Source organism: Pleurodeles waltl, chromosome 2_2 (assembly GCF_031143425.1).
Source record: "Pleurodeles waltl isolate 20211129_DDA chromosome 2_2, aPleWal1.hap1.20221129, whole genome shotgun sequence".
Taxonomy (NCBI): Eukaryota; Metazoa; Chordata; class Amphibia; order Caudata; family Salamandridae; genus Pleurodeles; species Pleurodeles waltl.
Genome location: NC_090439.1, coordinates 80,817,996 through 80,962,174, shown reverse-complemented (window position 1 = coordinate 80,962,174; position 144,179 = coordinate 80,817,996).

Genomic DNA, 144,179 nt, shown 5'->3' with positions numbered 1-144,179 from the left:
TGGGATAGGCTGGGGTACAGGGGATTGGGTCTGGGTGGAGGAAGTTGGAGGGGGGAGGCTAGACACAGGTACAATGGCTGCCATCAGTGCTGAGGCCAGAGATTGCAGGGTTCGATGAAGGGCAGCCTGACCAGAATGAATGCCCTCCAGGAATGCATTAATGCATTTGTGTGTTGCAATTCCCTTTCTACACCCTGGATGGCATTCAAAATGGTAGACTGCCCAACAGTGAGTGACCTGAGGAGGTCAATGGCCTCCTCACTGAGGCCAGCAGAGGTGACAGTGGCAGGGGCTGAGGTGCCTGGGGCGAAGGTGATGCCCACCCTCCTGGGTGAGCGGGCACGGGGCGAAGGCTGAGGGGCTGCTGGGAGGGCGGTGCTGGTAGGGGGGGTGGCGGCTGTACCTGTAGAAGTGGGGGGCACAGATTTTGCCGCCACCACAAGGGAGCTCCCATCAGAGGACGAGTCAGTGTCGCTGGTTACTGATCCTGTGAACGCCGTGAAGCTCCCCTCGCCTTCCGTCCCACTGGTGTATTCAGAGTCCGTGGTGTGGCCCTCCATGGTCATGTGGGATGCAGCTCCCTCGTGCTCCGGTGCCACTGTACCTCCGCCTGATGATGCTGATGCACACAAGAACAGGGAGAGCACAAAAAGGGGGGGGGACGATGGAAGAAAGACAGGTTGAGTGCATGGCTTACCGCTACCGTTGGCGGACAATACAGACACAGCAGCCCCCTGCACTACGCCGCGCTGTTGGGCTCTACAGATGGAGTTCCTGGGATATGGCCTACATGGCTATGGTGGACATCAGCACACATATATGACACAGGGGCATGTATAGCTGTACTTGGCACTCTACAGAGGTGGGGTGGAGTGCCACATGGCCTGCATTATGGAGGGGCCTAGCCTATGGAACTCGCCCTGGCCTACGGTAACCCACAGCCCTCCTCCCCCACCCAGACACCTTCACTGCGCGCAAAGTCCGCTGAATGATGTTGTACTCAACCCCTTGTGTCTGCTGTGATGCCCTCAAGCGCCCATCCAACTCAGGTTAGGCCACCGCCAGGACCCGGAACATCAGGGGGCTCATGGTGCGAGGGGCACCCCTCCTACGTTGGGAGGCCATCCCCAGCTGAGCCTCCGCCGTCGTCTTGCTCCAGCGCCGAATGTCCTCCCATCTTTTACGGCAGTGGGTGCTCCTTCTCTGGCGGACCCCCAGGGTCCGGACGTCCTTGGCGATGGCACGCCAAATATCCTTCTTCTGGTGGGCGCTGACCTACATGACATGTACAGGGGAAGAAGAGAAGTGATTACCAACTGCACCTTCAAAGTGAGTGGCCCACATCCCTACCCTTGCCATGTGGCACATGCATTCACAGTCCATCATGCAGGCAGAACTGTGCCCCCTTCCTTCTTACAACCAGCCCTCTCCACACAGGCATAGCCCATACAACTTGCTCCCTGTGTACTCACTTGTTGGTCTGGAGGACCGTAGAGTAGCGTGTACTGGGGGAGGACCCCGTCCACGAGCTTCTCCAACTCCTGTGCAGTGAAGGCAGGGGCCCTTTCCCCAGACGCACAAGCCATTGTCTCTTCCAGACCGAAGTCACAGCAGCACTTGCAGTGTAGGTCCTCTCCTGTCGAAGATCAGGTATCGAGTGATTCAACAGATAGAAAATGGTGGTCACGTCTGCGGCGGTAATGTCCATGGCGGTGCGTATCATCACCGCCGGCGCACTTCATTATTGGCTCCTGGGACCCATAGGGTCCAATGTTAACCAATGCAGCATTGCGCCGCGGTCTTCGTCCGCCTACCGCGACGGTGTACAACGCCAGCGCAGTTACCTCACATCCCATTGTCCCAGTTTAGAGGTCAGGCAGCAGCCATTTCAGGGGCCCACATGGTTTCATTTTCATCTGCATCACACATACCTAGGCCTGGACTCAACACACATACAGACAACTTTTTGGATTATTTTTCGTGTTCTGTGTAGACTGTGGGTACGTACCTCTGAGTTGTTTGACTCTGTGGTCGCTGTTGTCCTTCCTAGGCACCGTCAGCTGGGACATCTGAGAAGATGGCAGAATCCTCCGGTGTACCGACCGCTGGTGGACCTGTTGACAATGGAGGAGCGACATTTAATCATCACCTACAGGTTTGACCGTGCCACAATCCAGGAATTGTTTACCCAGTTGGAGCCTGACCTGATGTCAGCTATCCGCCATCCCACAGGGATCCCCCCTCAAGTGCAGGTGCTATCAGTGCTGCATTTCCTTGCAAGTGGGTCTTTTCAAACAACTGTGGCCATGGCATCAGGGATGTCCCAACCTATGTTTTCCAATGTGTTGTTCAGAGTGTTGTCTGCCCTGCTGAAACACATGCGAAGCTACATCGTTTTCCCTCAGGTGGAGGATTTGGCTACAGTGAAAGGTGACTTCTATGCCCTTGGACATATCCCTAACATCATAGGTGCCATTGATGGGAACCATGTAGCTCTGGCCCCCCCCACAGGAGTGAACAGGTGTACAGGAACCGGAAGAGTTATCATTCCATGAATGTACAGATGGTATGTTTGGCAGACCAGTACATCTCCAAGGTAAATGCTATGTTCCCTGGCTCTGTGCATGACGCCTACATCCTGCGGAATAGCAGCATCCCTTATGTGATGGGTCAACTCCAGAGGCACCGGGTGTGGCTATTAGGGGACTCTGGTTACCCTAACCTGTCATGGCTACCGACCCCAGTGAGGAATCCCAGGACCAGGGCAGAGGAACGCTACAATGAGGCTCATGGGCAGACTAGGAGGGTGATCAAACGCACCTTCGGCCTCTTGAAGGCCAGGTTCAGGTGCCTCCATATGACAGGTGGTTCCCTATTCTACTCACCAAGGAAGGTGTGCCAGATCATCATCGCCTGCTGTATGCTTCACAGTCTGGCTTTGCGACGCCAGGTGCCTTTTCTGCAGGAGGATGGTCCAGATGACGGTGTTGTGGCAGCTGTAGAGCCTGTGGACAGTGATGAGGAGGAAGCAGAGGAAGAAGACATTGACAACAGGGACTCAGTTATCCAGCAATATTTCCAGTGACACACAGGTGAGAACACCTTCCAGCCTACTACAAGTACTTTCCCACTTCTACCTCTATCCTGTCTGTCAATTTCAACCAGTATATGGTAACTGAGTTGTACATTTCCATTACGGTTTCACAGGTGTGGTTACCAACGTGTGTCATCTGCTTACATTCCTCATGGACTTGAGATGTGTGACATAGGTATGTTGACATTACATTTGAGAACGGATTTTGTCACTGTCATTGCTAATACACATTTTCAAAATCACAGACTGACTCCAGACTGTTTTGTGCTTCTAGGGTGTTTATTAAAGTGCTAAATATTGGAGGGGGGTGGTAAAATGGTGAGGGGTGATGGTGGAGGAATGTCCGTGGCAGAGTCCAGTCTATTAGTCTCACAGGTGCACTGCCCATATGGGCATAGGAAGTGGAGCTGGGGCAGTTCCAATATTGACAGGGTTACAAAGTGGGACAGTGGGATGACAATCAGGGTGGTCTCATTTCTTGGCGGGGGTCTTGCCATCGTTCTCTGTCCTGTTCCTGGATCGCAGGGACCGCTTGCGGGGTGGTTCTCCATCTGCAGGGGGTGGGGTGCTGGTGTGGTGGTCCTGTGGCGGTGCCTCCTGTCCACTAGCGCCGGCGGAGGTGGTGGGCAGTTCATCGTCTACTGTATGCTAGTGTCAGGGGCCCCTTGGAGTGCCACGGTGTCCCTCCTGGTGTTCAGTATCTCCTTCAGCACCCCTTCGATGGTGCCCAGGGCGGAGCTGATGGTTCTGAGTTCCTCCCTGAAGCCCAAATACTGTTCCTCCTGCAGGCGCTGGGTCTCCTGAAACTTGGCCAGGACCGTAGCCATCGACTCCTGGGAGTGGTGGTAGGCTCCCATGATGGAGGAGAGGGCCTAGTGGAGAGTGGGTTCCCTTGGCCTGTCCGCCCCCTGTTGCACAGCAGCCCTCCCAGTTCCCCTGTGTTCCTGGGCCTCCGTCCCCTGGACTGTGTGCCCACTACCACTGCCCCCAGGTCCCTGTTGTTGTTGGGGTGGTGGGTTATCCTGGGTTCCCTGTAGTGGTGGACACTCAGCTGATTGACGTGTCCTGGGTATGGAGGTATGGGCCTGCTGGGTGGGTGCTGTGCTGGTGTTACCAGAGGGCGGAAGGTCTGTGATGGCCTGTGACTGGGTGTTGGGAACCGACTGTCCCGAGGCCCACGATGGTCCGGGCTGGTCATCTGGATCCAGTTGGCCAGAGCTGCTGTCATCACTGTGAGCCTCTTATGTGGATGGGGTAGAGATGTCTGGACCCTCCTGTCTGGTGACATTGGGTAGTGGTCTTGCAGGGGTGTAAAAGCATGATTATTGCATCTGTGTGTGTCATGGTGTGCAATGGGTGGGTGACCGTGTACCCCAGTAGCAGCATTCCTAGGTGGGGTCTTGTGTGATGATGTTTGGAGGGGTGTTTTGGGTATGTGCAGTGGGCATGCTTTAGTGAGGGGTGTCCATGCTTTATTGTGTCATGCAGGGCTTGGTGTTGGGATGGGTGGTTTGTGTTAGTAGTACATATGTGAGGAGTTGGAGTGATAGGGAAGGGGATAGGGGAGGGGGTGTGGGTGGGGGTCTGTGATAGCATGCAGGTAGGGTGGGGGATGTGATAATTAAGATTTGACTTACCAGAGTCCATTCCTCCACCGACTCCTCCGAGGCCCTCAGGATGCATAATGGTCAATACCTGCTCCTCCCATGTTGTTAGTTGTGGGGGAGGAGGTGGGGGTCCTCCGCCAGTCCGCTGTACCGCGATGTTGTGCCTGGAGACCACGGAACACACCTTCCCCGTAGGTCCTTCCACCTCTTCCTGATGTTGTCCCGATTTCTTGGGTGCTGTTCCCCTGCGTTGACCCTGTCGACTATTCTTCGCCATAGCTCCATCTTCCTAGCTATGGAGGTGTGCTGCACCTGTGATCCAAATAGCTGTGGCTCTACCCGTACGATTTCCTCCACCATGACCCTGAGCTCCTCCTCCGAGAACCTGGGGTGTCTTTGCTGTGCCATGGGGTGGTGTAGGTGATGTGTGGGGTGGTGTATGTGGTGATGATTGTGGTGATGTGTAGTGGTGTGTGGTTTTTTGTGCATGGATGTTGTGTGGGTGATGGTGTTGTGTGCCTCTGTGTGGTGGGGTTGTCTATGCTGTGCAGTCTCTCTGGCCTTCGTCAAAATTTTTGGTCGGTCATAGGGGTTTGTGGGTGATGTGGGTGTGTGTTTTATATAGTATTGATTGTGTGGGAGTGGTGTTTGTATGTGTATCAGGTGTGTGTATTTCGAATTGTCCAATGTGGCGGTGTTTTGGAGATGTGTGTGTATTTTGAGCGCGGCGGTGTGTACCGCCAATGGAATACCATGGTTGAAAGACCGCCGCGTGGATTCGTGGGTCGTGATAGTATGGGCTTGTTTCTGTTGGCGTGACGGTGGAGGATTTGTTTTCACCAGTTTATCACTGACTGTTGGTGTGGCGGACTTGTGTGGGTGCCTGAATCTCGGCGGATTCCGAGATGTGGGTCACAATAGCTGTGGCGGATTTCCGCGGCAGCGGCGGTGTATTGGCGGTCTTCTGCACGGCGGTAAGCCTCTTTTACCGCCAATGTTGTAATGGCCCCCTAAATGCTAAACTGATTGTACCTGAACTTCCAAAGCATATAGGCGCTTCTTTATACTCTGTTTGCACTGAATTAGAGTCATTTTATTTGACACTAATTCAGCGCAAACTTAACTCCATATGTATATTTTGACGCTAGACCCATCCAGTGTCAAAATATACGAGTTAACATCATTTTTTGGATGAGTGAAAACACATTGCCTCAATGAGATGCGATGTGGGTGTTCCCGTCCAAAAAAATTACTCTAAGCCCCTAGTGTCATATTTATCCACCCGTGCAAAAAGGACGCACAGGTGGGAGGCGGACCACCAATTTGCATCAAATTTTAATACCTGGGTCAGACCAGGCGTTAAAATAAGGCCCGCACACCACCACAACTCCAGGAAAACACACAAGCAACATTGGCAACCCACAGGACAAGATGGAAGTGTTACTGCTCCAGCTTAGGACACGACGCAGAGGACAACAACCACAACAGCAACCACTGCAGCAACCACAAACACCACCACGGCACCCAAAAAGGCAACGCAGAAGGCCAGAGAGGATATTCCAGAACAGAACAACCCTCGTTGGCCTCAGGGAACAAGACCTCATTAGGACTTACTTTCTCAACTGGCAAGCCATTCTACGCCTGCTGCACCACATTGAGCTACAGATCACAGCCAGGCTGCAGACATCACATAACATACCACCTGTCACAAAGCTGCTAGCTGTCTTGCATATGCTGGCAAGTGGCTCATTCCAGACAATGGGTGCACTTGTTGCTGGTGTGTCACAGTCGTCTTCCTCGGTCTTCCTGCTGAAGGTATTAGATGCAATCATTTCCCGGACACCCTGCCACATCTGCTTCCCCAACAACAAGCAAATGCAGCAGGAGATAAAAAAAGGCTTTTACCAATTTGCTGGCTTTCCACATTTATATAGGAACCGGAAACATACGCATTCCATAAATGTGCAGGCCATAGTGGACAACCGTGGACTATTCACAAACATTTTAGACAATTATCCTGGTAGTGTCCATGACACCTACATATTCAGGCACAACAGGATCAACAAACACTTCCAGGATGGGCAATATGGACATGGCCTACTTGTGGGTAAGTCAACAAACCTACCAATATACACACAACACACCAACCCCGTAGGACACACAAGACATACACCACTCCAAAAACACATGGTCAGGCTCCACAGATATGCAGGTAACAATACATATGCACCATGCTGTAGTACAGCACAATCAGTGCACAGCACAGACACATACACCCACATGTACGTAACTCACCTGCAACTTGACAGGCACACCACGTGAAGGACGGCTGAAGCTATGCACCCTTTGCTAACAGAAGATGTCCAGAAACCACTACAAGTGCTCACAAGTTGACTACTAAATACACTTCACACACATATTACACCAATCACAGAATCCCACAGAATGTCAATGGCATACATCATGGCCATGTAAAGAAAGTCACACAGAGGCACAGCCCCCTCAAATTATGCTGTGCAAGTCTCTGTGAGAACATACATCAAATGTCAGACAACTGGTTCCAATATCAACTACATCTCATCTACACATACCTGACTTACCTGTAGTGTGCATATACATCTGCCTGATATATTTGTTCACACACATAGGAATACCAAATTAACGGCCATTACATACCATGTGCCAGATTTGTGAGAAGTAGCACCACATCTACTGTAGTGCCACCCCACATGCACCACTTACTGACCCACAACACCATCATGTCTGTACCATAGATAATAAATGGTCCACCACGGGACAGAGTCACTCTTAGACAGTGCAGATCATGGATGCTATAGTTGGACCCTGTAGGAGTATTTAGGACATCACTGACCTTACATGCACTGTGCTAAGGGACACATTTGTAAAGTAGCTGTTCCCAATCCCATGGCCTGCACTGTGCATGTGTTGACAGTATAAATGCTGATTCATGTATTAGGAGATAGGAGAAACACTGGTAGTAATGTGGATAATCCTGAAACAATGGGATACACACCCTTGTACACCTGATGGCTGGCATAAACATCAGCTGCCACTAAAGATCGCTAAGGGACAAATGTAAGAGACCCGAGTGCCATCGTCATGACCAGCACTGTATGTACAAGTTGGAGGATGACTACTTTTTTGTGACTTGATGCCACATTGTAAATACGGCACCCTCCTATGCAGCACTTTGCGTGGAAGGGGCGTGCAATGTGTGTTGCCATAGGTGTGTCACTGCAAGACACATAGCATTATGACGCTGACTCAGATGTAGGTGTCACCTAAAACCTGAGGCAGTGTCAACATCAAACATTACCCCAGCGGAGGCGTTTGTAGGTACCAATAAGGAAATAGACTGTGATTTGACCTCATGTGAATGTGCCACCTGTGCGTGCTGCATACTGCTGCACACACAGAAAGAGCTAATTATCCATGAAAATAGTATATGTGTAGGAAGGTGTCCCTTCCTGCACAAATTTATCCACTTCCACAGGGCAGCCATAAAAGCACCCTGGTGCAAGGTTTGCAGTGTTGATGCCCAGCTGCATATTTGTCATCAGCGCGAGGTACAACAAGGGGTTGCCTTGGTGCATTCCTGCATAGTGAAAATGATGCAGCACAGCCCGGCCAGTTGTTGAGCTGTGTTGTACACTGTCATTTACACTTTAAAATGGGCCTAAGTGTTGCACTTCATCTGTACTGCCACATGTCAAAATGGCTGGGATGTCCAGGCTTTGTAAGGCTACCATGTTGTCACTACATCTGACCCCATTGTGTTGCAAGGATGTGTCATGTCCCCTTTAGTAATAGCACACTGCTACAAAGATGCACTACAAAACACATGGTACATACATACTGAGCATCAGTTACAAATCCAAACTAGATGTCCCAGGTCCTTGAGCCAATACCCAAAATAGGCATGTCCAACACTACAGTGGTAGTAAAACTTAGCACAAGACCAGGAACTCAGACCATAACACAAACACGTCTGAGTCACAACCAACTTCGACTAACAACTACTATGCTACATACTAAACCTGTTGCAAGCTTTAACAACATCTTCCAACTTTTACCTTTGCAGCGGATCAGGGTTATTCACTGTTGATGAACCCATTTGCAAACCCTAACACAGCAGCAGAGTGTGCCTACAAAGAGGGACAACGTCAGACAGGCAGTGAGTGGAAAGGACATTTGGCATCCTCAAATCCAGATTCAGATGCCTGGACCTGACAGGAGGCAGCCCCCCTTAATGCCCCACCCATTTTGTGTAAAGTAATCCTCACAGGTGCCATCCTGCACAACATATGTGTGCAAATTAAGGTGCCATTGTACGACCAGGTTGCTGACGTGCCTGAGGAGGAGGAAGGTGCTGATGATATGGAGTGGGAACAGCACAATACAGCGGTGAGGGTACACCGGAGACAACATATTGTTGACAACATGTATACATTTATACATAAGAATCACAGAAATCCCCAATCCTGCTATGGTCTATTCAATCTCCACTGCATATTCCATAGGAATGTGACTCTAACCTCAGAGAGCATGTAACAAACACTAAACTGACAAGTATTGTAGCAACGTCATATGTGATGTTTTACTTCACATTGCCACCATCACACACATCACTTACAGCCTTATTACTGGTGTCCATGGACCACCACATATTTTGTACATTCACATTGCCTACTTGCTAATCCACAGCTCATGACACCCAACTACTTCATGTCCTAGTAGGATGTATGCAAGGGGGTCGCACATGAGGTAGGGGATGTAAAAAATGTGAACTTAAGTAATGTTGGAACCAAACACTATCACTTCTCAGTGTGATAGTTGCAATGGCTGCATGGGACATTTGTGATGGGGAACCTTCATCAGTAACTATGGTTATCATGATTTGCCCAGGGGTAGTAACCAACGGAAGAAGTCGAGCCTGCACAGTCTATCCTTGGTAAACTGTCCTGCCACTGACATGGGCACAACCTTGACACAGGGTAAGCATGACCTCACTCATTTCACAGACATGCTTGTGGAATGCACATTGGTATGGACGAGAATTTATGCAGCTATGGCTTCAGGTCCACAATACAAAAACAACAACTATATGTAAACACAATGAGTTAAATCAAAAATGTGTGACCAAAGCATATTCTGGCTGGAATGTAGGCAGAGATGGTCACATACACTATGAAGCAAAGATGTACATGTCAGACAAATATGCTGTCTTCACACATGTCTCCAGAAAATAAAAATCTAAATATAGAGACAGATGTGTGGTTGTATTTCCTAGGTAGCAACAGTTCTCCCATCCTCAACAATGCCTGACCTCTGTATGCAGCTTTAAATAGTATGATCTCTATGTCAATAAAGAACAATTGCATGGTACTAAATGTTAAAATGTGTCCCATACATGTTATGGACTCCCAAAGCACAAACTGGAGCGGGTACGCTACTATGTGTTGCAATATCCAATATGATCAGACAACATCACATTGAGTCAGAGTACATCTAGCCATGTAAGTAGGTTGTTCCAAGAGATGAATACAGACCTGAGATGATTTTTAACTGCTACATCATACAGTCATGGTTAGTGTCAGCTGGGTTGTGGGATGCTAGAAGAATTGAATGACCATGTTCCATGGAGGGTGTGGATGGACAGCTCAGAGATACCCCCTGATAGTTTCAAATAGTACATGCTGTGTCACCTGGAGACTACACAAGTGCTGTGCCATAAGTCATGATATGTGTGCGTGGCACTCATTAAATCTCACAAATACCACCAATGGTACAGTAACTAACAGGCTGCCAGTAGGAGGAGGAGGCAAGGTCCCAACATCACCGAAGGCATATGTTTGATTCTGTCCCCATATCACCGCACAATGTAGTTGTAGAAGATGCGTACTGAGCAGTGGCTGCCAAATATCTGTGATGGATGACATAATACATGACTTCACAGTAATGCCAGAAAATAATAGGGAATTAAACAGAGATACTCCAAAACAGACAGTGCAACACATCAATGATTGCAGGTCTATCCTTCACATATCTATATTGAGGCTGGCCAGGTACGTACATGACCCAGCCATCTTTGGCACTACCTTTACATGACAATTGGCCTACACCTGGCAACATGACATGAGCATCTTATGTACAACACCATCTGTACTATGCCATTAGTTGATCGTTGATACAGCTACGCTCACACAACCCCTACACATGCTGCAAATGGAAACAGATGATGAGTCCCATGAATGTGAGATGGCCTACGTGTGCAAGCGTCCGAGCACTGTATCTGAGAGGGGAAGGCCTGACATCAAGTGTGGCATAGCAAAGCAGCACATCCTGGTACGTATGAACACACTTGTGCATGTGTAGAACCACTGGGGAGTCGGCATAGGCTGCTAAGTTCCAATCATTAGTGCTGAGATCCCAGCTTTGTTAATCCACTGACCACTGTTCTGACTACATCACAATATGACATATCCAGGTGCCTGTTGTAGCTGTATAGGGGTAAGAACAAAGTGGAGCACCAGGGACTTGCAGCCTCCCAAACAAACATGTGTTTCTGTTGCTATTCCTACCCACACAGTGATGGTGTAGAGTAGCCCTGCAAACTATGCCACACTTCAACAGTGATACCCCATGAGCAGAGTATGTGACAGTAATGACAAACATGAACAAGACAAATCTGATAGTCCATTTGGAGGCTAGCACACATATACAACTTCTCGCTGCACACTTTCAACCATAATGGACCTGGCATTGTAACGTGTCAGGATTCAGGACAGTAAACAACCTAGCAGTACTATGATGGCATAAGTAGCAAAACACCTGTGATATCCATATATGATCTCCACATTTGTACACACATACATATTGAATAGGTGCCAGTGATGTGACTGCATATGTATAGGAAAGTACCATCTTTCTTGGCATGTTACCCTTAATTTCTACCTGTATGTCAGTATGTTTTGCCTGTCTCACTGGGATCCTGCTGGTCAGGATGCCAGTGCCCATAGTTTGCGGCCTAATGTGTGTGTTGTCAGTAGTGCTTAACTGTGTCACTGAAGTTCTACTAACCAAAACTTTCATGCTTATGCTCTCTGTACTTCCAAATTAGTCACTATAGTTTAGTGACTTCCTTTACCAATTCCAAATGGCACACTGAACCCCCCTTATAACTCCCTAGTATATGATACCTAGGTACCCAGGGCATTGGGGTTCCAGGAGATCCTTATGGGCTGCAGCATTTCTTTTGCCACCCATAAGGAGCTCAGACAAATCCTTTAACAGGACTGCCACTGCAGCCTGCGTGAAATAGTGCACACACTATTTCACAGCCATGTTCACTGCACGTAAGTAACTTATAAGGCACCTATATGTTTAACATTCATTTACTGAAGGCTAGGTGCAATGTTACTAAGTGTGAGGGCACCTTTGCACTAGCAAAGGTGCCCCCACGCTGTCCAGGGCCAAATCCCCGGACTTCATGAGTGCGTGTATACCATTACACGTGTGCCCTACATGTAGGTCAATACATAGCTTAACAATGGTAACTTCGAATATAGCCATGTAAACGTGTTTAAGATCATGGAATTGTCCCACCATTCCAAATCTGGTATTGGGGGACCGATCCCACGCATCCTGGGGGCTCCACCATGGACCCTCAGTACTGTCAAACCAGCTCTCTGAAGCTTTCTCTGCAGCTACAGCTGCTGCCACCTCACAGACAGGGTTCTGCCCTGCTGGGGTCTGAGCAGCTTAGTCCCAGGATGGCAGAACAAAGCATTTCCTTTGGGAGGAGGGTGTTACACCCTCTCCCTCTGGAAATAGATTTTACATCCTTGGGAGGGGTAGCCTCCCAGAGCCTCTGGAAATGCTTTGAAGGGCACAGATGGTGCCCTCCTTGCATAAGCCAGTCTACACCAGTTCAGGGACCCCCAGTCCCTGCTCTGGCATGAAACTGGACAAAGGAAAGGGGAGTGATCACTCATCTGTCCATCCCCACCCCAGGGGTGGTCCCAGAGCTCCTCCAGTGTGTCCCTTGCACTAGCCATCTTGTTTGCCAAGGTGTGGAGACACTTTGGAGATCTCTGAGGGGCCAGTGCCAGCAGGTGATATCGGAGACCTCTCTCCTGATAGGTGCATACCTGGTTAGGTAGCCGATCCCCTCTCAGGGCTATTTATGGTCTCTACCGTGGGTTCCTCTTCGGATTTGGCTTGCAAGTTTCCACCAGGAATCCTCTGCAACTCCTGCTTCATCCTCTGACCTCGGATCAACCACAGACTGCTCCAGAAACCACTGTAACTACAACAAAGTATCCATAAAGGCTATTGCGACTCTCCAACTTCAGCTCCAGCCAGCAACTGCAACAGTTTCCATGGTGTGCACGCTCTGAGGACTCCCTGTCTTCACCCTGCACCAGAAGGACTGACATTCCAGTCTTCTGAGGTTTTCCAGGCAGCCCCAGCTGCTGACACCTCTCTGACAGGTTTCTGCCCTCCTGTTGATTGAGCAACTCAAGCCCAGAAAGCCAGAACAAAGGATTTCCTTTGAGAGAGGGGTGTTACACCCGCTCCCTTTGGAAATAGGTGTTACAGGCTTGGGAGGGGTAGCCTTCCTAAGCCACTGGAAATGCTTTGAAGGGCACATTTGGTGTCCTTCTTGCATAATCTAGTCTACACCAGGTCAGGGACCCCCAGTCCCTGCTCTGGCATGAAACTGGACAAAGGAAAAGGGAATGACACTCCCCTGTCCATCACCACCTCAGGGGTGGGGCTCAGAGCTCCTCCAGAGGGTCCCTGAGTTTGCCATCTTGGATTCCAAGTTGGCAGGCAACTATGGGAGCATCTGGGTGGCCAGTGCCAGCAGGTGACATCAGAGCCCTCCCCTGATAGGTTCTTATCCTTTTAGCTGACTAATCCCCCTTTCAGTGTTATTTAGCGTCTCTCCTTGGGGTGGTTCTTCAGTTCCAGATTGCAAGACTCCAGCAGGAAATCTCTGCGTCCTTTACTTCAACTTCTCACCGAAGAAACTGCATCTGGACCCTTCAGGAACTCGACAAACTGCAAAAAAGAAGCAAAGCTGACTTCTGCAACATGCATCTTCAGCTACTGCCAGCAACTGCAACTGTTTCCCTTTCCTGCATCCTCAGAGGACAGCCTTTCTTCAGCCTGCACCTGAAGAGTGAAGGAATCTCCCTTGGGGTAAAGGAGTCACTCCCCTGCTTCAGCAGGCACCTACTGCATCAACGACCAGCTGGGTGGATCCCCTCTCTAGACATGCTGTGTGGATCCTGCTCACAGATGGTGGACTGAAGTGGTCCAGATGGTTCTGACATCCTACTGTCCAACTTTGGTGAAGGTAAGAGCTTGTTTCCCCATGCAAGACTTCGTGCATTGTGCAGCTCTGGCCCCCAGAACTCTATCCTGCAACGCCCATCTTCCTGAGTGGATCTCCGGCGGTGTGGGAGTCTTTGTCATAGTGCTGTGTGGGCCTCCTTTTCCACCTTCTCTGTCCCTGTGCTGTGGGACTCATGGGTGTGCTGCCTGGTCTTCTGCGGGCTCTCTGAGTTGCTGAGAGCCCCCTCTATCTACCCCTCCAGAGTAGAGTCCACTGGGTCCTTCCTGGTCCCCGGCAACACCATTTTCTGCTAACCGCAAGCTTTACATGTGCCAAGACTTGTTGGTGGACTCCAGCAATGCAAACCAGACTGCAATCCTCCATCTGGCATGGGACATCACTTGCACCAACCAGGAACCCAAATCCATCTTCTTGGATGCAGTACTGACTGTTCTTCTTCACTTGTGGTTCTTCTTTTGCACATTCTTCCGGGATAGCAGGGGCTCCTGTTCTCTCTGGACTCTTCTTTGTTTCTTGGGCTTGGTCCCCTTCTTCCTCAGGTCTTCAGGTCCAGGAATCCACTGTTGGTGTCTTGCAGGACTCTTCTGGTTCTTTCATCATCTTCTTTCTCATTTTTCTGTGTGTTTTATTCCTGCTTTCCTGGCCTCTGGGGTGGCTTATAGTACTTACCTTTGGTGTTTTCTAATACTCCCAGCACCCCTCTACACACTACACATGCCTAGGTTGGAAACCGACATTCGCATTCCACTTTCTTAGTATATGTTTTGTTTCCCCCCAGGCCCATTTCTAACTATTGTGATTTTCAGTAATTGCAGTTTTTTAACAGTTTTTATACCTGTTTTTGCAAACTCGTGGACATAATTTGTGCATTACTTACCCCCTCAGAGAGTATAGTCTCTATAGTATTTTTGGCATTTGTGTCACCAAAATAAAGTACATTTATTTTTGTAAAACTGAGTATTGTCTTTTATGTGTGTGAGTACTGTATGACTATAGTGGCATTGCATGAGCTTTGCATGTCTCCTAGATAAGCTGTGGCTGCTCAGCTACAGCTGTAGTGAATCCTAGTTTGTTTTAAGGGGATACATGAGTTAGATTAGCCTTTGGCTTGCAGACTCGTGCCCAGTCATCCAGTGACTTTTACCCTACTTAGCTTGCTCTATTTTAGTGCATTTATTTAATTAAATATTTTTAAGATGGCTGCCTTGTTTAGACTGAGGCCCATGTTTTACTTTGCGTTATCAGTGTCACTGCGCTAAGGAGTCAAGATCAAGCAACAAAGATAAACAAACTGTAGGTGTTCACTCTAGGTACTTTCCCTCTTCATGCTTTCGAGGCAATTGTTCATATTAATTACCGTCCCAAACACGCCTTGTTATCTATTGTTTGGGAACAAACCTACGTAAGGGGTCCAAGTAGATCTGTATAAATACTCCTCACTTCAACAGATAGTCAGAGGGATTCCGACCAGATGCCATTGCTGCTATCGATGCTGCATGTCGCCTTGTCACTGACCCACTTTTCGTGTCCCTACGGAGTATGAGCTAGAGACCTCATTCCAAGGTAACAAGGGTTGGGGGCTCTTCTCATGGACATGGCATTGGCAGATTAAGGTTTAACATACCTAGCTCTCCTTTAGGTTAAAGGTTAGGCCTATCATGCAAGGGTATTAGGACATATTACACACTTCATGTCATTTCATGATATTGCACGAAGGTGGGGGGTCTTTGTATTAATGACTCTTGTCTTTACCATTCTGCTTCTTGCACTGTTCGTTATCGTTATCATTACAGCCCATGCAACTTATCACAGATTGCAGTTTTGCTAAAATAAAAACTATTGAAACTTTACTGCATGTTCTTCACTACCTGTGTTTGATTGAGACATGTTCTTAATGTGAGAAAGGGCTATACTCCGTTTAACCACGACACTCCCTGAGATGTCACACTCTTGAGTCCATGCGTAAAGGCTGCCACAAATCACCTTTTACTGTTTGGGTTTCTGGTGAGGGGATGATTGTGAGCCGGAAGGGTTAGGATGACAGTTGCGACTTGTTGTAGGACTGGCATAGTCGCCTACTAACATAAGTATTGTCATCCTTAAACCAGGAGTCTTGCCTAGAGCAAGATTCCAACCACGACACAGCTACCTCGAGAGAGCCTGGCTTTTAGACACTGCCTACATTTCACTAATAAGGGATAACTGGACCTGGTATAAGGTATATGTACCTTGGGTACTCACTACAAACCAGGCCAGCCTCCTACTTTGGTGGTGCAGTGGAGGGATAAGTACTTGCAATTGCCTTATCACTCTCGCCTGGTGCTTTCCCCAGGAAAGACTGCTCTATACCTATACCTAGTATAGGGGTCTAGTCTCTTACCTTCCTTTCTTAGAGACTAGAGGTTAGGTCAGTTAGGGTCTCCCCACACCACCCTAACACACACATCATGTCTACTGCTGGTCCTAGCATTAAGGTCATGGGTACTCCCTATAAGGGAAATAGTTTGTACAGACAGGAAACTAGATGTGGAGAAGAATCCCAATAAGAATTTCCTTTTGAGCCTCCTTCTCCAGATTGACCAGGAGCATGCTGGCAGCCAGGAGGAGGAGGGAGATTCTGACCCAATTGAATTAGATAGTCATCTGTCAGGTTCAGGGTAGGACTCTTCCAAAAATCTTGTACCTAGCAGACCCACTAGTGAGCTGGTAGTGGGACGGGTAGTCACTCAGGTAGGGCTCCCTTTACACCCAAAGGTCAGGTCACTAGGATCACAGAAGGGAAAAATCCACCTCTGCCCATTCCCATATCACCTCAGTGTCTGAGGAACCCAATTGCACAACTCCAGGAGATGACTCCATTGATAGGGAGCTCAGGAAACTGAGACTGGAGGAGGCCAGGCTGAGGCTGCAGCTGCAACAGCTAGCCCTAGATAGGCAGGCCTTGGCAGTGGAGAGGGAAAGGCAGGGTTTGGGGTTAGTTCCCCGTGGTGGCAGCAGCAGTTTCAGGGATTATAGAATCAAGGAGGACTCTATTGATTCCAGGAACCTGCACAAAATTGTTCCCCAATACAAGGTTAGGGATGACATCTACCAGTGGTTTGCTGCACTTGAGAAGGCCTGTACAGTTCAGAAGGTCCCTCAAAGACAGTGGACTGCTATTCTTTGGTTGTGCGTCCCTGACAAGGGAAGGGATAGACTTCTCACTGTCAGAGAAGAAGACTCAGACAACTACAGTGTTCTTAAGATAGCGCTCTTAGATGTTTTTGGTCTTTTCACTGAACAAAATAAGGCCAGGTTCAGGGAAATCAGAAAAGAGGCCTAACAGGATTGGGTTGACTTTGTGGACTGTTCTGTTAAAGCTTTAGAAGGCTGGTTACATGGCGGCAAAGTGTCTGACTGTGAGGGCTTGTATAATCTTCTGTTGAGAGAGCTTACTTTGAATAACTGTGGGTCTGACTTGTTGCACCAGTACTTGGTAGACTCAGATCTGACCTCTCCCCAAAAATTGGGAAAGAAGGCAGACAAATTAATCAGAACAAAGGTGAGCAGAAAAGCTCATAGGGGGTGACAATGACAAGAAGAAGGATGGTAAGTCTCATGACAAGGGTGGGGACAAAGATAAAAACAAAGAGTTTTCCTCCGGCCCACAAAATCCTTCTGGGGGTGGGTCTAATTCATCTTCATACAACCATCAGAATAAAAAGCCTTGGTGTTATATCTGTAGGGCAGGAGATAGTGCTTGCCCTAAGAAAAGCACCAAACCTCCCACCACCACAACCCCCACTGTTTTAACTAGTGCCCCTAGCAGTAGCAGTGGGGGTGGGAAAAATAATACTACGAATAGTCAATCCAAGGGTGTAGCAGGACTCAACCTGGGAAGTGTAGTGGGGGTTGGTTTAGTTAAGAAACCACTGAGGATGTTTTAGTCTCTGATGGTGGCATTGACCTTGCCACCCTTGTTGTTTGTCCCCTTAATATTGATAAGTACAAGCAACAACTCCTAACAAATAGTGTTCAGGTTAAGGCCTACAGGGACACAGGTGCCAGTGTCACAGTGGTAACTGAAAAACTGGTGGCCCCTGAGCAACACCTACTTGGTCATCAGTACCAAGTGACTGATGCCCATAGCCATCCCATGGGATTTGTTGATCTCAACTGGGGGGGGGGGGGGTTAACTGGTCCTTAAAAACTGGTGGTATCCAAAAGTTGTGTCTACTAGGGAACAACTTGGAGACTTCAGCTTGGGCTTAAGTGGAGTTGGAGGCCCATGCAGCCATGCTGGGCATATTTTTGCATTGACAAGGGCTCATATACTGCAACTACAGTGGTCCAAATAGAAATTATTTAACACAAAAGAGATTTCAGTACTCCAAAATACATGCAGTATCCACTCAAATATTGAGATTCAAATCATTATTAAGTTTTATTTTCATCAATGTATCTATCATTTTTATGTTTTATTTTCAACAATTTGAAAGACTATACAACTTAGTACAAAACTAATTAAAATCAGTAATTTACCCCAGGACACCCAAAATAATGTTGAAGAAAAGTGCTTGTGCAAGAAAGAGCAGAAAAAATATCAAAAACTACATTCCGTGATGAAATATGATATTTACAGTTGAGCCCGTCAGATGACCATTTTACACCATTATATATCACAATCTAGTAGGGGTAAAAAGACCAGATCCCTATTGCTCCATGTTGATCAATCAAAGAAATCCACTCCAGGCTCAATCTGTATTGTTGACGTTTCGACCCGACAAAATATATAGGGCCCACTTTCTGCCTCAACTGCGGGTCTTCTTCAGGACATCAACCAAAAAACGGGCCAACCTATTTAGAATATCAAGAAAATTAACCTCAGTCACCTATTCCACCTAGTGTTGTCTGCTGCATGTATACAAGGAAATAACATAACATCATACTCACATGCGGTTCATCATCCTTAGTATTCCACAGAGTGGTATATCCAACTTACACAATCCAGGATCTCAATTCCTAGACAGCCAAACAACCATCAACATCATTGTACCCAAATTCGATCATCATGATCATAACAATGAGTACCCAAATAAACTCATCTTAACTTTTTATAAAAGGAGACGGATCATCAAATAGCACCCTGTTATCCAAAATCAGGGAGATCACATCTACAATGTTCCAATATTTATACTGCAATCCAAAAGGACACCTTCTGTCTTATAAATAATGTGCACTAAAAATAAAAATAAAAATAAACCAATCATTCAATAAACCCCAGCCCATACATAAAAAAACAGTGTCTCTATATCAAATTCCAACAAATAACTAATTCACCACATCATGATAACTTTATTCCCTCTCAAATATAACATGTCATAAAATTCATATAGACTCATAACTCAGGAGACGCAACTTTTTATTTTCAGCCATCAATCGTTCATAACCTCAAGAAGGAAATGCGTCTTCAATCTATGTACATTTAGCCATTCCATCAGGGTATGCGGCATACGAAATGCCAATGTTACTATCAGCCACAAAATGTTCATGTCTTTGAAAACAAAAAAGTGAATGCGGCTTCAATGTATGCAACACAAAGCGTTCAGTAATTACAGAAATCTGCTGCCTCAAAAGTACCTATGAATCAAAACATTTCGTCCAAACTACCTCTACTAACTGCCACTTTAAGCAAAACACTAACTCACCAGCATCCGTTGTAATGATAACGCCATTACCAGTCTCCTTCTAGTGTGGAAACAGAACTAGCACCCAAGGGAGCTATATTCAAGTCAGACATGTAACAAACACGGAAATGGAAACCAATTCATGTGACCTGCTCCGGGGAGTTCAATTGCATTAACACTCTCTCGGCCAGTCAAAATCCTCAACATGTTATACAACCATCAATCAGGAAGGGCAGATCAAAGGGGAAAAGGTGGGCAGGGAAAGGGGGGGATGGAAAAAGGGGGGGGAGAAGGAAAATTAGCAGAAAAAAGGGGGAAGAAGGGGGAAGAAGGGGGAAGGGAAAACGAAAAAAGGGGAAAAGGGAAAAATGAAGGCTATAAAGACTCCATGACAAACAATATTATTAAATGCAAAATAAAAAAAAAATCATTAAATTAACATTGTACAACCAAAATCACAAATGCCCAACAAACCAAAAGAAAAACCATTGCAAAGAAAATATCTCAGCCAACATTGGACCTATTCTTCCATTGAAACTATGTTAGCCACTATTCAAACATGCCACCTGTTTAGCTATCGCCTCATATTCATTCAAGCCTTAGGCTACTGTATTAAGAAGGTGAATCCATTTACATTTGCGTAAATTAAGAACGTTTATTATTTCACCCCTCTCGTGGACTCATGATAACTTTCTCAATCACAAACCACCATGGGCTCTCAGCTGAATGACTATGGCCCTCATTACAACCCTGGCGGTCGGTGGTAAAGCGGCGGTAAAACCGCCAACAGGCCAGCGGTAAAAAATTGTTAATTATGACTGTGGCGGAAACCGCCAACATAGACAGCCAGTTTAACACTCTGACCGCCACGGCGGTAGAAACAAACAGCGCGGCGGTCACCGCCAACAGACAGGCGGAAGACAAAGTAGCGCCCACACTATTATGACAGGCCAATCCGCCACCTTTTCCGGGGCGGATTGAACTTGAACAAAACACGGCGGAAACAGGACTTGGAAGGGAAAACCATCACCTCTACACATTACACGAGGAACCAGGACGCCATGGAGCCTGAACTCCAAATACTCCCTGCGATTGTCTTCTGGCTCCTCTACCAGGAGCACGACCAACGGCGGCGATGACCACGGTGAGTACTGCACCTACGACACAGGGGAGGGGGGAGGCAAAAGAGAATGACACACACATGCAACACACAACACCCCCACCCCTACCCTCACCTACAACACACACACCAACACATGCTGAAACATTACATTTTAACCCCCCAAACCCCCCGGAAGAACGCAAGGACAAAAGGAAATGATTGTAACCATTGTAATCAATAAACATCCATTAGTCCAAAATTTATATACACTATAAACAAATATGTACACCAAGAATTCAAGTCCAGGTACTGCACCTACATAGTCCGTGGACCACTGGGCCCAGATGCATGGGCGAGGCCCACACAAGATACCCTATCGAAACGGAGAGAACACTGCAGAGGCATCAGATTGAAATAAAACAGGAACCTCTGGGGGAAGGGAAGGGGTGGCACCTCAGCCGGATGAGTGCACAACACCAGCTCCACGAGGGGGCTCCATGCCCATTGATGTATCCTGGGGACTGCAAAGCCACAGTCTCTCAAGTCTCTCCAGTGGGTGGTTCGCCCACTGCTTTATCCTGGGGAGTGCAAAGCCACAGTCTCTCAAGTCTCTCCCGTGGGAGGTAGTGGATGCCTTTCTCCACTGGTGCTGGAGGGGGCTTTGTGCCCAGAGTGCTTCATCCTGCCAAGGACTGAGGTAGTGGATGTATCTATCCACTCATTCTGGAGGGGACTTTGTGCCCAGAGTGCTTCATCCTGCCGAGGACAGAGGTAGTGGATGCCTTTCTCCACTGGTTTTGGATGGGGCTTTGTGCCCAGAGTGCTTCATCCTGCCAAGGACAGAGGTAGTGGATGTATCTCTCCACTGGTTCTGGAGGGGGCTTTGTGCCCAGAGTGCTTCATCCTGCCAAGGACAGAGGTAGTGGATGCCTTTCTCCCCTGGTTCTGGAGGGGGCTTTGTGCCCAGGGTGCTTCATCCTGCCAAGGACCGAGGTAGTGGATGCCTTTCTCCACTGGTTCTGGAGGGGGCTTTGTGCCCAGAGTGCTTCATCCTGCCAAGGACAGAGGTAGTAGATGCCTTTCTCCACTTGTTCTGGGGGGAGATTTGAGCCCAGAGAGCTTCATCCTGCCAAGGACTGAGGTAGTGGATGTGATACTCCACTGACGGAGGGGCATCATGGAAGCTGCCCAGGCCCCTGGAACTGACCACCAGCCACGTACGGATGACCACTGGGGATGGCAGCCATGTATGCGGTAGTGCCACTGACTTAGATTGTCGTGGGCCGCTGGCGGCGGTGTCATTAGCGGCGGTGCTTGCGGCGGTCATTGTGGCGGCGGTGCTGGTGGCTGGTTCACTGACTGCCATGCTAGTGGCTGGCTCACTGACTGCCGTGCTGGTGGCTGGCTCACTGACTGCAGTGCTGGCGGCGGTGTCTGTAATTGCGGTGCTGGTGGCTGGCTCACTGACCGCGGTGCTGGTGGCGGTGTCTGTAATGGCGGTGCTTATGGCTGGCTCACTGACCGCGGTGCTGCTGAAGGGCTCTGTATCTGGGCTGCTGACGGCGGGGTCCTTGGTGGCGGTGCATGTGGCGGTGCCCGTGCTGGTTGGCGGGGACGTTGACTTGCCTTTCTGCTTCAGGCCCTTCCCCACCATGGATGCTGGCGCAGCTGTCTTGCCACTCCCCACACTTGTCTTGGCTGAGCCCTTGGTGGCAGGCGTTTTGGCCTTCTCCCTCCAGGATGTGGGCAACTTCTTCTGTTTTGGAGGTGGGGGAATGTCCTTGGCCTCGCTCCTGGGGACACTGGCAGCCCTGTTGCTTGACGCACTCCAAAAACTGGGTATTGCTGGATCTGGAAAGGTGGGCCCTAGGGGACGGACGGGGGGGGGAGGTGAAGGGAAGAGTTCAACATTTAAGAGGAAAAGTTTTTTTGACACACTGGGATTGGTAGATGAAGGGGGTTTGGGAGTGGAGGAAGAGGTAGTGGTTGTAGGAGGTGTTCGTTTGCTGACTTTGGGTGAAGATGCACGTGCTGGAGGATGTCGTGAGGTGGATGGCTGTTGGGAGGGTATGTGACTGCGTTTGTGTAGTTGGGAGGAGGGCTCACAGACACACTGGTAGAGGACACAGGGGATGTGTGAATGGTAGTGGGGGGGTGAGTGCACGTGAGCGGTCTGTGGTGATGGGCGTGCTGGTGATGGAGGTAGTGGCTGAAGATGTAGTGCAGGCAGGTGTGAGTGGCGATGTGACAGGGAGGGAGAGGATCACAGTGGAGGCAGTGGATGTTGGTATGCGTGCATGGGTATGATGCTTGTGTGAGTGCTTGTGGGATGTGTGGTGCTTATGTTTGCCAGAGCCACCCTTCTGTGTTGAGGTGTGTGCATGCTGGTCTGATGGTATGCTTGGGATATGCTGAGGTACAGGGGATTGGGTCTGGGTGGAGGAAGTTGGAGGGGGAGGCTGGACACAGGGACAATGGCTGCCATCAGTGCAGAGGCCAGAGCCTGAAATGCTCTCTGTTGGGCTTCCTGGCCAGAATGAATGCCCTCCAGGTATGCATTTATCTGTTGCAACTGCCTCTCTAAACCCTGGATAGCATTCAGAATGGTAGACTGCCCAACAGTGATGGATCTCAGGAGGTCAATATGCTCCTCACTGAGGGCAGCAGGGCTGACTGGGGCAGGGCCTGAGGTGCCTGGGGCGAAGAGGTGCCCACCCTCCTGGGTGAGCGGGCACGGGACACACGCTGAGGGGCTGCTGGCAGGGTGGTGCTGGTAGGGGGGGTGGCGGCTGTACCTGTAGATGAGGTGGGCACAGGGGGGCCCGCCACCGCAAGGTAGCTCCCATCAGATGAAGAGTCTGTATCGCTGGCATTGCCCATACAGCATGCTCACAGTGTACTTACCTGTTTGTCTGGAGGACCATAGAGTAGCGTGTACTGGGAGAGGACCCCATCCACTAGTTTGTCCAACTAACTCCTCCGATGTGAAGGCAGGTGCCCTTTCCCCAGACACATGAGCCATTGTCGCTTCCAGACTGAGGTCACAGCAGCACTTGCAGTGTAGGTCCTCTCCTGTCCAAGAGTGAACAGAGAGAAAATGGCGGTCACGTCCACAGCAGTGCGTACCATCACCACCGGCGTACATCGTCATTGGCTCCTGGGACCCACAGGGCCCAATGTTAACCAATGCAGGATTGCGCTGCGGTCTTCGACTGCCTACCGCGACGGTGTACAACGCCTGGGCAGTTACCTCATATCCCCTTGTCCCACATTACAGGTCAGGCAGCCGCCATTTCAGGTGGCCACATGGCATTATTTTTTAATTTTTAATGCGTCACACATATATAGGCCTTGCATATACACAGAGACAGGCACATAGCATATTGACAAATGTGTGCAATACTATTGTTTTTTTCCTACCTCAGTGTTGGCTGACTCTGTGCTTGCTGTTCTCATCCATAGGGCACGTCCGCTGGGGCAGGTGAGGAGATGGCAGCATCCTCTGGTGTACAGAGCGCTGGTGGACCTGTCAACAATGGAAGCGCGACATGTAATAGTCACCTACAGACTAGATCCTGCCACAATCCAGGAACTGTGTGCCCAGTTGGAGCCAGACCTAATGTCAGCAATCCGCCATCCCACAGGAATCCCCCCTCTAGTGCAGGTCCTGTCAGTACTCTATTTCCTGGCAAGTGGGTCTTTTTAAACTACAGTGGCCATAGCATCAGGGATGTCTCAGCCAATTTTAAGCCAATGTTAAGCATCATACACATACACATGCGCAGCTACATCGTTTTTCCTCAGGTGGAGGATTTGCCTACAGTGAAAGGTGACTTCTATGCCCTGGGACATATCCCCAACATCATAGGTGCCATTGATGGGACACATGTGGCCTTGGTACCCCCCGCAGGAGTGAACAGGTGTACAGAAACCGGAAAAGCTATCATTCGATGAATGTGCAGATGGTGTGTTTGGCCGACCAGTACATCTCCCATGTGAATGCCAAGTTTCCTGGCTCAGTGCATGACGTTTACATTCTGAGGAATAGCAGCATCCCTTATGTGATGGGGCTACTCCAGAGGCACTGTGTGTGGCAAATAGGTGAGGACAAGGACCCTATACTGTGTGAATAGTTGTCTGGGTCTGGGGTTGTCCCTAAGGGTTAGTGTGTGTCTAACAGTTGTCCCTCGACATTTGCAGGTGACTCTGGGTAACCCAACATGTCATGGCTACTGACCCCAGTGAGAAATCCCAGGACTAGGGCAGAGGAACGCTACAATGAGGCACATGGGCGAACTAGGAGAGTCATAGAGAGGACCTTCGGCCTCCTGAAGGCCAGGTTCCAGTGCCTCCATATGACAGGTGGTTCTCTCTACTACTCACCAAAGAAGGTGTGCCAGATCATCGTGGCCTGCTGTATGCTGCACAACCTGGCTTTGCGACGACAGATGCCTTTTCTGCAGGAGGATGGTCCAGAAGGATGTCTTGTGGCAGCTGTGGAGCCTGTGGACAGTGAAGAAGAGGAGGAAGAACAAGAGGATATCGACAACAGAAACAACGTTATCCAGCAATACTTCCAGTGAGACACAAGTAAGAAGATGTCACTGCCTCACACATCTCACATAATTGTTAGACCCATCATATGTCTGTCACTTTCACCCAGTGTATGGACCCTGACTTGTCACTTTGCCTTTCCATTTCACCGATGAGGGTCCCACTGTGTGACTTCTGCTATATTGCATCCCGGACTAGAACTGTGTTACATCTGTATGTTGACAATAGAATCAACATTGCTAAATTCCATAGTTATTGCAAATACACATTTGTGGAAGCACAGACTGACTCCAGATTGTTTTGTGATTCAAGGGTGTTTATTTCAGTGCAAATTAGTGGAGGGGGTTGTAAACTGGGCAGGGGTGATGGTGGAGGATTGTCCATGGCAGAGTCCAGTCTATTTGTTTCACAGGTGCATTGTCCAAAGGGGCATGAGAAGTGGATGGACAGGGTGACGAAGTGGGACAGAAGGATGACATTCAGGGGTGTCTCATTTCCTGGCGGCGGTCTTGGCATTGTTCTCTGTCTTTGTCCTGGATCTCAAGGACCGTTTGTGGGGTGGTTCTCCATCTGCAGTGGGTGGGGTGCTGGTGTCGAGGTCCTGTGGCGGTGCCTCCTGTCCACTAGCGCCGGCCGAGGTGGTGGGATGTTCATCATCCAGGCTAGTGTCAGGGGCCCCTTGTTGTGCCACAGTGTCCCTCCTGGTGTTCACAAGGTCCTTCAGCACCCCTACAATGGTGACCAGGGTGGTGTTGATTGACTTGAGTTCCTCCCTGATCCCCAGATACTGTTCCTCCTGCAGCCGCTGGGTCTCCTGAAAATTGGCCAGTACCGTTGCCATCGTCTCCTGGGAATGATGGTACGCTCCCATGATGTTTCCTGAGCGGGGAGGCTCTGTGGTGGCATGTGCCAGTGTCAGGGCAGCCGACTGTCCCGAGGTCCCAGATGGGCTGGGCTGGTCATCTTGATCCAGTTGGACAGAGCTGCTGTCTTCACTGTGGACCTCTTCTGTGGGGGGAGTGGACATGTCTGGAACCTCCTGTCCGGTGACGTTGGGTGGGGGTCCTGCAGGGGTGTAAAGGCATGATTATTGCATCTGTGTGTGCCATGGTGTGCAATGGGTGGGTGACCCTGTACTCCAGTGCTTGCATTCTTGTCTAAGACCTTGTGTGATGCTTGGTTTGGGGTCTGTGTGGGTATCTGTAGTGGACATGCTTTGGTGATGGGTGTCTATGCTTTGGTGTTGGGATGGGTGGGTTGTGATAGTGGGACATTTGGGAGGTGTTGGAGTGATGGGGGTGAGGGTGAGGGTGGGGTATGTGATAGCATGCAGGTAGGGAGGGGGATGTAATAGTAAAGCTTTGACTTACCAGAGTCCATTCCTCCTGCTACTCCTGCGAGGCCCTCAGGATGCAGTAGAGCCAAGACTTGCTCCTCCCATGTTGTTAGTTGTGGGGGAGGAGGTGGGGGTCCGCCGCCAGTCCTCTGTACTGCAATCTGGTGTCTTGAGACCACGGAACGCACCTTCCCCTGTAGGTCGTTCCACCTCTTCCTGATGTCATCCACTGTTCTTGGATACTGTCCCACTGTGTTGACCCTGTCTACGATTCTGCGCCATAGCTCCATCTTCCTAGCTATGGAGGTGTGCTGCACCTGTGACCTGAATAGCTGTGGCTCTACCCGTACGATTTCCTCCACCGACCCTGAGCTCCTCCTCAGAGAACCTGGGGTGTTGTTGCAGTGCCATGATGTGGTGTGGGTGATGTGTGAGGGGGTGTCGGTTGTGATGTGTGAGGGGATGTGTTTGTGTGTGTTGTCTGAGGTGCATGAATGTTGTGTGAGTGATGGTGTTGTGTGCCAGTGGATGCTAGTGTTGTCTCTGGTGGTGTCTCTCTCTGGCCTTCTTTTGGAATTTTTGGTAGTAGGGGTTTGTGGGTGATGCGGGTGTGTGCTTTATATTGGATTGGGTGTGTGGGAGTGGTGTATGTATGTGTATCATGTGTGTGTATTTCGATTTGTCCAATGTGGTTGTGTTTTGTAAATGTGTGTGTATTTTGAGCGCAGCGGTGTGTACCGCCAATGGATTACCGCGGTTGAAAGACTGCCGCTTTGATTCATGGGTAGTGATAGTGTGGGAGTATTCCTGTTGGCGTGACATTGGAGGTTTTGTTATCGCCAGTGGATTTTGGCAGATTCCGGGCTGTGGGTCGCAATAGCTGTAGGGGTATTCCGCTGCCGCAGCGGTGTGTTGGCGGTCTTCTGCACTGCGGTAAGCGGGATTTACTGCCAATGTTGTAATGAGAGCCTATGTGCCAGCATTCCCATTATATACTATGGCCCTCATTACAACCCTGGCGGTCGGTGATAAAGTGTCGGTAATGCCGCCAACAGGCTGGCGGTGAATACCGCCAAATGTTGACCATGGCGGAAGAAGCTCAGATAGACAGCCACTTTACCACACTGACCACCAGGGCGGAATCAACAGGCACCAAGGCGGTAGCCGTCCACAGCCAGGCGGAAGACAATGTTCCTCCCACTGTATTATGACACTCCAATCCACCACCTTATCCAGTGCGGTACCAACTACATCAAAAGCTTGGCAGAAACACTGGCCAGAAGGGAAACGACTCACCTGTGGAGACTCAGGGAAGAACCACTCCACCATGGAGCCTGAACTGCAGATCTTCCCCATGATCTTCTATGTCCTTCTTCACCACAAACACCAACGACGGCGAAGACGACCATGGTGAGTACAGCCACCTAGCACACAGGGGAGGGAGGGAGGAAAAACAGAGTGACACACACATATGCAACACACAACACCCCTACCCCAACACCATACACATAAGCAGATGCAGTAACATAACATATTTACCCCGTACCCCACAGGAATAGATGAAAGTGAGTGTAATAATATAAATACATCAAAAATACGTATATCCAATCTAAAAGTATATACATATGTACAAATCAAGGGACACTGTCCAGTCCTCAATGTGCGTGGGCCACAGGGCCACATTACAAAGTCCAAGGCCCCACTTGACTATTGCAACACGAAGAGAACACTGCAGGGGCATCAGTTTGAAAATAGGCAGGCACCTCAGAGGGACAGGGAATGGGGAATCGGGGGGCACCTCAGCCGGCAGATAGAACAACACCTCAGGTCCTGGAGGGGGCAACCTGCCCTGTGCGCTGTCCTGGAGAGTGCTCAACCACAACCACAGGAAACAACACACATGCATCATCCATTGATGAGTAGTAGATAGTCTAGTTCAGCACTCACTCCAGACACCAGGCAAACTAATTGCTAACAACATTGCCTATAATTTGATGCAAATATCTCACAATGTTAGGAATAAACAGCCAAAGGTGTAGAAGAAGGGATGACAATCCTCGAAATAGGACAACTGAAAATATATGGAGATTGATAAAACTTGGATCTCTAGTTGGCAGAGGTATGCACCCGGTACAAGTAAGGACCACAATCCTAGTCAGGGCAAGTCACAACACAACCTAAAGTATCCTGTGCACAGTCCAGGCAGACTTAACTTAGAAGGCAGAAGTATGTGTGCAATAACTCATACAGTAACACAGTGAAAACACCAAAAAAAGACTCCACACTAGGTTAGACAAATAGATTATCCTTTTATAAATTGAACAAGACCAAAAGGACAAAAAGCCAATATGTAGATCCAGAGATACACAATGTTAGACATTTTGGTGAAATTAGTGCATAGAAGCACAAAGCACCAGCTGTGGTTATCTGGATGCACTGGACCTGGACAAAGCCACAAGTTGAAGCCGACCACAGTGGAGTGCAGGCCAGCTACAGGAACCCACTTGGGCCCCCTGAACACAGCACCTTTAATCCTGGTGCATGGTCTATGTGGTGTTGCTTTGCGAAGCTTCACGTTGTCTTGTGTCAGTTTTAATGGGCTGGCAACTGCACCACAAGGCTTTGCGGGGCTATGTGCTGCCTGGTGTTGAGTCTGGTGAGGCTTGCAGATGCACAGCAAGGTTTTGGGAAGCTTTGTGTTGCTTTGTCGCAGTTCTGATGAACACCAAAGATGGAAGAGCACCTTAGGCCCACTTCGAAGACAGGGCAGACTCACAGCATGTAGAGTCCAGGTGCAGATGGTTTGATTCTTTGATATCCTTGAGACTTGGGAACAGGAGGTAAACTTCAATAGCAAGCCAGAGTCATGGTTAAGGGGCAGCTTATGTGGGTAGCACTATTTGTGCTGCAGGTACACTAGTGGCATTTAATTTACAGGCCCTGGGTACATATATTGCATTTTACTAGGGCATTAATTATACCAGTTGGGCAGGAGCCAATGTTTCCATGTTTAGGGGAGAGAGCACAAGCACTTTAGCACTGGTCAGCAGTGGTAAAGTGTGCAGAGTCCTAAATCCAGTAAAAACAAGATCAGAAAAATGGAGGGAGCCAGGCAACAAGTTGGGGGGAGACCGCCCTAAGGCTGTCATGTCTACCAGAGATATAATGCCGCTTGGCTTACAAAGAATGTTACCTATACACATACATGACTATGCTGAATTACATAATCTTTGAAATAAAAGAATATGTTGTGGACAAAGGTTTATTGAGGAAAGAACCAAGGTCTCTAACCCATATGCCTGATTGACTAAAATGTAGGAGGTTAAATGTTATATAACAAAATGTTATACATGTCAAAAGTGTGTGGTACATGCACATGTTCCTGTTTGACAAAGTACAACTTTAGCATCAATGCTCATGTATGTAGAGATCATAGTGAAATCCTTCTGGCTGAGGTGGATAATGTGTTGTCACCCCCATATCTCTTAGGATGTAGGTTTCGTGTAATGCTACAGTTCCCAAGTGATACAGCATTCACAGCATGACATGGAGGCAGTCAAATAAAATAAAAATAAAACGGGATATATCCATGGTTGGAAAGAATAGCATTATTTAAAGGGGTTTATTTTATTTTACAGCCCGTATGCTTTTCATCTTTGGTCATTTATATGTCTGAGATATGTTTCACATGAATATAGCCACTGAAGTAGGCCAGAACTTTATAACTTCCACATGTTTGACAACTACATCTCAATATGTAAGTTTATCACTCCTGTCATGGTGGTGATGAACTACAACCACATAGGCCCTCATTATGACATTGTCTGTAAATCCCACTTACTGCCATGCTGACTGCCGCCAACATACCACCGCCGTAGCGGATATCCGTTCACCATATTATAACACACACACACACACACCAATCATTCACTATTCAGCCACACACACAAATCTGCCACATCAAAGGTCAATGATAAACTGGCGGTATCAAAACCCACACCGTTATTCCAACAGACCTATGCCCACAACTTATGACCCACGAATAATCACGGCGGACATTCAATGTTAGCAAACCATTGGCGGTCCATACAGCCGCGCTCAAAATACTCACACACACAAACAAAACAGCACCACATTGGACAATTCAAACTACACACACCTGACACACATACACACACCACACCCACACCACTATAAAACACACACACATATTACCCACAACACTTTACAACTACAAACCATTGCCACGAGATAGACACCTTGACCACAGACAAGACCAGAGACACACGCCACCATCACCTGTACAACACCCACGCACTTTACATCACACACCCCAACACATCACCCTACACACCCACACTCCACACACAACACCCATGGCACCACAACAACACCCTAGATTCTCTGAGGAGGAGCTCAGGGTCATGGTGGGGCAAATCATCAGGGTAGAGCCTCAGCTATTTGGAGCACAGGTGCAACAGATATCCGTTGCTAGTTATGGCGGAGAATCGAGGACAGGGTCAATGCCGTGGGACAGCACCCAAGAACCTGGAATGACCTCAGGAAGAGGTGGAGTAACCTATGGGGGAAGGTGCGTTCCATTGCTGCAAGACACCAAATCGCAGTACAGAGGACTGGCGGCGGACCCCCACCTCCTTCCCCACAACTAACAACATGGGAGGAGGAAGTCTTGGCAATCATACATCTTGAGGGCCTTGCCGGAATAGGAGAAGGACTGGACTCTGGTAAGTCAACTCTATACTATTATCACCCCTGTACCTGTATACCATCACCTACCCCCACCCTCATCCTCACTCCCATCACTCCACCACCTCCCACACACCCCACCATCACATCTCACTCATCCCAATGCCAAGCCCTTCATGCCATACCAATGCATGTGCATCACTCACAGCCCTGCATGGACACCTATCACTAAAGCATGCACATTGGAGACAATCAGCTAGCCCACCACATAACAACTCACACAAGGTAAAGCTGTCAAGGCAATAACAACCATAGAGGGCAACACACCAATGCACAATATGTCACACACAGAAACAATAACACTGCAGTTACATCCCCACAGTTATCACAGCCAATGCCACAGGAGAGGAGGTGCCAGCACTATTCAGCCCCCCACAAAAGAGGCCCATAGTGATGACAGAGACTCTGCTTGCCTGGATCTGGATGACCAACTTGGCCCATCAGGGACCTCTGGACAGTCGGTTACCCAGCCACAGTCACACACCACCACAGAGCCTCCCCCCTCAGGAAACACCACCACAGCACCCACCCAGTGGACCCATACCTCTGTCCCCCGGACACGTCAATCAGCAGTATGTCCACATCTACAGGGACCCCAGTACACACCTCAAGCCCAAGACAATCAGGGACCTGGGGTCAGTGGCAGTGGGCACACGGTTCAGGGGACAGAGGCACAGGACAACAGGTAAGCTGGGACGACTGCTGTGTGCCACGGGGATGACAGGCCCAGGGAACCAACTCTCCACGAGGCACTCACCAACATCCTGGGAGCATACCACCATTCCCAGGAGACCATGGGCCAGATACTGACCAAGCTACAGGAGACCCAGCGGCTGCAGGAGGGGCAGTACCTGGGGATCAAGGAGGACCTGAGGGATATCCACACCACCCTGGTCACCATTGCAGGGGTGCTGGCATACATGGCCAACACCATGAGGGAGGCAGTGGCACATCTACGGGCCTCTGACACCAGCCAAACCGAAGAACAGCCCTCCACCTCTGCCAACCTAGTGGACAGGAGGCCCAGCCACAGGACCAACAGGCCACCAGCACCCCACCCCCTGCAGAAGGAGAACCACCCAACAAACGGTCCCTGCGATCCAGGCAGAAGCCAAAGAACAATGCCAAGACCCCTGCCAGGAAATAATATTCTCCTGATTGTCACCCTTCTGTCCCACTCTGTCGCCCTGTCCATCTTGAACTGCCATTGCTCCCCTTCCTATGCCCCCTTGGACAATGCACCTGTGATACAAATATACTGGACTCTATCCTGGACTTTCCTCCATCAGCAACCCAGCCCATTGCAATACCCCCTACACTTATTATCACAGAAATAAACATCCTTGGAACAAAATCAAATATGCAGTCTGTAAATTGTTTGACAAATGTATTAGTTTCACAAACTGTAAACATTGCAATTCAAATGTACTGTAATATTTACATAGGTATGACCTGTAGTGGGCAGCAGTAAACATACCAGGAGCCAGAGTGGGGCACAGAGATCTGAAAAATAGAGATGCCAAAGGTACAGTAAGTGGCAATAGAAATAGGGAAATCTGGCTGCCATGTTCAATGTCAAACAGAAAACTGCAATGTAAGGTGGAGTTACAGTGTCTTACATGTGTGTCACTGGACGCACTGTTGAATTAGTGTAGTTCTGTTGTCCGCATCTTCTTCCTCTGCCTCCCCTTTGTCAGTGTCCACAGGCTCCACCGCTGCCACACGACCATCCCAAGGCTCATCCTCCTGCAGAAAAGGAACCTGGCGTCTCAAGGCCAGGTTGTGCATCATGCAACATGCATTGATGATCTGGCACACCTTCTTGGGTGAGTAGTACAGGAATCCACCTGTCAGATGGAGGCACCGGAATTTGGCCTTCAGGAGGCCAAAGGTTCTCCCAATGATCCTCCTTGTTCGCCCATGTGCCTCATTGTAATGTTCCTCTGCCCTTCTCTTGGCATTCCTCACTGGGGTCAGTAGCCATGAGAGGTTGGGGTGACCAGAGTCACCTGCAAATATTCAAGGGATACGTGTTAGCCACACACTCATCCCTAGGGCCAAACCCTCACCCATATATCTACATCAACTGGGTGGGGACCATGGGCTTACCTATTAGCCACACCAGGTGCCTCTGGAGTTGAGATATCACATATGGGATGCTGCTATTCCTCAAGATAAAGGCATCATGCACAGAGCCAGGATACTTGGCATTGACACAGAAAATGTGTTTCAGCAGGGCAGACAACACTCCGGTCAGCACGTTTGAGAACATAGGCTGTGACATCCCTGATGCCATGGCCACTGTCGCTTGGAAGGAACCACTTTCCAGGGAATGGAGCACTGACAGGACCTGCACTAGAGGGGGGATACCTGTGATATCCAATTAGGCACACAGTTCTTGGATTGTGGCCCTATCAAGTCTGTAGGTCAGGATAATGTGCATGTCCTCCATTGTCGCCAGGTCCACCAGGGGTCTGTACACGGGGGATGTCTCCTTCTCCTATTTATCCTCAGCAGTTGAAGTCTAGGGTGAAAGACGGTGAGCAGAAGGTCATATTCACACATATGTCAAAATTAATATGCAAATTTTCCTTTACAGAAACAGTATGTGAACTCGAAAGTCAATTGATGTGCCAATGTCTGCTGTGACGCAGTTAGGTGCCATGGCCTATGCCCCCCCTGAAATGGCAGCTGTCTGACCTGTGAGGAGAGACAAGTGGAAATGAGGTAAGTCTGCTGGCATTGTGGGCCATTGCAGACGGCGGTAGACGACCGCCGCGCAACATCGCATTGGTTATCATTCGGCCCTATGGGTTCCAAGAGCCAATGCCGATGTACACGGCGGTGACTGTACGCACCGCCGCGGACGTGACTGCCATTTTCTATCTGTGCACTCACTTGCTACCTGACCTTCAACAGGAGAGGACCTATACTGCAAGTGCTGCTTTGACCTTTGTCTGTAAGTGACAATGGCTCGAGTGTCTGGGGAAATGGCCCCTGCCTTCACTTCTGAAGAGCTGGAGACTGGTGGATGGGGTCCTACCCCAGTACACTTTACTCCATGGTCCTCCAGACAAACAGGTGAGTACACTGTGTGCATGATGCGTTGTCCATTTATGTATGGATTGCTGTGTGTGTAAGCCCCGTGTAGGGGGGGTCTAGGGGGACCTGGGCAGAGTGCTGCATATATGGTGGGCAATGTATGTGCGTAAGTGGACGAGGGAAGATAAGGTGGGCCATGAGTATAACAGTCCGGATGGTATGACTAATACTTTTTCTGCTGTTTTTTTTCCTACAGGTCTGCACCCATCAGAAAAAGGGTATTTAGGGTGCCATCACCAAGGAGGTGTGGACCCTAGGGGTCTTTGACAGGTGGAGCACCCACTGCCGCAAACGGTGGGAGGACCTGCGCTGCTGGGCAAGGAAGACGGCGGAGGCCCAGCTGGGTCTGGCCTCCCAACGAGGAAGGGGTGCCCGTCGTACCCTGACCCCCCTGATTTTCCACATCCTGGCGGTGGCCTATCCAAAGTTGGATGGAAGCTTGTAGGCATCACAGCAGCCACAAGGGGGTGAGTACAGATTCAGAATCATAACTTTGCACGCATTAAGGTATTACCTGGGTGGGGGATGTGGGCTGTGGGTGCCTCTAGGCCAGGGCGAACATGGCAGGGTATGTTCAGTGATGGGCAAGCTCAGATGCACTCCAACCCTAATACTGTTAGTGGGCATCTACTACTGGGCAGGGTCCTGTGGGTTTCAGGTGTGCAGCTAATGGCGCTAGGCATTGTACCCCATGGGCTGGTGACTAGCAGTGTAACTGGTGGTGTGTGGCCTAGTTCATAGGGCTGTTCCTTGTGAGTTGTGCATGCCAACGGTAGTGTTGTTGCTGGCATTGACCAAGTGTATCCTCTGTCTCTCCCCCCTTTTTGTTTTGTCACCCTGTCCTTGTCTGCATTAGCATCATCTGGCGGAGGAGCAGAGGCACGGATGACGGAGGTAGCTGCATCCAACATGGGCCTGGAGGCCGAATCCACTGACGGTGAGGGCACCAGTGGGACAGAGGGTGAGAGGAGCACCACGACAGAGACAGGAAGGGACAGTTCTGACAGCGACACCTCCTCCGATGGAAGTTCCCTGGTGGTGGCGGACTCCTCTGTGCCCACCCCAACTACAGGTACAGCCGGCACCCCGTACCAGCACTGCCCTCCCAGCAGCCCCTCAGCATGTTTTCTCTGCCTGCTCACCCAGGAGGGTGGGCATCTCCTTCGCCCCAGGTACCTCAGGCCCTGCCCCAGTCAGCCCTGCTGCCCTCAGCGAGGAGGCTATTGACCTCCTGAGATCCCTCTCTGTTGGGCAGTCGACCATTCTGAATGCCATCCAGGGTGTAGCAGGGCATTTGCAAAAAACAAATGCATACCTGGAGGGCAGTCACTCTGGCGTGGCGGCCCAAAAGAGAGCATTCCAGGCTCTGGCCAATGCACTGATGGCAGCCATTGTCTCTGTCTCCAGCCTCCCCCCTCAAACTTCCTCTACCCAGTCCCAATCCCCTCAACCCCAGCCTATCCCAAGTACACCTTCAGACCAGCAGTCAGCCAAATCAACACACAGAAGTAGCTCAGGCAAACACAAGCACCACACTTCATCTCACAGGCACTCACACAAGCACCATCCACATGTAGACACACCAACATCCACTGCCTCCATTGTGTCCCCCTCCTCCTCGTCGTCCACCTTCCTCCCAGTAGCGTCTCCACTCACACCTGCATGTACTACATCCTCATCCAGTACCTCCATCACCAGTACGCCTATCACTACACGCCCCTCACTGGCAGTCACCACCCCCACATCCATGCACACCTCCCCTGTGTCCTCTACCACTGTATCTGTGACCCCTCCTCCCAACGTACACAAACGCAAGCACAGAGACACCCAACAGCCATCCACATCACAACAGCATCCAGCCCATGCACTTGCACCAAAACACAGCAGACTGATACCTCCTACAACCACTCCCTCTTCCTCCACTCCCAAACCTTCACCCTCCTCCCCCCAGTGTCCCTAAGAAGCTTTTCCTTGACAACATTGACCTATTCCCTCCCCCTCCCCCCATCCTTCACCTCGGGCCAGGGTGGCCTGAACCCAGCCCAGCACCTCAGTCACTCAGTCCACCTCCACTGTGGTTTCTCTGCAGGTGTGAGAGGCTCCAAGGAGGCACCCGTCAGCCCAGCAAGTGTGCCAGCACCACCTGCCAAGGCCAAGAAGGGTCCCCCACCTAGCAAGGGCAAGAAGGGGACACCAGCCAGCAAGGGGAAGTAGGCACAACCAGCCAGCAAGGGCAAGAAAAATACACCAGCTGGCAGAAGCAAGGAGGCACCACTATCTGCCAAGGGCAGGAAGGGGCACACAAGCCATGGCATCTCAGCCGACTGAGGCTGCAGTTGAAGGCCTGGAGGCTACCACCACCACTGCCAGCACCACGACCTGCAGCACAACTGGCATCCACTGAGCAGCCGTCACCGCCGGTGAGCAGTGTGTAGTGGTTACTACATGGGCTGCAGTGCATCCTGGCCCCTGCAACACCTGTCGGTGTGACACACAGGTGAGAGACTGTGACCTTGCCCCATCCAGGATGAAGCACACTGGGCACAAGGCCCCCTCCAGAACCAGTGGAAGAAGGCATCCACTCACCGCATCCTTGCCAGAATGAAGCACACTGGGCACAAGGCCCCCTCCAGAACCAGTGGAAGAAAACATCCACTAGAGAGACTGTGGCCTTGCACTCCCCAGGACCAAGCAGTGGGCAAACCACCCACTTGAGAGACTGTGGCCTTGCACTCCCCAGGACCAAGCAGTGGGCATGAGCCCCCTCCAGGACAGTGGCGTTGTACCATATTCCGGCTGAGATGCCCCCCCATTACCCGTCCCCCTGAGGTGCCTGTGTGTTTTCGACCTGATGCCCCTGCAGTGTTTTCTCCATATTGAGGCAGGAGTCAAGTGTAGCCTTGGCCTATGTGGTTTGGCCCAGTGGGCCACGGACATTTTGGAGTGGGCATTGTCCCTCCTTTTGTATATATTGTATATATTGTACATACTGTTTATTGCTTTAAGAACGTATTTTTCAAAAGGTATCATATTACACTCATTTTACTCCATTCCTTTTGTCCTTGAGTTATTCCTGAGGGTTACAGGGTGTATATGTAATGTTGTTGCATCTGTTTGTGTGTATTGTGTTGGGGGTGGTGGTGTTGCGTGTTGCTTGTGTGTGTCACTCTCTTTTTCCTCCCCCCTCCCTTGTGTGCTAGGTGCAGTACTCACCGTGGTCGTCTTCGCCAAAGTTCGTGTTCCTGGTGTATGAGAAGGTACACCAGCAAGGGGAACAACTGCTGTTCGGGCTCCATGGCGCGTTGGTTGTTCCTTGAGTTTCAAGAGGTGAGTCGTTTTACTTGAGAGTACTGTTTCCGCTGTGCTTTTGATGGCATTGGTACCACCCCGGAAAAGATGGTGGATAGGCATGTTGTAATGCAGTGGGCGGTACACTGTCTTCCGCCTGGCTGTTGGCAGTTACCGCCGTGGTGTTTGTTGCTACCGTCGTAGTCGGTTGGTGTGTTAAAGTAGCTGTTTGTGTTGGCGGTTTCTGCCGTGGTCATGATTCAATTTTTTTTACCAACAGCCTGTTGGCGGTGTTACCGTCGCTTTATCACCGACCCCCAGGGTTGTAATGAGGGCCTTGGAATTGTTTTCCCCTAGGGATATTGATGTAGCTAACAATCTAGATATGGTGAAAAACCTACTAGGAGGCCCACTAGAACCCACATTCTGGAGTTTCCCTAGAGAGATTCCATGTGTCCTGGGTCTCTAACTCTGAAATTAATGTCATGGAATGTAGCCGGAATACAAAATAAGCTAGATGATGTTGATTGGTGGCTGAATATTGACAATTTTAACATCTGTTTATTTCAAGAAGCTTGAGCCACTTTAAATGTTTATAGACAGGGGTACAGCTCTTTCTGCAAGGAAGCTAGCCCGTCATCTGCTGGAAGAGCAGCCGGGGGTCTTATCACGTGGATAAAAATCTCTGAGTTGTGCTAAATTAAGGAAATCTATGTGGATTCGGTCGACATATTGGCTCTTTGAATACAGTTAAAGCAGGGTCTCTTGCTCTTGTGTATCAATATTTACAATAGACTGGGTCCCTTGAATCAAATGTCCAAAACTATCTGTCTGCTGAATGCCCTTGTGTTGGATTTTCTCTCTTCACAGTTTATTATTGTAGCTGGTGACTTTAATGTGTCCCTAGAGCCAAATTTTATTTTCTCTGAGATCACGCAGGGAGAGGACTCAATATGGAGAATCCCTCCATTTTTGTCTTTGAGAAAACAGCCCAAAATCTAGCATTAGGGCCTTGCAGGTTATAGATTTGATGATAATCCATGGCCTTCACCCAGGAAACAAGCGCTTTCCCTCAGACATCCCAGCAAAACCTTCCTTTTTTAAAGGGACATATAGCAGTTTATTTGGCCTTGTGCTTATTGATGTGAGGATGTGGCATGTCATTAAAAATATTAGGGTGGGTAAACAACACAATAGTGACCACTCTCCAATTCTGATAGCATACGATGGGTGGTTTTTTGCCAAAAGAGATACACAACAAAAGTATGAAGGCACACCTCCCTTAGCGGTGCCAAGTAATAAGTGTGCCATAAAATGGGAGTCCTTTACAAGCTCAAATGAATTAGTGGCAAAAATGCATGATTTAGTTTCAACCCACCAATCATTTGCGGGTCTCTGTACATACACTCCGAAAGAGGTTATGGCCTTGCGTGCAGACTTTTTTTCTTCCTTGAAAGAGTTATTTTTCAGAACTATTAGAGGGAACAAACAACCTAAAGTAGGAATGCACCATAGGTGGTTTAATAAGGCATGTACAGAAGCCAATGGTAGATTTCTAAAAAGAATAAAACTTAAAGATAGATCTATGATAATCTCTGCAAGGAGTGAGTATGCATCTGTAACGAAGAACAACAAAATTCCCTGGGAAGAGACAACATGGCAGGAATTATTACTAGCAGCAAAGGATACCAATTCAAAACACTTTTGGTCTTTGTTGGCCAAAAAATTGGCGGAATGAGAACCCTAGACCTGATTACCACATTCCTCCTGAAAATTGGATTGGCCACTTTTCTGAATTTTATAGTCAGGAGTCTGTTCTTCCCACTGGTAAAGGCAGTGTAATAGTGTGTGCTTCTTCCTCAGCAGGCAGCCTTACAGGAAAAGCAACTGGCTTGGATGGTTTACCTTCTGATCTGTTTAAATCTCATCTTAATTATTGGGTCCCCTATGTTAACAGAGTGTCAAATGCCATCTGGCGGATGGCAACCATCCCGCTCTTGGAAAGGAGCAATAATTGTTCCCATCCACAAAAAAGGGGATAAGGTAGTCCCGGGCAATTACAGACCAATTAGTCTATTAGATAACCTGCAAAAATATTTTGCTATCAGGTCCTGAGCAGGCTCAAGGACTGGATAGAGGAAAATGAAGCCCTTAGCCACCTGCAGGCAGGCTTTAGGCAGAAGATAAGCACAGTTGACCAGGTCTTCCACTTCCTTATGATCAAATGGAAGAGGGTGGACCTGGACACAGGGAAACTCTTTGTTGCTTTTGTGGATCTTAAATCCGCCTTTGATCTGGTCCCTCGCTACAAATTGTGGGAGGTTCTGGACAGAGCCAGAGTTCCAGGATCTCTGCTAAATTTGATTAAAGAACTGTATTCTGAGAGCTATGCCAAAATACGGAGGGGAACAAATGGGGAATTAACGAGAGAGATTCCAATCCACAAGGTGGTGAGGCAGGGATGTGTGTTGGCTCCCACACTCTTTCTATTGTTTATTAATGCCAGTATTCCTTACTTATCTGACTGTGCTAATGATGCTCCCAAAGTAGGTGGGGCCAAGACCCTGTGTCTGTTGTTCGCTGATGGCACCTTACTGCTATCGCAAACTGCTTCTGGTCTTCTTCACCTACCCGAGAAGTTTATTGGTTTCTGTAGGGACCATGGTTTACAAATAAATGCCTCTAAAACCAAATATATGGTTTTTGGTGATATAAAACACAAAGCGAGGAAACAGATACTGTTGGATGGCAAAACATTAGAAAGAGTATACGACTTTGATTACTAGGGAGTCAGGTTGGAGGATTCACACAAATGGCCTGCCCAATTGTTGAAGTGCTCTATGAGTTTGAAACCAAAGTCAGGGGGTATCTTGAGATTTGCCGCCAGATCTCCCAGATTCTCCATCACTCCCGCGATGGAAATATACAAAAGTCATGTTATAGGGGAGGGTTTATATGGTGCAGAGCTATGGGGTCATAGTAATTTGAAAGATCTAGAGAGAATTTCTTTATAAAAGCTTTACTAAAAATACCTGTAAGCTCCCCCACACTGCCTATTCGAATGGATTTAAATTTACATTCCATCTCACACATAGCGCCTTTAAGACCATTGCTGTATTGGATTAGTATTTGGTCCACGAATACCCTGATCCCGTATAGAGCTTGGTAGAGTGCCTTGTTTGGTGCTTCCTCAATCAAAAAAATTATGTGGTGCAGTTACGTTAAAAACACTTTTACCAAACTTGGGTTGGGCGTCTATTGGTCAGACCCCTATCATCTTCCAAAAAATGCTGTGCAGATTGTAAAGGATGCATACTGGCTAAGTTTGCAAGTAGAAAAGTTAGCAGAGGTTCCTTCTTCTAGTATGACAGATAGTTTTTTATCAGTAAAGTGCCATTATGAATTCAAACATTACATGGATTTGATTATATGTCCCTCAGCATGTTCACTTTATATTAGACTTAGAATAGGATCTCTACCATTATGCGCTCTCACTTGCAGATGGAACCAACCTGAAGGACACACAGATTTATGCCCAATGGGATGTGAAACCGTTGAGTGCACTGCCCATGTTTTATTCCATTCTCCCGCCTATTCCAAGCAGAGGGCTTGCTGGATTACACCACTTTGCAGATCCTTGGGTCTTAGGAATCGGCTTCTGGCCCTTGGGATCTGCAAAACAAACCCTCACGGGACTGTGGCATGTGCATTGGCAACATTTTGAGAGGCAATTTGGCACATTAGCACAAAAACTTTGAGAGCCAATCCATAATGTATTGTACTAAAGCCTAAAATTGTGCATTGACCCCTGAGTAGCAGCCCATTAGTATTGCCTTTTCATTAATAAATTCCTGAATGTGAAGTACTGAATCGATGACAAGATACTCATTCCTTCATGAGGTCCTGTTCTTAATATTTAGTTTTATATTGACATTTTGTGGCTTTGTGTATATATTGTATTTTTATTTCTATTTCAGACTCCGTTCATGATATAAATATATTAATTAGAATGTTTTATTTTATTATTATGTAGAGGATTCTATTCCTGTTCTTTTTAATCTTTGTATTTATCAATAGTGTTTTGTAAGTTGTGCTTTTATGGTATTTTGTACCAAAATAAAGCTGAATTGAACGAATGAATGAAAAGGCTATGTGTAAAGTATTTCTCCACACCTAAATTACAGTAACACAGTGATAGACAACACAGAAAGACTCCACACCAGTTTAGGAAAAGAGAGAATATTTATATGATTATAGCAAGAGCAGAACAACAGTCATCCAATCAGTAGAAGTAGATATGTGGATTTTTAAAGAATAAGGCCCATATTTATACTTTTTGACGCACAACTGCGCCAACGCAGTTGTGCTTCAAAAATTTTACCGCCGGCTAACGCCATTCCAACGCGCCATGCGGACGCCTTATTTATGGAATGACGTTAGCCGGCGCTGCGGACTGGTGTGCGTCAAAAAAAAAGACTCACTCCAGGCAGCGCCGGCGTATGGGAAAATGGGGGTTGTGCGTCAAAAAATGGGGCAAGTCAGGTCTGAGGCAAAATTCAGGCCTCAAACCGGATTTGCGCCATTTTTTTTGACGCCCAACCTCCATTGACATGACTCCTCTCTTAGCAAAGACAGGAGTCATGCCCCCTTGCCCAATGGCCCCTGGGCATGGTCATTGGGCATAGTGTCATGTAGGGGGGCCCAAATCAAGCCCCCCTATGCCACAAAAAGAATCTGAAAAAAATACTTACCAGAACTTACCTTTCCTTCCTGGGATGGGTCCCTTCAACCTTGGGTGTCCTCCTGGGGTGGGCAAGGGTGGCAGGGGGTGTCCCTGGGGGCAGGGGAGGGCACCTCTGGGCTCCGTCCGAGCCCACAGGTCCCTTAACGCCTGCCCTGACCCAGGCGTTAAAAAAACGGCGACCAGCAGGCTGTGCGCCATTTTTTAAGGCCCACCCCCTCCTGTGCGTCAAAATGACCTCAGAGTATAAATATGGGGCACAGGCCTTAAAGTCATTTTTTGGAAGGGAACGCCTACCTTGCATATAATTAACGCAAGGCTGGTTCCCCCTTCCAAAAAATGACGCACATGGTGGAATTTTGACGCCCGCGGGGTCGGACTTCAAAGTATAAATATGGGGCAGGGTTTGCGCCGATTGTGCCTCAAAATGTTTGCCGCACATTCGGCGCAAACGGAGTATAAATATGCCCCTAAATGTGAAAACAGTGCTTAGAAGTCAATAGTGGTCACAAAGGACCGGTGCAAATCCAAAACCCAGGCCAACCGCGATGGAGGGTAGGCCAGCTACAGAACCCACCCACAGTCCCATGAACAGTACTTTTGATGGAACAATACATTGATGACAAGGACAAGATGCATCAATATTTTCACCATACTCCTGGTACTACATTGTCATCAGCTCTGTGGAAGTAAAGGCATGCATCCTACAGATCTGCCGTCATCAGACAGCCACTGCTTAACGGGGATGCAATATGCCAATTTTTCTGCTGCATTCAGGGTGACCTGTCACTTTGTGTAGGTTTTAGCTTCAGAACCCACTTCTGAGGCCCAGGATTGGAGAGGGCACCTCAGGCAAGGTAGGACTCATAGATGGCCAGCAGCATCAGGAGAGTTGCAAGCAGTGTTGGATGTCCCTGAGACTGCAGAAGAGCAGGGGGGCAAGCCAACGGAAATTTCTTGTGTTCGAGGATGTAGAGGGCAAGTCCAGTCTTCCTCACAGCAGACAAGAAGCAGCAGGAAGTGGGCCAACACAGAAAAGCAAGTAGTAAAATAGCAGTCCCTCTTACAGCACAGTAAGCAGTAGGCACATACAGCAATGCCATTTCAGAGTGGCAGTCCCTTCTTGCAGCACAGCAGTCCTTCGTGGCAGGGTGTACTTGGGTCTGGTAGAGATCTGATTTGGTGGAGTTAGGTGTCATACTTCTGGAAGGTGGGAGAAACATCTAGGCCTTCCTTTGATGCCCACAAGGTCCCCGTTGTGCCCTCCATGGCCTCAGAAAATCTACACCGGGTTATGCAGCCCTTTGTGTGAGAGGAGGCACAACCCTATTCAGGAGTAAGTCCTTCTAGCCCAGGGAGACCCATCAGCCTGGTGATGGACCATCCAGGATGCAAATGTCACACCCAAGCTCCCTTTGTATGTGACTGTTTGGGGGGACTGCATAAAGCTCAGCTTTCAACAACCCCACACATGTATTTAGAGACAGACAAAGGCACAGAATGGTTAAAGTAAGAAAATGACAACTTTCTAAAAGTGTCATTTTCAGACTTACTATTTAAAATACCACTTCACCATAAATTGTGGAGCCCAGACACACCAAACTCCATATTTCCATCTTTTGCCTTTTGGAAATTACACTCAAAAGAAGTCTTAAGGTAAACCCACTACCATACTACAGGAGAAATTGGCCTTGCAATAGTGAAAAACTAACTTTACAGTTTTTCATTAACTGGACATGTTGAACTTAAGATTTAAAAGTGCATGTCCAACTTTTCAAATACACCACACCCTCCCCTGGGGGCCAACTAGGGCCTACCTTAAGGGTGACTTAAATAAAATAAAAAGGAAGGTTTTGGCCTGGCAAGTGGGTACACTTGCCAGGTCAAAATGGTAGTTTAAATCTTCACAGACAGGCTCTACAGTGGCAGGCCTGAGACATGTTTGAAAGACTACTGTAGTCTGTTGGAAATGGCCCTTTCTGTGGGGACATCCCCAAACCTTTTTCCTTTCTCCTCCTATTTATCTGACCCACTTTGTTGGCTTTAGGACTCTGGGCATAGTACCACTGGTAATCAGTGCTAAAGCGAATGTGCTCTCTCCCCTGAAACTTGGTATAATTGGCTTACACCTCATTAGCTTATTTATTTACCTGGAATTCCCTGGTAAAATGGTATGCCATATACCCTTGGCCTGTAAATCAAATTTTACTAGTGGGCCTGCAGTGCTGATTACACCACCCACAGAAGGAACCTTTCAAACCTGTGTCAGGCCTACCACTGTAGTGCCTGCATGCAAAGTTCACAGCCATCTTGACTTGGCAATTCAAACTAATTGCCAAGGCCTAACTCCCTTTTACTGCACCTAGGTCAACCCTAAGGTAGGCCCTAGACAGCCCTGTGGGCAGGCTACTGTGTATGTAAAAAGGTAGGACATATATTTCTATGTTTTACAAGTCGTAGTAGTAACAAACAACCTATTTTGTTTCTCACTACTGTGAGGGCTGCTCCTCTCATAGGTTTGCATTGAGAATTCCCTTATATATGTCTAAGTGGTAATTTCTGATCTGTGAGGAGTAATGTGGCCATGTTTAGTATATTTGGAATGGTAATGAGAAATCCTGCTTACTGGTGTAGGTGGAATTTACATTGCTATTTTAGAAATGCCACTTTTAGAAAGTATGCATTTCTCTGTGACTCTAATCCACGTCTGTGGTAGAGTGACAGCTCCATTTGGTGCATTCTTTCCAGACAAACATGCCACAGGAACAGATGGGTGTGACAGAAAAGGCATCTGCATAATAATGGTCATTCTTGGCTGGGGAGAGGCAGGGTCAAACACAACTTATATGTGAATAGGCTGTGTCCTGGCCTTCCACAAAAGACTGATTACCCCCTACTACTATCGGAAGTCAGGGCAGAGTTAAAAGGGTGCTGTGCTTCACTTGTAAGGGCTGTTATAAGTTACCGCAGAACAAAGGACATTTTGGAGTATAAGTATAGGGTCTCTGGACCGATGATTTCTAGAAGATTTTTTTACCTGGGATTGAATTTCTGCCAGAGGGACTGCTACAATGAGGGACTCAGCTGGACTGCTCTTCTGTTGTTGCACTGCTGCCTGAAGTACTGAGTTGCCTAAAGGACTCATTAGAGGACTTTTCTGTTTGTTCCCCTGGATTCTGGTCTAGTAGGACACTGTAGTGGTACTGCCTGGAGCAACTACCATATTTTGCCTTTGTTGTGCTTGCCTTCCTCTCCCTTCTTTGTCTTCTTTTAGTGCCTCCCAAGGAGCCCAGCACAGCAAGAGCACTGTCTTCCACACCTTTTCCTTTTCCTACAACTAGCACATGGTGAGTGCTCTATAGTGTGTCCCTGCTAGTGCCATTCTAGCATATGGGGAGCGCTTTCCTGGGGAGAGTTTCAGCACATCGTGGGGGCTGCATTTTGTGGTTCAACCTGAGTGCTTTACCCACTTTTTGCCTCCTTACTAAGTGCACTGAGAGTGCTTCACATTGTACCTGCCACCAGCACACAGCGAGTGTCCCAGTCAGGCCGCAAGACTCTCCATGTCTGCTCACAGCTCAGCCCCATTGGCGCGCTCAACATGGGAACTCTAGCATCGTCATCTACACTGTTGTGCGCCTACCTCCCGCAGTCAGCGCCATGAGGACGGCTGTGTAAGAGGTCAGAGGTTCCTGATGCGGGCCTGGACCACTAGTGGCGGTGTATCGTCATCCGGAGTGTTACCACATGAGCCCTGTTAGTACTGCAATTGCCCGGCATGCTCACAAGAGTTGCACATTACAAAAATGCCCACATGGGGAGGACCTAGTGAGGTCTCCCTGTAGATGCTGGAGCTGTGTTCTCCCCTACTTCCTTAACTGGTGTGCTGGACCTGAGGGCCCAAAGAGGGTCCCCCCACGCTATACTCCCACTTCCTCCTTACCTAGGGAAGGGCCTGGGGGTATTGTTGCTGGGGTTGAACCCCACAACAGCAATCCCAAAGCGAGGTGAGGGAGTCGCCTCCAGGAAGAGCTGCACAAATTAATGTAACCTCGCTGTAAGAGAGCAAGGCTCCCTTGAACCATGTGGTCTTGCATTTATTGTTGTATAATGTTGACACTGGGGGAACCTATATGATGTAGACTGTAATTACTCCCCCTAGGCATTATGGCATATGTAGTTACTAATATATACTTATAGTGAGATGGCAGGATTTTGGGGCGTGATTGTCATGCTATACTGCTGCATGTCCTGAGACCATGATACATGTCATATTGATATTTGCATGATTTGGAGGTTCATGTACCTATATGTGGCCCTTCTAGTCTGATGCATGTCATGACCTTAGCATTCGATGATTGTAGGACACAAAGCGATTGATTCTTGCATTATCATTCTTCTGAGTTTGCAGTAATGGCTCCAAATGCACCACGCTTATGTTTATGGTTTTTTTGGTTTCTTGATATATACACAATAGAGAATCCTATTTTTATATAATCCTGTGTGGAGTCTCTGCTGTGGTGTATTTAATGTGTCCCTGGTGTAAGCCTGATTGTTCCGTGCCAAGCTATTGGGGTGAGCACAGGTTATCTTTGGTGTGTAATTTACTGGTCCTGACTAGAGTGGTGGGTTCTGCCTGGCTTAAGTGCAAATCCTAGTGAACTAGAAGCCCCATTTCTAACAGTGATACAATCAGTGCTGCAGACCCACTAGTAGCATTTAAGCTACAGGTCCTGGGTACATATAGTGCACTTTACCAAGGACTTATAAGTAATTTAAATATGCCAATTGTCTAGAAGCCAATGCTACCACATTTTAGAGTATAGAGCACCTGCATTTTAGCACTGGTCGGCAGTGATAAAGCAACCAGATTCCTAAAACCAACAATACAAGGTAAAAAAACAAAGCAGAAGCAAAAAGTCTGGCGATGGTCCGCAGAAAGGGCCATTTCCAACAAAGAAGGTATCAACTACAATTGAATAGACTCATAGTCATCCAATGTCATGACACAATGATGATACAAGACACAGCCCGCATACAGTGAACAAATGGCTCCATTAAAGAGAATAACAATATTGCTGAGGGTCTGGAATGGTTTTAAACGTGGCTTACAGCTCTTGATGACATCAGTGGTGGGGGTCACTATTTCTCTAACTGCTTCCCTGTTCTGACTATGACAACACAAGCAGAGGTAAGTGGGATAGGTAATATGAGACAACGGCACTAATTATAAGCTAGTCATTCACTGGCCAACATTCATATGGATGTAAAAGCTAAGAGAAGGACCACACATATTATTACGTGAGCATTAGAAAAAAGAAATATGGTATATTTATCATTGTTTACACATTCATGGGGGTCATTTTAATTTTGGCGGGATGCCCTGCTGCCAACTGCGCCGGTGGTCAACGGAAGACCACCAGTGGAGGCGGTCGGCATCCTGCCAAATAATGACGCATGGAGCCTCACTGTCATTGATGGCAGTGAGGGCCGCCATGTGCCATGCAGGCGGTCAGTGGTGGGGGTGGATGCTGCTCCACCCTCACCGCCACCTCAGTGCAGACACCACCACGCCTATAATGATGCATTCATGGGTGTGGCGGTGTATGGAGAGGCGGCGATGGCGGTGGAGCAGCATCCAGGATGCCCGTTCCCTCCCAGAGCAGCGCGACGGAGGAGGTAAGTGCTGTCCGAGAGGGAAGGTGAGGAGAGGGGTTTGTATGTGAATGTGCGAGTGCATGGGGGTGTACGTGAGTGCATGTGTGGGAGGGATGTGTGTATGAGTGTATGTATGCGTCATGTAGGTGAATGGGTGCATGAGGATGTGGGTGGTTGGGGTTTGGGGAGACCTGTATGTAGGGTTGGGGGTGGGGGATGGTGAGGGTCTAGTTGGGAGGCCTACATGGGGTTTTGGGGGTGGAGGGTTGGGGGATCCGTTTTTGTGGTTCAGGAGATGGGGTGGATCTAGGGGCTTGGGGGGTAGGTGGGTGTAGAGCAAGGGGGGACTGGCATGTCACATACAGGTGACAGGAATGAGTATTCCTGTGACCCCTATGCTTTCCGCCAGGGATTACCCCTGGTTGAAATGGGATTATAATCCCACCGCCGGTCTGGCCTACAGTCGTCCCGGCAGTCGATTCTGGCCTGGCGGTGGGTGGTAGTGAACTGGCTGCTTTGCAGCCAGTTCACTATTATGTTCAGAATATGGCAGTCTGGACTGCCATGCCGTTGGCGGTAATGGCAGTCATGTTCATAATCACAGCCTATGTATGAAATGTGTGACTACAGGATGATGCTCCTGCTTCCAGCCCAAGTTATGAAAGAGCAACTAGATGTTTGGGGAGGAGGACGACTGACTTCATACTCAGATTTTATGTGTGTCCACCGAGTACTCACCAAATATATGGCTAAAAAACATGTGTACCACATGCCTCATTTCCCTGTGGGTGGCCTGCATCATTCATCCTCTTTGGTGTAAGATTTACATGAATGATCTCTCAATTTAGGGGGAACAACTCCTTTCATCAAAACATCTACTTAAATAGATGTATGGTACAATATTCAGCACCTTGCTGTTCATGACTTCAAAAGAGGGATTTTATAGTCCTAAATAAGGCCATCAATGCCTACTGGTACATGACGATTGACCAAAACCTGGAAACAACATTTATTTGAGGGATGGTAGGGTGATAGAGCCCAGAGCCTATCTATAAATGTGTTTTAATCCTGCCTGAGGATCCTATGATTTAAGGATCTAAATCAATGTGTTACCTGTCAAGCAGTTTTAATCACATGATATTTTAGATGGCCAGATCCCTTGAAACTAAATAACATGACAAAGGCTTTGCACTCCACTCCTGATGATGGCCACGCAGGGATTATAGTAGCAGCCCAGTGAAGGTAAAATGAAAGGCAAGTACAATGAAAAACTGTAGTTCAAACAACCAAAGCAGGATCTGTCTTTTCTTTCTTTTGATAACAGTTTGTAAAAAAGAAAAACTGATCAGATATAGCAGATATCTATGGCAATGTGTACATGTTTTTCACGCTATAGGTCAATAAAGGAAAGATATAATGTATGCATGTATCCATAAATTCTGCCTATTTTTAACCTGACTTCATTACCCTGATTACAATATGTTTTTGTAAAAAATACTGTTTTTTATATGTTTAATTTCTCAGTATAACTGTTTTTACTTTTCTTGTCTGCAATTAACGTGAAATAAAAATGACACTACAGAATGTAGGCAGTTTTTGAAAAAGGAGATGGTGTGGCCATGTATTATGAGGAATAAAACACCCTCTACCATACATTAGAAGGGTATTGCTAGTCACATCAGAGTTCCATTATCTTATAAAGGTCTGTGGCTTTCAGCCTCATACCCTTATATGGTCCTCAGTGACTTTTAATATACTTTTAATGTATAGCAGGGGGTACTATTACTGCACAGAGACAACTGAGACAATGAATTGAGACAATGAGTTTAGACCACTCCATAATCTGTAAGGACTTAAGAATGTATGTATATCAAAGATTGATATAGCTGGGCAAAAGAATCAGGCAAAAGAATCAATCTGTAAGTATGTGCCTACAGCATTATTCATTGTAATCCCACTCATGACTGTAAAATGTAATGGACATTTGTGTGTTACTATTTTGGCCACTCCGGCAAAAGTTTATGAAGCAATGGGGACAAGATCCTATAAACAGTGAAGCATTACAATGCCAAGCCAGTTTAACACTGGGCAAAAGCAGAGAAGAGACTCTTGTTAGGGATCATAAAAAGAGTGAGGAAATTTACATTATCACTTGGCAGTGAAGAAAACATTATTGAAAGCCTATAGAAAGAAATTAGACACAGGCAAACCGTTAACCAGCTCAACCAGGACAAGAGGTAAGTAGGCAGAAACCATGGCTGAAAGACTCAGGCAATGAATGTCCAACCCCCATAAGTAGCATGCAGAAATGGATATGTGTCGATACTGAGGTCTGAAATTGGGCACCTTTTGAGAAATTGTTCCAAAACCAGGGAGTCAAGAACAGGGAATCTTCTACCCAAGTAGTTCAATTCTGTAAAATGCAGCAGTGCTTACTTTTCGTAACTGTACTAGGAATATGACAAAGAATAAAAAAATAAAAAAATGAATATAAAAATTACACTACTGAGGGTGAAGTAGAAAGACTGTCTGAGGGAAGTTATGTGGGATTAACAGTACATGTTTCATAGTCTATAGAAGACAATAAACAATATTGTAACAGTAAAAAAAAAAACATTCTATTAATAAATTAATAAACAAAAATGCACATTTCATGAAAAGAAAGCAAATAAATGCAATGGAAAAAGCAATGCAAATTTCTACCCACTTCAAAAAACCTCGGGTAGTTAGACTTTCCCCTCTTCGTCTTTTTTGCTTACATTCTTTCTGGTGTCCTCGGGGAGTCAAAAAGGGTCCATTCAAAATCACGCGCATTTTTCACAAATTCAACAACAACATTGCTTCAAATAATCTTCTTGGCGCTTTGATCTGTTGACCCAATCTGGTTACTGGAAGCTGTAAACGGTCGTCTTCAATGTCGGAGATATCCAATGATGGTATGGAATCATCAAAATTCATTAAGTTCTCAGAAAAAGACTTTCTTTCACCATCTTGAGTTGAAGACCAAGTAAATAGAGGCTTGAAGTTAGAAGAGTCTCTGGTAATGAACTTCCCAGGTCGTTGGTCAGCAACCATTTTTCTTTTGCTAGACACTACTTGGAAAGCTTCAGCATCATAAGGAGCATCAGATTTTCTCTTGCGTATCTGTGGAACAATCAGAAAATGTCCTTGTTTGAATGAGAGGTCTTTTGCATTTCTCCTCTTGTCTGCATAGACTTCCATCTTCTGTTTATGAACCAATGGGCTTATTTATAAGCCCCTAGTGCCACAGTGCACCACATTAGCATCATTTATTTTTATGCTAATGTGGCCCAATGAGGCCAAAATCCTAGCGCCATATTTACAAAGTGGTGCAATGCGTGGATTGTGCCACTTGGTAACACTTTGCCCAACATTATGCCTCCACCAGGCATAACGTAGGCAAAGGGGGAGCTCCAAAATTAGGGGGGCCGAAAAAATAGCACAAGGAAATCTTAGAGATTTCCTTGTGTCATTTTGTATGGCACTTTTAATATGCCTGCTCAGAAAAGGCGTTAAATGGGGGCTTCCATTATCTAAAATGGGCCCCTATGTACTCTGCAGGAGTAGCACCAATATTTTGGCACTACTCCAGCAGAGTACATCAATAGCGTCATGAAAAATGATGCTATTGCCCCTACCCTGTGCCATGGTGAGCCAGATTTTAAATAGGGCGCACACATGGTGGCAGTAGGGGGAAACTAATGGGCACAGGGAAAGTGGCACCGCACTCGGTGCAGCACCATTTTCCATAAATCTGCCCCCAAGCTTCTTGTACAAATCATGTTGTCACTTTTCTTTCTTTCAGTGGTCCATTGAGGTAACTTGGTTACCAATGCAATCCATAATATCATAGTATCATGGCTTTTACCTGTGGTCAAGTGGGGTATTGAATGATAAGCTTTTAAAGTAGATTTAGTACTGTTTTTCAATTGAGCTTCTTGAGAGTTGAACGCTGCACTGCTTTCTTTAGCATAATCATAAAACACTCAACAAGTCCACTGGCGTGTGGCCATGGGAGTGTATTCTTCTGATGCTTTATGTTCTGATGCTCCAGAAATTCTTTAAATTCTTTACTTTTGAAGTGTGGACCATTGTCAGACTTCACAATGGTGGATAGACCCCATGTTGCAAACATGCTATCAAGTTTTTCGCTTCCTTGCACATGTGCCATGGATGATAGCTCTTCAACGGAAGGAAAACACAAGTATTCATCTACAATCACCATTAAATGATATCCATTGTCTAGTGAGCCACAGAAATTCATGGCTATTCTTTCCCAGGCAATTTGAGGGAGTTCTGATATGTTTAGACTATGTTAAGTGACTTTGGTTGACAGCCAATTGCATAAGTGACAGGTTTAACTTCCTTTTCCACTCTTTCATCTAAGTATGGAAACCAAACTTGGTCGCTTTGTAGGAACAATACCACTGTGTCCTTTGTGAGTCACTTCTATCACCTTTTATTGCAGACTCTTCAGAATCAGGATCCTCGCAGTATTACTCCTTACTGAGTTATGGACAATTCATCTTTGACTTTTTTGAACTTTTGATACTCTCCATCATTACTGAGAGGACAAACATGTTTATTTCACAACTAAAGTGTAATTATGTAATTTAACTTTAGCAGGTCATTATATTGGCTTGTGGCAGTGACAATCTGGGCTAACGGCACAGTAGCTGGTGAACTTGACTTGACAATGAAATTGATGGAGGTCGCAGCTGTTTTGGTAGGAGTTCCATGACCTTGAATAGGCACTCTTGAAAAGTAGTCTGCAGGATTTTGATCCTTTGCTGGTCCATGCACAATTGCATAATTGTATTCTTTAAATAGTAGTCTCCATCATTCAATTTGAGGAGGCATCTTGGCTTTTGGATTGCAAACGACTGTCAGCAAATCGTGATGACCAGTCACCAGCATAAAAGGCTTTCCGTACAGGAATGCGTGGAATTATTCACTAGCCTATATTTCAATCAGAATTTCTTTCTCAGCCTGTAAGCACATTCTGTTTGAGCCAAACTTCTACTAGCAAAGGGCACAATATGTCATCTTGCATCTGGGCGACCACTATGGTGTGCAAGTATCATATCTAACCCCACAAGGCTGCTGTCATCCACAATCACTGTATGAAGCTTTGGATTGAAGTACACCATTTCTGTAGCATTTTGGATGGCGTGTGTGATTCTCTTGAAACTCTTTCCACATTCTCTTGATATTCAAAAAAACATTTTTCTTTGTTAGCTCTAGTAATGGAGCACTGAAAGTGGCAAAGTCATTCATGTAATATGAATATTCCAAGAAAAGAGCGTATCATGGAAAGATCTTGTAGGGATTCAGCATGTGTTAAAGCTTGTACTTTTTCAGGATCAGGTGTCATGCACCATCCAACATTATATGGCTAAAGAATTTCAGCTTTGTTTTGTTGAGCTCACACTTGTCTGCATTTAAAGTTAAACCTACATCACTGAGTAATTAACATTCTTGTATGAGGGCTCTATCGCGCTCCTATTGTGTAGCTCCAAAAATCAATGTAATTGCTACAGTTAAATGCTTTCAAAACAGGTTATATGATGCAACATATGATGTCTTGGAAAAGTTCAGCAGTTTATGACACACCAAAACTAAGGAGCGGATTTATGACAAGTGGTGCTATATTACATATACCTCCACTTTTCTCGTGACCCCTTGTGCCCCCTACTACCCCCATGTGTGTAGCATATTTAAAAATACAGTGCACCATGGCACAGGGTAGAGGGCAATAGCATCAACATTTCTGATGTTATTGATGTACTGTTCAGAATTAGTGCCAACATTTTGGTGCTAACCCAGAACAGTACATAGGGGTCCATTGAAAACAGTTATGTACCCCCTTTCAACCCCTGCTCTGAGCAGGAGTTAAAAGTGCCAGAAAAAATGATGCAAAGAAATCTCATAGATTTCTTTGCGCTATTTTTTTGGCACCCCTAACAGGGGAACACACCCTTTGCATACATTATGCCTGGCACAGGCATAATGTAGTGCAAAGGGTTACAAAGTGGCACAATGCATGAGGTGCGCCACTTTGTAAAAATGGCACAGGGAAAGGGGCACCTTAGTGCTGCATAAAAAAATGATACAATGGCAGCACTAAAGTGGCTCTAGGCCCTCTTACATCAGGGCCTAAGGGGCATATTTATACTCCGTTTGCGCCGGAATTGCGTCGTTTTTTTAACGCAATTTCGACGCAAAACTAACTCCATATTTATACTTTGGCGTTAGACGCGTCTAGCGCCAAAGTCCATGGAGTTTGCGTCATTTTTTAGCGTGGACACCTACTTTGCGTTAATGAGATGCAAGGTAGGCGTTCACGTCTAAAAAATCGACTCCGAGGCATGTGCGTCGGATTTATACTCCCGGGCAAAATTCACGCCCGGGAGTGGGCGGGTCAAAAAAAATGACGTACGGCCGCTTTTGCGCCGTTTTTTAGCGCCTGCAAAAGGCAGGCGTTAAGGGACCTGTGGGCTCTGAAGGAGCCCAGAGGTGCCCTCCCATGCCCCCAGGGACACCCCCTGTCACCCTTGCCCACCCCAGGAGAACACCCAAGGCTGGAGGGACCCATCCCAGGGACATTAAGGTAAGATCAGGTAAGTGTTTTTTTTCATTTTTTTTTGTGGCATAGGGGGGCCTGATTTGTGCCCCCCTACATGCCACTATGCCCAATGACCATGCCCAGGGGACATAAGTCCCCTGGGCATGGCCATTGGGCAAGGGGGCAAGGGGGCATCACTCCTGTCTTTGCCCCATATCCCCCTACGCCGGCGCTGCCTGGTGTACGTCGTTTTTTTACACGCACACCAGGCAGCGCCGGCGGCTAACACCGGCTAACGTCATTGATTAAATACGGTGCCCGCATGGCGCTTCAGAATGGCGTTAGCCGGCGCTAATTTTTTTGACGCAAAACTGCGTTAGCTCAGTTTTGCATCAAAAAGTATAAATATGGCCCTAAGTGTCTTCTATCTAAACAAACCAACATGTGTAGAAAAGGTTGCAGTGTATCTGCAGACTTCTTCAAGTTCCAACTGATGATAACCTCTTCTGAAATCAAGTCGAGAGAAGATCCTGGCAATTTTCAACTGCTTGATCATGTCAGCAATGTGTGGTCCTGGATGTCATTCTCGTTCAAGCACTTTGTTTGTCTGTCACATGTCAACGCTTATGTGCACAGCTCCTTCTTGGTCCTTTTTAGGCACTACTACAATGGGAGAAACGGATGTTATTGGAACAGTGGAAGTAATGATTCAAGTTGTTTTTTAACAACTTGCAATGAAGGGAATTAACTTACTATTTCGATATGAGCATTCATGTTGTAATTTACTGGAATCAGTCCCATGTCAGCAACTATGTTAAAACTGAGCACGCGGGCACTTGCCGCTGTACATTGATGCATATGGATCGGTGCTAATACTTTTGTTTTCTTATGTTTCACTTTAGCTATAAATGAACTTTGACTCCTCATGGGTATCAGTGCTATACAAGTGTACACTTTGGTTTTTGACAGAGTAAGCTGTGGTAACAGAGAGAATTGATTGTACTTTTCTTCAGGCAGTTTATTTATTGAGTCACTACTATTGATAATGGGAAGTATTGAAGATCCATTTATTTTTAATGTAATCTTTGGGCAGTGTTTGCATGAGTTTATTACTTTGACCAGTCAACTTTTCTTTGACTGAATTTTCTCCTCACAAACAACTAGTGAACATGTACACATTTTCCTGAGGTAAAAATTGATCACTTCCTCACTTTCATTTTTTTTTTTTAGGTGGAAGTACTATTTGACAGTGATTTAGATGATGATTGACTTTGTATAGTATTTATATGCCTTAATGTTGCCACTTTGCCTTTTGGTCACATATTGAACATTGCTTCTGGAACTTTATGGTGGCCATTTTGTCTTTGCACCGTAAGGCACTTAGGCCCTCATTACAACCCCGGTGGTACAGGACCGCCAGGGCTGAAATGATGGAAGCACCGTCAACAGGCTGGCGGTGCTTCCCTGGTCATTACGACCGCCGCGGTCGCACCGCCAGGGCCATTTTGGTTTCCTAGCAGCGCTGCCCAGGGGATTACGAGTACCCCTACCGCCAGCCTTTTCCTGGCGGTTTAAACCACCAGGAAAAGGCTGGCAGTACGGGGAGTCACGGGCCCCTGGGGTCCCCTGACAGGGCCCCATGCGGCTGTTCACTGTCTGCTCTGCAGACAGTGAAAAGCGCAACAGGTGCAACTGCACCCGTCGCACAGCCGCAACACCGCCAGCTCCATTTGAAGCCGGCTCCCATGTTTCAATTGCTCTCAGTTCCTTTTCTAAGTTGCTAATCTCCGAGTGTAGGGTACGCCTAACCCCCCAAGTGGACGACATGCAGTACCCCCTGACTACCACCTCATGCGCCTCCCACTCTGCCGCCCTTGAGCCCGCGGAGTCTGTGTTAATTTCCCAGTACTGCCTCAATGCCACATGTCCAGTCCCTCTGCGTATGCCTGATCTTGGAGTGCTTCTGTCTGTAGTCGCCATGTAGGGATCACTGAGCAAACTCCCCCCATTTTAATATCATTCTGAGCGGTGAGTGGTCCGATAGTGTCTTAGCCAGGTATTCTGTCCCGTTCGTCAAAGTGCATATATCCGCAGTGCCCCAGATTATATCTATTCTAGTGTGTACTTTGTGGGGTATTGAATAGAATGAGATTTCTCTCTGTTGGGGGTGTTGCATGCGCCATAAGTTGTATAGTCTCATATCTTCCGCCCATATTTGAAAAGGGCTCTTAGCACTTCTGTTTGTTATACCTTTCTTGGGGGGGGTTGATCTGTCCAGCACTGCATTCGGTAAGCTGTTGGACTCGCCCCCTCATATGGCCGGGGCCGCGGGGTTTACTAGTAGTGCCGGGGAGAGTGTCCCCAGAAATCCTGCCAATGCGTTGTTGGGGGCATAAATCCCTATGATCGTTAAGTGTCTCCCATCTAGTTGTCCCTTTACTATTACGTATCTGCCCCCTAGGTCTACCTTATAAGAGGTTCGGACAAATGGGACGCCGCCTGCTATCCATATCAGTACCCCCCTAGCGAATGCTGAGTAGGCTGTGCCTATTATCTGCCTGCCCCATTTGCCACGGATCTCCTGTAGATCAGGCTTCAGTAAGTGTGTTTCTTGTAGGATAGCTATGTGAACCCTCTGGCGTCTGAGACGCGCGTGCACTTGCGCTCTTTTGCCCGGCGTGCCCATGCCCCTCACATTCCACATGACTATTTCATATTGGTGTGCATGTATATTCGTATGTTGAGACATGTATTATTGTGTGGTGCACCTTCACAATGCACTTTACGGATTGCGACTTCCTTTCGAGCTCCCCCCCATTTCGCTGGGTGTATGTTTAAGACTGATATCCGTGGTAGTATACCCTGTCCGCTGAGTTGACCTATAACAAACAACTTAACTCCCAACTCCCCTCCCCCATTCTAACTATTTCCCTTAACCAACTACTATCACGCATCGAAACACCCCACACTCTACTATTTGGTGAGGTCTGTATCCGTACGGATACCTGTGGTGGAGCCATTTTAGGTGCCAGATGTGCCCCTTGTACGGAGTTCACATCCTTCCTCAGACCTAGTCTGCGTGTATGTACGTATGTAGGTTTGGGCGCTCCCGATATGTTAGCCCCCCCATTCCGTATGCCCACAGATATTAATCAGCGATCACAACAGTTAGGGATTAATCGTTCAAAAGAAACTCTTTATAGCCAACATGGCTGGCAGTTCGGTTCCTGCTGCGGTCCCTTCTGTTCCCTAGCCGCTTGCTGCCCCAGCAGGGCTGAGGAGGCCGTCTTGTTATTACCGTTCACAGTTCGTTAGCAGTTCTAGGGGTGACCTCCTGCCCCTGAGCACTTCTGTAATCGTGGAGTCTGAGCTGGCCGATTCCGAGTCCGAGCCCGCCAAGGGGCCCGACCTGAATGTCTCAAAAGAATTCTGCATTAGCAACAGGGTTTCTTTCAACACTTTTGCTCTTTCCTCTGCTGCCTGTCTCTCCGTGGGTTGACCCCTGGGGCGTCTTCTGTTGCGCTTTCTCGATGTGGAGGCCAGCCATTCCTCCTCTTCATTCACTCCTTCGTTAGTCTGCGCTATGCCTTTAGCGTGCATCCAGGTACAGGCGTCTTCGGGGGAGGTGAACATGTGAGTGCGTTCTTCTGAAATTACCCTCAGTTTGGCAGGGAAAAGGAGAGCATATTTGATATTGTGCTCCCGGAGTCGTTGTTTAATCTTTACATAGGAGTTCCGTTGTTTCTGTACCTCTTGTGTGAAGTCTGGGTAGGCATGGACCACTGAGCCCTCATGTCGAAATGGGCCTTTGCTGCGGAATTGCTGCAGTATCAGGTCTCGGTCCCTATAATTTAGGAATCTCGCTATTAATGGTCTGGGTGGTTGACCCGGCAATGGCAGTCTTCCTGGGACTCTGTGCGCCCTTTCAACAGAGAAGAACTTCGAGGGGGACCCGCTCAGTACCTCTTTAATTAGCCACTGCTCTATGAATAGTTCCAAGCTCTGTTCTGCTAATTGCTCAGGGAATCCTACGAAGAAAATATTATTGCGCCGGGATCTGCTTTCTGCTTCTTCGGCACGCCTCCATAGGATCTTCACCTCTGCGTCCAGACGCTGAATTTGTTTCTGGTTTTCCGAGACCATAGGGCTTGTCTTGCTCAGGGTATCCTCCGTTGTTTTCACTCTCTCTGTCAAGCTCCGATGGTCCACTCTGAGTAGGTTCAGATCTTGCGATACTGTGTCTATTTTGAGTTCTAGCGAGGAGTTAGTGTCCATGACTGCCTGTAGCACTTTTTCGAATTGTATAGAGTGGGAATGGAGTGTGCTCTCCAGTGATTGCAAGGTTGGGATTTGCTGTTGGTAGCTGGGCGCCGGGCCAGGCGCAGTTCGTTCTTGATTTTTAGCTGACTTGGACTTCCCAGCCATTGTTTTATCTTTTGAGTAACTCCCATGGCAAGGGGGCAACTTTGTTGTGTGTTTCTAGAACGGCCGGGCACACCCAGAGCATCGGTACTCCTTCTGACGTATAATGCGCTATTGAGGCCCCTATAGCCTGTTTGTGGGCCCTTTCTGTCAGATCTATCTGTGGAACCTTGTGCTGGATCGATTGGATCAGTGGGGGGGGGTATTGCTGCTACTAGTTGGGTGCTCCGGTCCCAGGGTGCGTGTGGGTGCCCCCACAGGGTGCCCACCCTGTGTAGAGCCTTTGGGGGGTCCAGGCGGCCCAGGTGCCCGCAGTGGTCCACCACTGACACCGCTTCTGCGCGTGTCCGTAGGCTCCCACCGACGTAGTGCAGGGAGGCCTGCAGGGGAGGCCAGTGTTATCGAGGGCGGTGGTACGGGGGGAGCCTCCTGGTTAATCCACCCCCTCAGCTATTTTTTGCTGTCCAAGTTGTTGCCCCCTTTTGCTTTTCACTGTCCCCACGCTTCTGGGGGGGAGGCAATTATTTCCTTAGTTGGGCGGTGGGGGGCTATCCCCGATGTGTTTGGGCACTGCACCCTTGGATCGGGTGAGCACCTTTGAGGCCTTGCTTTTACCCCCTGCGCCGGCCGCTCTGTGCCTTCTGCACGTCCGGGCCGTCTCCGGCACCCGGCCGCAGCGCCACCGCTCCACCGCACCCCCTCGTGTGTAGTTCACGGGGATAATCTGCCGCGCAATGGAGAGCCGTGCCGGGCCGGCCCGCTGGCTCTCACCGCTCGGATCCGCTGGAGGGGGGAGGGGGACGCAGCGGCGAGGGGAGAAGCCGCACCGATGCACGGGCCTCACTCCTTGGGGCCTCCACATCGCCGAACCCCCCCGGCCTCTTACCTCCGCCCCTGTCGACCGGGGCACTCTGCTCTTCTTTCTTCGGGGGCTCGAGACTCTGAGGAGCCGCCACTGCCTGGCCTCGCACGGCCTCGCTTGTGTCTCGGCGCTCCCCGCTCCTGTGTGCCTTTGCTCGGTCCCCCGGTTCCGTGGTCGATCCTGGGACCGGATGTGTTCTTCAGGTTTCCGATCTCCCGGTCGGGAGTGCCCTGCAGGATCGTTTCTCCGGGCCCGAGACGGAGCTCTCTACTTAGGCATCTGACTCGGTCACCATCTTGGCTCCTCCCTGAGCCGGCTCCTATGTTGCGGCCCACATTCCCGCTGGGCCGGCGGGCGGAAACTCTGTTTCCGCCTGCCGGCCCAGCAGGGATGTCATAATGGGCACCGCGGGAGTGCGGCCGCATTGGCGGCTGCACAGCAGTTACAACTTGGCGGGCGGCGGGTTGCCGCCGGCCAATGTTGTAATGACCCCCTTAGTTTTTCTTTCACTCTGCACATCAACAAAAAATGGTTCTCTTTGCCACAGCCTTTGCATACCTGACCAATGGTGGGACACTTTCCTTTGTGTGGAAACTCAAATCCACACCTAAAACACAACTATTTTTGTGTGTAGACATCACTTTGTATCCTTCCGTCTCTCATTTCAAATTATTTTTCAAAGGCATGACTGACTCGCTCTGGGCACCTCTGGCAATCTATGTCGCCAACTTATCTCTCAGCATGTTCCTTAGCTCTGGCAGCCATTGACACTCTCTCCAGACTAACAGTTTCTCTGAGCATTTGTTGTCTGAATGGGATAAGCATCCGTCGATCACTCTCAGCCTCATGACGTTTTCATCATTAAATTCATTGAACTTACAGTGTTTGATTAGTGTGTCAAATCTGTCCACAAATTAATCGATTGTTTTGCCAACTCTTTGATGTTCTTGAATAGAAACAAATCGTTCATAGTCAACATTTGGCACTGGATGAATCTCGAGATTGAACTCATTCTTCATCTGACAGTATGTGACTTTTTCTTCAGTTCTTGGCATTTATTTTATTACTTCTTTCACACCATCACAAGTGATATTTTTGAGAAATTTGATCATATTCCTGTTACTAGTCTCCTTAAGGGCATCTATGAAGTCTTCAAATGTCCATATCCATGCAGTCCAGCTATCGCCAGTATTTTTCTTTTTGGCAGTGTTGAATGGTGGTAGTTTGAGGAAGGCGGCAGCATTGTAACTGTTCATGGGAATGACTGACGCTAACGTTGTTTCAGCTTCTTGGTCATCCAGGACAGTCCTTGGAGCTTTGAACTTCTTCTTGGTCTCCATCGGAGATCCTTCACTCATGGAGATCGCTGGCATTGTCCTGAGCCACCACCCAGCAGCTTTGATCATGTTCCACTTCAGAAACTAGGCAGCTCAATAAACACAACCCCAGTGATTCTTCTTGGGTCTTTCTGCCCAGTGCTGAGTTTGGAATGCTCCATTTATCAATACTTAGGCAGGAGCAAGAACAGTATGTAGCTGTCTGCAGTACAATGTATAACTTTATTCTGCATGGCAGCGCAGTACCTTTTTGTAGGGACTTGGTCATTGTTTCTTGACCAACAATAAGTAGACTTTTATGTGAAGCTCTCTTTCTATTCACATGCTTCATATTGGCTGGAGTTGTGCTTTGACTCCACATATTCTAACTGTTTACTCAGCACTTCAACAAAGCCACTAGTAGCATGCATGAGCACTTTGCTTGGCCCAAAGTAAACTCTCCAGGAGAGCACTTTCTTCTTCTGGTTACCTATCCCCTATCATGTTCCCAGTTGTAGCATCTCCCCAGCCTTGTGCCCACTGAATAACTAGGCCACACATAGAGCTGTAAATCACATGTCTTTGTTTGTCTGTATCTATCTGTGAACTCCAACATTCTGAACCAAGTTTTCATTACAATCTATTCTAGCGATTATGTCACACTGATATGGAGTCCTTGTGGAGCCAGAATTGTCTTGTTCTAAATCATGAAAGATACTGCATAAAGGTAATTACCCCTGATTCAATTCAAACTTTATCCTTTGTTGTGGAATAATGCAAAATGTGCTGGGGGGCCTTTGAGTCTTGCATACTTCACCAATATTTTTATTGGCATTAGGCTATACGATAGTCCCTGCAGGTTTGCCCCACAACATCTCCCTTGTAGCACCGTCTCAGCAGGGTCCTGTGTTACATCCTAGTCCACTTTGCCTTTCACTTGTTCTTAGTTTTTTTTCATGTTCTCTACTGGAATACAGTGGGCAACTGCGTAGGAGAAAAATGCAATACATATTTAAAAAAAATATTCATTCTCAACTCACATTCATAGTGATAATTAGACTGTCTTTCCTTTGCGGTTCCCAAAGACTGTGGAATTTTTTCCTCTCATTTTAATATTTTATTTTCATTTTTACTCATGTCTTTTATTATTCGTCATTTGTAACATTTATTTTGTGCCACATTGTATGTCAAATTGCGTCATAAATCAGATGACAATTATGTAACAAAATAAGCTCACTTAATCATAACAAATAAAGCTTGGATTTCTGCCTAGAAGAAATATGTTCTTTCAGCGTGTTGCCCTTTCTACTGTATATTTGCTCAAAACTTTGGCAGAAAGAGGCATGTAGATTCAATAAAAATATGGATGCTTAAGCAATTATTCTAAAATTTCAGCCATGTAGGCCCTGTTTGATTTGTTGTAGATCACAATTAGTTTTTCACTCCTTTTACATTTGAAATATAACTCAAAGTTTCTCTAATAGTTACAAAATTTATTTGATTAAAAATGTGGTGCAACATGTATCTTTTAATAAAAACTAAAGCTATAAGTCTTCTAGGAATACCTAAATCCTAGCTGCTCTTGCCAGGAAGTTATTCAGGTCTCTGCCATTGTTAATACTTGACTTAATGCATGTTTACACATCTGTTGTAAAAACGTGGGGGTATATTTAAGAGTCCTTAGCGCCACAAGAATGTCACTTTTTGTGACGCTCTAGTAGCGCAATGCCCTGTGCCGTAATTACAAGGTGGCATTAAGCCACTTTTTGTGGCTTGATGCCACCTTGTAAAAACGGCCCTTTCAAATACAGCCCTTTGCGTGGAAGGGGCATGCAATGGATGTTGCTGTGGTTGCCTGAATGGTCGAGATAAGGGACTATAAACATCATATCATGGTCTTTTTCAAATTAATTTCTAACTTATTTTCAACAGAATACTCTGCTAACCTGCTAATTAGTTGTTGAAGACTTACTCTGGTGTTACTTAGCATTAGGATGTTACCCAGCTCTTTGCCACCAAGTCTTGGTGCGTGCGACCCGCTTCGTCGGGCAACATCAGTAGGTCTGAGATGAACAAGTTAAACAATAAAGGGGCTTATACGCAGCCTTTTTTTAATCATGGAGATGTTCTTACTTCTCTGGACAGTTAGAGACCATTCCCAACCTTGATCTTTACCCATGTTCCTGAGCATAGTAGCTAGATTGCTCTTAATAGTTTCTGCAGAATGCTCCAATGCTATAACTTTTGCCACAGCAGCTCCCAGGAAAGACAGTCAAAGGACACCTTGAAGTCCACAAAGCACATAAACAGAAGAATGTGGGTGTTGCTCGCTCTTCTCATTTTGAGGCCCACAGCTATTAGATGAGAGAGTATCCCCTGCTTCTTGGAGAACCCGTTTGGTTCTTCGGCACCTGTCTTACCTCAGTTACCCTCTCTGTGAGATCTTGCAGAAGTAAAGTTGAGAAATATTTGAGGTCCACATCTAGCAAAGCTACCAAAGGATAATTGTATGGTGGTACAGCTTTCCTGCTTTTACAGATAGGGTGAATAACTGACCCTCGTCAGCTTTCTGGGATGTTCTAAGTCTGTAATATATGATCAACCCCTTGTGTGCCGTAGACAAGGTGATCTCGTCCTCGGCACCAGTTCCCTGGTGCCGAGGACGAGACCACCTTGTCTAGAGGTTTCAGCCATCCCGAAAGCGCGCTAACATCATCAGACTCCACAAGGGGGTGACGGGGGCAGGGTGAAAGGGGAAGCGATTCCCCTGGGCCATCCCTGCCCAGGCACCCCCCTCCCCTGGGCAGGGATGGAAGGGGAATCGCTTCCCCTTCCACCCTGCCCCCGTCACCCCCTTGTGGAGTCTGATGATGTTAGCGCGCTTTCGGGATGGCTGAAACCTATAGACACCAGGGATATATATATTTTTTTTTTTACTTTATGTTTTTATGTATGGGGAGTGACCCCTTTGACAAGGGTCGCTCCCCTGGGGTGCAAATTGTATTTAGGACATTTCTGCCCCCCTTGGGGGCAGATCAGCCTATTTTTGTTAGGCCCAAAGGGGGCAGAAACCTCTAGACACCATGGATTGATGTGTGTGTATATGTGTGTCTTGGTTGGAGGGGGCAGCCCCTTGGGAAAGGGTCTCTCCCCATGGGGGCACATTACTGTTGGCCATAACTGCCCCCCTTGGGGATAGATTGGCCTATTTTGGAAGGCCCATCTGCCCCCAAGGGGGTACAGAAAGCCCACCAGAAACCAGGGAAGATTTTTTTTTCAAAACAAGAGGTTGGGGTATGGCCATGCCCCACACCAAATAAATGGGGCCAAAGTTGTTCTGCCCACCAGTGGGCAGATTGGGCAATTACCCCCGATCCACACCCCAGGGGACAGAAAGTCTACTAGATGGCAGGGAATAAAACAAAAATAGTGTGGTGGTGGCTACTAACCAGTACGGGCCTGGTTATGCCTCCACCTGAACTGAAGGGGCTAACAGTCTTTCAGCTCTCCCCCGCACACTAAAACATCTTATCCCATGACAAGCAAGAGGCATTTGATTATTTTTGGTTTTTGTTTTACATTTGGGCCATGAGAGCTTGGTAACTCTCAAAATCGTCCCACTTAGAATGGTAAGGGCTGCACTTTTTTTTACTTTGGGACGCTGCCATGTAGAAAAATCCACAAGACCTAGACACATCTGAAAACAAAACATCTAGTTGATGCCAGGGTGGTGTGCTTCACATGCACCCCGCACAATTTCCTTACCCACAATGCCCTGCAAACCTGCAACTTTGCTGGAAAGCACACATTTTTCCTACATTTTTGTGATGGAACCTTCCAGAATCTGCAGTAGTCCACAAAATTCCTACCACCCAGCATTGTCTCATCTATACCAATGTAATTTCTGCTGCACTTGTCAGCCTAAATTTTTTTTTTCTCAAACTGCCCTTTTGGACCCACTTTGGTTCCCCTTCAATTTCGTGTTTTTGGCTCTTCCCTGTCACAAACACTTGCCGCACCTACACAAGTGAGGTATCATTTTTACCAGGAGACTGAGGGGAATGTTGGGTGGTAGGAAACTTGTCCCAGTGCACTGATCCCACACAGAAATGTGGGGAAAATGTGATTTTTTAGCTAAATTTGCGGTTTGCTGAGGATTCTGCGTAAGAAAATATTGGGGGATCCACGCAAGTCACACCTCCCTTAACTCCCTCGGGTGTCTAGTTTTCAGAAATGTCTGGGTTTGGTAGGTTTCCCTAGATGGCTGCTTAGCCCAGGACCAAACAGGCAGGTGCCCCCTCTCCGCAAAAACAGGTAGTTTTCTATTTGATAATTTTGATGTGTCCAGATAGTGTTTTGGGGCACTTCCTGTTGTGAGGACAAGGCCTACCCACACAAGTGAGGTACCATTTTAATCGGGAGACTTGGGGGAACGCTGGGTGGAAGGAAATTTGTGGCTCATCTCAGATTCCAGAGTTTTCTGTCACCGAAATGTGAGGAAAAAGTGTTTTTTTAGCCACATTTTGAGGTTTGCAAAGGATTCTGGGTAACAAAACCTAGTGAGAGCCCGACAAGTCACCCCATCTTGGATTCCCCTAGGTCTCTAGTTTTCGAAAATGCACATGTTTGGTAGGTTTCCCTAGGTGGCGGCTGAGCTAGAGACCAACATCCACAGGTAGGCACTTTGCAAAAAACAACTCTGTTTTCTTTTAGAAAATGTGATGTGTCCACTTTGTGTTTTGGGGCATTTCCTGTCGCGGGCACTAGGCCTACCCACACAAGTGAGGCACTATTTTTATCGGGACACTTGGTGGAACGCTGGGTGGAAGGAAATTTGTGGCTCCTCTCAGATTCCAGAACTTTCTGTCACCGAAATATGAGGAAAAAGTATTTTTTTAGCTACATTTTGAGGTTTGCAAAGGATTCTGGGTAACAGAACCTGGTGAGAGCCTGACAAGTCACCCCATCTCGGATTCTGCTAGGACTCTAGTTTTCAAAAATGCACAGGTTTGGTAGGTTTCCCTAGGTGGCGGCTGAGCTAGAGGCCAAAATCCACAGGTAGGCACTTTGCAAAAAACATCTCTGTTTTCTTTGAGAAAATGTGATGTGTCCACTTTGTGTTTTGGGGCATTTCATGTCACGGGCACTAGGCCTACCCACACAAGTGAGGTACCATTTTTACCGGGAGACTTGGGGAAACGCTGGGTGGAAGGAAATTTGTGGCTCCTCTCAGATTTCACAACTTTCTGTTACCGAAATGTGAGGAAAAAGTATTTTTTTGCCGCATTTTGAGGTTTGCAAAGGATTCTGGGAAACAGAACCTGGTGAGAGCCCGGCAAGTCATCCCGTTTTAGCTTCCCCTAGGTCTCTAGTTTTCATAAATACACAGGTTTGGTAAGTTTCCCAGGTGGCGTCTGAGCTAGAGGCCAAAATCCACAGGTAGGCACTTTACAAAAAACACCTCTGTTTTCTTTGAGATAATGTGATGCGTCCACTTTGTGTTTTGGGGCATTTCCTGTTGCGGGCACTAGCCTACCCACACAAGTGAGGTACTATTTTTATCTGGAGACTTGGGGGAATGCTGGGTGGAAGGAAATTTGTGGCTCCTCTCAGATTCCAGAACTTTCTGTCACCGAAAAATTAGGAAAAAGTATTTTTTTAGCCACATTTTGAGGTTTGCAAAGGATTCTGGGTAACAGAACCTGGTGAGAGCCTGGCAAGTCACCCCATCTTGGATTCCGCTAGGTCTCTAGTTTTCAAAAATGCACAGGTTTGGTAGGTTTTCCTAGGTGGCGGCTGAGCTAGAGGCCAAAATCCACAGGTAGGCACTTTGCAAAAAACACCTCTGTTTTCTTTGAGAAAATGTGATGTGTCCACTTTGTGTTTTGGGGCATTTCCTGTCGTGGGCACTAGGCCTACCCACACAAGTGAGGTACCATTTTTATCGGGAGACTTGGGGTAACACTGGGTGGAAGGAAATTTGTGGCTCCTCTCAGATTCCACAAATTTCTGTTACCGATATGTGAGGAAAAAGTATTGTTTTAGCTACATTTTGAGGTTTGCAAATGATTCTGGGTAAGAGAACCTGGTGAGAGCCTGACAAGTCACCCCATCTTGGATTCCCCTAGGTCTCTAGTTTTAAAAAATGCACAGGTTTGGTAGGTTTCCCTAGGTGGCGGCTGAGCTAGAGGCCAAAATCCACAGGTAGGCACTTTGCAAGAAACACCTCTGTTTTCTTTGAGAAAATGTGATGTGTCCACTTTTTGTTTTGGGCCTTTCCTGTCGTGGGCACTAGGCCTACCCACACAAGTGAGGTAACATTTTTACTGGGAGACTTGGGGAAACGCTGGGTGGAAGGATATTTGTGGTTCCTCTCAGATTCCACAACGTTCTGTCACCGAAATGTAAGGAAAAAGTATTTTTTTGTCACATTTTGAGGTTTGCAAAGGATTCTGGGTAACAAAACCTAGTGAGAGCCCGACAAGTCACCCCATCTTGGATTCCCCTAGGTCTCTAGTTTTCGAAAATGCACATGTTTGGTAGGTTTCCCTAGGTGGCGGCTGAGCTAGAGACCAACATCCACAGGTAGGCACTTTGCAAAAAACAACTCTGTTTTCTTTTAGAAAATGTGATGTGTCCACTTTGTGTTTTGGGGCATTTCCTGTCGCGGGCACTAGGCCTACCCACACAAGTGAGGCACTATTTTTATCGGGACACTTGGTGGAACGCTGGGTGGAAGGAAATTTGTGGCTCCTCTCAGATTCCAGAACTTTCTGTCACCAAAATATGAGGAAAAAGTATTTTTTTAGCTACATTTTGAGGTTTGCAAAGGATTCTGGGTAACAGAACCTGGTGAGAGCCTGACAAGTCACCCCATCTCGGATTCTGCTAGGACTCTAGTTTTCAAAAATGCACAGGTTTGGTAGGTTTCCCTAGGTTGCGGCTGAGCTAGAGGCCAAAATCCACAGGTAGGCACTTTGCAAAAAACATCTCTGTTTTCTTTGAGAAAATGTGATGTGTCCACTTTGTGTTTTGGGGCATTTCATGTCACGGGCACTAGGCCTACCCACACAAGTGAGGTACTATTTTTATCTGGAGACTTGGGGGAATGCTGGGTGGAAGGAAATTTGTGGCTCCTCTCAGATTTCACAACTTTCTGTTACCGAAATGTGAGGAAAAAGTATTTTTTTGCCATATTTTGAGGTTTGCAAAGGATTCTGGGAAACAGAACCTGGTGAGAGCCCGGCAAGTCATCCCGTTTTAGCTTCCCCTAGGTCTCTAGTTTTCAAAAATACACAGGTTTGGTAAGTTTCCCAGGTGGCGTCTGAGCTAGAGGCCAAAATCCACAGGTAGGCACTTTACAAAAAACACCTCTGTTTTCTTTGAGATAATGTGATGCGTCCACTTTGTGTTTTGGGGCATTTCCTGTCGCGGGCACTAGCCTACCCACACAAGTGAGGTACTATTTTTATCTGGAGACTTGGGGGAATGCTGGGTGGAAGGAAATTTGTGGCTCCTCTCAGATTCCAGAACTTTCTGTCACCGAAAAATTAGGAAAAAGTATTTTTTTTAGCCACATTTTGAGGTTTGCAAAGGATTCTGGGTAACAGAACCTGGTGAGAGCCTGGCAAGTCACCCCATCTTGGATTCCGCTAGGTCTCTAGTTTTCAAAAATGCACAGGTTTGGTAGGTTTTCCTAGGTGGCGGCTGAGCTAGAGGCCAAAATCCACAGGTAGGCACTTTGCAAAAAACACCTCTGTTTTCTTTGAGAAAATGTGATGTGTCCACTTTGTGTTTTGGGGCATTTCCTGTCGTGGGCACTAGGCCTACCCACACAAGTGAGGTACCATTTTTATCGGGAGACTTGGGGTAACACTGGGTGGAAGGAAATTTGTGGCTCCTCTCAGATTCCACAAATTTCTGTTACCGATATGTGAGGAAAAAGTATTGTTTTAGCTACATTTTGAGGTTTGCAAATGATTCTGGGTAAGAGAACCTGGTGAGAGCCTGACAAGTCACCCCATCTTGGATTCCCCTAGGTCTCTAGTTTTAAAAAATGCACAGGTTTGGTAGGTTTCCCTAGGTGGCGGCTGAGCTAGAGGCCAAAATCCACAGGTAGGCACTTTGCAAGAAACACCTCTGTTTTCTTTGAGAAAATGTGATGTGTCCACTTTTTGTTTTGGGCCTTTCCTGTCGTGGGCACTAGGCCTACCCACACAAGTGAGGTAACATTTTTACCGGGAGACTTGGGGAAACGCTGGGTGGAAGGATATTTGTGGTTCCTCTCAGATTCCACAACGTTCTGTCACCGAAATGTAAGGAAAAAGTATTTTTTTGTCACATTTTGAGGTTTGCAAAGGATTCTGGGTAACAGAACCTGGTGAGAGCCCGACAAGTCACCCCATCTTGGATTCCCTTAGGTCTCTAGTTTTCAAAAATGCACAGGTTTGGTAGGTTTCCCTAGGTGGCGGCTGAGCTAGAGGCCAAAATCTACAGGTAGGCACTTTGCAAAAAACACCTCTGTTTTCTTAGAGAAAATGTGATGTGTCCACTTTGTGTTTTGGGGCATTTCCTGTCGCGGGCACTAGGCCTACACACACAAGTGAGGTACTATTTTTATCGGGAGACTTGGGGGAACGATGGGTGGAAGGAAATTTATGTCTCCTCTCAGATTCCAGAACTTTCTGTCACCGAAATATGAGGAAAAAGTATTTTTTTAGCCACATTTTGAGGTTTGCAAAGGATTCTGGGTAACAGAACCTGGTGAGAGCCTGACAAGTCACCCCTTCTTGGATTCCGCTAGGTCTCTTGTTTTAAAAAATGCACAGGTTTGGTAGGTTTCCCTAGGTGGTGGCTGAGCTAGAGGCCAAAATCCACAGGTAGGCACTTTGCAAGAAACACCTCTGTTTTCTTTGAGAAAATGTGATGTGTCCACTTTTTGTTTTGGGGGCATTTCCTGTCGCGGGCACTAGGCCTACACACACAAGTGAAGTACTATTTTTATCGGGAGACTTGGGGGAAAGATGGGTGGAAGGAAATTTGTGGCTCTTCTCAGATTCCAGAACTTTCTGTCACCGAAATATGAGGAAAAAGTATTTTTTTAGCCACATTTTGAGGTTTGCAAAGGATTCTGGGTAACAGAACCTGGTGAGAACCTGACAAGTCACCCCTTCTTGGATTCCGCTAGGTCTCTAGTTTTCAAAAATGCACAGGTTTGGTAGGTTTCCCTAGGTGGCGTCTGAGCTAGAGGCCAAAATCCACAGGTAGGCACTTTGCAAAAAACATCTCTGTTTTCTTTGAGAAAATGTGATGTGTCCACTTTGTGTTTTGGGGCATTTCCTGTCGCGGGCACTAGGCCTACACACACAAGTGAGGTACCATTTTAATCGGGAGACTTGTGGGAACGCTGGGTGGAAGGAAATTTGTGGCTCTTCTCAGATTCCAGAACTTTCTGTCACCGAAATATGAGGAAAAAGTATTTTTTTAGCCACATTTTGAGGTTTGCAAAGGATTCTGGGTAACAGAACCTGGTGAGAACCTGACAAGTCACCCCATCTTGGATTCCGCTAGGTCTCTAGTTTTCGAAAATGCACATGTTTGGTAGGTTTCCCTAGGTGGCGGCTGAGCTAGAGACCAACATCCACAGGTAGGCACTTTGCAAAAAACAACTCTGTTTTCTTTTAGAAAATGTGATGTGTCCACTTTGTGTTTTGGGGCATTTCCTGTCGCAGGCACTAGGCCTACCCACACAAGTGAGGCACTATTTTTATCGGGACACTTGGTGGAACGCTGGGTGGAAGGAAATTTGTGGCTCCTCTCAGATTCCAGAACTTTCTGTCACCGAAATATGAGGAAAAAGTATTTTTTTAGCTACATTTTGAGGCTTGCAAAGGATTCTGGGTAACAGAACCTGGTGAGAGCCTGACAAGTCACCCCATCTCGGATTCTGCTAGGACTCTAGTTTTCAAAAATGCACAGGTTTGGTAGGTTTCCCTAGGTGGCGGCTGAGCTAGAGGCAAAAATCCACAGGTAGGCACTTTGCAAAAAACACCTCTGTTTTCTTTGAGAAAATGTGATGTGTCCGCTTTGTGTTTTGGGGCATTTTATGTCGCGGGCACTAGGCCTACCCACACAAGTGAGGTACTATTTTTATCTGGAGACTTGGGGGAATGCTGGGTGGAAGGAAATTTGTGGCTCCTCTCAGATTCCAGAACTTTCTGTCACCGAAAAATTAGGAAAAAGTATTTTTTTAGCCACATTTTGAGGTTTGCAAAGGATTCTGGGTAACAGAACCTGGTGAGAGCCTGGCAAGTCACCCCATCTTGGATTCCGCTAGGTCTCTAGTTTTCAAAAATGCACAGGTTTGGTAGGTTTTCCTAGGTGGCGGCTGAGCTAGAGGCCAAAATCCACAGGTAGGCACTTTGCAAAAAACACCTCTGTTTTCTTTGAGAAAATGTGATGTGTCCACTTTGTGTTTTGGGGCATTTCCTGTCGTGGGCACTAGGCCTACCCACACAAGTGAGGTACCATTTTTATCGGGAGACTTGGGGTAACACTGGGTGGAAGGAAATTTGTGGCTCCTCTCAGATTCCACAAATTTCTGTTACCGATATGTGAGGAAAAAGTATTGTTTTAGCTACATTTTGAGGTTTGCAAATGATTCTGGGTAAGAGAACCTGGTGAGAGCCTGACAAGTCACCCCATCTTGGATTCCCCTAGGTCTCTAGTTTTAAAAAATGCACAGGTTTGGTAGGTTTCCCTAGGTGGCTTCTGAGCTAGAGACCAACATCCACAGGTAGGCACTTTGCAAAAAACAACTCTGTTTTCTTTTAGAAAATGTGATGTGTCCACTTTGTGTTTTGGGGCATTTCCTGTCGCGGGCACTAGGCCTACCCACACAAGTGAGGCACTATTTTTATCGGGACACTTGGTGGAACGCTGGGTGGAAGGAAATTTGTGGCTCCTCTCAGATTCCAGAACTTTCTGTCACCGAAATATGAGGAAAAAGTATTTTTTTAGCTACATTTTGAGGCTTGCAAAGGATTCTGGGTAACAGAACCTGGTGAGAGCCTGACAAGTCACCCCATCTTGGATTCCCCTAGGACTCTAGTTTTCAAAAATGCACAGGTTTGGTAGGTTTCCCTAGGTGGCGGCTGAGCTAGAGGCAAAAATCCACAGGTAGGCACTTTGCAAAAAACACCTCTGTTTTCTTTGAGAAAATGTGATGTGTCCGCTTTGTGTTTTGGGGCATTTTATGTCGCGGGCACTAGGCCTACCCACACAAGTGAGGTACTATTTTTATCTGGAGACTTGGGGGAATGCTGGGTGGAAGGAAATTTGTGGCTCCTCTCAGATTCCAGAACTTTCTGTCACCGAAAAATTAGGAAAAAGTATTTTTTTAGCCACATTTTGAGGTTTGCAAAGGATTCTGGGTAACAGAACCTGGTGAGAGCCTGGCAAGTCACCCCATCTTGGATTCCCCTAGGACTCTAGTTTTCAAAAATGCACAGGTTTGGTAGGTTTTCCTAGGTGGCGGCTGAGCTAGAGGCCAAAATCCACAGGTAGGCACTTTGCAAAAAACACCTCTGTTTTCTTTGAGAAAATGTGATGTGTCCACTTTGTGTTTTGGGGCATTTCCTGTCGTGGGCACTAGGCCTACCCACACAAGTGAGGTACCATTTTTATCGGGAGACTTGGGGTAACACTGGGTGGAAGGAAATTTGTGGCTCCTCTCAGATTCCACAAATTTCTGTTACCGATATGTGAGGAAAAAGTATTGTTTTAGCTACATTTTGAGGTTTGCAAATGATTCTGGGTAAGAGAACCTGGTGAGAGCCTGACAAGTCACCCCATCTTGGATTCCCCTAGGTCTCTAGTTTTAAAAAATGCACAGGTTTGGTAGGTTTCCCTAGGTGGCGGCTGAGCTAGAGGCCAAAATCCACAGGTAGGCACTTTGCAAGAAACACCTCTGTTTTCTTTGAGAAAATGTGATGTGTCCACTTTTTGTTTTGGGCCTTTCCTGTCGTGGGCACTAGGCCTACCCACAAAAGTGAGGTAACATTTTTACCGGGAGACTTGGGGAAACGCTGGGTGGAAGGATATTTGTGGTTCCTCTCAGATTCCACAACGTTCTGTCACCGAAATGTAAGGAAAAAGTATTTTTTTTGTCACATTTTGAGATTTGCAAAGGATTCTGGGTAACAGAACCTGGTGAGAGCCTGACAAGTCACCCCTTCTTGGATTCCGCTAGGTCTCTTGTTTTAAAAAATGCACAGGTTTGGTAGGTTTCCCTAGGTGGTGGCTGAGCTAGAGGCCAAAATCCACAGGTGGGCACTTTGCAAGAAACACCTCTGTTTTCTTTGAGAAAATGTGATGTGTCCACTTTTTGTTTTGGGGGCATTTCCTGTCGCGGGCACTAGGCCTACACACACAAGTGAAGTACTATTTTTATCGGGAGACTTGGGGGAAAGATGGGTGGAAGGAAATTTGTGGCTCTTCTCAGATTCCAGAACTTTCTGTCACCGAAATATGAGGAAAAAGTATTTTTTTAGCCACATTTTGAGGTTTGCAAAGGATTCTGGTTAACAGAACCTGGTGAGAGCCTGACAAGTCACCCCTTCTTGGATTCCGCTAGGTCTCTAGTTTTCAAAAATGCACAGGTTTGGTAGGTTTCCCTAGGTGGCGTCTGAGCTAGAGGCCAAAATCCACGGGTAGGCACTTTGCAAAAAACATCTCTGTTTTCTTTGAGAAAATGTAATGTGTCCACTTTGTGTTTTGGGGCATTTCCTGTCGCGGGCACTAGGCCTACACACACAAGTGAGGTACCATTTTAATCGGGAGACTTGGGGGAACGCTGGGTGGAAGGAAATTTGTGGCTCATCTCAGATTCCAGAATTTTCTGTCACCGAAATGTGAGGAAAAAGTGTTTTTTTAGCCACATTTTGAGGTTTGCAAAGGATTCTGGGTAACAAAACCTAGTGAGAGCCCGACAAGTCATCCCATCTTGGATTCCCCTAGGTCTCTAGTTTTTGAAAATGCACATGTTTGGTAGGTTTCCCTAGGTGGCGGCTGAGCTAGAGACCAACATCCACAGGTAGGCACTTTGCAAAAAACTACTCTGTTTTCTTTTAGAAAATGTGATGTGTCCACTTTGTGTTTTGGGGCATTTCCTGTCGCGGGCACTAGGCCTACCCACACAAGTGAGGCACTATTTTTATCGGGACACTTGGTGGAACGCTGGGTGGAAGGAAATTTGTGGCTCCTCTCAGATTCAAGAACTTTCTGTCACCGAAATATGAGGAAAAAGTATTTTTTTAGCTACATTTTGAGGTTTGCAAAGGATTCTGGGTAACAGAACCTGGTGAGAGCCTGACAAGTCACCCCATCTCGGATTCTGCTAGGACTCTAGTTTTCAAAAATGCACAGGTTTGGTAGGTTTCCCTAGGTGGCAGCTGAGCTAGAGGCAAAAATCCACAGGTAGGCACTTTGCAAAAAACACCTCTGTTTTCTTGGAGACAATGTGATGTGTCCACTTTGTGTTTTGGGGCATTTTATGTCGCGGGCACTAGGCCTACCCACACAAGTGAGGTACCATTTTTACCGGGAGACTTGGGGAAACGCTGGGTGGAAGGAAATTTGTGGCTCCTCTCAGATTTCACAACTTTTTGTTACCCAAATGTGAGGAAAAAGTATTTTTTTGCCGCATTTTGAGGTTTGCAAAGGATTCTGGGAAACAGAACCTGGTGAGAGCCCGGCAAGTCATCCCGTTTTAGCTTTCCCTAGGTCTCTAGTTTTCATAAATGCACAGGTTTGGTAGGTTTCCCAGGTGGCGTCTGAGCTAGAGGCCAAAATCCACAGGTAGGCACTTTGCAAAAAACACCTCTGTTTTCTTTGAGATAATGTGATGCGTCCCCTTTGTGTTTTGGGGCATTTCCTGTCGTGGGCACTAGGCCTACCCACACAAGTGAGGTACCATTTTTATCGGGAGACTTGGGTTAACACTGGGTGGAAGGAAATTTGTGGCTCCTCTCAGATTCCACAAATTTCTGTCACCAATATGTGAGGAAAAAGTATTGTTATAGCTACATTTTGAGGTTTGCAAATGATTCTGGGTAAGAGAACCTGGTGAGAGCCTGACAAGTCACCCCATCTTGGATTCCCCTAGGTCTCTAGTTTTCAAAAATGCACAGGTTTGGTAGGTTTCCCTAGGTGGCGGCTGAGCTAGAGGCCAAAATCCACAGGTAGGCACTTTGCAAGAAACACCTCTGTTTTCTTTGAGAAAATGTGATGTGTCCACTTTTTGTTTTGGGCCTTTCCTGTCGCGGGCACTAGGCCTACCCACACAAGTGAGGTACCATTTTTACCGGGAGACTTGGGGAAACGCTGGGTGGAAGGAAATTTGTGGTTCCTCTCAGATTCCACACGTTCTGTCACCGAAATGTAAGGAAAAAGTATTTTTTTGCCACATTTTGAGGTTTGCAAAGGATTCTGGGTAACAGAACCTGGTGAGAGCCCGACAAGTCACCCCATCTTGGATTCCCTTAGGTCTCTAGTTTTCAAAAATGCACAGGTTTGGTAGGTTTCCCTAGGTGGCGGCTGAGCTAGAGGCCAAAATCTACAGGTAGGCACTTTGCAAAAAAAACCTCTGTTTTCTTTTAGAAAATGTGATGTGTCCACTTTGTGTTTTGGGGCATTTCCTGTCGCGGGCACTAGGCCTACCCACACAAGTGAGGCACTATTTTTATCGGGACACTTGGTGGAACGCTGGGTGGAAGGAAATTTGTGGCTTCTCTCAGATTCCAGAACTTTCTGTCACCGAAATATGAGGAAAAAGTATTTTTTTAGCTACATTTTGAGGTTTGCAAAGGATTCTAGGTAACAGAACCTGGTGAGAGCCCGACAAGTCATCCCATCTTGGATTCCCCTAGGTCTCTAGTTTTCGAAAATGCACATGTTTGGTAGGTTTCCCTAGGTGGCGGCTGAGCTAGAGACCAACATCCACAGGTAGGCATTTTGCAAAAAACAACTCTGTTTTCTTTTAGAAAATGTGATGTGTCCACTTTGTGTTTTGGGGCATTTCCTGTCGCGGGCACTAGGCCTACCCACACAAGTGAGGCACTATTTTTATCGGGACACTTGGTGGAACGCTGGGTGGAAGGAAATTTGTGGCTCCTCTCAGATTCCAGAACTTTCTGTCACCGAAATATGAGGAAAAAGTATTTTTTTAGCTACATTTTGAGGTTTGCAAATGATTCTGGGTAACAGAACCTGGTGAGAGCCTGACAAGTCACCCCATCTCGGATTCTGCTAGGACTCTAGTTTTCAAAAATGCACAGGTTTGGTAGGTTTCCCTAGGTGGCGGCTGAGCTAGAGGCAAAAATCCACAGGTAGGCACTTTGCAAAAAACACCTCTGTTTTCTTTGAGAAAATGTGATGTGTCCACTTTGTGTTTTGGGGCATTTTATGTCGCGGGCACTAGGCCTACCCACACAAGTGAGGTACCATTTTTACCGGGAGACTTGGGGAAACGCTGGGTGGAAGGAAATTTGTGGCTCCTCTCAGATTTCACAACTTTTTGTTACCGAAATGTGAGGAAAAAGTATTTTTTTGCCGCATTTTGAGGTTTGCAAAGGATTCTGGGAAACAGAACCTGGTGAGAGCCCGGCAAGTCATCCCGTTTTAGCTTCCCCTAGGTCTCTAGTTTTCATAAATGCACAGGTTTGGTAGGTTTCCCAGGTGGCGTCTGAGCTAGAGGCCAAAATCCACAGGTAGGCACTTTGCAAAAAACACCTCTGTTTTCTTTGAGATAATGTGATGCGTCCACTTTGTGTTTTGGGGCATTTCCTGTCGTGGGCACTAGGCCTACCCACACAAGTGAGGTACCATTTTTATCGGGAGACTTGGGTTAACACTGGGTGGAAGGAAATTTGTGGCTCCTCTCAGATTCCACAAATTTCTGTCACCAATATGTGAGGAAAAAGTATTGTTATAGCTACATTTTGAGGTTTGCAAATGATTCTGGGTAAGAGAACCTGGTGAGAGCCTGACAAGTCACCCCATCTTGGATTCCCCTAGGTCTCTAGTTTTCAAAAATGCACAGGTTTGGTAGGTTTCCCTAGGTGGCGGCTGAGCTAGAGGCCAAAATCCACAGGTAGGCCCTTTGCAAGAAACACCTCTGTTTTCTTTGAGAAAATGTGATGTGTCCACTTTTTGTTTTGGGCCTTTCCTGTCGCGGGCACTAGGCCTACCCACACAAGTGAGGTACCATTTTTACCGGGAGACTTGGGGAAACGCTGGGTGGAAGGAAATTTGTGGTTCCTCTCAGATTCCACACGTTCTGTCACCGAAATGTAAGGAAAAAGTATTTTTTTGCCACATTTTGAGGTTTGCAAAGGATTCTGGGTAACAGAACCTGGTGAGAGCCCGACAAGTCACCCCATCTTGGATTCCCTTAGGTCTCTAGTTTTAAAAAATGCACAGGTTTGGTAGGTTTCCCTAGGTGGCGGCTGAGCTAGAGGCCAAAATCTACAGGTAGGCACTTTGCAAAAAACACCTCTGTTTTCTTTTAGAAAATGTGATGTGTCCACTTTGTGTTTTGGGGCATTTCCTGTCGCGGGCACTAAGCCTACCCACACAAGTGAGGCACTATTTTTATCGGGACACTTGGGGGAACGCTGGGTGGAAGGAAATTTGTGGCTTCTCTCAGATTCCAGAACTTTCTGTCACCGAAATATGAGGAAAAAGTATTTTTTTAGCTACATTTTGAGGTTTGCAAAGGATTCTAGGTAACAGAACCTGGTGAGAGCCTGACAAGTCACCCCATCTCGGATTCTGCTAGGACTCTAGTTTTCAAAAATGCACAGGTTTGGTAGGTTTCCCTAGGTGGCGGCTGAGCTAGAGGCCAAAATCCACAGGTAGGCACTTTGCAAAAAACACCTCTGTTTTCTTTGAGAAAATGTGATGTGTCCACTTTGTGTTTTGGGGCATTTCATGTCGCGGGCACTAGGCCTACCCACACAAGTGAGGTACCATTTTTACCGGGAGATTTGGGGAAACGCTGGGTGGAAGGAAATTTGTGGCTCCTCTCAGATTTCACAACTTTCTGTTACTGAAATGTGAGGAAAAAGTATTTTTTTGCCGCATTTTGAGGTTTGCAAAGGATTCTGGGAAACAGAACCTGGTGAGAGCCCGGCAAGTCATCCCGTTTTAGCTTCCCCTAGGTCTCTAGTTTTCATAAATGCACAGGTTTGGTAGGTTTCCCAGGTGGCGTCAGAGCTAGAGGCCAAAATCCACAGGTAGGCACTTTGCAAAAAACACCTCTGTTTTCTTTGAGATAATGTGCTGCGTCCACTTTGTGCTTTGGGGCATTTCCTGTTGCGGGCAGTAGCCTACCCACACAAGTGAGGTACTATTTTTATCTGGAGACTTGGGGGAACGCTGGGTGGAAGGAAATTTGTGGCTCCTCTCAGATTCCAGAACTTTCTGTCACCGAAAAATTAGGAAAAAGTATTTTTTTAGCCACATTTTGAGGTTTGCAAAGGATTCTGGGTAACAGAACCTGGTGAGAGCCTGGCAAGTCACCCCATCTTGGATTCCGCTAGGTCTCTAATTTCCAAAAATGCACAGGTTTGGTAGGTTTCCCTAGGTGGCGGCTGAGCTAGAGGCCAAAATCCACAGGTAGGCACTTTGCAAAAAACACCTCTGTTTTCTTTGAGAAAATGTGATGTGTCCACTTTGTGTTTTGGGGCATTTCCTGTCGTGGGCACTAGGCCTACCCACACAAGTGAGGTACCATTTTTATCGGGAGACTTGGGGTAACACTGGGTGGAATGAAATTTGTGGCTCCTCTCAGATTCCACAAATTTCTGTCACCGATATGTGAGGAAAAAGTATTGTTTTAGCTACATTTTGAGGTTTGCAAATGATTCTGGGTAAGAGAACCTGGTGAGAGCCTGACAAGTCACCCCATCTTGGATTCCCCTAGGTCTCTAGTTTTCAAAAATGCACAGGTTTGGTAGGTTTCCCTAGGTGGCGTCTGAGCTAGAGGTCAAAATCCACAGGTAGGCACTTTGCAAGAAACACCTCTGTTTTCTTTGAGAAAATGTGATGTGTCCACTTTTTGTTTTGGGCCTTTCCTGTCGCGGGCACTAGGCCTACCCACACAAGTGAGGTACCATTTTTACCGGGAGACTTGGGGAAACGCTGGGTGGAAGGAAATTTGTGGTTCCTCTCAGATTCCACAACGTTCTGTCACCGAAATGTAAGGAAAAAGTATTTTTTTGCCACATTTTGAGGTTTGCAAAGGATTCTGGGTAACAGAACCTGGTGAGAGCCTGACAAGTCACCCCATCTTGGATTCCCTTAGGTCTCTAGTTTTCAAAAATGCACAGGTTTGGTAGGTTTCCCTAGGTGGCGGCTGAGCTAGAGGCCAAAATCTACAGGTAGGCACTTTGCAAAAAACACCTCTGTTTTCTTAGAGAAAATGTGATGTGTCCACTTTGTGTTTTGGGGCATTTCCTGTCGCGGGCACTAGGCCTACACACACAAGTGAGGTACTATTTTTATCGGGAGACTTGGGGAAACGCTGGGTGGAAGGAAATTTGTGGTTCCTCTCAGATTCCACAACGTTCTGTCACCGAAATGTAAGGAAAAAGTATTTTTTTGCCACATTTTGAGGTTTGCAAAGGATTCTGGGTAACAGAACCTGGTGAGAGCCCGACAAGTCACCCCATCTTGGATTCCCTTAGGTCTCTAGTTTTCAAAAATGCACAGGTTTGGTAGGTTTCCCTAGGTGGCGGCTGAGCTAGAGGCCAAAATCTACAGGTAGGCACTTTGCAAAAAACACCTCTGTTTTCTTTTAGAAAATGTGATGTGTCCACTTTGTGTTTTGGGGCATTTCCTGTCGCGGGCACTAGGCCTACCCACACAAGTGAGGCACTATTTTTATCGGGGCACTTGGTGGAACGCTGGGTGGAAGGAAATTTGTGGCTTCTCTCAGATTCCAGAACTTTCTGTCACCGAAATATGAGGAAAAAGTATTTTTTTAGCTACATTTTGAGGTTTGCAAAGGATTCTAGGTAACAGAACCTGGTGAGAGCCTGACAAGTCACCCCATCTCGGATTCTGCTAGGACTCTAGTTTTCAAAAATGCACAGGTTTGGTAGGTTTCCCTAGGTGGCGGCTGAGCTAGAGGCCAAAATCCACAGGTAGGCACTTTGCAAAAAACACCTCTGTTTTCTTTGAGAAAATGTGATGTGTCCACTTTGTGTTTTGGGGCATTTCATGTCGCGGGCACTAGGTCTACCCACACAAGTGAGGTACCATTTTTACCGGGAGATTTGGGGAAACGCTGGGTGGAAGGAAATTTGTGGCTCCTCTCAGATTTCACAACTTTCTGTTACTGAAATGTGAGGAAAAAGTATTTTTTTGCCGCATTTTGAGGTTTGCAAAGGATTCTGGGAAACAGAACCTGGTGAGAGCCCGGCAAGTCATCCCGTTTTAGCTTCCCCTAGGTCTCTAGTTTTCGAAAATGCACAGGTTTGGTAGGTTTCCCAGGTGGCGTCTGAGCTAGAGGCCAAAATCCACAGGTAGGCACTTTGCAAAAAACACCTCTGTTTTCTTTGAGATAATATGATGCGTCCACTTTGTGCTTTGGGGCATTTCCTGTCGCGGGCACTAGCCTACCCACACAAGTGAGGTACTATTTTTATCTGGAGACTTGGGGGAACGCTGGGTGGAAGGAAATTTGTGGCTCCTCTCAGATTCCAGAACTTTCTGTCACCGAAAAATTAGGAAAAAGTATTTTTTTAGCCACATTTTGAGGTTTGCAAAGGATTCTGGGTAACAGAACCTGGTGAGAGCCTGGCAAGTCACCCCATCTTGGATTCCGCTAGGTCTCTACTTTCCAAAAATTCACAGGTTTGGTAGGTTTCCCTAGGTGGCGGCTGAGCTTGAGGCCAAAATCCACAGGTAGGCACTTTGCAAAAAACACCTCTGTTTTCTTTGAGAAAATGTGATGTGTCCACTTTGTGTTTTGGGGCATTTCCTGTCGTGGGCACTAGGCCTACCCACACAAGTGAGGTACCATTTTTATCGGGAGACTTGGGGTAACACTGGGTGGAAGGAAATTTGTGGCTCCTCTCAGATTCCACAAATTTCTGTTACCGATATGTGAGGAAAAAGTATTGTTTTAGCTACATTTTGAGGTTTGCAAATGATTCTGGGTAAGAGAACCTGGTGAGAGCCTGACAAGTCACCCCATCTTGGATTCCCCTAGGTCTCTAGTTTTAAAAAATGCACAGGTTTGGTAGGTTTCCCTAGGTGGCGGCTGAGCTAGAGGCCAAAATCCACAGGTAGGCACTTTGCAAGAAACACCTCTGTTTTCTTTGAGAAAATGTGATGTGTCCACTTTTTGTTTTGGGCCTTTCCTGTCGTGGGCACTAGGCCTACACACACAAGTGAGGTACTATTTTTATCGGGAGACTTGGGGGAACGATGGGTGGAAGGAAATTTATGTCTCCTCTCAGATTCCAGAACTTTCTGTCACCGAAATATGAGGAAAAAGTATTTTTTTAGCCACATTTTGAGGTTTGCAAAGGATTCTGGGTAACAGAACCTGGTGAGAGCCTGACAAGTCACTCCTTCTTGGATTCCGCTAGGTCTCTTGTTTTAAAAAATGCACAGGTTTGGTAGGTTTCCCTAGGTGGTGGCTGAGCTAGAGGCCAAAATCCACAGGTAGGCACTTTGCAAGAAACACCTCTGTTTTCTTTGAGAAAATGTGATGTGTCCACTTTTTGTTTTGGGGGCATTTCCTGTCGCGGGCACTAGGCCTACACACACAAGTGAAGTACTTTTTTTATCGGGAGACTTGGGGGAAAGATGGGTGGAAGGAAATTTGTGGCTCTTCTCAAATTCCAGAACTTTCTGTCACCGAAATATGAGGAAAAAGTATTTTTTTAGCCACATTTTGAGGTTTGCAAAGGATTCTGGTTAACAGAACCTGGTGAGAGCCTGACAAGTCACCCCTTCTTGGATTCCGCTAGGTCTCTAGTTTTCAAAAATGCACAGGTTTGGTAGGTTTCCCTAGGTGGCGTCTGAGCTAGAGGCCCAAATCCACAGGTAGGCACTTTGCAAAAAACATCTCTGTTTTCTTTGAGAAAATGTGATGTGTCCACTTTGTGTTTTGGGGCATTTCCTGTCGCGGGCACTAGGCCTACACACACAAGTGAGGTACCATTTTTACCGGGAGACTTGGGGAAACGCTGGGTGGAAGGATATTTGTGGTTCCTCTCAGATTCCACAACGTTCTGTCACCGAAATGTAAGGAAAAAGTATTTTTTTGTCACATTTTGAGGTTTGCAAAGGATTCTGGGTAACAGAACCTGGTGAGAGCCCGACAAGTCACCCCATCTTGGATTCCCTTAGGTCTCTAGTTTTCAAAAATGCACAGGTTTGGTAGGTTTCCCTAGGTGGCGGCTGAGCTAGAGGCCAAAATCTACAGGTAGGCACTTTGCAAAAAACACCTCTGTTTTCTTAGAGAAAATGTGATGTGTCCACTTTGTGTTTTGGGGCATTTCCTGTCGCGGGCACTAGGCCTACACACACAAGTGAGGTACTATTTTTATCGGGAGACTTGGGGGAACGATGGGTGGAAGGAAATTTATGTCTCCTCTCAGATTCCAGAACTTTCTGTCACTGAAATATGAGGAAAAAGTATTTTTTTAGCCACATTTTGAGGTTTGCAAAGGATTCTGGGTAACAGAACCTGGTGAGAGCCTGACAAGTCACTCCTTCTTGGATTCCGCTAGGTCTCTTGTTTTAAAAAATGCACAGGTTTGGTAGGTTTCCCTAGGTGGTGGCTGAGCTAGAGGCCCAAATCCACAGGTAGGCACTTTGCAAAAAACATCTCTGTTTTCTTTGAGAAAATGTGATGTGTCCACTTTGTGTTTTGGGGCATTTCCTGTCGCGGGCACTAGGCCTACACACACAAGTGAGGTACCATTTTAATCGGGAGACTTGGGGGAACGCTGGGTGGAAGGAAATTTGTGGCTCATCTCAGATTCCAGAATTTTCTGTCACCGAAATGTGAGGAAAAAGTGTTTTTTTAGCCACATTTTGAGGTTTGCAAAGGATTCTGGGTAACAAAACCTAGTGAGAGCCCGACAAGTCATCCCATCTTGGATTCCCCTAGGTCTCTAGTTTTCGAAAATGCACATGTTTGGTAGGTTTCCCTAGGTGGCGGCTGAGCTAGAGACCAACATCCACAGGTAGGCACTTTGCAAAAAACAACTCTGTTTTCTTTTAGAAAATGTGATGTGTCCACTTTGTGTTTTGGGGCATTTCCTGTCGCGGGCACTAGGCCTACCCACACAAGTGAGGCACTATTTTTATCGGGACACTTGGTGGAACGCTGGGTGGAAGGAAATTTGTGGCTCCTCTCAGATTCCAGAACTTTCTGTCACCGAAATATGAGGAAAAAGTATTTTTTTAGCTACATTTTGAGGCTTGCAAAGGATTCTGGGTAACAGAACCTGGTGAGAGCCTGACAAGTCACACCATCTCGGATTCTGCTAGGACTCTAGTTTTCAAAAATGCACAGGTTTGGTAGGTTTCCCTAGGTGGCGGCTGAGCTAGAGGCAAAAATCCACAGGTAGGCACTTTGCAAAAAACACCTCTGTTTCCTTTGAGAAAATGTGATGTGTCCACTTTGTGTTTTGGGGCATTTTATGTCGCGGGCACTAGGCCTACCCACACAAGTGAGGTACCATTTTTACCGGGAGACTTGGGGAAACGCTGGGTGGAAGGAAATTTGTGGCTCCTCTCAGATTTCACAACTTTTTGTTACCGAAATGTGAGGAAAAAGTATTTTTTTGCCGCATTTTGAGGTTTGCAAAGGATTCTGGGAAACAGAACCTGGTGAGAGCCCGGCAAGTTATCCCGTTTTAGCTTCCCCTAGGTCTCTAGTTTTCATAAATGCACAGGTTTGGTAGGTTTCCCAGGTGGCGTCTGAGCTAGAGGCCAAAATCCACAGGTAGGCACTTTGCAAAAAACACCTCTGTTTTCTTTGAGATAATGTGATGCGTCCACTTTGTGTTTTGGGGCATTTCCTGTCGTGGGCACTAGGCCTACCCACACAAGTGAGGTACCATTTTTATCGGGAGACTTGGGTTAACACTGGGTGGAAGGAAATTTGTGGCTCCTCTCAGATTCCACAAATTTCTGTCACCAATATGTGAGGAAAAAGTATTGTTATAGCTACATTTTGAGGTTTGCAAATGATTCTGGGTAAGAGAACCTGGTGAGAGCCTGACAAGTCACCCCATCTTGGATTCCCCTAGGTCTCTAGTTTTCAAAAATGCACAGGTTTGGTAGGTTTCCCTAGGTGGCGGCTGAGCTAGAGGCCAAAATCCACAGGTAGGCACTTTGCAAGAAACACCTCTGTTTTCTTTGAGAAAATGTGATGTGTCCACTTTTTGTTTTGGGCCTTTCCTGTCGCGGGCACTAGGCCTACCCACACAAGTGAGGTACCATTTTTACCGGGAGACTTGGGGAAACGCTGGGTGGAAGGAAATTTGTGGTTCCTCTCAGATTCCATACGTTCTGTCACCGAAATGTAAGGAAAAAATATTTTTTTGCCACATTTTGAGGTTTGCAAAGGATTCTGGGTAACAGAACCTGGTGAGAGCCCGACAAGTCACCCCATCTTGGATTCCCTTAGGTCTCTAGTTTTCAAAAATGCACAGGTTTGGTAGGTTTCCCTAGGTGGCGGCTGAGCTAGAGGCCAAAATCTACAGGTAGGCACTTTGCAAAAAACACCTCTGTTTTCTTTTAGAAAATGTGATGTGTCCACTTTGTGTTTTGGGGCATTTCCTGTCGCGGGCACTAGGCCTACCCACACAAGTGAGGCACTATTTTTATCGGGACACTTGGTGGAACGCTGGGTGGAAGGAAATTTGTGGCTTCTCTCAGATTCCAGAACTTTCTGTCACCGAAATATGAGGAAAAAGTATTTTTTTAGCTACATTTTGAGGTTTGCAAAGGATTCTAGGTAACAGAACCTGGTGAGAGCCTGACAAGTCACCCCATCTCGGATTCTGCTAGGACTCTAGTTTTCAAAAATGCACAGGTTTGGTAGGTTTCCCTAGGTGGCGGCTGAGCTAGAGGCCAAAATACACAGGTAGGCACTTTGCAAAAAACACCTCTGTTTTCTTTGAGAAAATGTGATGTGTCCACTTTGTGTTTTGGGGCATTTCATGTCGCGGGCACTAGGCCTACCCACACAAGTGAGGTACCATTTTTACCGGGAGATTTGGGGAAACGCTGGGTGGAAGGAAATTTGTGGCTCCTCTCAGATTTCACAACTTTCTGTTACTGAAATGTGAGGAAAAAGTATTTTTTTGCCGCATTTTGAGGTTTGCAAAGGATTCTGGGAAACAGAACCTGGTGAGAGCCCGGCAAGTCATCCCGTTTTAGCTTCCCCTAGGTCTCTAGTTTTCAAAAATGCACAGGTTTGGTAGGTTTCCCAGGTGGCGTCTGAGCTAGAGGCCAAAATCCACAAGTAGGCACTTTGCAAAAAACACCTCTGTTTTCTTTGAGATAATGTGATGCGTCCACTTTGTGCTTTGGGGCATTTCCTGTCGCGGGCACTAGCCTACCCACACAAGTGAGGTACTATTTTTATCTGGAGACTTGGGGGAACGCTGGGTGGAAGGAAATTTGTGGCTCCTCTCAGATTCCAGAACTTTCTGTCACCGAAAAATTAGGAAAAAGTATTTTTTTAGCCACATTTTGAGGTTTGCAAAGGATTCTGGGTAACAGAACCTGGTGAGAGCCTGGCAAGTCACCCCATCTTGGATTCCGCTAGGTCTCTACTTTCCAAAAATGCACAGGTTTGGTAGGTTTCCCTAGGTGGCGGCTGAGCTAGAGGCCAAAATCCACAGGTAGGCACTTTGCAAAAAACACCTCTGTTTTCTTTGAGAAAATGTGATGTGTCCACTTTGTGTTTTGGGGCATTTCCTGTCGTGGGCACTAGGCCTACCCACACAAGTGAGGTACCATTTTTATCGGGAAACTTGGGGTAACACTGGGTGGAAGGAAATTTGTGGCTCCTCTCAGATTCCACAAATTTCTGTTACCGATATGTGAGGAAAAAGTATTGTTTTAGCTACATTTTGAGGTTTGCAAATGATTCTGGGTAAGAGAACCTGGTGAGAGCCTGACAAGTCACCCCATCTTGGATTCCCCTAGGTCTCTAGTTTTAAAAAATGCACAGGTTTGGTAGGTTTCCCTAGGTGGCGGCTGAGCTAGAGGCCAAAATCCACAGGTAGGCACTTTGCAAGAAACACCTCTGTTTTCTTTGAGAAAATGTGATGTGTCCACTTTTTGTTTTGGGCCTTTCCTGTCGTGGGCACTAGGCCTACCCACACAAGTGAGGTAACATTTTTACCGGGAGACTTGGGGAAACGCTGGGTGGAAGGATATTTGTGGTTCCTCTCAGATTCCACAACGTTCTGTCACCGAAATGTAAGGAAAAAGTATTTTTTTGTCACATTTTGAGGTTTGCAAAGGATTCTGGGTAACAGAACCTGGTGAGAGCCCGACAAGTCACCCCATCTTGGATTCCCTTAGGTCTCTAGTTTTCAAAAATGCACAGGTTTGGTAGGTTTCCCTAGGTGGCGGCTGAGCTAGAGGCCAAAATCTACAGGTAGGCACTTTGCAAAAAACACCTCTGTTTTCTTAGAGAAAATGTGATGAGTCCACTTTGTGTTTTGGGGCATTTCCTGTCGCGGGCACTAGGCCTACACACACAAGTGAGGTACTATTTTTATCGGGAGACTTGGGGGAACGATGGGTGGAAGGAAATTTATGTCTCCTCTCAGATTCCAGAACTTTCTGTCACCGAAATATGAGGAAAAAGTATTTTTTTAGCCACATTTTGAGGTTTGCAATGGATTCTGGGTAACAGAACCTGGTGGGAGCCTGACAAGTCACCCCTTCTTGGATTCCGCTAGGTCTCTTGTTTTAAAAAATGCACAGGTTTGGTAGGTTTCCCTAGGTGGTGGCAGAGCTAGAGGCCAAAATCCACAGGTAGGCACTTTGCAAGAAACACCTCTGTTTTCTTTGAGAAAATGTGATGTGTCCACTTTTTGTTTTGGGGGCATTTCCTGTCGCGGGCACTAGGCCTACCCACACAAGTGAAGTACTATTTTTATCGGGAGACTTGGGGGAAAGATGGGTGGAAGGAAATTTGTGGCTCTTCTCAGATTCCAGAACTTTCTGTCACCGAAATATGAGGAAAAAGTATTTTTTTAGCCACATTTTGAGGTTTGCAAAGGATTCTGGGTAACAGAACCTGGTGAGAGCCTGACAAGTCACCCCTTCTTGGATTCCGCTAGGTCTCTAGTTTTCAAAAATGCACAGGTTTGGTAGGTTTCCCTAGGTGGCGTCTGAGCTAGAGGCCAAAATCCACAGGTAGGCACTTTGCAAAAAACATCTCTGTTTTCTTTGCGAAAATGTGATGTGTCCACTTTGTGTTTTGGGGCATTTCCTGTCGCGGGCACTAGGCTTACACACACAAGTGAGGTACCATTTTAATCGGGAGACTTGGGGGAACGCTGGGTGGAAGGAAATTTGAGGCTCATCTCAGATTCCAGAATTTTCTGTCACCGAAATGTGAGGAAAAAGTGTTTTTTTAGCCACATTTTGAGGTTTGCAAAGGATTCTGGGTAACAAAACCTAGTGAGAGCCCGACAAGTCATCCCATCTTGGATTCCCCTAGGTCTCTAGTTTTCGAAAATGCACATGTTTGGTAGGTTTCCCTAGGTGGCGGCTGAGCTAGAGACCAACATCCACAGGTAGGCACTTTGCAAAAAACAACTCTGTTTTCTTTTAGAAAATGTGATCTGTCCACTTTGTGTTTTGGGGCATTTCCTGTCGCGGGCACTAGGCCTACCCACACAAGTGAGGCACTATTTTTATCGGGACACTTGGTGGAACGCTGGGTGGAAGGAAATTTGTGGCTCCTCTCAGATTCCAGAACTTTCTGTCACCGAAATATGAGGAAAAAGTATTTTTTTAGCTACATTTTGAGGCTTGCAAAGGATTCTGGGTAACAGAACCTGGTGAGAGCCTGACAAGTCACCCCATCTCGGATTCTGCTAGGACTCTAGTTTTCAAAAATGCACAGGTTTGGTAGGTTTCCCTAGGTGGCGGCTGAGCTAGAGGCAAAAATCCACAGGTAGGCACTTTGCAAAAAACACCTCTGTTTTCTTTGAGAAAATGTGATGTGTCCACTTTGTGTTTTGGGGCATTTTATGTCGCGGGCACTAGGCCTACCCACACAAGTGAGGTACTATTTTTATCTGGAGACTTGGGGGAATGCTGGGTGGAAGGAAATTTGTGGCTCCTCTCAGATTCCAGAACTTTCTGTCACCGAAAAATTAGGAAAAAGTATTTTTTTAGCCACATTTTGAGGCTTGCAAAGGATTCTGGGTAACAGAACCTGGTGAGAGCCTGGCAAGTCACCCCATCTTGGATTCCGCTAGGTCTCTAGTTTTCAAAAATGCACAGGTTTGGTAGGTTTTCCTAGGTGGCGGCTGAGCTAGAGGCCAAAATCCACAGGTAGGCACTTTGCAAAAAACACCTCTGTTTTCTTTGAGAAAATGTGATGTGTCCACTTTGTGTTTTGGGGCATTTCCTGTCGTGGGCACTAGGCCTACCCACACAAGTGAGGTACCATTTTTATCGGGAGACTTGGGGTAACACTGGGTGGAAGGAAATTTGTGGCTCCTCTCAGATTCCACAAATTTCTGTTACCGATATGTGAGGAAAAAGTATTGTTTTAGCTACATTTTGAGGTTTGCAAATGATTCTGGGTAAGAGAACCTGGTGAGAGCCTGACAAGTCATCCCATCTTGGATTCCCCTAGGTCTCTAGTTTTAAAAAATGCACAGGTTTGGTAGGTTTCCCTAGGTGGCGGCTGAGCTAGAGGCCAAAATCCACAGGTAGGCACTTTGCAAGAAACACCTCTGTTTTCTTTGAGAAAATGTGATGTGTCCACTTTTTGTTTTGGGCCTTTCCTGTCGTGGGCACTAGGCCTACACACACAAGTGAGGTAACATTTTTACCGGGAGACTTGGGGAAACGCTGGGTGGAAGGATATTTGTGGTTCCTCTCAGATTCCACAACGTTCTGTCACCGAAATGTAAGGAAAAAGTATTTTTTTTGTCACATTTTGAGATTTGCAAAGGATTCTGGGTAACAGAACCTGGTGAGAGCCTGACAAGTCACCCCTTCTTGGATTCCGCTAGGTCTCTTGTTTTAAAAAATGCACAGGTTTGGTAGGTTTCCCTAGGTGGTGGCTGAGCTAGAGGCCAAAATCCACAGGTAGGCACTTTGCAAGAAACACCTCTGTTTTCTTTGAGAAAATGTGATGTGTCCACTTTTTGTTTTGGGGGCATTTCCTGTCGCGGGCACTAGGCCTACACACACAAGTGAAGTACTATTTTTATCGGGAGACTTGGGGGAAAGATGGGTGGAAGGAAATTTGTGGCTATTCTCAGATTCCAGAACTTTCTGTCACCGAAATATGAGGAAAAAGTATTTTTTTAGCCACATTTTGAGGTTTGCAAAGGATTCTGGTTAACAGAACCTGGTGAGAGCCTGACAAGTCACCCCTTCTTGGATTCCGCTAGGTCTCTAGTTTTCAAAAATGCACAGGTTTGGTAGGTTTCCCTAGGTGGCGTCTGAGCTAGAGGCCAAAATCCACAGGTAGGCACTTTGCAAAAAACATCTCTGTTTTCTTTGAGAAAATGTGATGTGTCCACTTTGTGTTTTGGGGCATTTCCTGTCGCGGGCACTAGGCCTACACACACAAGTGAGGTACCATTTTAATCGGGAGACTTGGGGGAACGCTGGGTGGAAGGAAATTTGTGGCTCATCTCAGATTCCAGAATTTTCTGTCACCGAAATGTGAGGAAAAAGTGTTTTTTTAGCCACATTTTGAGGTTTGCAAAGGATTCTGGGTAACAAAACCTAGTGAGAGCCCGACAAGTCATCCCATCTTGGATTCCCCTAGGTCTCTAGTTTTCGAAAATGCACATGTTTGGTAGGTTTCCCTAGGTGGCGGCTGAGCTAGAGACCAACATCCACAGGTAGGCACTTTGCAAAAAACAACTCTGTTTTCTTTTAGAAAATGTGATGTGTCCACTTTGTGTTTTGGGGCATTTCCTGTCGCGGGCACTAGGCCTACCCACACAAGTGAGGCACTATTTTTATCGGGACACTTGGTGGAACGCTGGGTGGAAGGAAATTTGTGGCTCCTCTCAGATTCCAGAACTTTCTGTCACCGAAATATGAGGAAAAAGTATTTTTTTAGCTACATTTTGAGGTTTGCAAAGGATTCTGGGTAACAGAACCTGGTGAGAGCCTGACAAGTCACCCCATCTCGGATTCTGCTAGGACTCTAGTTTTCAAAAATGCACAGGTTTGGTAGGTTTCCCTAGGTGGCGGCTGAGCTAGAGGCAAAAATCCACAGGTAGGCACTTTGCAAAAAACACCTCTGTTTTCTTGGAGAAAATGTGATGTGTCCACTTTGTGTTTTGGGGCATTTTATGTCGCGGGCACTAGGCCTACCCACACAAGTGAGGTACCATTTTTACAGGGAGACTTGGGGAAACGCTGGGTGGAAGGAAATTTGTGGCTCCTCTCAGATTTCACAACTTTTTGTTACCGAAATGTGAGGAAAAAGTATTTTTTTGCCGCATTTTGAGGTTTGCAAAGGATTCTGGGAAACAGAACCTGGTGAGAGCCCGGCAAGTCATCCCGTTTTAGCTTTCCCTAGGTCTCTAGTTTTCATAAATGCACAGGTTTGGTAGGTTTCCCAGGTGGCGTCTGAGCTAGAGGCCAAAATCCACAGGTAGGCACTTTGCAAAAAACACCTCTGTTTTCTTTGAGATAATGTGATGCGTCCACTTTGTGTTTTGGGGCATTTCCTGTCGTGGGCACTAGGCCTACCCACACAAGTGAGGTACCATTTTTATCGGGAGACTTGGGTTAACACTGGGTGGAAGGAAATTTGTGGCTCCTCTCAGATTCCACAAATTTCTGTCACCAATATGTGAGGAAAAAGTATTGTTATAGCTACATTTTGAGGTTTGCAAATGATTCTGGGTAAGAGAACCTGGTGAGAGCCTGACAAGTCACCCCATCTTGGATTCCCCTAGGTCTCTAGTTTTCAAAAATGCACAGGTTTGGTAGGTTTTCCCTAGGTGGCGGCTGAGCTAGAGGCCAAAATCCACAGGTAGGCACTTTGCAAGAAACACCTCTGTTTTCTTTGAGAAAATGTGATGTGTCCACTTTTTGTTTTGGGCCTTTCCTGTCGCGGGCACTAGGCCTACCCACACAAGTGAGGTACCATTTTTACCGGGAGACTTGGGGAAACGCTGGGTGGAAGGAAATTTGTGGTTCCTCTCAGATTCCACACGTTCTGTCACCGAAATGTAAGGAAAAAGTATTTTTTTGCCACATTTTGAGGTTTGCAAAGGATTCTGGGTAACAGAACCTGGTGAGAGCCCGACAAGTCACCCCATCTTGGATTCCCTTAGGTCTCTAGTTTTCAAAAATGCACAGGTTTGGTAGGTTTCCCTAGGTGGCGGCTGAGCTAGAGGCCAAAATACACAGGTAGGCACTTTGCAAAAAACACCTCTGTTTTCTTTGAGAAAATGTGATGTGTCCACTTTGTGTTTTGGGGCATTTCATGTCGCGGGCACTAGGCCTACCCACACAAGTGAGGTACCATTTTTACCGGGAGATTTGGGGAAACGCTGGGTGGAAGGAAATTTGTGGCTCCTCTCAGATTTCACAACTTTCTGTTACTGAAATGTGAGGAAAAAGTATTTTTTTGCCGCATTTTGAGGTTTGCAAAGGATTCTGGGAAACAGAACCTGGTGAGAGCCCGGCAAGTCATCCCGTTTTAGCTTCCCCTAGGTCTCTAGTTTTCAAAAATGCACAGGTTTGGTAGGTTTCCCAGGTGGCGTCTGAGCTAGAGGCCAAAATCCACAAGTAGGCACTTTGCAAAAAACACCTCTGTTTTCTTTGAGATAATGTGATGCGTCCACTTTGTGCTTTGGGGCATTTCCTGTCGCGGGCACTAGCCTACCCACACAAGTGAGGTACTATTTTTATCTGGAGACTTGGGGGAACGCTGGGTGGAAGGAAATTTGTGGCTCCTCTCAGATTCCAGAACTTTCTGTCACCGAAAAATTAGGAAAAAGTATTTTTTTAGCCACATTTTGAGGTTTGCAAAGGATTCTGGGTAACAGAACCTGGTGAGAGCCTGGCAAGTCACCCCATCTTGGATTCCGCTAGGTCTCTACTTTCCAAAAATGCACAGGTTTGGTAGGTTTCCCTAGGTGGCGGCTGAGCTAGAGGCCAAAATCCACAGGTAGGCACTTTGCAAAAAACACCTCTGTTTTCTTTGAGAAAATGTGATGTGTCCACTTTGTGTTTTGGGGCATTTCCTGTCGTGGGCACTAGGCCTACCCACACAAGTGAGGTACCATTTTTATCGGGAAACTTGGGGTAACACTGGGTGGAAGGAAATTTGTGGCTCCTCTCAGATTCCACAAATTTCTGTTACCGATATGTGAGGAAAAAGTATTGTTTTAGCTACATTTTGAGGTTTGCAAATGATTCTGGGTAAGAGAACCTGGTGAGAGCCTGACAAGTCACCCCATCTTGGATTCCCCTAGGTCTCTAGTTTTAAAAAATGCACAGGTTTGGTAGGTTTCCCTAGGTGGCGGCTGAGCTAGAGGCCAAAATCCACAGGTAGGCACTTTGCAAGAAACACCTCTGTTTTCTTTGAGAAAATGTGATGTGTCCACTTTTTGTTTTGGGCCTTTCCTGTCGTGGGCACTAGGCCTACCCACACAAGTGAGGTAACATTTTTACCGGGAGACTTGGGGAAACGCTGGGTGGAAGGATATTTGTGGTTCCTCTCAGATTCCACAACGTTCTGTCACCGAAATGTAAGGAAAAAGTATTTTTTTGTCACATTTTGAGGTTTGCAAAGGATTCTGGGTAACAGAACCTGGTGAGAGCCCGACAAGTCACCCCATCTTGGATTCCCTTAGGTCTCTAGTTTTCAAAAATGCACAGGTTTGGTAGGTTTCCCTAGGTGGCGGCTGAGCTAGAGGCCAAAATCTACAGGTAGGCACTTTGCAAAAAACACCTCTGTTTTCTTAGAGAAAATGTGATGAGTCCACTTTGTGTTTTGGGGCATTTCCTGTCGCGGGCACTAGGCCTACACACACAAGTGAGGTACTATTTTTATCGGGAGACTTGGGGGAACGATGGGTGGAAGGAAATTTATGTCTCCTCTCAGATTCCAGAACTTTCTGTCACCGAAATATGAGGAAAAAGTATTTTTTTAGCCACATTTTGAGGTTTGCAATGGATTCTGGGTAACAGAACCTGGTGGGAGCCTGACAAGTCACCCCTTCTTGGATTCCGCTAGGTCTCTTGTTTTAAAAAATGCACAGGTTTGGTAGGTTTCCCTAGGTGGTGGCAGAGCTAGAGGCCAAAATCCACAGGTAGGCACTTTGCAAGAAACACCTCTGTTTTCTTTGAGAAAATGTGATGTGTCCACTTTTTGTTTTGGGGGCATTTCCTGTCGCGGGCACTAGGCCTACCCACACAAGTGAAGTACTATTTTTATCGGGAGACTTGGGGGAAAGATGGGTGGAAGGAAATTTGTGGCTCTTCTCAGATTCCAGAACTTTCTGTCACCGAAATATGAGGAAAAAGTATTTTTTTAGCCACATTTTGAGGTTTGCAAAGGATTCTGGGTAACAGAACCTGGTGAGAGCCTGACAAGTCACCCCTTCTTGGATTCCGCTAGGTCTCTAGTTTTCAAAAATGCACAGGTTTGGTAGGTTTCCCTAGGTGGCGTCTGAGCTAGAGGCCAAAATCCACAGGTAGGCACTTTGCAAAAAACATCTCTGTTTTCTTTGCGAAAATGTGATGTGTCCACTTTGTGTTTTGGGGCATTTCCTGTCGCGGGCACTAGGCTTACACACACAAGTGAGGTACCATTTTAATCGGGAGACTTGGGGGAACGCTGGGTGGAAGGAAATTTGAGGCTCATCTCAGATTCCAGAATTTTCTGTCACCGAAATGTGAGGAAAAAGTGTTTTTTTAGCCACATTTTGAGGTTTGCAAAGGATTCTGGGTAACAAAACCTAGTGAGAGCCCGACAAGTCATCCCATCTTGGATTCCCCTAGGTCTCTAGTTTTCGAAAATGCACATGTTTGGTAGGTTTCCCTAGGTGGCGGCTGAGCTAGAGACCAACATCCACAGGTAGGCACTTTGCAAAAAACAACTCTGTTTTCTTTTAGAAAATGTGATCTGTCCACTTTGTGTTTTGGGGCATTTCCTGTCGCGGGCACTAGGCCTACCCACACAAGTGAGGCACTATTTTTATCGGGACACTTGGTGGAACGCTGGGTGGAAGGAAATTTGTGGCTCCTCTCAGATTCCAGAACTTTCTGTCACCGAAATATGAGGAAAAAGTATTTTTTTAGCTACATTTTGAGGCTTGCAAAGGATTCTGGGTAACAGAACCTGGTGAGAGCCTGACAAGTCACCCCATCTCGGATTCTGCTAGGACTCTAGTTTTCAAAAATGCACAGGTTTGGTAGGTTTCCCTAGGTGGCGGCTGAGCTAGAGGCAAAAATCCACAGGTAGGCACTTTGCAAAAAACACCTCTGTTTTCTTTGAGAAAATGTGATGTGTCCACTTTGTGTTTTGGGGCATTTTATGTCGCGGGCACTAGGCCTACCCACACAAGTGAGGTACTATTTTTATCTGGAGACTTGGGGGAATGCTGGGTGGAAGGAAATTTGTGGCTCCTCTCAGATTCCAGAACTTTCTGTCACCGAAAAATTAGGAAAAAGTATTTTTTTAGCCACATTTTGAGGCTTGCAAAGGATTCTGGGTAACAGAACCTGGTGAGAGCCTGGCAAGTCACCCCATCTTGGATTCCGCTAGGTCTCTAGTTTTCAAAAATGCACAGGTTTGGTAGGTTTTCCTAGGTGGCGGCTGAGCTAGAGGCCAAAATCCACAGGTAGGCACTTTGCAAAAAACACCTCTGTTTTCTTTGAGAAAATGTGATGTGTCCACTTTGTGTTTTGGGGCATTTCCTGTCGTGGGCACTAGGCCTACCCACACAAGTGAGGTACCATTTTTATCGGGAGACTTGGGGTAACACTGGGTGGAAGGAAATTTGTGGCTCCTCTCAGATTCCACAAATTTCTGTTACCGATATGTGAGGAAAAAGTATTGTTTTAGCTACATTTTGAGGTTTGCAAATGATTCTGGGTAAGAGAACCTGGTGAGAGCCTGACAAGTCATCCCATCTTGGATTCCCCTAGGTCTCTAGTTTTAAAAAATGCACAGGTTTGGTAGGTTTCCCTAGGTGGCGGCTGAGCTAGAGGCCAAAATCCACAGGTAGGCACTTTGCAAGAAACACCTCTGTTTTCTTTGAGAAAATGTGATGTGTCCACTTTTTGTTTTGGGCCTTTCCTGTCGTGGGCACTAGGCCTACACACACAAGTGAGGTAACATTTTTACCGGGAGACTTGGGGAAACGCTGGGTGGAAGGATATTTGTGGTTCCTCTCAGATTCCACAACGTTCTGTCACCGAAATGTAAGGAAAAAGTATTTTTTTTGTCACATTTTGAGATTTGCAAAGGATTCTGGGTAACAGAACCTGGTGAGAGCCTGACAAGTCACCCCTTCTTGGATTCCGCTAGGTCTCTTGTTTTAAAAAATGCACAGGTTTGGTAGGTTTCCCTAGGTGGTGGCTGAGCTAGAGGCCAAAATCCACAGGTAGGCACTTTGCAAGAAACACCTCTGTTTTCTTTGAGAAAATGTGATGTGTCCACTTTTTGTTTTGGGGGCATTTCCTGTCGCGGGCACTAGGCCTACACACACAAGTGAAGTACTATTTTTATCGGGAGACTTGGGGGAAAGATGGGTGGAAGGAAATTTGTGGCTATTCTCAGATTCCAGAACTTTCTGTCACCGAAATATGAGGAAAAAGTATTTTTTTAGCCACATTTTGAGGTTTGCAAAGGATTCTGGTTAACAGAACCTGGTGAGAGCCTGACAAGTCACCCCTTCTTGGATTCCGCTAGGTCTCTAGTTTTCAAAAATGCACAGGTTTGGTAGGTTTCCCTAGGTGGCGTCTGAGCTAGAGGCCAAAATCCACAGGTAGGCACTTTGCAAAAAACATCTCTGTTTTCTTTGAGAAAATGTGATGTGTCCACTTTGTGTTTTGGGGCATTTCCTGTCGCGGGCACTAGGCCTACACACACAAGTGAGGTACCATTTTAATCGGGAGACTTGGGGGAACGCTGGGTGGAAGGAAATTTGTGGCTCATCTCAGATTCCAGAATTTTCTGTCACCGAAATGTGAGGAAAAAGTGTTTTTTTAGCCACATTTTGAGGTTTGCAAAGGATTCTGGGTAACAAAACCTAGTGAGAGCCCGACAAGTCATCCCATCTTGGATTCCCCTAGGTCTCTAGTTTTCGAAAATGCACATGTTTGGTAGGTTTCCCTAGGTGGCGGCTGAGCTAGAGACCAACATCCACAGGTAGGCACTTTGCAAAAAACAACTCTGTTTTCTTTTAGAAAATGTGATGTGTCCACTTTGTGTTTTGGGGCATTTCCTGTCGCGGGCACTAGGCCTACCCACACAAGTGAGGCACTATTTTTATCGGGACACTTGGTGGAACGCTGGGTGGAAGGAAATTTGTGGCTCCTCTCAGATTCCAGAACTTTCTGTCACCGAAATATGAGGAAAAAGTATTTTTTTAGCTACATTTTGAGGTTTGCAAAGGATTCTGGGTAACAGAACCTGGTGAGAGCCTGACAAGTCACCCCATCTCGGATTCTGCTAGGACTCTAGTTTTCAAAAATGCACAGGTTTGGTAGGTTTCCCTAGGTGGCGGCTGAGCTAGAGGCAAAAATCCACAGGTAGGCACTTTGCAAAAAACACCTCTGTTTTCTTGGAGAAAATGTGATGTGTCCACTTTGTGTTTTGGGGCATTTTATGTCGCGGGCACTAGGCCTACCCACACAAGTGAGGTACCATTTTTACAGGGAGACTTGGGGAAACGCTGGGTGGAAGGAAATTTGTGGCTCCTCTCAGATTTCACAACTTTTTGTTACCGAAATGTGAGGAAAAAGTATTTTTTTGCCGCATTTTGAGGTTTGCAAAGGATTCTGGGAAACAGAACCTGGTGAGAGCCCGGCAAGTCATCCCGTTTTAGCTTTCCCTAGGTCTCTAGTTTTCATAAATGCACAGGTTTGGTAGGTTTCCCAGGTGGCGTCTGAGCTAGAGGCCAAAATCCACAGGTAGGCACTTTGCAAAAAACACCTCTGTTTTCTTTGAGATAATGTGATGCGTCCACTTTGTGTTTTGGGGCATTTCCTGTCGTGGGCACTAGGCCTACCCACACAAGTGAGGTACCATTTTTATCGGGAGACTTGGGTTAACACTGGGTGGAAGGAAATTTGTGGCTCCTCTCAGATTCCACAAATTTCTGTCACCAATATGTGAGGAAAAAGTATTGTTATAGCTACATTTTGAGGTTTGCAAATGATTCTGGGTAAGAGAACCTGGTGAGAGCCTGACAAGTCACCCCATCTTGGATTCCCCTAGGTCTCTAGTTTTCAAAAATGCACAGGTTTGGTAGGTTTTCCCTAGGTGGCGGCTGAGCTAGAGGCCAAAATCCACAGGTAGGCACTTTGCAAGAAACACCTCTGTTTTCTTTGAGAAAATGTGATGTGTCCACTTTTTGTTTTGGGCCTTTCCTGTCGCGGGCACTAGGCCTACCCACACAAGTGAGGTACCATTTTTACCGGGAGACTTGGGGAAACGCTGGGTGGAAGGAAATTTGTGGTTCCTCTCAGATTCCACACGTTCTGTCACCGAAATGTAAGGAAAAAGTATTTTTTTGCCACATTTTGAGGTTTGCAAAGGATTCTGGGTAACAGAACCTGGTGAGAGCCCGACAAGTCACCCCATCTTGGATTCCCTTAGGTCTCTAGTTTTCAAAAATGCACAGGTTTGGTAGGTTTCCCTAGGTGGCGGCTGAGCTAGAGGCCAAAATCTACAGGTAGGCACTTTGCAAAAAACACCTCTGTTTTCTTTTAGAAAATGTGATGTGTCCACTTTGTGTTTTGGGGCATTTCCTGTCGCGGGCACTAGGCCTACCCACACAAGTGAGGCACTATTTTTATCGGGACACTTGGTGGAACGCTGGGTGGAAGGAAATTTGTGGCTTCTCTCAGATTCCAGAACTTTCTGTCACCGAAATATGAGGAAAAAGTATTTTTTTAGCTACATTTTGAGGTTTGCAAAGGATTCTAGGTAACAGAACCTGGTGAGAGCCCGACAAGTCATCCCATCTTGGATTCCCCTAGGTCTCTAGTTTTCGAAAATGCACATGTTTGGTAGGTTTCCCTAGGTGGCGGCTGAGCTAGAGACCAACATCCACAGGTAGGCACTTTGCAAAAAACAACTCTGTTTTCTTTTAGAAAATGTGATGTGTCCACTTTGTGTTTTGGGGCATTTCCTGTCGCGGGCACTAGGCCTACCCACACAAGTGAGGCACTATTTTTATCGGGACACTTGGTGGAACGCTGGGTGGAAGGAAATTTGTGGCTCCTCTCAGATTCCAGAACTTTCTGTCACCGAAATATGAGAAAAAAGTATTTTTTTAGCTACATTTTGAGGTTTGCAAAGGATTCTGGGTAACAGAACCTGGTGAGAGCCTGACAAGTCACCCCATCTCGGATTCTGCTAGGACTCTAGTTTTCAAAAATGCACAGGTTTGGTAGGTTTCCCTAGGTGGCGGCTGAGCTAGAGGCAAAAATCCACAGGTAGGCACTTTGCAAAAAACACCTCTGTTTTCTTTGAGAAAATGTGATGTGTCCACTTTGTGTTTTGGGGCATTTTATGTCGCGGGCACTAGGCCTACCCACACAAGTGAGGTACCATTTTTACCGGGAGACTTGGGGAAACGCTGGGTGGAAGGAAATTTGTGGCTCCTCTCAGATTTCACAACTTTTTGTTACCGAAATGTGAGGAAAAAGTATTTTTTTGCCGCATTTTGAGGTTTGCAAAGGATTCTGGGAAACAGAACCTGGTGAGAGCCCGGCAAGTCATCCCATTTTAGCTTTCCCTAGGTCTCTAGTTTTCATAAATGCACAGGTTTGGTAGGTTTCCCAGGTGGCGTCTGAGCTAGAGGCCAAAATCCACAGGTAGGCACTTTGCAAAAAACACCTCTGTTTTCTTTGAGATAATGTGATGCGTCCACTTTGTGTTTTGGGGCATTTCCTGTCGTGGGCACTAGGCCTACCCACACAAGTGAGGTACCATTTTTATCGGGAGACTTGGGTTAACACTGGGTGGAAGGAAATTTGTGGCTCCTCTCAGATTCCACAAATTTCTGTCACCAATATGTGAGGAAAAAGTATTGTTATAGCTACATTTTGAGGTTTGCAAATGATTCTGGGTAAGAGAACCTGGTGAGAGCCTGACAAGTCACCCCATCTTGGATTCCCCTAGGTCTCTAGTTTTCAAAAATGCACAGGTTTGGTAGGTTTTCCCTAGGTGGCGGCTGAGCTAGAGGCCAAAATCCACAGGTAGGCACTTTGCAAGAAACACCTCTGTTTTCTTTGAGAAAATGTGATGTGTCCACTTTTTGTTTTGGGCCTTTCCTGTCGCGGGCACTAGGCCTACCCACACAAGTGAGGTACCATTTTTACCGGGAGACTTGGGGAAACGCTGGGTGGAAGGAAATTTGTGGTTCCTCTCAGATTCCACACGTTCTGTCACCGAAATGTAAGGAAAAAGTATTTTTTTGCCACATTTTGAGGTTTGCAAAGGATTCTGGGTAACAGAACCTGGTGAGAGCCCGACAAGTCACCCCATCTTGGATTCCCTTAGGTCTCTAGTTTTCAAAAATGCACAGGTTTGGTAGGTTTCCCTAGGTGGCGGCTGAGCTAGAGGCCAAAATCTACAGGTAGGCACTTTGCAAAAAACACCTCTGTTTTCTTTTAGAAAATGTGATGTGTCCACTTTGTGTTTTGGGGCATTTCCTGTCGCGGGCACTAGGCCTACCCACACAAGTGAGGCACTATTTTTATCGGGACACTTGGTGGAACGCTGGGTGGAAGGAAATTTGTGGCTTCTCTCAGATTCCAGAACTTTCTGTCACCGAAATATGAGGAAAAAGTATTTTTTTAGCTACATTTTGAGGTTTGCAAAGGATTCTAGGTAACAGAACCTGGTGAGAGCCCGACAAGTCATCCCATCTTGGATTCCCCTAGGTCTCTAGTTTTCGAAAATGCACATGTTTGGTAGGTTTCCCTAGGTGGCGGCTGAGCTAGAGACCAACATCCACAGGTAGGCACTTTGCAAAAAACAACTCTGTTTTCTTTTAGAAAATGTGATGTGTCCACTTTGTGTTTTGGGGCATTTCCTGTCGCGGGCACTAGGCCTACCCACACAAGTGAGGCACTATTTTTATCGGGACACTTGGTGGAACGCTGGGTGGAAGGAAATTTGTGGCTCCTCTCAGATTCCAGAACTTTCTGTCACCGAAATATGAGAAAAAAGTATTTTTTTAGCTACATTTTGAGGTTTGCAAAGGATTCTGGGTAACAGAACCTGGTGAGAGCCTGACAAGTCACCCCATCTCGGATTCTGCTAGGACTCTAGTTTTCAAAAATGCACAGGTTTGGTAGGTTTCCCTAGGTGGCGGCTGAGCTAGAGGCAAAAATCCACAGGTAGGCACTTTGCAAAAAACACCTCTGTTTTCTTTGAGAAAATGTGATGTGTCCACTTTGTGTTTTGGGGCATTTTATGTCGCGGGCACTAGGCCTACCCACACAAGTGAGGTACCATTTTTACCGGGAGACTTGGGGAATCGCTGGGTGGAAGGAAATTTGTGGCTCCTCTCAGATTTCACAACTTTTTGTTACCGAAATGTGAGGAAAAAGTATTTTTTTGCCGCATTTTGAGGTTTGCAAAGGATTCTGGGAAACAGAACCTGGTGAGAGCCCGGCAAGTCATCCTGTTTTAGCTTCCCCTAGGTCTCTAGTTTTCATAAATGCACAGGTTTGGTAGGTTTCCCAGGTGGCGTCTGAGCTAGAGGCCAAAATCCACAGGTAGGCACTTTGCAAAAAACACCTCTGTTTTCTTTGAGATAATGTGATGCGTCCACTTTGTGTTTTGGGGCATTTCCTGTCGTGGGCACTAGGCCTACCCACACAAGTGAGGTACCATTTTTATCTGGAGACTTGGGTTAACACTGGGTGGAAGGAAATTTGTGGCTCCTCTCAGATTCCACAAATTTCTGTCACCAATATGTGTGGAAAAAGTATTGTTATAGCTACATTTTGAAGTTTGCAAATGATTCTGGGTAAGAGAACCTGGTGAGAGCCTGACAAGTCACCCCATCTTGGATTCCCCTAGGTCTCTAGTTTTCAAAAATGCACAGGTTTGGTAGGTTTCCCTAGGTGGCGGCTGAGCTAGAGGCCAAAATCCACAGGTAGGCACTTTGCAAGAAACACCTCTGTTTTCTTTGAGAAAATGTGATGTGTCCACTTTTTGTTTTGGGCCTTTCCTGTCGCGGGCACTAGGCCTACCCACACAAGTGAGGTACCATTTTTACCGGGAGACTTGGGGAAACGCTGGGTGGAAGGAAATTTGTGGTTCCTCTCAGATTCCACACGTTCTGTCTCCGAAATGTAAGGAAAAAGTATTTTTTTGCCACATTTTGAGGTTTGCAAAGGATTCTGGGTAACAGAACCTGGTGAGAGCCCGACAAGTCACCCCATCTTGGATTCCCTTAGGTCTCTAGTTTTCAAAAATGCACAGGTTTGGTAGGTTTCCCTAGGTGGCGGCTGAGCTAGAGGCCAAAATCTACAGGTAGGCACTTTGCAAAAAACACCTCTGTTTTCTTTTAGAAAATGTGATGTGTCCACTTTGTGTTTTGGGGCATTTCCTGTCGCGGGCACTAAGCCTACCCACACAAGTGAGGCACTATTTTTATCGGGACACTTGGTGGAACGCTGGGTGGAAGGAAATTTGTGGCTTCTCTCAGATTCCAGAACTTTCTGTCACCGAAATATGAGGAAAAAGTATTCTTTTAGCTACATTTTGAGGTTTGCAAAGGATTCTAGGTAACAGAACCTGGTGAGAGCCTGACAAGTCACCCCATCTCGGATTCTGCTAGGACTCTAGTTTTCAAAAATGCACAGGTTTGGTAGGTTTCCCTAGGTGGCGGCTGAGCTAGAGGCCAAAATCCACAGGTAGGCACTTTGCAAAAAACACCTCTGTTTTCTTTGAGAAAATGTGATGTGTCCACTTTGTGTTTTGGGGCATTTCATGTCGCGGGCACTAGGCCTACCCACACAAGTGAGGTACCATTTTTACCGGGAGATTTGGGGAAACGCTGGGTGGAAGGAAATTTGTGGCTCCTCTCAGATTCCAGAACTTTCTGTCACCGAAAAATTAGGAAAAAGTATTTTTTTAGCCACATTTTGAGGTTTGCAAAGGATTCTGGGTAACAGAACCTGGTGAGAGCCTGGCAAGTCACCCCATCTTGGATTCCGCTAGGTCTCTACTTTCCAAAAATGCACAGGTTTGGTAGGTTTCCCTAGGTGGCGGCTGAGCTAGAGGCCAAAATCTACAGGTAGGCACTTTGCAAAAAACACCTCTGTTTTCTTTTAGAAAATGTGATGTGTCCACTTTGTGTTTTGGGGCATTTCCTGTCGCGGGCACTAGGCCTACCCACACAAGTGAGGCACTATTTTTATCGGGACACTTGGTGGAACGCTGGGTGGAAGGAAATTTGTGGCTTCTCTCAGATTCCAGAACTTTCTGTCACCGAAATATGAGGAAAAAGTATTTTTTTAGCTACATTTTGAGGTTTGCAAAGGATTCTAGGTAACAGAACCTGGTGAGAGCCCGACAAGTCATCCCATCTTGGATTCCCCTAGGTCTCTAGTTTTCGAAAATGCACATGTTTGGTAGGTTTCCCTAGGTGGCGGCTGAGCTAGAGACCAACATCCACAGGTAGGCACTTTGCAAAAAAAAACTCTGTTTTCTTTTAGAAAATGTGATGTGTCCACTTTGTGTTTTGGGGCATTTCCTGTCGCGGGCACTAGGCCTACCCACACAAGTGAGGCACTATTTTTATCGGGACACTTGGTGGAACGCTGGGTGGAAGGAAATTTGTGGCTCCTCTCAGATTCCAGAACTTTCTGTCACCGAAATATGAGGAAAAAGTATTTTTTTAGCTACATTTTGAGGTTTGCAAAGGATTCTGGGTAACAGAACCTGGTGAGAGCCTGACAAGTCACCCCATCTCGGATTCTGCTAGGACTCTAGTTTTCAAAAATGCACAGGTTTGGTAGGTTTCCCTAGGTGGCGGCTGAGCTAGAGGCAAAAATCCACAGGTAGGCACTTTGCAAAAAACACCTCTGTTTTCTTTGAGAAAATGTGATGTGTCCACTTTGTGTTTTGGGGCATTTTATGTCGCGGGCACTAGGCCTACCCACACAAGTGAGGTACCATTTTTACCGGGAGACTTGGGGAAACGCTGGGTGGAAGGAAATTTGTGGCTCCTCTCAGATTTCACAACTTTTTGTTACCGAAATGTGAGGAAAAAGTATTTTTTTGCCGCATTTTCAGGTTTGCAAAGGATTCTGGGAAACAGAACCTGGTGAGAGCCCGGCAAGTCATCCTGTTTTAGCTTCCCCTAGGTCTCTAGTTTTCATAAATGCACAGGTTTGGTAGGTTTCCCTAGGTGGCTGCTGAGCTAGAGGCCAAAATCTACAGGTAGGCACTTTGCAAAAAACACCTCTGTTTTCTTAGAGAAAATGTGATGTCTCCACTTTTTGTTTTGGGCCTTTCCTGTCGCGGGCACTAGGCCTACCCACACAAGTGAGGTACCATTTTTACCGGGAGACTTGGGGAAACGCTGGGTGGAAGGAAATTTGTGGTTCCTCTCAGATTCCACAACGTTCTGTCACCGAAATGTAAGGAAAAAGTATTTTTTTTGCCACATTTTGAGGTTTGCAAAGGATTCTGGGTAACAGAACCTGGTGAGAGCCTGACAAGTCACCCCATCTTGGATTCCCTTAGGTCTCTAGTTTTCAAAAATGCACAGGTTTGGTAGGTTTCCCTAGGTGGCGGCTGAGCTAGAGGCCAAAATCTACAGGTAGGCACTTTGCAAAAAACACCTCTGTTTTCTTAGAGAAAATGTGATGTGTCCACTTTGTGTTTTGGGGCATTTCCTGTCGCGGGCACTAGGCCTACACACACAAGTGAGGTACTATTTTTATCGGGAGACTTGGGGAAACGCTGGGTGGAAGGAAATTTGTGGTTCCTCTCAGATTCCACAACGTTCTGTCACCGAAATGTAAGGAAAAAGTATTTTTTTGCCACATTTTGAGGTTTGCAAAGGATTCTGGGTAACAGAACCTGGTGAGAGCCCGACAAGTCACCCCATCTTGGATTCCCTTAGGTCTCTAGTTTTCAAAAATGCACAGGTTTGGTAGGTTTCCCTAGGTGGCGGCTGAGCTAGAGGCCAAAATCTACAGGTAGGCACTTTGCAAAAAACACCTCTGTTTTCTTTTAGAAAATGTGATGTGTCCACTTTGTGTTTTGGGGCATTTCCTGTCGCGGGCACTAGGCCTACCCACACAAGTGAGGCACTATTTTTATCGGGACACTTGGTGGAACGCTGGGTGGAAGGAAATTTGTGGCTTCTCTCAGATTCCAGAACTTTCTGTCACCGATATGTGAGGAAAAAGTATTGTTTTAGCTACATTTTGAGGTTTGCAAATGATTCTGGGTAAGAGAACCTGGTGAGAGCCTGACAAGTCACCCCATCTTGGATTCCCCTAGGTCTCTAGTTTTAAAAAATGCACAGGTTTGGTAGGTTTCCCTAGGTGGCGTCTGAGCTAGAGGCCAAAATCCACAGGTAGGCACTTTGCAAGAAACACCTCTGTTTTCTTTGAGAAAATGTGATGTGTCCACTTTTTGTTTTGGGCCTTTCCTGTCGCGGGCACTAGGCCTACCCACACAAGTGAGGTACCATTTTTACCGGGAGACTTGGGGAAACGCTGGGTGGAAGGAAATTTGTGGTTCCTCTCAGATTCCACAACGTTCTGTCACCGAAATGTAAGGAAAAAGTATTTTTTTTGCCACATTTTGAGGTTTGCAAAGGATTCTGGGTAACAGAACCTGGTGAGAGCCTGACAAGTCACCCCATCTTGGATTCCCTTAGGTCTCTAGTTTTCAAAAATGCACAGGTTTGGTAGGTTTCCCTAGGTGGCGGCTGAGCTAGAGGCCAAAATCTACAGGTAGGCACTTTGCAAAAAACACCTCTGTTTTCTTAGAGAAAATGTGATGTGTCCACTTTGTGTTTTGGGGCATTTCCTGTCGCGGGCACTAGGCCTACACACACAAGTGAGGTACTATTTTTATCGGGAGACTTGGGGAAACGCTGGGTGGAAGGAAATTTGTGGTTCCTCTCAGATTCCACAACGTTCTGTCACCGAAATGTAAGGAAAAAGTATTTTTTTGCCACATTTTGAGGTTTGCAAAGGATTCTGGGTAACAGAACCTGGTGAGAGCCCGACAAGTCACCCCATCTTGGATTCCCTTAGGTCTCTAGTTTTCAAAAATGCACAGGTTTGGTAGGTTTCCCTAGGTGGCGGCTGAGCTAGAGGCCAAAATCTACAGGTAGGCACTTTGCAAAAAACACCTCTGTTTTCTTTTAGAAAATGTGATGTGTCCACTTTGTGTTTTGGGGCATTTCCTGTCGCGGGCACTAGGCCTACCCACACAAGTGAGGCACTATTTTTATCGGGACACTTGGTGGAACGCTGGGTGGAAGGAAATTTGTGGCTTCTCTCAGATTCCAGAACTTTCTGTCACCGAAATATGAGGAAAAAGTATTTTTTTAGCTACATTTTGAGGTTTGCAAAGGATTCTAGGTAACAGAACCTGGTGAGAGCCTGACAAGTCACCCCATCTCGGATTCTGCTAGGACTCTAGTTTTCAAAAATGCACAGGTTTGGTTGGTTTCCCTAGGTGGCGGCTGAGCTAGAGGCCAAAATCCACAGGTAGGCACTTTGCAAAAAACACCTCTGTTTTCTTTGAGAAAATGTGATGTGTCCACTTTGTGTTTTGGGGCATTTCATGTCGCGGGCACTAGGCCTACCCACACAAGTGAGGTACCATTTTTACCGGGAGATTTGGGGAAACGCTGGGTGGAAGGAAATTTGTGGCTCCTCTCAGATTTCACAACTTTCTGTTACTGAAATGTGAGGAAAAAGTATTTTTTTGCCGCATTTTGAGGTTTGTAAAGGATTCTGGGAAACAGAACCTGGTGAGAGCCCGGCAAGTCATCCCGTTTTAGCTTCCCCTAGTTCTCTAGTTTTCGAAAATGCACAGGTTTGGTAGGTTTCCCAGGTGGCGTCTGAGCTAGAGGCCAAAATCCACAGGTAGGCACTTTGCAAAAAACACCTCTGTTTTCTTTGAGATAATGTGATGCGTCCACTTTGTGCTTTGGGGCATTTCCTGTCGCGGGCACTAGCCTACCCACACAAGTGAGGTACTATTTTTATCTGGAGACTTGGGGGAACGCTGGGTGGAAGGAAATTTGTGGCTCCTCTCAGATTCCAGAACTTTCTGTCACCGAAAAATTAGGAAAAAGTATTTTTTTAGCCACATTTTGAGGTTTGCAAAGGATTCTGGGTAACAGAACCTGGTGAGAGCCTGGCAAGTCACCCCATCTTGGATTCCGCTAGGTCTCTACTTTCCAAAAATGCACAGGTTTGGTAGGTTTCCCTAGGTGGCGGCTGAGCTAGAGGCCAAAATCCACAGGTAGGCACTTTGCAAAAAACACCTCTGTTTTCTTTGAGAAAATGTGATGTGTCCACTTTGTGTTTTGGGGCATTTCCTGTCGTGGGCACTAGGCCTACCCACACAAGTGAGGTACCATTTTTATCGGGAGACTTGGGGTAACACTGGGTGGAAGGAAATTTGTGGCTCCTCTCAGATTCCACAAATTTCTGTCACCGATATGTGAGGAAAAAGTATTGTTTTAGCTACATTTTGAGGTTTGCAAATGATTCTGGGTAAGAGAACCTGGTGAGAGCCTGACAAGTCACCCCATCTTGGATTCCCCTAGGTCTCTAGTTTTCAAAAATGCACAGGTTTGGTAGGTTTCCCTAGGTGGTGGCTGAGCTAGAGGCCAAAATCCACAGGTAGGCACTTTGCAAGAAACACCTCTGTTTTCTTTGAGAAAATGTGATGTGTCCACTTTTTGTTTTGGGCCATTCCTGTCGCGGGCACTAGGCATACCCACACAAGTGAGGTACCATTTTTACCGGGAGACTTGGGGAAACGTTGGGTGGAAGGAAATTTGTGGTTCCTCTCAGATTCCACAAGGTTCTGTCACCGAAATGTAAGGAAAAAGTATTTTTTTGCCACATTTTGAGGTTTGCAAAGGATTCTGGGTAACAGAACCTGGTGAGAGCCTGACAAGTCACCCCATCTTGGATTCCCTTAGGTCTCTAGTTTTCAAAAATGCACAGGTTTGGTAGGTTTCCCTAGGTGGCGGCTGAGCTAGAGGCCAAAATCTACAGGTAGGCACTTTGCAAAAAACACCTCTGTTTTCTTAGAGAAAATGTGATGTGTCCACTTTGTGTTTTGGGGCATTTCCTGTCGCCGGCACTAGGCCTACACACACAAGTGAGGTACTATTTTTATCGGGTGACTTGGGGGAACGATGGGTGGAAGGAAATTTGTGTCTCCTCTCAGATTCTAGAACTTTCTGTCACCGAAATATGAGGAAAAAGTATTTTTTTAGCCACATTTTGAGGTTTGCAAAGGATTCTGGGTAACAGAACCTGGTGAGAGCCTGACAAGTCACCCCTTCTTGGATTCCGCTAGGTCTCTTGTTTTCAAAAATGCACAGGTTTGGTAGGTTTCCCTAGGTGGTGGCTGAGCTAGAGGCCAAAATCCACAGGTAGGCACTATGCAAGAAACACCTCTGTTTTCTTTGAGAAAATGTGATGTGTCCACTTTTTGTTTTGGGGGCATTTCCTGTCCCGGGCACTAGGCCTACACACACAAGTGAGGTACTATTTTTATCGGGAGACTTGGGGGAAAGATGGGTGGAAGGAAATTTGTGGCTCCTCTCAGATTCCAGAACTTTCTGTCACCGAAATATGAGGAAAAAGTATTTTTTTAGCCACATTTTGAGGTTTGCAAAGGATTCTGGGTAACAGAACCTGGTGAGAGCCTGACAAGTCACCCCTTCTTGGATTCCGCTAGGTCTCTAGTTTTCAAAAATGCACAGGTTTGGTAGGTTTCCCTAGGTGGCGTCTGAGCTAGAGGCCAAAATCCACAGGTAGGCACTTTGCAAAAAACATCTCTGTTTTCTTAGAGAAAATGTGATGTGTCCACTTTGTGTTTTGGGGCATTTCCTGTCGCGGGCACTAGGCCTACCCACACAAGCGAGTTAACATTTTTACCGGGAGACTTGGGGAAACGCTGGGTGGAAGGACATTTGTGGCTCCTCTCAGATTCCACAACTTTCTGTTACCGAAATGTGAGGAAAAAGTATTTTTTTGCCACATTTTGAGGTTTGCAAAGGATTCTGGGAAACAGAACCTGGTGAGAGCCTGGCAAGTCATCCCGTCTTATCTTCCCCTTGGTCTCTAGTTTTCATAAATGCACAGGTTTGGTAGGTTTCCCAGGTGGCGTGTGAGCTAGAGGCCAAAATCCACAGGTAGACACTTTGCAAAACCACCTGTTTTCTTTGAGAAAATGTGATGCGTCCACTTTGTGTTTTGGGGCATTTCCTGTCGCGGGCACTAGGCCTACCCACACAAGTGAGGTACTATTTTTATCTGGAGACTTGGGGGAACGCTGGGTGGAAGGAAATTTGTGGCTCCTCTCAGAGTCCAGAACTTTCTGTCTCCGAAATATGAGGAAAAAGTATTTTTTTAGCCACATTTTGAGGTTTGCAAAGGATTGTGGGAAACAGAACCTGGTGAGAGCCTGGCAAGTCACCCCATCTTGGATTCCGCTAGGTCTCTAGTTTTCAAAAATGCACAGGTTTGGTAGGTTTCCCTAGGTGGCGGCTGAGCTAGAGGCCAAAATCCACAGGTAGGCACTTTGCAAAAAACACCTCAGTTTTCTTTGAGAAAATGTGATGTGTCCTTTTTGTGTTTTGGGGCATTTCCTGTCGTGGGCACTAAGCCTACCCACACAAGTGAGGTACCATTTTTATCGGGAGACTTGGGGTAACACTGGGTGGAAGGAAATTTGTGGCTCCTCTCAGATTCCACAAATTTCTGTCACCGATATGTGAGGAAAAAGTATTTTTTTAGCTACATTTTGAGGTTTGCAATTGATTCTGGGTAAGAGAACCTGGTGAGAGCCTGACAAGTCACCCCATATTGGATTCCCCTAGGTCTCTAGTTTTCAAAAATGCACAGGTTTGGTAGGTTTCTCTAGGTGGTGGCTGAGCTAGAGGCCAAAATCCACAGGTAGGCACTATGCAAGAAACACCTCTGTTTTCTTTGAGAAAATGTGATGTGTCCACTTTTTGTTTTGGGGGCATTTCCTGTCCCGGGCACTAGGCCTACACACACAAGTGAGGTACTATTTTTATCGGGAGACTTGGGGGAAAGATGGGTGGAAGGAAATTTGTGGCTCCTCTCAGATTCCAGAACTTTCTGTCACCGAAATATGAGGAAAAAGTATTTTTTTAGCCACATTTTGAGGTTTGCAAAGGATTCTGGGTAACAGAACCTGGTGAGAGCCTGACAAGTCACCCCTTCTTGGATTCCGCTAGGTCTCTAGTTTTCAAAAATGCACAGGTTTGGTAGGTTTCCCTAGGTGGCGTCTGAGCTAGAGGCCAAAATCCACAGGTAGGCACTTTGCAAAAAACATCTCTGTTTTCTTTGAGAAAATGTGATGTGTCCACTTTGTGTTTTGGGGCATTTCCTGTCGCGGGCACTAGGCCTACCCACACAAGCGAGTTACCATTTTTACCGGGAGACTTGGGGAAACGCTGGGTGGAAGGACATTTGTGGCTCCTCTCAGATTCCACAACTTTCTGTTACCGAAATGTGAGGAAAAAGTATTTTTTTGCCACATTTTGAGGTTTGCAAAGGATTCTGGGAAACAGAACCTGGTGAGAGCCTGGCAAGTCATCCCGTCTTATCTTCCCCTTGGTCTCTAGTTTTCATAAATGCACAGGTTTGGTAGGTTTCCCAGGTGGCGTGTGAGCTAGAGGCCAAAATCCACAGGTAGACACTTTGCAAAACCACCTCTGTTTTCTTTGAGAAAATGTGATGCGTCCACTTTGTGTTTTGGGGCATTTCCTGTCGCGGGCACTAGGCCTACCCACACAAGTGAGGTAATATTTTTATCTGGAGACTTGGGGGAACGCTGGGTGGAAGGAAATTTGTGGCTCCTCTCAGAGTCCAGAACTTTCTGTCTCCGAAATATGAGGAAAAAGTATTTTTTTAGCCACATTTTGAGGTTTGCAAAGGATTGTGGGAAACAGAACCTGGTGAGAGCCTGGCAAGTCACCCCATCTTGGATTCCGCTAGGTCTCTAGTTTTCAAAAATGCACAGGTTTGGTAGGTTTCCCTAGGTGGCGGCTGAGCTAGAGGCCAAAATCCACAGGTAGGCACTTTGCAAAAAACACCTCAGTTTTCTTTGAGAAAATGTGATGTGTCCTTTTTGTGTTTTGGGGCATTTCCTGTCGTGGGCACTAAGCCTACCCACACAAGTGAGGTACCATTTTTATCGGGAGACTTGGGGTAACACTGGGTGGAAGGAAATTTGTGGCTCCTCTCAGATTCCACAAATTTCTGTCACCGATATGTGAGGAAAAAGTATTTTTTTAGCTACATTTTGAGGTTTGCAATTGATTCTGGGTAAGAGAACCTGGTGAGAGCCTGACAAGTCACCCCATCTTGGATTCCCCTAGGTCTCTAGTTTTCAAAAATGCACAGGTTTGGTAGGTTTCCCTAGGTGGCGGCCGAGCTAGAGGCCAAAATCCACAGGTAGGCACTTTGCAAGAAACACCTCTGTTTTCTTTGAGAAAATGTGATGTGTCCACTTTTTGTTTTGGGGCCTTTCCTGTCGCGGGCACTAGGCCTACCCACACAAGTGAGGTACCATTTTTACCGGAAGACATAGGGAAGCGCTGGGTGGAAGGAAATTTGTGGTTCCTCTCAGATTCCACAACGTTCTGTCACCGAAATGTGAGGAAAAAGTGTTTTATTGCCACATTTTGAGGTTTGCAAAGGATTCTGGGTAACAGAACCTGGTGAGAGCCCGACAAGTCACCCCATCTTGGATTCCCTTAGGTCTCTAGTTTTCAAAAATGCACAGGTTTGGTAGGTTTCCTTAGGTGGCGGCTGAGCTAGAGGCTAAAATCTACAGGTAGGCACTTTGCAAAAAACACCTCTGTTTTCTTAGAGAAAATGTGATGTGTCCACTTTGTGTTTTGGGGCATTTCCTGTCGCGGGCACTAGGCCTACCCACACAAGCGAGGTACCATTTTTACCAGGAGACTTGGGGAAACGCTGGGTGGAAGGAAATTTGTGGCTCCTCTCAGATTCCACAACTTTCTGTTACCGAAATGTGAGGAAAAAGTATTTTTTTGCCACATTTTGAGGTTTGCAAAGGATTCTGGGAAACAGAACCTGGTGAGAGCCCGGCAAGTCATCCCGTCTTAGCTTCCCCTAGGTCTCTAGTTTTCATAAATGCACAGGTTTGGTAGGTTTCCCAGGTGGCGTGTGAGCTAGAGGCTTAAATACCACAGGTAGGCACTTTGCAAAAAAAACCTCTTTTTCTTTGAGAAAATGTGATGTGTCCACTTTGTGTTTTGGGGCATTTCCTGTCGCGGGCACTAGGCCTACCCACACAAGTGAGGTACCATTTTTATTGGGAGACTTGGGGGTACGCTGGGTGGAAGGAAATTTGTGTCTCCTCTCAGATTCTACAAATTTCTGTCACCGATATGTGAGGAAAAAGTATTTTTTTAGCTACATTTTGAGGTTTGCAAATGATTCTGGGTAAGAGAACCTGGTGAGAGCCTGACAAGTCACCCCGTCTTGGATTCCCCTAGGTCTCTAGTTTTCAAAAATGCACAGGTTTGGTAGGTTTCCCTAGGTGGCGGCTGAGCTAGAGGCCAAAATCCACAGGTAGGCACTTTGCAAGAAACAACTCTGTTTTCTTTGGGAAAATGTGATGTGTCCACTTTTTGTTTTGGGGCCTTTCCTGTCACGGGCAATAGGCCTACCCACACAAGTGAGGTACCATTTTTACCGGGAGACTTGGGAAAACGCTGGGTGGAAGGAAATTTGTGGTTCCTCTCAGATTCCACAACATTCTGTTACTGAAATGTGAGGAAATTTTTTTGCCACATTTTGAGGTTTGCAAAGGATTCTGGGTAACAGACCCTGGTGAGAGCCCGACAAGTCACCCCATCTTGGTTTCCCTTAGGTCTCTAGTTTTCAAAAATGCACAGGTTTGTTAGGTTTCCCTAGATGGCGGCTGAGCTAGAGGCCAAATTCTACAAGTAGGCACTTTGCAAAAAACACCTCTGTTTTCTTATAGAAAATGTGATGTGTCCACTTTGTGTTTTGGGGCATTTCCTGTCGCGGGCACTAGGCCTACACACACAAGTGAGGTACTATTTTTATCAGGAGACTTGGGGGAACGATGGGTGGAAGGAAATTTGTGTCTCCTCTCAGATTCCAGAACTTTCTGTCACCGAAATATGAGGAAAAAATATTTTTTTAGTCACATTTTGAGGTTTGCAAAGAATTCTGGGTAACAGAACCTGGTGTGAGCCTGACAAGTCACCCCTTCTTGGATTCCGCTAGGTCTCTAGTTTTCAAAAATGCACAGGTTTGGTAGGTTTCCCTAGGTGGCGGCTGAGCTAGAGGCCAAAATCCACAGGTAGGCACTATGCAAGAAACACCTCTGTTTTCTTTGAGAAAATGTGATGTTTCCACTTTTTGTTTTGGGGCATTTCCTGTCGCGGGCACTAGGCCTACACACACAAGTGAGGTACAATTTTTATCGGGAGACTTGGGGGAACGATGGGTGGAAGGAAATTTGTGGCTCCTCTCAGATTCCAGAACTTTCTGTCACCGAAATATGAGGAAAAAGTAGTTTTTTAGCCACATTTTGAGGTTTGCAAAGGATTCTGGGTAACAGAACCTGGTGAGAGCCTGACAAGTCACCCCTTCTTGGATTCCGCTAGGTCTCTTGTTTTCAAAAATGCACAGGTTTGGTAGGTTTCCCTAGGTGGTGGCTGAGCTAGAGGCCAAAATCCACAGGTAGGCACTATGCAAGAAACACCTCTGTTTTCTTTGAGAAAATGTGATGTGTCCACTTTTTGTTTTGGGGGCATTTCCTGTCGCGGGCACTAGGCCTACACACACAAGTGAGGTACTATTTTTATCGGGAGACTTGGGGGAAAGATGGGTGGAAGGAAATTTGTGGCTCCTCTCAGATTCCAGAACTTTCTGTCACCGAAATATGAGGAAAAAGTATTTTTTTAGCCACATTTTGAGGTTTGCAAAGGATTCTGGGTAACAGAACCTGGTGAGAGCCTGACAAGTCACCCCTTCTTGGATTCCGCTAGGTCTCTAGTTTTCAAAAATGCACAGGTTTGGTAGGTTTCCCTAGGTGGCGTCTGAGCTAGAGGCCAAAATCCACAGGTAGGCGCTTTGCAAAAAACATCTCTGTTTTCTTTGAGAAAATGTGATGTGTCCACTTTGTGTTTTGGGGCATTTCCTGTCGCGGGCACTAGGCCTACCCACACAAGCGAGGTACCATTTTTACCGGGAGACTTGGGGAAACGCTGGGTGGAAGGAAATTTGTGGCTCCTCTCAGATTCCACAACTTTCTGTTACCGAAATGTGAGGAAAAAGTATTTTTTTGCCACATTTTGAGGTTTGCAAAGGATTCTGGGAAACAGAACCTGGTGAGAGCCTGGCAAGTCATCCCGTCTTATCTTCCCCTTGGTCTCTAGTTTTCATAAATGCACAGGTTTGGTAGGTTTCCCAGGTGGCGTGTGAGCTAGAGGCCAAAATCCACAGGTAGACACTTTGCAAAACCACCTCTGTTTTCTTTGAGAAAATGTGATGCGTCCACTTTGTGTTTTGGGGCATTTCCTGTCGCGGGCACTAGGCCTACCCACACAAGTGAGGTACTATTTTTATCTGGAGACTTGGGGGAACGCTGGGTGAAAGGAAATTTGTGGCTCCTCTCAGAGTCCAGATCTTTCTGTCTCCGAAATATGAGGAAAAAGTATTTTTTTAGCCACATTTTGAGGTTTGCAAAGGATTGTGGGAAACAGAACCTGGTGAGAGCCTGGCAAGTCACCCCATCTTGGATTCCGCTAGGTCTCTAGTTTTCAAAAATGCACAGGTTTGGTAGGTTTCCCTAGGTGGCGGCTGAGCTAGAGGCCAAAATCCACAGGTAGGCACTTTGCAAAAAACACCTCAGTTTTCTTTGAGAAAATGTGATGTGTCCACTTTGTGTTTTGGGGCATTTCCTGTCGTGGGCACTAGGCCTACCCACACAAGTGAGGTACCATTTTTATCGGGAGACTTGGGGTAACACTGGGTGGAAGGAAATTTGTGGCTCCTCTCAGATTCCACAAATTTCTGTCACCGATATGTGAGGAAAAAGTATTTTTTTAGCTACATTTTGAGGTTTGCAATTGATTCTGGGTAAGAGAACCTGGTGAGAGCCTGACAAGTCACCCCATCTTGGATTCCCCTAGGTCTCTAGTTTTCAAAAATGCACAGGTTTGGTAGGTTTCCCTAGGTGGCGGCTGAGCTAGAGGCCAAAATCCACAGGTAGGCACTTTGCAAGAAACACCTCTGTTTTCTTTGAGAAAATGTGATGTGTCCACTTTTTGTTTTGGGGCCTTTCCTGTCGCGGGCACTAGGCCTACCCACACAAGTGAGGTACCATTTTTACCGGAAGACATAGGGAAGCGCTGGGTGGAAGGAAATTTGTGGTTCCTCTCAGATTCCACAACGTTCTGTCACCGAAATGTTAGGAAAAAGTGTTTTATTGCCACATTTTGAGGTTTGCAAAGGATTCTGGGTAACAGAACCTGGTGAGAGCCCGACAAGTCACCCCATCTTGGATTCCCTTAGGTCTCTAGTTTTCAAAAATGCACAGGTTTGGTAGGTTTCCTTAGGTGGCGGCTGAGCTAGAGGCTAAAATCTACAGGTAGGCACTTTGCAAAAAACACCTCTGTTTTCTTAGAGAAAATGTGATGTGTCCACTTTGTGTTTTGGGGCATTTCCTGTCGCGGGCACTAGGCCTACCCACACAAGCGAGGTACCATTTTTACCAGGAGACTTGGGGAAACGCTGGGTGGAAGGAAATTTGTGGCTCCTCTCAGATTCCACAACTTTCTGTTACCGAAATGTGAGGAAAAAGTATTTTTTTGCCACATTTTGAGGTTTGCAAAGGATTCTGGGAAACAGAACCTGGTGAGAGCCCGGCAAGTCATCCCGTCTTAGCTTCCCCTAGGTCTCTAGTTTTCATAAATGCACAGGTTTGGTAGGTTTCCCAGGTGGCGTGTGAGCTAGAGGCCAAAATACCACAGGTAGGCACTTTGCAAAAAACACCTCTTTTTCTTAGAGAAAATGTGATGTGTCCACTTTGTGTTTTGGGGCATTTCCTGTCGCGGGCACTAGGCCTACCCACACAAGTGAGGTACCATTTTTATCGGGAGACTTGGGGGAACGCTGGGTTGAAGGAAATTTGTGTCTCCTCTCAGATTCTACAAATTTCTGTCACCGATATGTGAGGAAAAAGTATTTTTTTAGCTACATTTTGAGGTTTGCAAATGATTCTGGGTAAGAGAACCTGGTGAGAGCCTGACAAGTCACCCCGTCTTGGATTCCCCTAGGTCTCTAGTTTTCAAAAATGCACAGGTTTGGTAGGTTTCCCTAGGTGGCGGCTGAGCTAGAGGCCAAAATCCACAGGTAGGCACTTTGCAAGAAACACCTCTGTTTTCTTTGGGAAAATGTGATGTGTCCACTTTTTGTTTTGGGGCCTTTCCTGTCACGGGCACTAGGCCTACCCACACAAGTGAGGTACCATTTTTACCGGGAGACTTGGGAAAATGCTGGGTGGAAGGAAATTTGTGGTTCCTCTCAAATTCCACAACATTCTGTTACTGAAATGTGAGGAAACTTTTTTGCCACATTTTGAGGTTTGCAAAGTATTCTGGGTAACAGACCCTGGTGAGAGCCCGACAAGTCACCCCATCTTGGTTTCCCTTAGGTCTCTAGTTTTAAAAAATGCACAGGTTTGTTAGGTTTCCCTAAATGGCGGCTGAGCTAGAGGCCAAATTCTACAGGTAGGCACTTTGCAAAAAACACCTCTGTTTTCTTAGAGAAAATGTGATGGGTCCACTTTGTGTTTTGGGGCATTTCCTGTCGCGGGCACTAGGCCTACACACACAAGTGAGGTACTATTTTTATCAGGAGACTTGGGGGAACGATGGGTGGAAGGAAATTTGTGTCTCCTCTTTAGATTCCAGAACTTTCTGTCACCGAAATATGAGGAAAAAATATTTTTTTAGTCACATTTTGAGGTTTGCAAAGAATTCTGGGTAACAGAACCTGGTGTGAGCCTGACAAGTCACCCCTTCTTGGATTCCGCTAGGTCTCTAGTTTTCAAAAATGCACAGGTTTGGTAGGTTTCCCTAGGTGGCGGCTGAGCTAGAGGCCAAAATCCACAGGTAGGCACTATGCAAGAAACACCTCTGTTTTCTTTGAGAAAATGTGATGTTTCCACTTTTTGTTTTGGGGCATTTCCTGTCGCGGGCACTAGGCCTACACACACAAGTGAGGTACAATTTTTATCGGGAGACTTGGGGGAACGATGGGTGGAAGGAAATTTGTGGCTCCTCTCAGATTCCAGAACTTTCTGTCACCGAAATATGAGGAAAAAGTAGTTTTTTAGCCACATTTTGAGGTTTGCAAAGGATTCTGGGTAACAGAACCTGGTGAGAGCCTGACAAGTCACCCCTTCTTGGATTCCGCTATGTCTCTAGTTTTCAAAAATGCACAGGTTTGGTAGGTTTCCCTAGGTGGCGTCTGAGCTAGAGGCCAAAATCCACAGGTAGGCACTTTGAAAAAAACATCTCAGTTTTTTTGAGAAAATGTGATGTGTCCACTTTGTGTTTTGGGGCATTTCCTGTCGCGGGCACTAGGCCTACCCACACAAGTGATGTACCATTTTTACCTGGAGACTTGGGGAAACGCTGGGTGGAAGAAAATTTGTGGCTCCTCTCAGATTCCATAACTTTCTGTCACTGAAATGTGAGGAAAAATTATTTTTTTAGCCACATTTTGAGGTTTGCAAAGGATTCTGGGTAACAGAACCTGGTGAGAGCCCGACAAGTCATCCCGTCTTAGATTCCCCTAGGTCTCTAGTTTTCATAAATGCACAGGTTTGGTAGGTTTCCCAGGTGGCGTCTGAGCTAGAGGCCAAAATCCACAGGTAAGCACTTTGCAAAAAACACCTCTGTTTTCTTTGAGAAAATGTGATGCGTCCACTTTGTGTTTTGGGGCATTTCCTGTCGCAGGCACGATGCCTACCCACACAAGTGAGGTACCATTTTTATCGGGAGACTTAGGGGAACATAGAAGAGTAAAACAATTGTTATTGCCCCTTGTCTTTCTCTACATTTTATCCTTCCAAATTTAAGACAGTGTGTAAAAAAGATGTCTATTTGAGAAATGCCCTGTAATTCATATGCTAGTATGGGCACCCCAGAATTCAGAGATGTGCAAATAACCACTGCTCCTCAACACCTTATCTTGTGCCCATTTTGGAAATACAAAGGTTTTCTTGATACCTATTTATAACTCTTTATAATTCAGCAAATTATTTGCTGTATACCCGGTATAGAATGAAAACCCACTGCAAGGTGCAGCTCATTTATTGGCTCTGGATACCTAGGATTCTTGATGAACCTACAAGCCCTATATATCCCTGCAACCAGAAGAGTCCAGCAGACGTAACGGTATATTGCTTTCAAAAATTTGACATCGCAGGAAAAAGTTACAGAGTAAAACGTAGAGAAAAATTGCTGTTTTTTTACCTCAATTTCAATTTTTTATTTATTTTGGTTGTTATTTTCTGTAGGAAACCCTTGTAGGATCTACACAAATTACCCATTGCTGAGTTCAGTATTTTGTCTACTTTTCAGAAATGTTTAGGTTTCTGGTATCCAGCACTGGTTTCACTCCCATTTCTGTCACTGACTGGAAGGAGGCTGAAAGCAGAAAAAATCATAAAAATGGGGTATGTCCCAGCAAAATGCCAAACTTGTGTTGAAAAGTTGGGTTTTCTGTTTCAAGTCTGCCTGTTCCCGAAAGCTGGGAAGCAAATGATGTTAGCACTGCAAACCCTTTGTTGATGCCAATTTCAGGGAAAAAATCACAAGCCTTCTTCTGCAGCCCTTTTTCCATTTTTTTTTTTAAAACAACAACATTTTCACTGTATTTTGGCTAATTTCTTGGTCTCCTTCAGGGGAGCCCACAAAGTCTGGGTACCTCTAGAATCCCTAGGATGTTGGGAAAAAAGGACGCACATTTGGTGTGGGTAGCTTATGTGGGCAAAAAGTTATGAGGGCCTAAGCGAGAACTATTTGAAATAGGCAAAAAAAGGCCTGGCACAGGAGGGGGAAAAGGCTTGGCAGCGAAGGGGTTAAACATTGAAATCAGGAAGTCTGCCCATGTTGTGATGTTTTCTTTCAGGAGAGCTGACAGGAATAGGTTGGTGTCTGGTGCACAGTTGTTATGTGAGCACACACAAATTGTGTCCAGTGGCACAATGTTGTATTATAGCACTATCACTAATCTCTATTATTATCGAAAGGGGTCATTTGAGATATTGCGCAGGAACTTGGCCCCGGGGTAGTAACGGTATCAATACTTTCTTTCTAGTGGGCTGGGAAGATCACCCATTCTTCTTCACTTATATTCATGTTATTTGCTGCCCTGGGACCCATATCAAGATCAATAATTAGTTTTAAAATTTTCCTGTAATCATGTGATTTAGAACAATATAGAAACTTGGCCCAGCTCTTCCCTTCTCATGCAACCAGACCACTCTCTTCAGTCTTCTGCGATCATGTCCAAGGGACTTCAAAAGTGCATGGTTCGGTGGTGCTAAGCACAGCAATTGTAGGGTTTTACTAATTCATGAGCTAATGAGGCGAATTGACTTCAGCCAGATGCACAAAATACTTTTGCTGTTAACCCTAACGGTGGCTTTAATTCCTTGCACTAAGCGTTCGAAGAGGTGTTCCCAGGACTTTATCAGATCCTGATTACAAGTTGATGCTTCCTGCAGTGTTAATAGAGGGCATGCACATGTACCCGGGCCATCACTGTACACACTTTTGGAATCCTTAAGCCATGATACAGATGTCTTGTCTAAACATGGGGGTGCTGTTGTACTAGTTTTATGCACAATAATAGTAGTCCTGTTATGTGTTGCACAACATCACTCTGTAACAGGGCTTTCATGAAGACATTACCAATAATCTGCAGCCTCATCCTGGTACCAAGGGTGCACTATAGAACACAGGTACACTGTTGTGGATAACACTAGTAAACTCCGTTTTCATTTGATCTGCTAGTTTGATTGCTGCATTTATGAGGTGAAGCAGTGTCTTGTTAATGATGAATGGTGGACTACTACGGTGTCCACATACCATCCTGAGACAGCAGTGTTTTATTTGCAAAATGTCACAGTTAAAATGCTAGGATGTATGTCTTGGAACACTGACATTCCACTTTCACAATTATTCTTTCACTTTTCAATTTGAACACTAAATTTAGGTCAGTAACATTGTGTACTTTATCATGTGATAAAAGATTATGAAATATCATATTCAGTATTAAAGGTTGCATTAGGTAGTGTGTAGAATAAAATCCCAAGTCACTCCTTAAATATTAGTATAACTGTCTTGTTTTGAGTTGTTTCAGCGTGCAGGTGGCTCCCCTCCAGATGTGAAGTCTCTGCTAAGTCTTTACACTGCATGCCGAGGTCTTCACAATATTAGGGCGGAGACCTCAGCCTGCAAGGGAGGGACCTTTGACTTTGTGGCAGACATCTTTCCCTGTCATGACAAATACGAAATGATATACAAGAACAGAAACTCAGCCATATTCCAGTAATTTTGAGCAATTCTTTCACCACATCATCCTGCTCCATATTGCTGATCCTTTCACTTTGCAAACCCTCGACATGGCAAAGGAGTGAAAAGAAAAGGCACACAGCTTCACTAAGGTAGTTACAAGTTCATTAGTGCTGGGGTATGGGGGTGTCAAAAAATGCCCTCAGATTATGAGAGTCCCGAGACCTAGCTCTGTTCACTAGCGAAAGACTAATGTGGAGGAACCTTGGCACACACTGCAGTACAGTGGATGTTAGCAGCCGGTAAGGAAACATTTTCAGAAGCGCTGGGAGGTTATTTGTCACTAGGATAGAATTAAGGCCATGTTAAACTGTAAACTTCATACTTGTATAGCACACTACTCACCTGTTAGGGTCTCTAGGCCCTGTACGCATACCGCTGTGGATCCCCTCCTGGCTTTTCCCTGTGAGGTGCCCACTCCTGGACAACCTCGAAGGTGCAGCCAGGCATCCCAGCACTGTTGGGGCGATTAAGCAAGCTATTGCCCAGAGTTATAGAGTGGGACCCATGAATTAGATTAGGCACCAATGCGAGAATTATCAGGTCTGAGGAAATTGAGCCCAAGACCAGCTGAGGTGGGAATTGAACCCTGGCCCTGGGCCAGATTTCTGCATCAGGGTCTGCCACTCTAACCATTGAGCCAACTTCTCCACATGTTTGTGCATGTTGTGTCCTTGCAACCACATTATTGGCCCCTTGGCACATCACTGCACAGGAGGGTCCTGAAAATATCTTGGCCAACCCTCCACGGTTTGCTGAAAGTATTTGAGCAGCCCAGAGGATATGATATTTTTGTTTACAAAGAAAAAAGTGAATGGTTTTGTTTTTGTGTTGCCAGTCATATGTCCTATCTAGAATTTGTTCTAACAATCCATATTATCTGTATCCTGTGTTTTATTATTATATAAATGAAACAAATGTTCTAAGAAAATCAAATGCATTTATTTGTGTACATCTCGTATTTAAACTGTAAACTGCCATGATATGGATTCCTGTGGTGATCCCATTTCGGACTATAGTTTTACTCTTTGCATATGCAACATTTCAATTATAACAAATAATGTGTCTGTAATGCTGCCTCTGTGTAACATTAACTTGCTTATTTTAGGAAAATGTATTTTTTATGGACCAGTTTACCAACTTTGGGTTTGAAAAAACTTTTGTTTTATTTTTTTTCTCTCACAATATAATATTCATACTTGTATAAATGACAATTTTTTGTGTGGTGAACACGGGATTTTTGTCTTGACTATTTTTGCTGGCTGTACAACTCTGTGCACTTTACAATGCTAACCAGTGGTAAGGTGAATATACTCAGGGCCATATTTATACTTTTTGATGCAAAACTGCGCTAACGCAGTTTTGCGTCAAAAAAATTAGCGCCGGCTAACGCCATTCTGAAGCGCCATGCAGGCGCCGTATTTAATCAATGACGTTAGCCGGCGTTAGCCGGCGTTAGCCGCCGGCGCTGCCTGGTGTGCGTGAAAAAAAACAACGTACACCAGGCAGCGCCGGCGTAGGGGGATATGGAGCTTGGGCGCCAAAAAATGGGGCAAGTCAGGCTGAGGCAAATTTTTCGCCTCAACCCGATTTGCGCCATTTATTTCGACTCCCAACCCCCATAGAAATGACTCCTGTCTTAGCAAAGACAGGAGTCATGCCCCCTTGCCCAATGGCCATGCCCAGGGGACTTCTACCCAGGGGACTATGCCCAGGGGACTTGGGCATAGTGGCATGTAGGGGGGCACAAATCAGGCCCCCCTATGCCACAAAAATAAAATAAAAAAATACTTACCGGAACTTACCTTAATGTCCCTGGGATGGGTCCCTCCAGCCTTGGGTGTCCTCCTGGGGTGGGCAAGGGTGACAGGGGGTGTCCCTGGGGGCATGGGAGGGCACCTCTGGGCTCCTTCCGAGCCCACAGGTCCCATAACGCCTGCCTTGTCCAGGCGCTAAAAAACGGCGCAAAAGCGGCCGTACGTCATTTTTTTTGACCCGCCCACTCCCGGGCGTGAATTTTGCCCGGGAGTGTAAATACGGCGCACATGCCTCGGAGTCAATTTTTTAGACGTGAACGCCTACCTTGCATATCATTAACGCAAAGTAGGTGTCCACGCTAAAAAATGACGCAAACTCCATGGACTTTGGCGCTAGACGCGTCTAACGCCAAAGTATAAATATGGAGTTAGTTTTGTGTCGGAATTGCGTCAAAAAAAACGACGCAATTCCGGCGCAAACAGAGTATAAATATCCCCCTCAATTTTTCAACATGTTGAAATTTGTATCACCCTAATTGGCATAGTTAACTTACCTTTAAGTCTCTAGTATATGTTACAAAGTATAACCAGGGCTGTTCATTAAGTGCAAATAATGGACTGAAACACACATTGTTATTGTGCCACCCACTTCATTGTCAGTGCAAAGATAACTGCAGGTCTACCATGGCTATTGCTTTAAACTGCAACTTCAACTTGCCATAGTGAACCTTTTTGACAGGTCAAAACATTCCTCTTAAATATTAATAAGTCACCTCTAACTAAGCCCTATTGCCTATAAGGCAGGGTACATGATATATAAAAGCATTACATATAGAATTTTAATGTTGCATGTGTCCTTTCAGTGAAAAATCCTGGAGTCTATTTTAATTGTAGCAAAGTTGGTTGTTATATAGTAAAGAAGTGGGACAGAATATTACATTTAATAATGTTGGACCAGATGTACAAAAATGCAATTATGCATTTCTTAAATAGCGACTTCATAGAAATCGCTATTTAAGAAATGCAAAATGCGATGTACAGAGATACAGATTTCCTAGCAGTGATTCCTACAAAGTAGGAATATCTGTTCAGAAATCAGTATTAAGAAATCCCATTACATTTTAGTCAGTGGGTCAGTTTTGCATTTTCTAAATAGCAATTTCTTATTAAGGAATCCCTATTTAACAAATGCAAAACCAGGGATGACAAAGGGCAAAAGGGCCCCCCAAGGGATGCATTTTTAAAATTGCACCTGGTTGCATCTCCTAAATGCCCAAGTCGCATGCTCATACACCAGAACAGGAATTGCAAATAGGGGAACCCTATTTGCGATTTCCTATTCTGTGATTTACACATTGCAATTTATTAATGGCCTTTGTACATAAGAAAAGGCTGTTTTGCATTTCTTAATGGCGCAAAATACCAATTGGGGCCATTAAGAAATGCTAAAGGGGTTTGTACATCTGGCCCCAAATCTCTGACTGGGAAACAAGTACACCATTCATTCTTGGAGTTTTAAAAATATTGATTAAAAACGTATTTTACTGGTGAAGTTGGGTTTGTCATAAATATTTTGAAAAATGTACTTTTTTCCCTACCTAAAGCCTCTGGAAGACCATTACAGGAGCACCAACTGTCACCTGGCAGCTGAATAGCCCCCTTGATGAGGTGCAAAAACTGTTTAAAGAGCTAGACGACATGCTTCTTTATAAGGGAGGTATTTCTGACCCTCTTGCAGAATGGCCATATGGGCTGTGTCCATGAACTTGATTAACTTCAAAGAGTCCTACCTCATCACAGCCAAGCATAAGCTGACACCCAGTCAGGACCCTTATTTGTTCCCTCAGTTAAGCAGGCACAAATTCCAGTAGGAGAGGCATTGCAACCAGAAATGGTTTAGAGTGACTACATGGGAGAGATTGCTCATTTCCCTTTCCACGCCTCTTGGGTGAGCACACAGACACTGCACAAGGGGAAGAGGGTTTCACCATCTTAGATTTGGGAAGAGTGCTGCACTGTGGGATTTTTTGCAGTAGGGCACATATGCATTGCCCAGAAACTGAGTAGGATTACCCATGGGAATTTTCACCCCACTGATTAGGAAGAGTCAGGGGTTAGCTCCACCTGCAGGCTGGGGCCAGACATAAATGTGACACCTGCCGTACCTTTCTCGGAACACTTCTGGAACTGTGGAAGATTAGAAAAAGATGAAACCTGCTTCTGAAACCTGAGAAGAGTCTATCAGACTGGACCAGCTCTCCCGCTAACCAGGACAAAGAAGTGGACTCCAAAGGTCATAAGGTTGACATCCTGTTTAAGCTAGAGGTAAACCACAAGCTACAGGTTGCTTTTCCTGTAATTGCCCTGCTGACCAGTTCTAAATGGACCTTCCCTGGACCTTGCAGTTGGCCTCTTCTGTAGTGAGTCTTGACCCTCCCAAATGCTGTCCTCAAGGTCCCAGGATCCTTGGCTCTGTCAGAGTGTAGCCCTCCTAACATCTCCTGAAACCTACCAAGTCGATCCGACAAAGCTGTGTTGCTGCTGGGTTAGATTCAGGTTACTCCTGCTATGAGCTTTTCCACAGCAGCAAATCAAGCTCAACAGGACATTTCAGAGAATATATCCAGCATTGTGGATATCTGCTTGGCTACAGCATGCAACCTTGCCCCACTGGAAGATTCCAACCTCGAAACATTTGATGATGTGCAAACATCAAAATCTTCACAAGGGAAAGGTACCAAAAGTATTTGACTGGCAAGAGACCTTGTCTGGGTGTGAAATTCAATTTGTTTCAGCTTGGAGATTGCCAGCCAAAAATCAATGGCTTCATCAGGACCACATCCAACAGCTATCTGAAACTGTGGGGCCCTCGTGGGGCACAGCCTGCTGTCTTGCTCTGCTGAAGATTTTTGACTTCCATTTAGAGACCATGTCCAAAGGTTTAACTTCTAGCCGAGTCAATCTTGGCTCCTGTTCCCAACCCACACTCCATCACAGTCAGCTTTAACTTGTGCCTTGTTATCAGTCAGTTGCAACCAGACAGCCGCAGTTGGCACTTACTTCTTTGAGGAGCTTTTTTGATCTTTAAACTTAGCAAATTCATAACTTTGGTTCCCCTTACTGGATTTTTGTTGTTTTAGTGTCTATTCATTTATAAAAAATATTCTCTAAATTCTATATTTGTTTAAAATTATTCTCATATTATGTTTGACTTTTATTACTGCTTTGGTACTACATAAATACTTTGCACATTACCTCTATGTTAAACCTGTCTGCTGTGTGCAATCACTACCAGGGGGCTGAGCTGCTGTTAATTTAGTGACTTTAGTGATTTACCATAAATAGGATTGTGGTTAATACTTCAGGTGGGCACCTATTTCTCTCAGCTAGTACTCTGATTTCTTACAACAGTGAGTGAACCTAACTAAAAATACATCCTTTTAAAACTAGACCACATGATAATTATTTTTAATATTTTTCTTGTTTAACATGATCACATAAAGCAGAATAACTTGCTCTGCATTGAAGGCCTGAAGTCAAACAGTATTTTTAGCCACTACTTTTAACCCTTGAAATCCAGTGGACGTACACTGCATTACCTCTCTACTGTGGAGGATGTCGACAGGTCATCTACGGCATTGATCAAGAATATGCTTCTAGTGCAAACACCAGAAGCATATTCCTGTTAAAAATCTAAATTGAGACACAAGCGGAAAGCTTTCCATGTATCCAGAATTTGTTTTTGTTTTTGTTTGCTATGATGGACTGCACATCCCAAAACACAAAGTGAAGGCAGACCACTGCTTTCACTTTGATCTGTGTTCGGGGCAATAACTCATCCCGCATTGTTGTCTGCTTCTCACCTGAGCTCCAGGCAGTTCCGATGGGGGTTTGACAGTCTGAAAATTCCTCTGGGAACCGCACAGTTAGACATTATGGCCCTCATTCTGACCTTGGCGGGCGGCGGAGGCCGCCCGCCAAAGTCCCGCCGTCAGATTACCGTTCCGCGGTCGAAAGACCGCGGCGGTAATTCTGACTTTCCCGCTGGGCTGGCGGGCGGTCGCCTTCAGACCGCCCGCCAGCCCAGCGGGAAAGAGGCTTCCACTATGAAGCCGGCTCGGAATCGAGCCGGCGGAGTGGAAGCTGTGCGACGGGTGCAGTTGCACCCGTCGCGTATTTCACTGTCTGCGCGGCAGACAGTGAAATACATGTAGGGGCCCTCTTATGGGGGCCCCTGCAATGCCCATGCCAGTGGCTTGGGCACTGCAGGGGCCCCCAGGGGCCCCGCGACCCCCCCTACCGCCATCCGGAACCGGGATCTGGATGGCGGTAGGGGGGGTCAGAATCCCCGCGGCGGTGCAGCAAGCTGCGCCGCCGTGGAGGATTCTATGGGGCGGCGGTACACTGGCGGGAGCCCGCCAGTGGTGCCGGTCCGACCGCGGCTTTACCGCCGCGGTCGGAATCCCCATTGGAGCACCGCCGGCCTGTCGGCGGTGCTCCCGCGGTCCTCCGCCCTGGCGGTCAAAGACCGCCAGGGTCAGAATGAGGGCCTATGTATGCACACCATGCCTGAATAAGTTCCCATGGGAAAGTGGGGTTGGAAAGAGAGAGAGAGAAATAACAGGGCTTCAATATTTTGGGCTGTACAGCATCAAACTTGTTAGGTTTTGCTGCACACAACTTCTGGTTGTGAGTGAAAGGTTCATCAATGTATCAGACATTAGTGTTTTCTGACATAACACCACCTGAAAATAAACAACACCCCTTTAGATATTGTTTACGGATGTAGTTAAAAAAACATTTGCAGTTGTTTCGCATGATTTGACATTCCAGACAATTTATGTGTGCAGGTCCAATACACTTACATTGCCTAGGTGTTTAAATGCCAGATTTATCAAAGATCTCTTCAACAGTTTGTTGCATCAGTCAGCATCAACATGTCAATACAAATCAGCAAGATCAATAATTGTGCAAGTGGTTTCAACCAGTTCAAAAAGGTGATTGATCAGATAGCAGTTTTAAATTGTCCATGTTATTATAGGACCTCTTTCCTGGAAATGTCCAGCGCCACTGGAGAATCATTTTGTGTAATGCTCCGGTGACGCAGTGTGCCATCCCATACTTACAATGCCACGCAAAGCCACATGCAAGGCTTTTCATGGTCTGGTAAATATGAACCCCTTTCACAAATAACACTGTATGAAAGGGGTGTTCCATGGGTGACGCCTGGGGTGTAACAACCATTGAACCCAAATGAATCTGATGTATTCCCGGATTTGCAAGTCTGGTAATGAATCAGATTCCTATCACACCTCAGGGGTGGAGTAAGAATGACATAACGTGGGGAAATATCTTTTTTTATCCCTGATTTTATCTCTTTCTATAAGTGCTGCATTCTACAGCACTTATAGAAAGAGGAAAATATCTAGTGTGATTGTTTTTGCGCAGGATGGTGTCCCTTCCTGCACAAAACAATGATCCCCACAAAACAGGCACCATTTCACCATAATGTAAGAGTGCTTGCATTGACACTAGGCAGCAGTTTATGCACCAGTGCAGAAGGAGAGGACAGAAATGCGCTGTATTTTGTAGATATGGTGGATTTCTGCCCTTTCTCAGTGCGCATGGTGGCGCAGTAAGGCACTCGCTACTCCTCACTGCACCACAGGCCTTGTAAATGATGCCCTCAGTCTTTTCGTTCGCTGTCTAATTCCAAAATACACCTTCCAATGTAAGTTTCAGTCATTTGTTTTTTCTAAATCATCAGATATTCTCTGCGCACATTAAGCTCTTTTTACATGTTTGTGTAGATTGTTCTGCGCAGAGCGTGATACACGTCCTGTCTGTATCCATCAGACTTTTCCACTGTGCATCTCTTTCATGATATCTGGTGTGTCTGCGGAGGAGGGCCAGGCAGAAACATAACCAGGAAATGCTGCCCAAGGGGAGATGTCTGAAGACCACCAAGGGTCAAGGATCTGCGAGACTGCAATCAGAAGCCATGTAAGTGACATCATGATCTAATGAGGCCAAGCGAGGGTTTGAAGTACGGCATGGTTTAAATAGCCATGGCTGCAGGTGTAGATGCACAAGGCATATATTCTCAGCAGTGGTCGGTAAGACATGTATTTAAAGAGTTTCACAGTTTGCACACGTTCATGTGGAAACCGCTTTCAACAGATGGGCTCACCTGCTCTATTTCCATATTGCAACATTTACGTTCTTCTGCATACCGCATACATGAGTTCCAAACACTGCCACCTGGTTTTGTTTGCATAAAGCATGACAAAGAACATAACGCAGTGCCTACCACTGCCACCAGGGTTTCAGAAGCTTGTATGACAAAAAACCTACCATGGTTCCTTTTATGCCATGATGATCAATACATTACAGTATGACAGAGAGATACATAACAAAGGGTCAAGCCATGGTTAAACGTTCCATGGCACTGGACATGTGGTGGGACTGAGATGCGGGGTTTTGGGACTGGAATGTTGGGCTTGTCAGGATCATAACAGTTCTACCCTCTACAGGCCATCCTAAAGGACAGGGTTCAATAGTACTGTGAGCATGAAAACACCGTACCAGGCAGGGGGCTTGCACGTTCATTGGAACGCTGGTTCCCATGAATGCTCCGATGGGTCATAACCTTTCCAGTCTATATAATTTTCCCAGTATGCGTTTTGAGTCTAGTAGGCTGTGTACTTCGTATTCTTGGTGATCAGGAGGTGGGAAATCTGTTCTGGCTTGAGGATGGTATGGGGTGTTTAGTGAAACATGAAATACTGGGTGCATTATATATTCAGGGGGTAATTTGAGTCAGACTCTCACCGTGTTCAATAATTGCTCTATTTCACATGGACCAATAAAACATAGTTGTAGTTTTCTTGGCCATTCCAGATTAATTTTACGTTTGGCAAGCCAAACATGATCTTCTACCTGAATTGTTGTCTCGGGAGTTCTGTGCTTGTTGGCTTTGATTTTAATGTAGTTCTTGTTCCTGACTAAACATTCCCTGTCCTTGAGGTGAATGTCTTCCAGGGTGAGTAAGCATTCTGAGACTGAAGGGACAAGTGTTGATGTGCATGGGTTTTCTATAGAGAGGGTGCATGGATGGACACCAGTGAGATAATAAAATGGGTCATACCCTAGTGCTGAATGAACTGTGTCACTATAAGTACATTCAGGGTCAATGGAAGGGCCCGATCTCAAGAGCTAGTAACAGTGGATAAGATACGTCTAAGGGTCTGTTCCAGCGTTTGGTTGACCTGTTCAGTTTGACCATCCATCTGGGGTTGATAAGCTGATGAAAGTGCTATTTCTATCCCTAACATGTGACACAAGGCTGTTTAAAATTTGGATTTCAATTGACCTCCCCAATCTGATATGAGTTTAGTTGGTAACCCATGGAGCCAACTGTGGCCCTCATTATAAAAATGGCTGTAAATCTCGTTTACCGCCGTGGTGACGGCCGCGAAATTACCTTCATGGAGGCGAACATCTGTTTCACTGATGAGGAGTTGCGGGTCATGGTGGAGGAAATAGTCAGGGTAGAGCCACAGCTGTTTGGAGCACAGGTACAGCAGATATCCATTGTCAGGAAGATGGAGCCATTGCGGAGGATCGTGGACAGGGTGAATGGCTTGGGACAACATCCAAGAAAAAGGGATGACATCAGGAAAAGGTGGAACGACATACGGGGGAAGGTACGTTCCGTGGCAGCAAGGCACCAGCTCACCATCCAGAGGACTGGTGACAGACTCCCACCTCCTCCCCCACAGCACACAGAATGGGAGTAGCAAGTCTTGGCAATCCTGCATCTTGAGGGAATCACGGGAGTAGCCAGAGGACTGGACACTGGTGAGTCAATAATTACTACTTATCAACCCCCATGCCTGCATGCCATCTTACCCCAACACCCTGACTCCCAACACTCCACTCCATCCCTCACAGTGCACCTACACATGTGACCAACCCCAGTTCTGAGCCCTGCATGCCATACCAATACATTGACATCCCTCCCATCCCATCATGTACACCCATCACCAAAGCATGCACAGCATGGAGTGCTAACAATCACAGAATACATCACCATACACAAACAAAGGTGGCAGGGCAACAGCAATGATAGAGGGGAAGCTAGGGATGTACAATATGTCATAGACATGAACTATAATACATCACTTAAATCCCCACAGGTGCCCCAGCCAATACCAGCAGCAAGGAGGCGCCAGGGCTATCCAGTCCTCCAACAGATGATGCTCACAGTGATGACAGTAACTCTGGACTACCTGGCCCATTAGGGACCACTGGTCAGTCAGCAACCCCAGCCCGCTCACAGGCCGCTACAGAGCCTCCCCCTTCAGTATCCAACACCACAGCACCCACCCAGTGTCCCTACACCTCTGTCCCAGGACACGTCAATCAGCAGTGTGCCCACTTGTACAGGGACCCCAGTCCACACCTCACACCCAAGACAATCAGGGTCCTAGGGTCAGTGTCACTGGGCACACAGTTCAGGGGACACAGGCACAGGGGGACAGGGACACTCGGATGTCAGCTGTGCGCCAGGGGGAGGACAGGCCCAGGGAACCAACTCTCCAGGTGGCACTCACTAATGTCCTGGGTGCCTACCAACAATCCCAGGACAAGATAGGCCAGATTGTTACCAACATGCAGGAGAACAAGCGGCTGCAGGAGGTACATCATCAGGAGGTCAGGGATGATTTGCAGGCCCAGAACACCACCATGGTCTCCATAGCAGGGGTGCTGGCTGATATGGCCAACATCATGAGGGAATGGACAGCATACCAGCGTGCCCCTACCACCATCCAGTCTACTGATCAGCCCTCCACATCTGCTGCAGCTAGTGGACAGGAGGCCCTGTCACATGACCCACGGACTACCAGAACCCCTCATCCTGCTAAAGGTAAACCACTCCACAAGCGTTCCCACTGACCAGACAGAAGCCATAGACACTTTCCAAGACCACCGCCAGGAAATGAGACCCTCCTGAATGGCCCACTTGTGTCCCACCCGGTCACATTGTCTACTCAGAACTGCTTTTGCTCCTCTTGCTATGGCTCCCTGGACACTAGACCTGTGCTACAAACAGGCTCGACCAATATCCTGGGCTTACCTCTACTATCCCCCATTCCATTGCACTATTCCGTCTCTAATTTGTACTAAAATAAACACACATGAACACAACTTGAGTGATAGTGTTCTATGTGATGAAAAGGTAGAATAATGGAAACAGTCACATCTTGTGCAAATGTCACTGTGATAGCAAACAAATAATGACCTGTAGATGTCTGTAGTCATCACATCAGTACACAGTTTTTATAACATTAACATCTGCAAAATGAGAAGGCATAGGTGACAGTAAGTTGAGATGCAAAGGAAGTGAATGCCAACCTGCTACAGCCACATTGAAAATACCAATAGTCAGAGGAATGGTCAGTTCCAGTGTCTCACCTGTGTGTCATTTGAAGTATTGAGGTATAACTGATGTTCTGTCGTCCACTCCTCATCCTCTGCCTCCTCAGCCTCACTGTCCCCAGGGTCCACTGCTGCGAGGGAGCATTTCAAATCTCCTCCTCCTGCAGATAAGGCACATGTCGTCTGAGGGCCAGGTTGTGCAAGATGCAGCATGCTACTACTATCTGGGAGACCTTCTTGGGTGAGTAGCACAGGGATCCACCTGTCAGATGGAGGCATCTGAACCTGGCCTTCAGGAGGCCAAAGAACCATTTGATGATACATCTGGTTCGCTAATGTGTATCATTATGCCGATTCTCAGCCCCTGTAATGGCATGCCTCACAATCGTCATCAGCCACGATAGTTTTGGGTAGCCAGAGTCACCTGCAGGTATTGAGGGACAAACATTAGACTGACACAATGGTATGGGGATAACTCCTGTAGGCATAAACTGCCATACATTGCATGGGGACTCAGGTTCACCTATTAGCCACAACCTGTCTCTCTGTATTTTGTGCCATTACATTTGGAATGCTGCTATTCCTCACGACAAAGGCGTCATGTGCAACCCAGGATATTTGGCAATGACGTGGGAAATGTACTGGTCAGCCAGACACACCATTGGGACATGGAGTTAGTGGAAACTCTTCAGATTCCTGAAAACCTGTTCACTGTGACAGGGGGGACAAATGCAATATGTGTTCTGTGAATTGCCCCAATAATGTTGGGTATATGTTCTATTGCATAGAATCCTGCCTTCACAATGGCCAAATCTTTCACCTGGAAGAAAGAAATGTAGCTGCACATGTGTTTGACCAAGGCAGACAAAACCCTTGCCAGCACTATTGAGAACATTGGCTGTGACATTCCTGCTGCCAATCCCACTGTCGCTTGGAAAGAACCAGTTGCCAGTAAATGGAGCACTGATAGAACTTGCACAAGGGGGGGATCCCAGTGGGATGACAGATAGCTGATATCAGATCAGGCTCCAATTGAGCACAAAGCTCTGTGATGGTGGCCCTGTCCAGTCTATAGGTGAGTATGATGTGCCTATCCTCCAGTATAGACAAGTCCACAAGGGATCTGTACACAGGGTCTTGCCTCCTCCCCTGACTACACTGCAGTGGTAGGTATCTAAGGGACACAAGAGTGAGTAGGGTGTCACAATTTGAACAATGGAACCACCACCTCAGTGTACACAGAGCATTAATGTGATGGGACAATGGTAATGTATGTGCAAATTATTGCAATCACGCAATTATCAATTATCTGAATGTTGTCCACCACGTTAAAATGGCGACCGCCTGTCCTGTATTTAGGGACAGGTGGAAGTGAGGTAACTCCACCGGTGTTGGACGTCATGGCAGAAGGCGGTCTTGCACCTCCGTGCTATTCCTCATTGGCTAATATGGGGCTCTATGGAGTACAATAGCCAATGGGGATCAGCAGCGGCAGTGATGGTGTCACCGCCGCGGACGTGGCTGCCATTTTCTGTTCATAACTTCACTTGATTCCTGACTTTCCACAGTACAACACCTACACTGCATGTGCTGCTGTGACCTGGGTCTAGATCCTGTCATGGCCTGTGTGACTGGGGAAAGGGCCCCTGCCTTCACTTCGGAGGAGTTGGCGTGCTTGGTGGATGGGGCCCTACCCCAGTGTAGACAGCTGTATGGGCCTCCAGACCAACAGGTGAGCACACCTTGGGCACAATGCTTGTGACAAGGTTGCATGGAGATGTGTGTACAAGCATCGTGTCATTTTGAGGGGTATGCCTGGTGGTAGTGTACATGGTGTGCGCCGGGTGATGTGTGTGCCAATGGAGATGATAATGGGATTTTTGGGCCATATGTGTGACAGGCTGGATTGTATGTGTAATAGTATCCTCCTGTCTGTATTACCTCTGCAGGTCAGCACCCATCAGAAGAAGGGATTGTGGCATGCCATCGCCAAAGACGTGCGGACCCTTGGGGTCTACTGCAGGCAGAGCAACCATTGTAGGAAAAGGTGGGAGGACCTGAGACGCTGGCCCCGGAAGACCGCAGAGGCCCAGCTGGGGATGGCCTCCCAACGAGGGCGGGGTGCACCACAGAACCCCCCCGATGGCCTGCAAATTGGCGGTGGCCTACCCAGAGCTGGATGGGTGCTTGAGGGCATCACAGCAGCCACAAGGGGGTGAGTACAGTGAGTGTAACAACAATTACTGGTAGGTGGCATGGGATCCTGTTGGTGGGTTTCAGTTAGTGGATTTTCCTTAATGCCATGTCAGACATTTCAGCACAATCCAGCTCAAGGGAATGGGTGTATTGTAAAATCTGATAACCTAGCAAGGTTGCATTCCATGTCAGACAGGGCTTAGTGGGTCCCAGGAGGGATGCAATTGGCAGTGTTTGACTCTCATCTTGCTGTGGCACCTAGCCTATTGAATACCAGTGCAGTGCATAGTGCATAATCCTGATCCCTGTGTGTGATGGTAATGAGTATGCCAAATGTGGTGTCAGTGCTGTAATTGACCCAGTGCACCCTTTGTCTCTCTCAATGCTATTTTCTCATGTAATCTTGTCCATGTGTGCATTAGCATCATCTGGCAGAGGAGCAGAGGCACCGGCGACAGAGGGAGCTGCATCCCACAGGACCCAGGAGGCAGAGTCCACCGACGCCGAGGGAACCAGTGGGACGGAGGGTGAGGGGAGCATTACGGCAGAGACAGGGAAGTGACAACACTGACTCTGATTCTTCCTCCAATGGAAGCTCCGTGGTGGTGGCGGACACCTCTGGGGCCATCCCAGCTACAGGTACAGCCCCACCGCCCTCCCAGTAACCCCCCACTGAGTTGCCCGTGCCCACTCACCCATGAAGGTGGCCATCTCCTTTTCCCCAGGCACCTCAGGCCCTACTCCGGAGAGCCCTGCTGCCCTCAGTGAGGAGGCTATTGACCTCCTGAAATCCATCTCTGTAGGGCAGTCAGCCATTGTGAATGCCATCCAGGAGCTGGTATCCCAGATGCAGCAGTGCAATGCATACCTGGAGGGCATCCACGATTTGTTGGCGGCCCGACAGAGAATGTTTTGGGCTATGACCTCATCTCTGATGGCAGCCAGTGTCCCTTTTCCTACCGCCCCCCCTCCAACTACCACTTCCCAGTCCCAGTAACCTCAACCCCAAACCATCCCATGCACACATACAGACAAGCATGCACACAAATCATCACACAAAAGTGGCACAGACAAACACATGCAGCACACTTCAGGCCACAAGCACTCACACAAACAACAGACAGTTGCACACATAACCACATCAACTGCCTCCACTGTCTCCCCATCCTGCTCCTCTTTCTCCCTCACAGTCACATCCGTACTCACACCTGCATGCAATGCATCAACAGCCACCACCACCATCACCACACGAAGCAGCACACCCACCTCACTTGCAAACACCTCCACATCATCCATCCACCAGTCCCTGTGTCCTCTCCCACCCTATCTGTGTCCCTCCTAAGACACAAACGCATACCCTCAGACTCCCAACAGCCATCCACCTCACTTCAGCACACAGCCCATGCACCTGAACCCAAGTTCAGCAGACGTACACCTCAAACAACCACTCCCTCAAGCTCCACTCCCATCCTTCCTCCCTCATTCTGCCCCATTGTCCCTACAAAGCTTTTCCTTGCCTGAATGAACCTCTTCCCTCCCCCTCCACCTCCCTGTCCTGCCCGTAAGAGCAGGGTCCCAAAGACCCAGCCCAGAACCTCAGCCAAACACTCCCATCAAATTAACAGCTGCTGGCACGAAGGGGTCCCAGAGTGTGACGGCTGTGAGCACACCTCCACCTCAGAAAGGGAGGACTAGGGTGGTGAAACCCAAGGGACATGAGTCATAGAGGCAAGAAAGGGAAGGTTCCCACTCCACCACCCAAAAAAGGGAAGGATCCCACTCCATCACCCAAGAAGGGGAAGGATCCCACTCCACCACCCAAAACAGGGAAGGTTCCCACTCCATCAACAAAGAGAATCAAGAACCCCCCCTCTATCAGCAGTGGGCAAGGAACCCTCACCTCCAGCAGAGGCTGGCAGGGTAACACCTCCACCAGCAGTGGGGCAAGGAGCCCTTACCTCCAGCAGAGGCAGGCAGGGTAACACCTCCACCAGCAGTGGGCAAGGAGCCCTCACCTCCAGCAGAGGCAGGCAGGGTTACACCTCCACCAGCAGTGGGCAAGGAACCTTCACCTCCAGCAAGGGGCATGTAGGCCATACTCCAGGGACTGTTGGACAAGGAGCCCTCTCCAGAACCAGTGAGCACATTCCCCATCTCAGAGACTGTGACCTTGCACTCCCCAGCAAAGAAAAATGGGCATGGAGCCCCCTCCAGAACCAGTGGGCACATTCCCCACCTCAGAGACTGTGACCTTGCACTCTCCAGCAAAGAGAAATAGGCATAGAGCCCCCTCCAGACCCAGTGGGCAAGTTCCCTACTTCAGCTGAGGTGTCCCCAACCCCCTTTCTCCCTGATGTGCCTGCCCTTTTCTAATATGGTGCCCCTGCACAGTGTAGTGTGGATATCGTCAGGAAACAAGTTGGGGTTTGGACTGTGCCCTGTGGCCATGTGGGCCTTTTGTACTTTGGACTGGCCATTGGCCCTTTTTGGACATTTACTCTAATTTTATTTTCTCACATAGACAATATGGTGGGTGTTGGCTTCAAAATACAATATTAGTTATACCTAAATGTAGCCCATGCATTATTATGACGTGGGTCCTGTGCATTGGTTTTCCTCTGCAGCTGGTTCTGTGTATGTTTTGTGTGAATGGTATGTGTTGCACGTGTGTGTGTGTCCCTCTCCTTTTCCTCCCTCTCTTGTGTGCTAGGCGGCTGTTCTCACTGTCGTCGTCTTCATCGGCGTTGGTGTTCCAAGTGGAGCATGGCGTAGAAGAGCATTGGGAAGACTTGCGGTTTCGGTTCCATGGCGGCTGTGGTCTCCTCTAGGTACTTGTTGGGGAGTCTTTCATTTTCTGTGTTCTGTGTCCTCCAGGCTTTTGATGGCGTTGGTACCACCCCGGAAATCATGCCGGTTTGCTATGTCATAATATGGTGGGTGGTAGGTTGTCTTTCGCCTGGATGTTTATGGCTGTTGCTGTGGTCAGTGGTGTTAACATCCTGGAGGGTTGGTGTGGTACATTGGCTGTCAATGGGAGTTATCACTGCCATGGTCAAGATTTGGCAGTAATTACTGCCAGCCTATTGGCGGTATTACCACCACTTTACCAGTCACCGCCAATGTCATAATGACCACCTATATGTTGGAGGAAAATATTGCCACGTTCCGAAGCTGAACTGATAGCTTTTATTGGTATTAAATGCACCATTTTGGAAAGCATGTCTACCACCACTAAGATTTTTGTATAATCAATCAGTGATTAGGTCAAGACTAAGAGGCTCTTTACAAATTTGGCAGCCAGACGCACTGACTGCCAAACTTAAGCGGTAGAGGCAGCCGTCAACCCAGTTGGTTCTCGCCATGGAAAGAGTAGTGGAAACATTAGTTGTGATCAGCAAGGCGGAGCTGAGTTCAGTGCCACCATGGCTGACCATGAGTACGACTGTCATCAGCCCACTGGAAACCAAGATCCTGACAGTGATTGTGGTCCCCTGGTGGTCTGACTGCCAGGGTCATATTATGGCAGTTGGACTGTCTGCAATGCGGCAGTCGGACCATCACCGCTAGTCTGGCAGTCTTTGAACTGAACGTCTTGTAATAAGGCCCTAAGTGTGTGCCATGGTGTTGGTGGTATTGATAAAGGTTGGAGGAGGCAAGATGGAGCTCTATGTTGTGCTTTACAACAAGCACAAGTGGAAGCAAGTGAGAACATTATTAACATTCTGATGTACGTCTTATCGTATGGACACCCAAACGAAGTTTTGCAAACAACTCGCAAAGGTTTTTTTATGCCTGGAGGGCAGTGTCATGATGCTCTAATTTCTGCTTTGGTATGTACATTTTGTTAGATTGAAAGTAATAACAGTCTATTTTGGTGTTCTTCTGATTTTAACCTGTTTTGAGGCTTAATTAGTTTGAGAGCTTTCTTAACTGCTTCCAGAAAAACATCTACCTCCATTGCAGCTACAATTTTGTTCTCTAGAATTATACTGGGAGTGTTGCCTCAATCAAAAGGAAGTCCCAATCTGGATAGGATATCAGACTGTAACTGCTTAGCTCTAGGGCCACTAGTAATGACGGAGTCAAAGTTGCTGAAAAAATTGAGCCATTGCATTTAACAAGGGGTTAGAGCTGTCACCGAACCCAAGAACTGAAAATTCTTATGCTCCATGAATATGGTGATGGTGTGTTTGGCTCCTAAGAGATGGTGTTGCAATTTGGAAAACATAAACCTAATTGCTAATAATTGAAGATGGCCAGTCTGAGGGTCTTTCTGGGATAAAAGAATAGGCAGTGATCCGTTCCCAAGGCATGTACAGGCTTAGCAGTCATATTGCACCAAGTGGGAATATTAAAGGATTTGCCCCAAATCTACCCTCAGAGGTGGCAGAAAGCCCTTTAGATGATACTGATATTTTTTAAAATATATATTGGGGTGGGGGTTGATCTGTCCTGACAGCAGGCTGCACCTGTAGCCCCAACGGTTTTTCTGCCCCTTTGGAGACTAGGCCACCTCCATCTCCAAGGCAAGTGAGAGTTATTTGGGTTATTTTGGGTGTAGTTCCACATCTGTGTTGGCAGTGAAGGGGTCAATGCTCAATTTCCTCTCATTTGCCTTGGTGAAAGACTGCATTATTCAGTGTTTAGGTCAGCCAGCAATCATAGAACAAAACTAAGCTCAGAATTTTCTGAAAAGCAGATATGTAGGATAGTGTGACTTGCATGAGTCCTGCCATGGTTTGAATCCTATGCAACCCTCAAACATTGGATGCAAACAAACACTTCTGTCAAATGTCTGAGGAAAAGCTCCAAAATTTGTGGGTATCCACAAAATTCAATGTCATGTACATAATTTTTGTGGATTGTTTGTGGTTAGTGTTTGCCTCATAGGTTGTGGTACCTCTGTGGAATCCTGTGCATACCTTGACCCTGCAGACTGACAATGAAACAGATTTTGAATTGCTGCTGTCAACATGAACAAGTCATGTTGGCGTGCAATCTCCCACAAATTATGAATATGTTCATGCACAACTTTGCCATGTCTTGATAACATTTCACAATGTAATCTAAGGCATCTGGCTGTCAAAAAACTGAGGTAGTCCTTTAATGCTTTCGACTATCTCCCAGAGAGCTGCACCATTTCAATGATATTTCCCAACACATTGAACTACTATTGGAAAAACTGTTACTCCTACAGGACATGATTTGGCCATGAAAACTCCCTCCTTCATGCACAGGTGTGTGATTTGGCCAGCAGACTGAAATGGGGAGTGGACAGTGAACAAACCAAAGCCTGTTGCGACCTCAGGGAAAGCACAGAATGAGATTCACTGTTTTGAAATTAGCCCCACCACCAACCCTGTGATGTGCAATAGCAGCTGATGGTAGAGCTAACATGCTGTATTCGAGGGGTTTCTGTATTACTTGCAATGTCGTCCCACAGAAGTGAGTGCAAAGCTTTTGATTAATTTGCTGCAACTCCTGCTTGTGGTTTCGGCAGTGGTACATCTGCAGTTTGTGTAGTTACTTGTGTTTGGCAGTTGAACCAGGTTGCAATTGTGAATCCAGTGAAGACTGATGCCTTATGCCTGATGCCAGAAGCTGGGAGCTGAGGAGGAGAGGAGCACGAGTCGAGTGAACATGACTATGCTGCCTGTACTGCCTGCAATCCTGCTGGAATCCAGAACCTGGGAGCCAAGGAGCCGAGGAGGAGCGTAGTGCGAGTAGGGTCAGGTGTGCGTGGCTGTACAGCCAGTCTGCACTGAAAGCCGAGTCCTCGGCCGCTCCCTGCCGTGCCGCTCCCTGCTCCCTGCCCCCTGCCGTGCTACTGTGCTGCCATGCTACCATGCTGCTCCTGTCGTGCTGTTCCCATTGTGCTGCTCTCAACATACAGAGGAGGAGCAGAGCAGTTTGAGGGGTTGAGCAGTTGAGCGAGAGTCGAGTTTGGTGAGCTAAATCTAACCTAAGCAGTCCCCCTGCAGCTCCCCTGCACTCCCCCTGAAGTTATTGACCCCCCCCCCGGCCTCCCTTCTTCCTTGGCAAGTAGAAGAGGGCAGGAGGTAGGAGGTGGCCAGTGGGGTATAGAGTGGGAGGGGACGCAGGAGGCAAGAGGCCAGGAGGCCTAACTAGGAAACACAGCATTGCAATACAGGGCAGTCTTGGCAGCTTTAGTAGTATTGGCACAGAACTGGTGAGTGCAGCAGTCATGGGTGACTGCCACCAAGTGAGAGTTCTGGCCACCAGAGAAGCAGCCCAGCTAGGTCTGGGTGTGGTTTGTGGGGGAGCCACTGTGACCCGTTCGCCATACAAAATACCAAGCCAGCAGGTTCTGCAGGACTCCAGGTGGAGAGGAGGACTACAAATGCTTGTGCCCCTCACCAGCTGAGGTTTGGAGGTGCGATAAAATCGACTAGAAAAGGGTTCTCAAGGGCTTTCTTGAGGCCAGTGAAGGCCTGAGTCGACCTCAGTGGGATCCCCTTGGGACCGACCAAGTTCTCTATCGGTCTGAGGAGGATGCAGTAGCAGATTGAGGAGGATTGCGTGTGCTCGTGCCCCTCAATCGTTGAGGTGTGGTGGCGCTTCTATAAAGCAAGTGTGAAGAAAAAGCATAAGGTTGGTGAAGATGGGATCTGGGAAAGAAAGGGCCCTTCAGCCGCAAACAAAGTGGAATAGGAAGAATAATAAACCCTCCTCTATGCTTTCAACAGTAAAATGGAAAGCAAAAACAAAGTTAGAGTATCAGTCCTTAATCTCCCCAATATCCCCCTTTTTACAAAGGGTTGAGAAATTGGTGAACATCCCCCATAAATTTGACTTTCTGAAGGACCCTGTGGATGCAATTCTTTCTATACCTAACGGCCCTGCGGATCTACCCCATCCTATTTCCCCCATAAAACGTGAAAGTAGTCTGCTGTACGAACCAAGTTATATAAGTGGGCTCAAGGGGGAGGGGGTGAATGAAAAATCTGCTCCTGATAATACTACAAAGTCAACAGAGGATAAATATAAAGAAAAAGCCTGAGGTTCCATCAGTGACTTAGAACTACTGACCCTCAGGTCATTGTCACCGTCCCCAGTCACCTCTACTTCTCTATCTCTGAAAACTCCGAATGACCATCACAATTAGGTTTCAAATCTCCACTTGCAGTAAATGTAATTATTAAAAGAGGTAAGGAGTCCACGCCATGATTATCCGTTTTGGGGCCACAGGAGGCCTGTCAAATTTGGAAAGAAAATCACAATTTAGAAACTATTCATACTTCGAACAATATTAATAAAATAGGCCCATTAAACCTTAATCCTAGTTCTCCTTCTCGTACACAATTAGAATTGAGTTCCACTTCACACGTCTTTAAAGGTCCTCCCAATAAAAATATGGGAGGAATTCCACAAGAAATGCAGGCTTCTACCTCAGATACTCAATCAGATACCTCTGCCCTTGATTATAGATCCCCAAATGCCTCTGTTATATCAAAACCACAAATAAATGAACTTGATGTATGAAGGCTATAAAGGAGAACTCACCGCCTACACAAATTACTCTAACTAAATTGGATCAAAATGCGGTATGGGATATCTTCTTTAAGACCTTGCAACTAACTCTTGAAGCCCTGTCTTATCAGTCGTCAAAAATGGATGTCCAGGTGGATCTGTTAAATGTCATGTCAAAATCAGTCTCGAGGATAGATCAGAAGCTGGCAAATCTAAAAATCTTGATTAAGCGAGTGCAAACTTTTGCAGAGATGACAAAAATAGATTGTATATGTGAGCCCATAATCGACTGCCTGGCCACACTCCCAGAGGCTTTAAATTTAATGATAACTGATCTTAAGGTGAATCTAAATACGATAAAAGGGGGTGAATTTGTAGATCAAGAACCTCCCAATCAGCGGGAGGTGGCTGGTCAAAACATAAATATGGGTAGTACAGCTACTAGCTGTCCTGAGATGATAACTGATGAAAAAATTGATTTTTTTGAGGAACTGGGGTGCGGTAATCGGGGAATACCCCAGGGAAAAGGTATGTTTACTGAAATCCTCTAAGGAGGAGAAGGGTGTCAGTCTGAGACCCAAATAAACAAAATTTCTCCCCCCTTCTCCTAAATTTGCGATGCATCCGCTACACTCTGAAAAGCTGTCCACAAAAAGATAAAAGAAAAAGCAACAGAAAGCAAGGAATAAAAAAATGGAAGTTGTAATGGGCCCTTTTACTATAAAGATGAGCTCCTCTCTCCGTCTAGATATAAGAAATGGGATGCAAATGTCTCATGACTTGAGTGTCAACAAAAAGAGCAGCCCAACGGCCAGCAAGTTGTTCCCACTATTCAGTACAAAAAAGAGGGGGCCTACTTACCTAGACCATAGGGATTCAAATGAAAATAATTTTACAGTGGAGTATAAAGTAAATAAGGACAGACAGCATCTGATAAACCTAAAGGGAATAGATCCAGCAAAGCAGATGCCTCTAAATACCAAAGTGAGCCTAAAACTGAATTAAATATTACTCTTTTGAAGAAGAAGGCATATGTTTCACAGTTACAAATTCCGAATGTGCCGAACAACAAGGGGCTCAAATGACTCAGCTCCAGGCAGAAAAAGGATGTGGGTCAGCAATTAGACAGTTGGAAGTGGTGAGACCAGGGGCAAAGGAAATGGTGGAACCTCCAAGACCACTCTCTGAGATATAGGGGGTCATTCTGACCTTGGCGGTCTTTTCGCAAGACCGCCGAGTTACCGCCGCGGTGAAGACCGCCGACCGCGGCGGTATGCCGCTGTGCGCATTCTGACCGCTGGGAGCGTTCCGCCGGAAAACCGCCAGCAGCCACACTGGCGGTCGGCGGGAAAGTGGAGACTGGTCAACCTCCACCGCCACGCCAGCAGAACACCGCCCACAGAATTACGACCCACATTTCTGTGTGGCGGTCTTCTGTTGGCGGTCTTCTGTTGGCGGTCACCTCCCCATGGCTCCTGTCACCTCCCGGAGGACCAACGCACAAGGTAAGTTGATCGTCCGTGAGGGGAGGGGGTGGGGGGGTGTTGTGTGATGTGTGCGTGCATGGGGGTGTGTAGAGGGGGTGTGTGAGTGCGTGCATGCGGGCGGGGAGTGCTGCTGTGCCTATGGGCAATGTGTGTAGTTCGGCGGGTGCGCATGTCGGCATGTATGTGTGCGGGTATGTGTCCCCGTTGTGTATGTGTGTGTGTAGGGGGTGTGTATATGTGCATGTTGGGGGTGTGTGCATGTCGGGGTGCGTGTATGTGCATGTCGGGGTGGGGGTGGGGAGGGGGTTCGTACCACCTCTGGGGGGTGGCAGGGGGGTGGAGGGTGTGGGGGGAGGACTCGGGGGGGCAGTGGGGGAGACCCCTATCAGTGCCAGGGAAGGAATTCCCTGGCCCCGATAGTGCCTACCGCCATGGTTCGCATGGCGGTTCCCGAACGCCAGAAACCGCGGCGGTAAGCAGGGTCATGATACCGTTGGCGGTCTTGGGTCGACCGCCGGACCGGAGTGCGCAGACTCCAGCCCGTCGGTCATGACCGCCGTGGCTGTCGGAGTGGGGAAGTGGCGGTCGGTCGCGGCGGTGACCGCCGCGGTCAGAATGCCATTTTTAATACCGCCGGTCTGTTCGCGGTCCGACCGCCGCCTCTCCGCCGACCGCCAAGGTCAGAATGAGGGCCATAGTCCTTAAACAGATCAGATGCAAGACTAAATATATCAAATCCAGGATGGCCGGAGAGAGGCTTTTCGCCATGGTTCCAGAAAATGAAACGTAAAGGAATAGCCCTAGTGGGAGTACTGGATGACTCTAAAAGATGTCCAAATAACAGTCATCCCCCAGATTGTAAACAATTGATTCTGGAACCACAATACCAGTGTAGGGGGGCATTTGATATCTTAAACCGAGGGAATATATTAAACTTATTCCA